General features: G+C 43.3%; 1 protein-coding gene across 1 annotated transcript; it reads left to right on the forward strand.

The window, feature by feature from the left end:
- The first annotated feature begins 22,679 nt into the window (after positions 1-22,679).
- LOC126266935 (bromodomain-containing protein 4-like) lies at positions 22,680-82,334 on the forward strand. Its single transcript, XM_049971627.1, has 5 exons — positions 22,680-22,785; positions 45,539-45,726; positions 50,730-50,939; positions 66,711-66,899; positions 80,329-82,334. Exons 2-5 carry the CDS (start codon positions 45,547-45,549, stop codon positions 80,776-80,778), a joined length of 1,029 nt encoding a protein of 342 aa, XP_049827584.1. The 5' UTR covers positions 22,680-22,785; positions 45,539-45,546; the 3' UTR covers positions 80,779-82,334.
- Positions 82,335-144,179: the final 61,845 nt, after the last annotated feature.

Raw genomic sequence — 144,179 nt, forward strand, 5'->3', positions numbered from 1 at the left:
CTCAGCATCACCTGATTTAATTAAACTACATGTTTTTGTTGATGTTCATCTTATATCCTCCTTTCAAGACACTGTCCATCCCAAGAAATGGTTCAAATGGCTCTGAGCTCTATGGAACTTAACATCTGAGGTCATCAGTCCCCTAGAACTTAGGACTATTTAAATCTAACTAACCTAAAGACATCACACACTTCCATGCTCGAGGCAGGATTCGAATCTGCTACCGTAGCGGTCGCGCGGTTCCAGACTGAAGCGCTTAGAGCCGCTCGGCCACACCGGCCGGCACTGTCCATCCCATTCAACTGCTCTACAAAGTCCTTTGCTATCTCTGACAGATTTACAATGGCATCAGCAAACCTCAAAGTTTTTATTTCTTCTGCGTGGTCTTTAATTCCCACTTCAGATTTTGTTAGGTTTCCTTTACCATTTAAAATTGAATATATGTAGTCACAATCGCAATAAACTTGTTTTTATTTTCTATATAATGTTACAGGTTTCGATCTGTTTTAGACCATTTGCAGACCCACACTGAAATATTTACATACAACATAATTAGAGGGATGCAGTGATATATAAAATATGTTATGTAACAAAAAATTGAAGAAATTTTACACATGATGTAGATGGTGACTATGAGCTGAGCAGGCGCTAAAGCTCCACGAACGCCAGCTGCTAAATACGCGATGCTTCGCCCACTGCCCACCAGTTACATCAGCGATAGTCAATTAGGCATACAGGACGTTGAACGGTTTTTATCTTTAAGTGTATATAAAATGGTGACACGAAAGCTAGCAACAGATGAAGAAATAGGTGTGTTATATAAGACATGAGTCATGAGGTTTTCTACCGGTTGATGGAGGTTACTCCTTAGGTTATTGAAACAAAAACTTGTAAATATAGTAATGTGATCAGATCCATAATTAAGGAGCTACAACAGAGTTCCGAAACATGCCACGGTGTATGGAGCGCTACACTTGTGTTCACAGGACACACGATCAGTCTTAGGTAGACAAGTGTAGCGAGTGGTACGTTTGCATAACAACCACGTTGTTTACTGTTATTGTCTCCTATGTACACTAAACTTTGAGATGCCGTACAAGTTTTCATCGCAGGAATATGGAGAGATGGTGTACATTTTGGGCTTCTGTGATGGTAATGCGAAAGCTGTTGTTGCCAAATATCACCGTCGGTACGCTAATCGTAGAATAACGAGTGCCAAAACTTGAGTGGAACATAGCGAACGTTACTAGAAACTGGTACTCTTCCCAGTATTCTTATTCACTCCGAAAAACATCGTCACGTTCAAGAAGGGGAAAATATTCTTAATTCAGTACAGCGCAGTCCTCGTTCACGTACAAGACGCCTAGTTGTCTGATTGAACGTTTCACAATCTGAGATATGTACTGCTCGAAAGTAACGTGCTCCTAAAACAGCGTGAACACCTCATATTTATTTTATGAGCATAAGAAGATGTCATAGGAGCAACAACGTATATGACTTAATCTGCTACTAAAAAATCGTCCATAAAGCATTTGAAAATGGGCTAAGGATGAAATTGTACAATCGTACAAGAAATAAAGAGAATGGCAGCTGAAGGCTTCAAGAAATCTTTCAAAAATTTCATCGCAGCAGCCGAACCTATCGCATTGAAAATATGTGCCATCCAGCAGGAAACGATCTGAGAGGTCGAACAGTAACTGGAAGTCACACACGCACTGGAATGTAGAAATGCATACATTGCATATTGCTGTTAGTAATGCAAGTGAAAATGCAGCTTGACCAACGCCATTATTCATCATCGAAGCGGAGTGGAGGAGACAGTGTGCTCGTTTCACAGAGCCGATTTCAAAGCTGCCACATTGACTAGTTGTTACCAACTATTGGTACGCAAATAAGACGACTTTCGTAATATGTGTCAGATCACTCAGATAACATTAGCCATGTAACTCCCAAGATAAGAAGTAAGGTATGATACCTAAAGCACTCTCATTTACCTATCAAGGTAATCAAAGACGTAAAACAATGAGCACAAGAAATCTGCAGCTTAAAAAACTGTAAACGCAGTTGTTTAGTCATGTCATAAAATAGGCATACGAAACGTCCGATGTGCAGAAATATAGATTACAATACTTTGTAATACATCATGGACCCATCTTCATAGTCAAAAACGTAAAACAATTGCATAAGCAGTCAAAAGTAAAATGATACTGCGACTGTAGTTGTTTACAGTCACGAAAATATCAATAAGGGCGAAGTTACAATTATTATTTGGAGGAATAAAAGAGAAGTAAATACGAATTGAGAAAAGATAGAGTTCTTAAGTTAGCCTAGGGCACAATCATCATGAAGTGAGGCACTGTTGACAAACTGGATCTGTTAAGATAGCCCTGAGTAAAAAGTATAAACACTTGAGCATTCAGGAGTTAATAATAAAGTGTACAAAGTTTATTATAATCATGAAGGCAATCCATAAAAAGAAAAAGAATAAAAGAGGAACGGAAGAGCAGGAACATTCTATAGAAAGTCTTCAAAAAGGTCATAGAAATATTTTTCTCTGAAGTATAGTTGCTCGTTGAGTATGGATGAGGGTTTATTTTTATAGTGAGCATAAATTTCTGTGTCTTCTAATGTGTTAAGTAACAATCTTTTAGGTGCATTGTGAAGGATTTGTAAGTTATTCGTTATAGATCCTTCTGAGTGATTGTGATGTGTGAAGTGTTGCCCATATACTGATTTATTACGAAACGTCCCTGAAATGTGTTCCTTACAACGAGTAGTGAAGTTGCTACCTGTCTATCCAATGTCTTGTTTGTCGGAATCTTCACATAATATTTTATAAACACCGGAATTAAGATACGCAATATTGCAGTTATATAAAAGAATAAAAAAGGTTTAATGCCGCTGTGATTGTTTATATTCAATTTTAAATAATAAATAAACCACTGTACTCTGGAGAGACGTGGTCTCAAAAATTTCCTTTACTACTTCCTCAGCGTATTGATTGAATAACATCCGTGGTAGGCTACAACCCCGTCTAACCCCATTCTCAACCTCTACTTCCCTTTCACGTCCATCGACTCTTACAACTGCCTTCTGGTTTCTGTGTAAGTTGTTAATAGCCTTTCACTCCCTGTATGTCATCCCTGCTACCTTCTCTGATCCCCTAATAATAATATCAAATTAAGTAAGCGTTTCGCAAAATCTGACCTCTTCAGAACAACAAAGTCACCCGTGTAAATAACTGCTTTCTGTCTGTTGATGAATGGCTATAATAACCTAAGAATTATCTTACGGACTTCAGTGTGCGTACATTTACATACCTGTGACATATGTGTTATTAACTTTTAAATAAGAATATGTTTCATATTTTTAACTTATTCCTCATCTTCAAATACCATTTCAAGTAGTATGTGTGGGAGGGACATTATCATATATTTTTGAGTAAAAATTTATTACGTGTTTTTATGTTTATGACGTTATATCTTTGCTTGAGGAAATCCTGTGATTTGTCTAATTATTCTTTGTGATATGATCTCGTTTATAGAGATGTCTGATTTCGTTAAGTTTACCGCCAGAAACAGCACTCATTTGGACACGATTACTTCCCCACATCCAGCATCTATCTTAGACATATGATAGCAAATTAATCTTACCATAGTGCTTGGGAAAGCAGATTTTTTCTCTGCCACTCTAGAGGTTGATAAACTGTCGTTATTGTGTCGTTAAACCCCCGTCTGTTACTCATCTTATGTAGGCATTGGAGAAACACTGAATTCTAACCTTGCTGCACTGATGATACAAATATAGGCTTATTTCGATTCACGGAAAACACAGGCCTACTGTGAGAAGATGGACAGAGACACCAATAAAAGATCTTCCTGTTTAGTAGTAGTTTTCATACACGTTTAGAATCATGTCATTATCCGTTCCTTTGTTGTAGACATCTCATTCTGTAGTGCCTGTTTAGGAAGTAATGTGTGTTGACCCATTACTTATCTTGCAGTGCGGCCAGAAACCTAACTGCTCGAAGAGAGTAACGTACATAGTGCTGGCTTGCGTGACTGGGGTTGCCATACTCGGATCAAATTCTTATCATTAGCGACGAACATTGGTCTGGTACACGAGCAGGTGTCCTTCTTGTGTGTAGGCAGTTCTAATAACCGTCTTACTGACGGGTTCTTTTCTAATCTTCCCTTCAGAAATACATTTCGTGTAAGATAACCCTTTCGTGACTGATGGGACACATACATATGTCCTCCTAAGGTAACATGCAGTTTTGAGCGTTGGAACGTCTGTATCCCGTGTCCGTCTAGCTTCAAGATCTACTAAAAAGCTTTTGGAACCTGGAGAAAAATACTACGGATCATGAGAAGGATATATAGGAGTCTGTGAGCGATAAATGGGGCAGCGTGTGGTCAAATATGTGTCCTCCAACTGCTTTCTTTAGTGATCCAAAACAAATGAAAATCAGTCGACGACTATAGGAAGGATGTTCCTGTGTGGTGATTTTTTGTTGAGTTTGGGCAGCTATGTGGTGTCGAGCATCTTGAAGCACAATCACATGCCGTATTGGAAATGTGTACCTTTTCTGACGATATGAATTTTTGTCTTGGCACAAATGTTGGCAATAGTATCCAGCGTACATAGCACGACGTTCGTGACAGAAATCGATGAGAACAATTCCTTTAAAATAAAAAAGACTGTTGTAAGAATATTCCCCGCGGAGAGACGGTTTTGACTTGGACCGGTGCTTTTTGTACCATTCCATGCTGCTTTTTTCCAGAATGAGATTTTCACTCTGCAGCGGAGTGTGCGCTGATATGAAACTTCCTGACAGGGGAGCTTCGGAGCTTCTGTAGAGTTTTGAAGGTAGGAGACGAGGTACTGGCAAAATTGAAGCTGTGAGGACGGGTTGTGAGTCGTGCTTGGGTAGCTCAGTCTCAGTTGGTTGCTTTTTTCTATTCTGGCTCGTAATGGTGAACCCATGTTTCATCGCCGCTCAGAAAATGTTCCCCTGCACTTTGGCAGCGTGTTAGCAGCCTTTTGTACACCTCGAGACCATGAAATTTGTGCTCTGCAAGAGAAGACACTTTCCGATATCCAACGTTGTCAGTAATGATCGGCTGAGCACCATCGTAGCTTAAGACAATCACAGTAGCAATTTCAGCAATTGTCATTGGGCGATCGTCTTCAGTAGCCTGGCAAACAATGCGAATATTCTCCTCAATCATGCTCGTCCTAGGGCAACACTGGGTAGCTGCATTCTCAACTATCCTCGCAAAAACTGTTTGTGCCATGCGTACACTTAAGTCTTTCCCATGTAATCCTAAAACGGTGCTGTAAATCTTTTCAAAATTTGGAACGGTTGTACGCTATTGTGCACTGCATTGCGGAACAGTTGACCGTACATCTTCCTCCTATATTGCGAATCTGACTAAAGAAAAGGTGTGGAGAACAATCAGTGAAAACGTAACCAACAACGAGCAAATATCGTGCCGCTCCCCGTTTACAAAAAGTTCCACAGAAAACAAATTTTGGCCTATGTTTGATTCATCCTCATACCCGATAGAGATCATTTTGAAACATTTTTTTACTCCTTGGTAATTCTACTGGTTTGTACATCATTTGTATTTAGTGGGTGTATACGCTACAGCAACCGTCACGGAATGGAGGAAACGTTGGTATGTGATACGTCAACGACGTCTTGAAATTTTACATTTAAAGTTTGTGCGCAGTATTTCATGTTTTTCGTCTCAATGACGATAAATATATTTTGGCGCCAATTTGTTAAATATTTTTCCATATTTGCCAACCTGATGAAATCACTGTACAAACAATAATTTGAATACCTAGCTTCACATAAAAGCATGTTCCACGAGACACATGGATCTCACCTCAACGAATTTCAGAATCGTACAACTTAAATTTTTTTGTAGTGAAAAGTGATCATAAGGGAAGACAGTGTTGACCTTTTACATTTCAAATATGCGTAAAATAAACTTTTATCATAAAAGCGTAACTTTTAAACATAACTTTGCCACTGATTTTACGCTTATTAGTGAACAGATGTGAACGCGGCCACGAACATAAAAATAGCAATCGCCATCTGCTACCGAAGCAAATTTTGCATTTTGTAATTTTGCTGATGAAAAGCCGTTAATATACGGAGGGTCCTAATATGGTATTTTGTGTGACGCAGCTAAAAAATGAAACGCTTGAGAACTGAGAGGAGCGATTAATAACTAATGCATCACATTTTGTTTCCCGGAGGATTTCGGTTGAAAAAATACGGAGTTTGTTGTGGAACGCCACGCGGAGTGGCTGCGCGGCTAGAGGCGCAATGTCAATGATTGCGCGGCCCCTCCCGCCGGAGGTTCGAGTCCCCCCTTGGGCATGGGTGTGTGTGTCGTTCTCAGCATAAGTTAGCTTAAGTACTGTGAAGGACTAGGGACCGATGACCTCAGCAATTTGGTCCCTTAGGACACATTTTGTTGTGGAACATCGTGAAACATTCCCCCTTCAGCGTCTACAGTTTCACGAAATTGCGATAGACAGAGGCGCTTGCGTAGTCTTCAAAATGGCGTCTGTAATGAAGGTGCGTTTCACATAGAAAGCTGTCATTGAGTTTCTTTCGACGAAAAACCAAAGCGTCGCAGATATTGATAGGCGCTTGAAGGATGTCTACGGAGAGTTGGCAGTGAACAAAAGCACGGTGAGTCGTTGGGCGAGGCGTCTGTCATCATCGCAACGAGGTCGCTCTCGCAAATCTGTCCGATCTCCCGCGTGCTGGCCGACTGCACACAGCTGTGACTCCTGCAGTGCTGAAACATGTGGACACTCTCACTCGAGGTGATGCAAGCGAACTTCTCCGTGACAACACAAGGCCTTAAACAAACCCGCGCACCCGAAATGAGCCGTTATTCCTCACCCACCCCACAGTCCGTGCCTCGCACCTTCTGCCTTCTATCCGTTTGGCCCAATGACGGATGCATTTCACAGGAAGCAATATGTGGATGTGTGGATGATGCAGCCGGACGTTGACTCCGACATCGACTAGTAGATTGGTACTATACGGACATACAGGGTCGCCCTGTACCCAGTAAGATGCGGTGTGCAGTGTTGATTTTTGCGGAGATGACGACCATGGACTTCCTTGGACCTAATATCCGGCACGGTAGCCAGTCCGTTTTGGTGAGGCTGCCATGTACCCTGTTGGTTGTAGCCCCCTGACAACACAGGGATCGCTCTGCTGATGCCTTTGCCGTTAACGTCCCACGTATGCCAAGGAGTAGATGCCTGTCTCCTTGGGGCTTCGGGACTCCCGGCAATGGCCATCCTGCCAGGTGGCGCTTGCTGAGGCTGGGTGGCGCATTGAACGGAGATTATGTTGAAAAATCAGGGTTTGTGGGAATAATATAGTGTACTGGAATTCCGAATAAAACTAAGAAGCTTTCAGAAAAAAAAGTTTTGCTTCATTTATTGAAAGCCCCCTCGTAAAAAAGAGAGGAAGAAGATTGGTTAAAGGTCTGCAAATCAGTTTGTCTAGACACTGAATTGAGTTTGGTTCGAGTTTCCACTCTGGAGATGTTACAGTCGACACACTGGGTCCACACTCGGGGGATGGACCAGTGGCGGGTAGAGAGTGGAACGGGCGTGTGGCATTGACCGCCGGCGCGCTGCGCTCAGCCGGACTGCAGAGGCGGCGGGCGGCCGGACAGCTACACGGCTCGTACATCCTCCCTGCGCGGCCTTGGTGCCGGCCCAGCGCGCTGCCAGTCCAGTGAAAGCTGCTGCTGCTCCTGCTGCTTTCTGCAGGCTGCCGGGGGCCATCGGCGTGACGGACCGGCGAGGAAGCACACGTGTTGGCGACCACTACAGAGCCGTGCCCTAGCTAACAACAAAGCGAGGAAGAAACTCCAGCCATCCCAAAACAGTGTCTATGTTGTACTGGATACGAGAACTGGAGATAATGAAATGAAATGAGCGTACGGCGTTGTGGGCGGGGACGTTCGGCCGCCGAGGGCAAGTACGTATTGCGTTCGACGCCACGTTGGGCGACTTGCGCGTCGGAGATGGGGATGAAATGACACAAATCGGAGAAAATCTCCCGCCCCAGCCGGGAATCGAACCCGGGCCCCTTGGCGTGGTATTTTGCCGCGCTGACCACTCAGCTAACGGGGGCGGACACTGGAGATAATGTTAAACAATAACAATATTTATTCGTATTCATATTTTAAAATATTTTAACAGATAATCCTAAATGCGGTTTTGCCACTTTTATGTTGCAGGAGCCATGTACTCTTACATACAATACATTCTAACACAAGAAAAAGACTTCGCACCACGAAGGTATTATCCAAATGGGACGGAAATAGACATATGAGAAGCGAATGGTTGCTAGTTTCGAAAATTGGATGATTAATTCAGGAGGAAGAGACTCACAAATTAAACAACTCAGTAACGCGTGGGTCACCCCCTATGCAAGCAGTTATTAAGCTTGGCATTGATTGACAGAGTCGTTAGATGTTCTCTTGAGCGATGTCGTACCAAGTTCTGTTCAACTGTCGCGTTAGATCGTCAAAATCCCGAGAAGGTTGGAGGGCCTGGCCATAATGATCCAAACGTTCTCAGTTGGGGAGAGATTTGGCGACCTTGCTCGCCAACGTAGATCTCGGTAAGCATGAAGATAAGCAGTAGATTATCTCGCCGTGAGCGGAAAGTTATCTTGCTAATATGTAGGCCTGGGATGGCTTGCCATGGAGGGAAACCAAACGGGGCGTAGAATAGCATCGACGTATAGCTGTGCTGTAAGCGTGCCGCAGATGACAACCAAACGGGGCTTGCTATCAAATGAATTGGCAACCCAGAACATCACTCCTGGTTGTCGGCCTGTATGTCGTGCGACAATCAAGTTGGTATCCCACGACTGTCTGGAGCGCCTCCAGACAAGTCTTCGTCGGTCTACGGGTCTCGTTTGGAAGCAGGACTCAGCGCTGAAGACAGTTCTACTCCAGCCAATGTGATTCGAGGCCGAAGACGTGTCTGGGGACGCCTCGGACAGCACGAAGATCTGACTGCTGCCCACCGTCCCAACAACCAGGAGTAAAGATCTGGGTTGCCACTTCATTTCATAACAAGACCCGTTTGGTTGTCATCCGCGGCACCCTTACAGCACAGCGGTACGTCAACTATATTCCACGCTCCGTTTTGTTACCCTTCACGGCAAGCCGTCCTAGGCCTACATCTCAGCAAGATAAAGGCCGCCCGCACACAGCCAGAGATTCTACTATTGTACTCGTGCTTACCAAACACTACGGTGGCCCACAAGGTCGCCAGATATCTCACCAACTGAGGACATTTGGAGAATTATGGACAGGACCCTCCGCCGACCAGGATTTTTTAAGTTCTAACGAGCCTGTCGGGCACAATGTGGCACGATATCCCTCAGGAGGACATCCAACAACTCTCAATCAGTCCCAAGCAGAATGACTGCTCGCATAAGTATCAGAGGTAGACCAAACCATTATTGAGCTGCTCCATTTGTGGAGCTCTTTTTCTTGAATACGATGGTTGCCCAGAAAGTAAGTTCCGATCGGTCGCGAAATAGAAACCACAGTGAAAACCAGAAACGTTTCATTTGCAACAGTTAGTTACACCATCCATCTACATCTCTACATAGTCGCCGCTCCAATTTCGAGTGTTGTCGTGGTGTTATATCAGCTTCCCAATATCATCGTTATAGAAAACAGCCGCTTGTCCTTTTGGTCAGCTATCTGCACTGGTCTGTAGCTCGTTTTCTGTGGAAAAATTTTGTCTTCATAGCCAACGGTTCTTGTGAGCAGAGATGAAATTCAGGGGGAGCCAATTATGGACTGATCAAACACTGCTCATCGGAAACGCTGCAGGAGCGTCTTCATTGCCCCTGTAGTGTGCGGCCGAGAACTGGCAAGACGAAGAAACTGCTCGACAATTGTGTTATGTAGGCTGCATGACACAAGCGAAATCTCTAACCAGGCCCTCATACTTGGCGGGAGACGCTGTTCCCTACACATTTTTACGTGCTCACTCTTCACTCACAACTGAAAACAGCGACGGGACACGATCGACAGGCATGCTAGCGGCACTGCCCAACACATCTGTGCAAAGCTTTACCGGATTTTCCCAGTGGTTTCCGTTTCCAGTTATTCTGAAATTGTGATCTCTTGTTTGTCTGTCCATGTAATCGCATCCACTGACTTCCATCGTTTTCGGATAGTTCTTTCATGACGCGTCGTCTGTTTTTTTTTTCGTACATGTATTTTCATGTCATATAATTTATTTTCAAATTTTTATCTTTCATTTTTTTCACATATATTCTGGCGATCGATTATAGGTACGCGATAGCGGGACAAATAATATCCAGTTGTTGAAATAATAACAAAATCATGTCGGTGAACATCAGTGCTCCAAAGAGAAGCAATCTTATAACTGTTTCCAGGGCTTTCGGGTGTCCAGCCGGATGCGATCGTTGAAGTCCCACGACATTTCAGCGAATAACCTTTCCGACATCATCCTGATGATGGCGGAAAGGTTATTCGCCGAAATATCGTAGGACTTCAACGATCGCATCCGGCTGGGCACCCGAGAGCCCTGGAAACAACACATACGCCGGGAAAGCCTCTGATCACAGTGTTAGAACTGTTCAAGTTCGTAAACTCCATTGCGAGAGGCACTGTATGTAATGAAAAAGTTGTTATGATTCGATTAATATGTGGATAAGGAAGAGACAATTGCAATGCAAAATTTTGGTCGGTCATCAGCATCAAGGACAGACATGCTATACAGAACTGCACCTTGAGAAGTTTTAGTGGTACCTCGTGCGTGCTTTAGTTATGAACCTTTGTGCGGCGCTAGGTGACAAACGAAAGAATAAAATAGCGTTCGTGATCCCAAATGTTCTTATTCATTATGGAGTTGTCTCTGATTTGAATCCAGAGCTCGACAGCGGCTGAAGCGAGAGGAAATCTAATTAGTAGTACAATACTGAGCATTATGTTTAACTCATTCATAGTTCTTTGCAGGGTATGTGTACAGATGTAGATTTACACGTGGAGCGGCAAGGGAAGAATACTACAGACAGCAAGGGATGTTGTAATGTCAAAACAGAAGACATAGCAGTTTGTCGCAACAATACGTTACAATCTTCTCATCTTCACACAGGCTTGTTAGACTCAATCATCAGCCTAAAAGGAATGTTCCTAAATCTAAATAGAATAAACTAGACGAAAATCGCCTAATACAATCCGAAAACCTGGTGCCAAAAATTGAAGAACAGACTAACAGTACGGAAATTTAGTTCAAGCTTCCTATAAACATTGATGAGCCAAAACATTACGACCACGTTTCACCGCAAGAACGAATGCCGCCTAGCGTTACTGCTACGAGACCGGATAAGAAATGTATAAAAGCGGAACACAGGAATGCAGAATGGTTCCAGCGACGACAGGAGCTGCAAATGAGGAAATCCACTGACATAAGCGAATTGGACAAGGACAGAACATATGGCCTGGCGCCTGTGAACGAGCATCTCGCATGTTGGCAGTTCATATGCTACTGCCGGAGCACCTATGGAAATTGGTTGAAGGATGGTAGCACCACGCGTAGGCAACAAGATAGTGGACTCACACGGCTCATCAAATAATGCGTAAATAAGAGACGCCCTGCTGAGCACAATAGGATTAGTGGTGATCTGACGATCGCACGACAGAATGCAATGCCGTTGTGTTTCGGAACACGCGGTTCAGAGCACATTGTTGAACATGGCGATCTGCAGCACATGACTCATATGTGTTGTGACATTACTATGCGATTTTGCTTCATTTTTCTGCCACTATTTTCTGATTATTTTATTGTCAGTACCGGACATGAGTGCCTGGGAGGAAAGCTTCGCGCTATTCTCGGGAAGGCGCGCTCCTGCTATAGTCTCAAGTTCCTGTTTGTTGGCAGAATATGGTCACTGAGTCTCATTAGGAGGGACGAGCAACCCGGTGGAGTTGGACAGTTTTCGCAGAATTTGGTCAGGGCCTGCTCCATACTTTTGTTGGCAGAGCCGGCGCCCATCCTCGCTCAGTGCACAGGACGCCGTGTCGCCACTACCAGCTCCACAGTATAATCACAGTCTTACTTGACATTTACGACACTCCGTCTCTTTTTTGTTACCCACTGCTACTGCAGCGCGCCAAGCGGCCAGGAAATTATACTACTCAGTTCGGCGAGATAACAGATATTTACTGGAGATGTCGTGTTCTTTAAGAACTAAAAAATTGCTAGTAAATAGCTGAAGACCGTATATCTACTCAAAACGTGTTTTCTTCCTTACACTTCATTCAAATCAGTGATTGTGGAACATAGGAAACGTGTGTGGAATGCAATACTTATATTATTCAGCGTAGCAGAGAAGTTACTACAACTATAGCTGAAGATGATGATAAAAGAACAAGATAATAATAAGAGAACAAAAGTAATATAATTGTTTCTCAACTCGGAAGAAATAAATGCCACAATTGTTGGTACATCTGAGCCGCAAACGCAAGGATCTTCAACACATTCACCTCTGAAGAAAAAGTAATTACAATTACAAAAGTGTTCGTGTATTAGAAAGTCGAGTGAACTGTAAGACTGTGCGAAACATTAGGTTCCCTACAAAGTTGTTACGTGTCAAGCAAAGTGCCGTCATAATAAGAACAGACACCAAAATAAATACATTCTTATCATGTATGGAATATGTGTTTACATTCTTTTGTTTTCAGCTGAGTAAGCTGCAGTTATGCACATATTCGAAAGTATTTATTCATCATTAAGTTGTAGTTTATGGCACTGAATCAGGGTGATTCGGCTGTTTTTACATGTATTTCATAATCGTTCATGTCTCTCGATAATTTACTAGTGCTTGGAACACAAAAATGTAACAACTGTTTCACTAATTAACTAGAAAAATAATTATAAACGAACTGTCATTAAGAACAAATAAATACCTGTTATTTTATTTTTTACTTATATTTCAAGACCCCTTACGGTTTTACTTTTCCCTGGTTCGGCGACCTACAAATAACAAATCTAAGCTGTTCTTACTGTGACGGTGTTTTTGTTGCGCACAGCTGCCAAGCTCAACAATCAGTTATTTACAAATTCAGAGAAGGGAACTACCAATGCACTCACTCATCTTGTATGTTTACAGATTTTATTATTGCCCAGAGAGAGGTGTTTTGATGTCCTTTTTTGGTTATAGATTGGCTTTGTGTTATTTCATTGTATTACCACCTACGACCTTGCAGTAAACAACGATCCACAAATTTCATGTCGACCCTTATCCAGAACCTTACTTTCGGTTTCCTTTGGTATTTTGCAGTTAGAACGGCACAGTCAGGCACGTCTTGGAATGAAAAAAGTTGTAGCAACCATATTTTTGTCCCTCTTTGTATTTACTCGTGCATTATTTCAAAACTACAGCATATGCTAGTGTGGCACGTGCCGAACAGTGTCTTATTTGTAATTTGTTTCTTTTTGTAAGTGCTCGAATTTTGGGGTTCAGTTGGAGTAAATTGAAACTGTATGTGATCTTTTTTGTGCTAAGGGTCATTTATTTATGTCAGATTTGTGATAGCGATTGTTTTCTGTGTAATAGATCTTTTTATTTCATTTTTTAACAATGTGCATGGGGCTAGCTTAGCACGGTCTAGAGAGGCTGGGAAAGTCTTCCAGCCAGGAGGATTCTGTGGAGCTGAAGGAAGTCTTGTCGGAATTTTATGAGGGGGATGCATCAGCAGCAATTGCGCTGACTAGTCCAGGAGAGCGCACAGAAACTAGTGTCGTTTGCGAAATGGAGTCGACCGTGGCACAGAGCAACTCGAATTTCGGAATCATGGAAGACTTTTCATTCTGGAGCAAATAAATGCTAGAGAGGCCCAAAGTAGATAGAAAAGTACCGCAGGACAGACACCGGAAAGCAGAAGCAGATAGGAAACTAATGCAGGAGATAGATAGGAAGGCCAAAGCACATAGAAAAGAAGGGCGGGAGGACAGAAAGCAGCTTAGGAAAGAGACAACAGAACTACACAAAATGTCGATTCCCGTTTGGAATCACTTTACGAAAAGCTAGACGAGGTTACGAAAACAGCAGAGAACAGCATGTCCAAGTTGGACCACGCAGAATCGCATTTGAAGAAAATAAGGAAAACAAATACCTCAATATCTCAAAGAGTGTTGACTGTAGAGGAAATTAACATCTCAGTATCAAAACAGGAGGAGTAAACCCTTTCTGAAGCCACGGAACCAGTTCAGATCTCAGAAGCTGAGGGGTTTGCCTCGCTTATAAGAGATCTAGAGAAGCTGAAGAGTGAGATGAGTGACTATGAGGTGCAGCGCCGTAAACACTCCTAGAAGAGAGTGGGCAGACCGTCTGTAATAAGAAGTATATTTGTGAGAGTTCGAAGCCTAGTGATGCAAATATGTCAAAACAAGAAAGGGCCATGGCCAGAAAATCATGTGCGGCATCAGGGTTAGTGCCCGTCAACAGAAACGATTTTGATGACGAGCACTTCTTCGCACTTATATCTGTATGCTCACATTACCCTATTTCGCAATCCTTCATTGGACGAGCATAATGCCGGTTATATATATATTTTAGACAATGAAGGGCAGCTGCAATCAGTGAGAGCTACCGGCGAATACGAATGAAACATGTGTTTGGTCTCTTGCAGGAGCGTCAAGGAAGTAACGTTTGAGATAATTAAATGAAATGTATCGTTCCCCTATTTTCATTTTTTTACGGTGTTTTATCTTCGGGTCTTCTGACTAGTGTCCATATGTTGTGTGAAACAAGTCTTTTTTGTTGTGAGATGGGGAATTTTTCTGTGGGAATTCGTCAATTTCTTTCACTTGTATTCAAGTTTTGTGGCATGAGAGGCGACTTTATATCTGCGGCATGAGGGAGGTTAATGAATTGTATGTTATGCGTGGTAATACAGTTCACTGCAGACGTTACTAGATTTTTTTTCTTGGCGTATCACCAACTACAACTTATGCCCGGGGTACAGGCTGAGATGTTTTCCGGATTTGTCAGACGCTAGTTTTTTGCCAACAGGGTGCTGAGCGGACTTAATCATCTATATTTATGTCAGGAGTTTTACGAGGGTCACTCCAAAAGAAATGCACACTATTTTTATAAAAATACAGTTCTCATTCTGCATGTGTGAAAGTTTTACAGTGCGTAGATACATCCTTCCCGCTTGTTTTCAAACTTAGTTCAACCTGTTCCCGTGAGTGGCGCCGTCACAGCAAGATGACTGCTACACTTGACGTTCGTCAGAAGCAACGTGCTGTCATAGAATTCCTGTGCTGTGAAACGAGACAGTGGGAACAATCACAAGAAGTTGAAAAAAGTGTATGAAGATGCTTCTGTCGATCTCAGTACAGTTAGTCGGTGGGCAAGCAGGTTACGTGATGAAAGGGGGCACGGCAACATTGAGGATTGTCCTCGCAGCGGCAGGCCTCATACTGCACACACTCCAGACAATGTACAGAGAGTTAACGAATCGGTGATCGCTGACAGACGCATCACAGTGAACGAATTGTCACGCTACGTTGCGATAGGGGAAGGAAGTGTTCGCAGAATACTGAAAGTGTTGGCGTTAAAAAAGATTTTTGCCAGGTGGGTTCCCAGGATGTTGACAGTGGCTCACAAAGAAACAAGAAAAACGGTATGCAGCGAACAGTACGAGAATGGTGGAGATGAATTTCTTGGAAGAATTGTGACAGGTGATGAAACATAGCTCCATCATTTTTCACCAGAGACGAAGAGGCAATCAATGGAGTGGCATCAATGCAAATTCACCCAAGAAAAAAAAATTCGAAACCACACCTTCTGCTGGAAAAGTTATGTCTACGGTGTTTTTCGATTCCGAAGGACTCTTGCTTGTAGAAATCATGGCAAGTGGAACCACCATAAATTCTGATGCTTATGTGACGACACTGAAGAAACTTCAAGCTCGACTGAGTCGTGTTTGACCAATGTGGGAAAAGCAATATGTTTTGCTGTTGCACAACAATGCACGGCCACATGTCACTCAAAAAACCATGAAAGCGATCACAAAACTCGGATGGAGAACAATGAAACACCCGCTTTACAGTACTGACCTGTCTCCATGTGACTATCATCTCTTTGGGGAACTGAAAGACTCTCTTCGTGGAACAAGGTTTGCAGATGATGACTCCCTTGTGTACGCTGCCAAACAGTGTCTCCAACAGGTTGGTCCAGAATTTTACCTTGTGGGTATACAGGCGCTTGTTCCAAGATGGCGTAAGGTAGTTCAGACAGATGGAAATTATGTGGAGAAATGAAAATATTGTTCCTAAAGGATGTATCTACATACTGTAAAACTTTCAGACAGGTAGAATAAAAGATGGATTTAAAAAAATAGTGTGCATTTCTTTTGGAGTGACCCTCGTATTTTCCTTATGTGGCTAGGACTTGGTATCTAATTTGGGTTGTGCCACACTCTCTGGACTTGCTAGGCATAGCACACATCTCACGGAAATCATCATACAGATAGACCTATTGGAGAGGACCAGGACGTTGTTAATCATAAGATTTTGAGGGGGGATGGTTGTTGTACCCGTTGTATATTATCCATCTGTCGCTATAGCTTATTCCTATTTCCCTCAGAATTGTGAACATCTTGCACTATTTGACACTGTCGAATCGACAAATTCTATGAAAGTGTCTTCATTTTTCTTTATTCTTGCTTCAGTTATAAACCGTAACGTTGGAACTACCTCTCTGGTGCCTTTACCTTCCGTAGAGACAAACTGATCGTTGACTAACACTTCAGTTCTCTTTTCCGTTCTTCTGTATGTTACTCTTGTCAGCAACTTGGATGCATGAGCTGTTAAACTGATTGTGCGACAATTCTCGCACTTGTCAGCTCTTGCAGTCTTCGGAACTGATGTGGATGATATTTTTCCAAAAGTCAGATGATATATTGCCAGTCTCATACATTCTACACACCAACGTGAATAGTCGTTTTGTTGCAATAACCCCCAATGATTTTAGAAATTCTGATAGAATATTATCTATCCCTTCTACCTTACGTGATCTTACATGTGACAAATCTCTTTTAAATTCTGATTCTAATACTGGATCCCCTCTCTCTTCTATACTGACGACCGTTTCTTCTTCCACAACGGCACCAGACAAGTCTTCCCCCTCTAGAGGCCTTCAATGTAATCTTTCCACCTATCGTGAACAATTGTGGCCCTGTTACATGGCGCAGTGTCGTTCATAAAAATTTCATCGTTGTTAGGGAACATTAAATCCATGAATGACTGCGAATGGTCTCCAAGTAGCCGAACATAGCCATGTCCAGTTGGATCAGAGGACCCAGTCCGTTCCACGTAAACAAAGCCCATACCATTATGGAGCCACCACCAGCTGCTCAATGCCTTGTTGACAACATGGGTTCAGGGGTCCGTGTCTCACTCCATCCCCAACTACTGCTTGCCTCTTACACCTTCGACTAATAAACGCAGTTTGGTTTTCGTTCTAGTTGTGGATAACCTTTCGTTCCCTATATTTTATACCTTCTCCTTCAGAATTCCGAAGATTGCTGTCAACATTCTTAAACGTTTGCTCTAAATCTACAAATGATACAAACGTAGGTTTTTCTTTTTTCAGTTCACTTTCGAATACAAGTTGTAGCGTTATTATTGCCTCGCTTGTTCCTAGATTTCTCCTGAACACAAATTGATCTTCACTGAGCACGACTACTAGAAAGAAATTGGTTCAAATGGCTCTGAGCACTACGGGACTTAACTTCTAAGGCCATCAGTCCCCTAGAACTTAGAATTACTTAAACCTAACCAACCTAAGGACATCACACACATCCATGCCCGAGGCAGGATTCGAACCTGCGACCGTAGCGGTCGCACGGTTCCAGATGTAGCGCCTAGAACCGCTCGGCCACCCCAGCCGGCTATAGACTATTAGCAGTTTTTCCAACCTTCTGTATTTTTTATTTCCTTATCGTTCAGCATAAACACTTCGAGTTATATGGTACACATTTGAATTACGTCACTTGAGGACATGGAAAAACAAGTATATCAGAGTTTTTGTGCATTAGTTACAAATATGTAGTACAATGAACAGCACAAAGTGCATTGCAATAAGCTGTGAAACTACCAGTAAAACTAAGCTGTAAAATTTGCTAATGAAAAGAAACAGTAAAGTGGACAATAAGGTGAGCAGCTGAATGAACAATAAAACCATCAATAAAGAGAACATCAAAATGAAGAATAAGTATTCAAAAGAATAACAAAATGAACCTTAAATTCACACTAAAAACCTTGACAGTGCATTAAGGGAAACGGACAGCAATCATAATCGCTAAATATTATTGTCTAAGCCGTTCAGCCAGGAAACTGCAGTGTCGTTCAGTTCACATAGATCTGTTTTTGATTCTCGGTATGCTCTGATGCTACAGTTACTCACATGGTCTGTTTTCTGGCACAGAGCACCACCGACACATTGAGGATTTGAGCTTTTGCCTCATTTGTAAAGAAGGTACTTGCAAATCCCATGTCGATGGTCGGGCCCTGTTAAGAACTTTCCATTGTCGGCGGGAATCTTCGAACCCAGAAAGTCGTTGTATGGGGTTGGAAGTGAGGCAGTGAATCGTCAAATTATGAGTGCTCCAGTCTATCCGCCACTGCGCAGTAGAGGATAGATTGGTGTTGAAGTTTGTGTCCAACATGTGCTCAGCGCAGAGGAGGCAGCTGTCTCCTGAACCTCAACCTTCTGAGTGGTATATGAGATCAGCAAATTATTGGTGTCACTGTTTGCAATGATGTGTCGGTATCCAAGCAACATTTGGGGACGCGAAGGTGTAAGTGCTACCCTGAGACGAGGAGGAATTCCTGATGGGTTGCATCAAAGCAGTCGGAAGACTAAGACTGCGACACCCTCATCTCCCCAGCTATCCCCATCCCAAAAATTGATAATCCTGCACCTTATAAGGAGGATGGCACCCAATCTTCCGTGTGGAGGACAATGAAATAGGCACCTCTGGTGTGAATACGTCGCCTGGACAGGATGGCATCCCAATTAGATTTTACAGAGTAGTCTTCGGAAATCGTCCTTTTTCTAGCAAGCATTTATCGCGAATCTCTCACCCAGAGCAAAGTCTCAAGTGACTGGAAGAAAGCGCAGGTGACTGCTGTATACAATAAGGGTAAATTAACATATCCGTAAAACTACTAACAAACACCCTCAACGTCGGTTTGCTACAGTATTCTTTAACATATTCTAAGTTCGAATACAACAAATTTTCTTGAGACAGACAAACCTCTGTCCATAAATCAGCACGAATTTGGAAAGCACGGCTCGTGCGGATCCCAGCTTCCCATTTCCTCATACGACACTCTTCAAATAATGAATGAAGGGCAACAGGCAGATTACATATTCCTAGGTTTCCGAAAGCGTTTGACACAGTGCCCCACTGCAGATCCGAGCATACGAACTAGGTCCCAGAGATATGAGTGGCTCAAAGACATCTTAGGTAATAGAATCCAGTACGTTGTCCTGGACGAACAATGTTCATCAGGGATTAGGGTATCGTCAGGACAGCCCCAGGGTAGTGTGACAAGACCATTCTTGTTCTCTACATACGTAAATGATGTGACGGACAGCGAGAGCAGCAATCTGGGACTATTTTATGATGACAACGGTGTATAAGAATAGGTTTTGTCGGTGAGTGACTCTAGGATGTTAGAGGATGAGTTACACAGAATTTCTAGGTGTGATGAATGACAACTTGCTCTAAATGTAGAAAAATATGAGTTAATACAGATGAGTAGGAAAAAACAATCCTGTAATGTGCGAGTACAGTATTAGTCGTATGGTGCTTGGCACACTGACATCGATTAAATATGTGTGTGTAACATTGCAGAGCGATACGTAATGGAACAATCACGCTGTGTCGGTAGTACGGAAGACGAATCTACATCTGCATCTACACACACGCTCCGCAAGCCACGGTACGGTACGTGGAGAAGGGTGCCCTGTACAACTAATAGCCATTTCCCCTCCTGTTACATTCGCAAACAGAGCGAGGAGAAAACGACTGTCTGTACACGTCCGTATCTTGTCCTCGGGGTCCTTACGCACAATATATGTAGGTGGCAGTAGAATCGTTCGGCAGTCAGCTTCAAATGCCACTTCTCTAAATTTTAGCAATAGTGTTTCTTCTTCCCTACAGGGATTCCCATTTGAGTTCCTGAAGCGCCTCCGTAACACTTTCGTATTATTCGAACCTACCGGTAACAAATCTAGCAGCCTGCCTCTGAATTGCTTCGATGTCTTGCTTCAATCCGACCTTGTACGGATCCCAAACACTTGAACAGTACTCAAGATTTGGTCGGACCTGTGTCCTACAGGCGACCTCCTTTACAGGTGAATCACTCTTTCCTAAAATTCTGCCGATAAACCGAAGCCGACCATTTGCCTTCCCTACCACAGTTATCACATGCTCTTTCCGCCTCGTATCGCTTTGCAGCGTTACACCCAGATATTTAAGCGACTTGACTATGTCAAGCAGGTCACTAGTAATACTGCATCCGAACATTACAAGTTTGATCTTCCTATTCACCCGCATTAACTTACATTGCTCGACTTCAGTCTATTGGGAGAATTCTAGGGAGGTGTTAGCTCATCTACAGAGAAGACACGCGCAGAACACAGGTGGGACACATTCTTGAGTACATCTGCGCTGTTGCGATCTCACGAGGTCTGATTAAAGCAAGACATCGAAGCAATTCATAGGAGTCCTGCTAGACTTGTTACCTGATCAACTCGCTAGTATTTCGGAGATGCTCCGTGAGCTTAAATAGGAGTCCCTGGGAGAAACACGGCGATCTTTGTGCTAAACACTGCTGAGAAAATTTATGTGGCTGATTGCAGGACGATTCTGCTGCTGTCAACGTACATTCTTCATAAGGAGCGCGAAGACAAGATAAGAGAATTTAGGGATCGTACGAAGACAGACAAAGAGTAAGTAGTGTTTTCCTCGCTCCATTTGCGAGCAGAGTAGAGTGCCATGTACCGCAAGTGTCTAGAGGAACTGAAGGTTCCAAACGATTGGTAAAGAGCACAGGTAGTTCCAGTTTTCAAGAATGGTCGTCGAGGAGATGCGCAAAACTATAGGCCTATATCTCCGACGTCGATCTGTTTTAGAATTTTAGAACATGTTTTTTGCTCGCGTATCATGTCATTTCTGGAAACCCAGAATCTACTCTGTAGAAATCAACATGGATTTCATGAGACCCAGAAAATATTAGATACAGGCTCCCAGGTAGATGCCATTTTCCTTGACTTCCAGAAGGCGTTCGATACAGTTCCGCACTGTCGTCTCATAAACAAAGTAAGAGCCTACAGAATATCAGACCAGCTGTGTGGCTGGATTGGAGAGTTTTTAGCAAACAGAACACAACATGTTGTTCTCAATGGAGAGACGTCTACAGGGGAGTGTTATGGGACCATTGCTTTTTACAATATATATAAATAGATAGTGTCGGAAGTTCCATGCGGCTTTTCGCGGATGATGCTGTAGTATACAGAGAAGTTGCAGCATCATAAAATTGCAGCGAAATGCAGGAAGATCTGCAGCGGATAGGCACTTGGTACAGGTAGTCACAACTGACCCTTAGCATAGACAAATGTAATGTATTGCGAATACATAGAAAGAAGGATCCTTTATTGTACGATTATATGATAGCGGAACAAACACTGGTAGCAGTTACTTCCGTAAAATATCTGGGAGTATGCGTACGGAACGATTTGAAGTGGAATGATCATATAAAATTTATTGTTGGTAAGGCGGGTACCAGGTTGAGATTCATTGGGAGAGTGCTTAGAAAATGTAGTCCATCAACAAAGGAGGTGGCATACAAATCACTCGTTCGACCTATACTTGAGTATTGCTCATCAGTGTGGCATCCGTACCAGGTCGGGTTGACGGAGGATACAGAGAAGATCCAAAGAAGAGCGGTGCGTTTCGTCACAGAGTTATTTGGTAAGCGTGATAGTGTTATGGAGATGTTTAGCAAACTCAAGTGGGAGACTCTGCAAGAGAGGCGCTCTACATCGCGGTATAGCTTGCTGTCCAGGTTTCGGGAGGGTGCGAATATATTGTTTCCGCCTACTTATACCTCCCGAGGAGATCACGCATGTAAAATTAGAGAGATTCGAGCGCGCACGGAGGCTTTCCGGCAGTCGTTCTTCCCGCGAACCATACGCGACTGGAACAGGAAAGGGAGGTAATGACAGTGGCGACTTCACACCGTTGGGTGGCTTGCGGAGTATACATGCAGATGTAGAAGGTACGCGCCCTCCGTTGTGCGCAGTCTGGCACCTTGTGGAGTACGTACGTTGATGTGCAACCTGACATTGTGTTGAGCAGCCCTCATTAGTGTCTTATTGCTGCAGCTGAAATGCACTGCAGTGGCGAGAGCTGTTAATGAAGACGAGTGCTCGGCAGCGCAGAGGCCTGCTGGACTGGGGACTGGCGCGGCGCTGCTCTCGCCTGGCTGTGGCGGCGCTGCGGCGGCTGGAGTCTTCGTAGGGCGGCGCGCCGCCTACCGCGGGTATATAAGACGCGGCGCGGGCGGCCCGCGGAGTTTCTCCCGACACCGCCGCTCTGCCCCGTCCGTCGCCGCACGGCCCGCAACACCTCGCTACAGTACCGCGCTCTTCTGCAGGTGAGTCCCTCTCTCTGCCACTCTCTTCCTCCCGTCAGCCACAAGGTAAAGCTAGAAGCTAACGATTCAGTGTCCCATAGACACCAAAGCCATTCGAGGTAGAGCACTAGCCTATTTGGACAAAGACAGGAGAGGAAATTAGCTGCCATCTAGTCTGGTTATCTCTGCGTGATTAGCTGTGTGCTTAGGTATGTTCGACGGCCGACCCAGTGGCCTTCTTCAACTGCTGCGAACAGTGTAATACGACTCACCGTCCAGACTCCAACCAGTATGTTTAGAGTCTAAGAGCAACAGCTCGCTGCACTTCAAGAAAATTGCGTCGTTCGTCGAAATATTGTGCATGACGTGGAATCAACAACTTGTCTGTACATACGAAAGCACACCATTAAGCCTGCGATATTTACGAAGCGACCGCCCAAAAGAGATTTCATGCAACGTGGAATGGCTCTGAGCAATACAGGACTTAACTTTTGAGGTCATCAGTCCCCTATAACTTAGAACTCCTTAAACCTAACTAACCTAAGGACATCACATACATCCATGACCGAGGCATGATTCGAACCTGCGACCGTTGCGGTCGCGCGGTTCCAGACTGTAGCGCCTAGAACCGCTCGGCCACTCCGGCCGGCGAACTCGAATATTTCAGTCCCAAACTCCCCGAATACAAACCTAATAGCTTAACCAAATGGAGGAGGGAATCGTAGATTCTGTACAATTGCAAACGGCTACGCGGTTTATCTAAGGATTTTCGCGGTGGTCACCAAGTACATTCATCGTCACAAAAGGAAGAAGAAAGGAAGATTAGAGTTAAACGTACCATCAGGGATGTCGACGCCAGTAGAGACGGAGGCAAGGATGTTCAGAAGCACCATCGTAGAAATTCTAAACCTGGTTGCCCGATCGAGATTTTAAGCGCTGTCCGAATGCGAATCCAGTGTACTTCCAATTCCCTGTTAGAGACTTCCCCTAGGAACAAGTTTAATCTGAGTAAACAGCCGGGGCAGTTTATATTATCATCATCCCATTCACCAGTTTCTTTCGCAACACACATTTTATTGCATTTGAATGTGTACATCTAGCGAAATCATTTATGAGACGTTACACTTTTCTCACACGCTGCGACATTGTCGCGAGAGAACAGTAACCCGTATATCTAATAAGTTTCCTTTAATTTAGTCTCTGGTCACAAACTTTTTGTTACAGATTATCGGTTTCGGTCTTTAATGACCATCATCAGATCTGATGGTGGTAAATTAAAGGAAACTTGTTACACTTTTCCACAAATACCACATATTTTTCCGGCAGCAGGATGGTTTCTCAAGTAAACTAAGTAACTCCACTAATCGGCATTGTGCTCCTTAAGCTTCCGCCGCAGCAACGTTCTTCACATGATAGTATGCAGTTTCCTTTATCCCGCGTGTGCATCTGTAACAGTATAGCGCAGATGACTGTAATGGTGATGGTTTGCGTGCAATTTTCCGTGTTCGCATCAATGAAAGGATATTGAGGTTGAACGTCACATAAATTTAGATGTCTCTAGAGACGGATTTCTAGCTCAAATGGACAGTTTTGTTGGAAGGAATTAGTTGTGGGCTCATAGAGAGGACACTGCCGTCATTCTTCTGAAGTCTTTTGTGGAATCCACATGAAACCAAACTCTGACTGACTGCACGAGAATTTCAAGCCTACTCTTCCTGAATACGTGTATGATGTATAATCTCTCTGCCACATCACTCATTCTGTGCCTGGAATTAAAGTTGTGAAAACGACTATGAGCCTGATGAAAGCACCTAATTCTCTTTCGGGGAAACAAAGCTCGCTTTCATAGCACAACGTCATTATGTACTCACACAACGTACTGATCATCGCGAACTGACTCATCTGCCTTCACCCCGTAACAGACTACTAGCAGGATAGAAATGTAGCGGAGGACATTCGTGCACGATTTGATAGCACCGTCGACAGTTCTCAGCTTCTAGCAGCTCTCCTGCCGCAATCGAAAATATCTTCAACCATCGGATTCGAAACAGCATCTTGTGAGTTGAAAGCCACGCTCAGAAAAAGGTGTTTTAACACACACCTCCCTTTACGAGGTGAACTACCGTTCGAAATTCATCTCCATTACCTCCACTTCAGCGCCAGTGTACCTTTTCGTAGCGGTCACTCTTGTGACCATATTCTGAAAGTGAGCCATCACAACGCATGTGGACGGAAGAATATCTGCCTGTGCGCGCATGCATGTGAATATGAAATCGCTTATTGATGACAGTCTTCTGCTTCGTACTAAATAAACTGGCACTCAGCAACATGATACGCACGTTTAATGCTCCACTACTGTATTAATGCGTACTCGTGTTCTGCTTGGCAAATGTAGACTTCTCTTTTTGCATTAACACCACTCTAGGGGACTACTTACTAACCCAGCTCTGGGAGGGTCGTTACTCCCTTGAAATTCCACCGTGCCCTTGCTCAAAGTGTCACAAAGTATTTTTATAGGTGGTGCGGATAACCAGCATGTTATTTGAAAGGCGGAATATACAGCTAGACTCTCTCGTAACTACGCATTTACTCATCTGTCTAGGACACAGTTTTAGCCCTCAGGTCCGCTGCTTCCACGAGCCTGTAAAAAGAAATTTGGAGGGAGACCAGAAACACCCTGCACATGAAATTTATTAAGACGCCATCGTTATTGTCAGTGATAAACTTCTCGAATAGTCATGCTACCACATTTCCTGATGGGAAATGGTAACTAAAACAACAAGAAATGAGGTATTGCAGGAATTAAGGTCAGTGAGAGCGGAGGTTTTCTTTCTTTTCCTCAGACAATCCACGGCGAATACCGCTAAAAACGGACCTTAAAGAGAGAAAGTCAGAGTTTCTCCGCTATCGGATAGGAAGATTTTAAACAATATTCGATGTCAGAATTTTTTAGTGCAGAGTTGTTTCTATTGTAATTCCACACGTTGACATTGGCTTGACTGATCGGTTTCTTAAAGTGTCTGATACACAAAATAATTGATTTTCTGTTTTCTGAATATCAGGTGACAAAATTAAAATGGCTCGAAGCACTGTGGGACTTAACATTTGAGGTCATCAGTCCCCTAGAACTTAGAACTACTTAAACCTGACTAACCTAAGGACATCACATACACCCATTGCCGAGGCAGGATTCGAACCTGCGACCGTAGTAGTCGCGCGGTTCCAGACTGAATAGTCTAGAACCGCTCGGCCACAGCGGCCGGCTATCAGGTGACTATTTAACAATTTACGGTTTCCACAGAATTCGCATTCTAAGAAAAGGGTTTAGCATTTGAAGAGACTTCAGCTGAAACTTCCGGGATGAGAGGCCGCGATCGATATAAGAAACAACTCATTGATGTCCCATGCCCAGCTGCGGGATACATCTTCAGTGATGGACCGGTCACTGTCGCAGCTGCCGAATCATCTGTGAAGAAGTAGCCGTCAGACGGGGAGGAAACATCGGTGAATAATGAATACCATAATTATCAACCAGACCCTCCCAAACTACAAGTCTTAACTGATCTAAATACCGACAGTAACAGCCCGCATTTCATTATTTGGAAAGAGTTTTCTGTCTTTATATACTGCATGTGTTAAGTTGTTTTAACAAGATTCGCTCTCTGCATACCATTAAATGTAAAGCGTGTGTATCGTGCGGATGATTATGACTACTGTTTCGTGGTTCACCGCTGCTGTGGTGGAGTAGCGTACGTTTGAACTTACAACAAGAAAGAGCCCAGTGATGGAGCGTGCGTGGCCTGTTCTTGTGTATGGCCTCTGGGCGTGATGGCTCCATACGAATCTGCATGAGAAATGTCATACGCCTTCACTCCAAGAGACACTGCGATGAGTTTTTGTCACGTAAACCGACATCGCTTACAGTCTAGGAGCCAATAACTACACGCCGGACTCTCACTTCCCCATGCCAAATTCCAGTGATATTTTTTTCTGCGACCAGCGCTAGAATGTACTAAAATTTCTGTGACAGTTTTTTCTGCGACCAGCACTAGAATGTACTATGTCCAGTCCGAGCGAGATTGTGGCGTTGTGCGTGAGCATCAATGGCTGCGTAGGTGGATTGTATTACACATACACTCATCGTTTTCAATCTGGAAGAGCCATGCGACGTCGGAGCCACTGCAGAGCCCAAATTTTTTTCTGACCAATACCCAACGAGTTGAGAATGAGAGGCTCGGAAGTGGGAATTATTTGGAAGTGGTTTTGCCATTTCTGCCACTTGCATTACAACAGAGGGATGCCTCTTGAATACTTTTACTGCAATCGGGAGATTAGAACCAATTTAAATTTATTTCTGGGGCAATGCATCCCAGTCAAAGAAGAGGCCTCGTCCGTGTTTGTGTAATTGTTCGGGTAACACAGTAAAGTCGACTGCTTATTGTGACAAGAACTGGAGTCTCGCATGTCGTTTTACAATACACAATGTCGCCAACTTCAGGTATAGGAACAATCAGACAGCACGCGGAAATTCCAGCAGTTTAAACGCGTAGCGCGAGGCGTGAGTGTGCAGTGGAGCGACAGGATTACGACAGGCAATCAGAATTGCCTCCAATGTCAGTCGTGAGCAAGAGTCGATGCCGCGGCTAGAGTCAGGAAAACTTTGCGTTAATTTCCGAGGCCGCCGGTCCGGATATGAGATCCGCTTCATCGCGAATAGCGCTCCGGGTCACGAAAAGTCGTGCGCTTGCAGCAGCCAGCGTAGCGCTGCTTGCGTAAGAGAAACAAGCGTTGCGCGGAGGAGACCTGTGATTTGCTAACGAACCTGAGCTTCTCACAGACAGATGTGCTGTTATTAACGAGTGCATAACGGTACCATCGTAATAGCAGCACAGAGCGTACAGTCATCACCTGGATGCCAATCCCCAAACGTAAAGTCAGGAACATAACCTACAGCCAGGGTAGTTGCAATGTGCAATTAGTGAATCCCGAGCACTTAAATAAAAAAAAGTACGTTGTCTTTTTCGTGTTATTTGGCTGACTCCAATGCCAATATGAAGGTGTGGGGTCATACCGTGTGATTGGAATAGCTTAATCACGACATAAACATGGGACGCTAAACAAATTATGTATCGAGGCCGCCATTGTCGTAGTGAAGTCTAATCGGCAGCCTTCGTTAGAAACTATGGCTCCAGAGTTCAGATTTGCATCTAGAAGTGACGCCTTTTACTGTTGTTGTGTTTAGATTCCGTTGGTTACCTCCAGTAAGTAAACTAAATGGTTCAAATGGCTCTGAGCACTATGGGACTTAACACCTATGGTCATCAGACCCCTAGAACTTAGAACTACTTAAACCTAACTAACATAAGGACAACACCCAGTCATCACGAGGTAGAGAAAATCCCTGACCCCGCCGGGAATCGAACCCGGCAACCCGGGCGCGAGAAGCGAGAACGCTACCGCACGACCACGAGCTGCGGACAAGTAAACTAAATATCGTTTCGAATTCCAGTGATGCAAAAAATGCCAAATATCACTTTCAAACAATGAAAGTGAATTATGTGATGTGAGGAATCAAACTAGCTGTAAAGTCGTCATGTGTCGACATGAATAACGCCAAACATGGTGGAGAACATAAACTTTGGTGGGGTAGATATTATCTTGAGAGCATCTTTTCTCGACTTATTTTGACCTCTTGATAGGAACGTTGAAGCCAATAAGGTAATAATGAGCACTTCTTTAACATTCAAGCTGTGTCTACTAGTTGGATCTGTCAACATGATCATTTTGATGTTAATAAAGCAATAGCTATAGCCGAGCGATGAGCTAAAACAGGAGTGCCACATAGCTGAAACGAAGCCCAGATCTCAACACAGTCCAGCCTAGTCCATCATGTTCAGTTATACTATCGACCATACCATCCCACACCGTAACGGATAAGTATTTGTCAAGTTCCAAAGGTAACGATCGGCATATGTGAAGATATCTACAGCAATTCTTTGAAAAATCTTCCCATAACGGCAGAAGTCGAAGTAATTGCGAAATACTGATTGATTGCTCCAGATAAGCAATTTCCTGTAAGGAGCTCACTCACAGGAGCAGTGTAGAGTTTCTGGTCGGCGTCGCTTTTTGGATGACTGGAAAAATCTATTAAGATATCCCAAGAGGAAAAGTTCTGCAACAGTGGCATTACACTAACTTTGAGTTCAGGAAGCTACTATTCGTCTTTATTGGCCAACGCATTCCCTTTTTTGGCTACAGTTAGAGCGTAGTAATATTTTTGCGTCTGTCGCAGCTTTGTTGCAATATATTTTTTATATCTCTACTAGCTGAGAGATTCCGATCCAGTACTTCATGTAAAAAGATTACTGATGCTCTCATATCAGGAAAATCCTGCTGCAGTTAGTCTACGGGTAGCGAATCCGGGAGACTGCTAAAAGAGAAAGCAGTCAATTATAGCGCGATTGGTGGAAAGAAACAGGTTTTCTACTACTCTGAAACTGGTTTCATCTCTAGCTAGTATCTCAAGCAATCGTATTTCCCCATAAATACATTATGTATGCCTGGAAACCGTCGCTGTTCCTCCCGCTCACTCTCATTCACCACCAAAGCAAACTACAGTGATCTGTTCAGTTGTGAACACAGTCCATAGCAATGAGCTCTAGACACGGCTAATAAATTCGATAGTAGGCTCGTCGAAAGAATGGCAGCTGTCAGAGATTTTGTTTCGCCGACTCCACCACAGTTCGGAGTAGAAAATGATTCTGGATACCAGCTCATATGGAACAAATGAGGAACACATTGCCACGGAGGAAACACACCGTAACGGGGCACTTGTGATGACCATTGACCGATAGTCTGGATGGACATCATGATAAGTACAAGGACATAACCACACAGAGAGCTGTATCATACTGGAAAGGCATTGCGCAAAGACGGGGGTGCAAAAAACGACTGGGGACGCAGTACATCGTGTGAACAGAGTTACCTACGTATCCCTCGGATCTGAATCCTATAGCTTTGGATCTACCGTCGGAGGAATGTTGCCCCGTTAGGATCGTGATGTCGCGTACAGACAGGATCAGACAGGACAGGAACGACATACGTACAGAATATTTGTACTGTCCCGTGCAAAGTGATATAGATAGTCACAGACCATGTGTTGCTTTCCTCGGTGTATACATACTTGACTGATCAGCTGGCAAGCGTGATGCAATGACATTGTAATCAGTGTACGATACTTCTCCGAGTCCAACTGTTTCTGTTGTGTGCTCACCCATGGGAGGGTATTACTGGTATATCGTTATGTGATTAAAGGTATCTCAACATTCCTAAGTAGTATGGTGGGGCATACTGTTGTCCATAGAGAAGCAGTAACAGCAGGGTGAGTCGGTCACGAGAACGCAGTGCCTTCGAACATGGACTAGTCATTGGATGGCACCTGAGCAACAGATCCATGAGGGATACTTTAATCATGCTAAAGCTGCCCAAATTGATTGTTGGTGATGTGACTGCAAAGTGAAAACGAGAAGCAACAACCACAGCTAAACCGAGAAAAGACGGACCTCATTTACTGGCGGATAGCGACCGTAGAGCGTTGCTGAGGGTAGTTGTGAAATATCGCATGGAATGACCGAAAGGAATCACTTGTGAGTTCCTAAGTTTTACCTGCAGTCCAGTCAGCACAATGACTGTACGTAAGGAGTTAAGAAGAATGGGGTGCAATGGTCGAGAGTGTCCTTACGCCGTACATTTCTATAGTGAAGATGTCGTCTTTGAGTGACTGTAGGAGGATACAAGATGACTTGGACAGGAATTGTGATTGGTGTAAAGAATGGCAGCTAACTCTAATTATAGATAAATGTAAATTAATGCAGACGAATAGGATAAAGAATCCCGTGATGTTTGAATACTCCATTAGTAGTGTAGCGCTTGACACAGTCACGTCGATTAAATATTTCGGCGTAACATTGCAGAGCGATATGAAATGGGACAAGCATGTAGTGGCAGTTGTGGGGAAGGCGGATAGTAGTCTTCGGTTCATTGGTAGAATTTTGGGAAGATGTGGTTCATCTGTAAAGGAGATCGCTTATAAAACACTAATATGACCTATTCTTGAGTACTGCTCGAGCGTTTGGGATCCCTATCAGGTCAGATTGAGGGAGGACATAGAAGGAATTCAGAGGCGGGCTGCTAGATTTGTTACTGGTAAGTTTGATCATCACGCGAGTATTACGGAAATGCTTCAGGAACCCGGGTGGGAGTCTCTGGAGGAAAGGGGGCGTTCTTTTCGTGAATAGCTACTGAGGAAATTTAGAGAACCAGCATTTGAGGCTGACTGCAGCACAATTTTACTGCCGCCAACTTACATTTCGCGGAAAGACCACAAAGATAAGAGAGATTAGGGCTCGTACAGAAGCATATAGGCAGTCATTTTTCCCTCGTTCTGTTTGGGAGTGGAACAGGGAGAGAAGATGCTAGTTATGGTACGAGGTACCCTCCGCCACGCACCGTATGGTGGATTGCGGAGTATGTATATAGATGTAGATGAGTGATGACCGACGTTTGAGATGGTGTAAAGAGCGACGTCACTGGACAGTGAATGATTAGAAACGAATGATTTGGAGTGTTGAATCACGGTGCACCTTGTGGCACTCCGATGGAAGGTTTGGGTTTTGGGGATTACTCAACACCATTAGTGGCCGTCATGTATAATTCTGACAGTGGATTATGGAGGAGGTGCTGTTACGGTATGGGTGTTTCTTCTGGTAAAGACATTGCCCCATTATTGCGCTTAAGAAAACGCTAAATGCGGAAAGATGTGAACACATTTTACAGCATTTTTGAACTACGCACAGTAGAGCAACATTTCGGAGACGATGATAGTGTGAGCATCTGTGAGACAATGGTTTGTGTACAATAACATCCTCAAACGGACTGGATTGTCCAGAGACTGAACCTGAACCCATTGCAGACCGTTTGGATGAGTCAGAACGTCGAATTCACTGCAGACCCCCGCGTCCAAGATTACTACCTTCTTTGATTTCTGCTCCTGAGAAAGAATGGGCTGTCATTCCTGTACGGACATTCAGACGCTTCGTTGAAAGTCTCCCCAGCAGACTCCAAGTCGTCATAAATCGGAAGAGTGGACACATCTCATACTAATATCCACTAATAGGTTTTCGGATACTTTTGGTCAGACAGTGTAAACGAAATCAACACATGTTCCAGATCCCGTATCATTTTTAGATATTCCAGTACCCATGTTAACAAAATTAGTAGAAAGTGCTACTCTGTAACCCTACAGTTATTACGGCAGTGAAAACGGAAGGTCATCTATTGAGGATACACGTACATAGAATGTTTATAAGTATGACACATCAAATTGTACCTATATCTTTACAGAAGTACATAAAGGCGCACATGTGAATATACAGCACTTGAGTCTTACACGGCGGGCGTCTACGTCTGCACTTAAATCGAGGTGGAAAGTAAAGTGGCCGTTCACTTGTTGAGGGATGGCTGAAACCGTGCCATTCGATTGGTTCCGCTGTCGGGCCCGCGGCAGCTGTGTGCTTTGTCACGCAGAGGGAGACCGAAGGCCAGAGCGGCTGCTGGGAGACAGCGAGACAAGGCAAGGCTGTGCCCGAGAGGCGGCACTTTCGAGGCGCGCCATACGGCAGCCGGCAAGAGCCGCACTTTCACACCCCACGCCGGCTTTTTTACACCGGCCTACATTCCCCAGCTGCCACTGTAACTCACCGCCCTCCCGAAAACGAACGCGCCGCCGCCAGCGCTGCACTTAAGGTGATCCGATAGCTGAACCACGAAGTCTGTAAGCGTTTTTATGTACTAATCACGATAAAGTTGTAGACATCACTGTCTATATTAATAAAATGCTAACCTGGTTCATGGTCCACGGTCCCAGTTGCTGGCTGCCATCTAACCGCTTCCAAGGACTACAAAAATTTGATATTCAGTATTTCATATACACTGAGGTGACAGAAGTCGTGGGATAGCTGTATGCACATGTACAGATGACGGTAATATCGCGTTCACGAGGTATAAAAGGGCTGTGTTTTGGCGGAGATGTCATTTGCACTCAGATGATTCACAGCGAAAGATGATTATGGACGCACGAGGAAAATTACCAGATTTTGAACTCGGAATGTTAGTTGGAGCTAGATGCTTGGGACATTCCATTGCGGTAGTTTTTAGTGAATTCAGTGTTCCGAGATACACAGTGCCAAGAGTGTGCCGAAAATACCAAATTTCAGGCATTACCACTTACCACGGACAACGCAGTGGCTGAAGGACTTCACTTAACGACCGAGGGCACCGGCGTTTGCATAGAGTTGTCACTGTCAACACACAAGCAACACTACGTGAAATAACCACTCAAATCAATGTGGAACGTACGACGAAAGTATCAGTTAGCTCAGCGCGGCGAAATTCGGCGTTAATCGGCTATGTCAGCAGAAGACCGACACAAGTGCCTTTGCTAATAGCACGAAATCGTCTGCAGCACCTCATCTGGACTCGCGTTCACATCCGTTGGACTCTAGACAACTGGTAAATCGTGGCCTGATCAGATGAGTCCCGATTTCAGATGGTAAGAGCTGATGGTAGGATTCGAGTGGAGCGAAGACCCCATGAAGCCGTGGACGCAAGTGGTCAAAAGACACTGTGCAAACTGATTGATGACACCATAATGGTGTAGGTTGTGTTGACATGGAACGGACTGGGTCCTCTGGTCCATCTTAAGCGATCATTTGCAGCCCATTCGTGGACTTCATGTTCCCAAGCAACGATGTCATATCACTGGGCCATAATTGTTCCTGACTGGTTTGAAGAACATTCTGGACAATTCGTGCGAATGATTTGGGCATCCAGATTGCCAGACATGAACGTCGGCTGGCCGCTGGTCGAGCGGTTCGAGGCGCTTCAGTCCGAAACTACGCTGCTGCTACGGTCGCAGGTTCGAATCCTGCCTCGGGCATGGATGTGTGTGATATCCTTAGGTTAGTTAGGGTTAAGTAGTTCTAAGTTCTAGGGGACTGATGACTTCAGAGGTTAAGTCCCATAGTGCTTAGAGCCATTTGAACCATGAACCCCATCGAACATCGATGGGACATAATCGAGAGGTTAGTCTGTGCACAAAAGCCTGCATAGGCAACACTTTCGCAATTATGGCCGACTACAGAGTCAGCATGGCTCAGTATTTCTGAAGCAGACTTCCAGTGACTCGCTGAGTCCATGCTACGTCGAGCTGCGGCACCACGCCGGGAAAAGGGAAGCCCGACTGGATAGGTATGACTTGCATCATCTCATTGTAATTATAGACCGAATTTTAAAAAAATTGAAATGCTTCCATGGTTTGTTCAGTACAGTGTCCCTGAGTGTATTACGGGTCGCACCTCTCACCATGTGAGAGTACGTCCAACATTATCGGATCGATTGAGTGGACCACATGTGGGGAGACACAATGTTGCATGGGTGTTCTGACCTCCATATCTTTGAACACGGCGCACTCACCGGTCAGTGTTATTGTGACAATGTACTCCTTCCACATGTATGTCTTTTCAGGGATGCATTCGAGCCTGACTTCACTTTTATGGATGACAATGTGTGATCGCGTAGAGCAGCGTAGGTAGTGGAGGTCTTGAAACGAGAGAATTTCGACGCATGGAATGGCCTGCATGTTATCCCGATTTAAATCCCATAGGACACGTGTACCATAGGTTGGAAATACGTTTCGCAGCATCTCCATACATAGCAATGTCCACCAAGCAGTTGTCAACTTCGCTGGTGGAAGAATGGAACGGCTTACCACAGGGGTCCTTGTCAACCTTGTGTCCATCGTCGGAGTGGGTTTCAGACCATGTGTTGCCGTCTGTGGTGACTACACATCTTATTGAGAACCATGTCCCTCCCCGCCTTCTGTCATGTCCAAGGGACCATCACAAACCGCGCTGGCTTCAGTGTATTATTGTCTTCCAATAATATGTTATTTCTGTTCGTTTCATTGCACATTCCTGTTAGTTACCTTCTGTATTGTACTGTAGCAGTTCTTTCTACGTATGGTCCAGGTTTTATTGAGCAACATTACTTGGCAGTGACACATCACGCGAAAGTTACTTTCGGCTTAAGTTTGGCACACTGGTGTATTACTTGCTTACTGTTAACTCCATTTGCAATTAATTTTGCACACAGTATCCACATGTACCACTGACTTTTCTTGAAAGATTACATAATTTTACGACACATAGTTCAGGAGATATGACGTCAAAAACATGTAATGCATGAAAAACGAGCTTTTAGTTCGGAGCGTTTGGTGACTTCCAACAATCTTCCACGACTTCCGGAATCCCGTAACCGGCGTGCTTATGCGCGCGTCTTCTCGGGCAGGTGTGGTTTTTCCTTTACGTAGATAGCATTTATTATGCAAAAGTCTTCCACGATCACCTGAATACTACTTGATAATGACCGAAAACAGCTGAGCCCTTTGGCTAATAAATGCGGCCTAGTTAAAGAAAAAACGACCTCACTTCGTATGAATAGTGTTGCTTTAAAACGGAATAAGTCGCAAACTAGGCGTACTGACTGAGCAGACGATAGATAAAGTGTTATAAACGATATTTATCGCTTGTCATTTTCGGTCTCTGGCTAAGTGAGGCAATCCAAAAGGAACATCGTGATTAAAAACGACTGAAACCAGTTAATGCGTAGCGACAGATCGATAAAAATAACAGGTAATGTACAAGAAAGTATTCATTTTTTTTGCCTTCATTACATGTGTTTTTCACGACCCCCTTATGTCACACGGACAACACATAGGTAATAATCCATTGTATCCACACTTTATGAAGCATATGTGGAGTCACCGACGAGAGCGCATTTTGAGTTCTGGAATCGTTTTTTGCAAAGGAGGCACATTCACTAGGTCCTTCGCACAACCCTATGGGTGTCATGTTCAGAGCTCGAGGTGGCCAAGACCACAGTATCGCCATGTCCAGTAGGACCGATCCCGTTGTCTGGAAGATATTCGTTTAATAATGTGCGAAACTCCACACCCCAGTGTGGGTTGAGCTCCATCCTGCTGAAAGATGTAATCCATTGAATCACACCAAGTTCACAATTCTAAAAGGCAGAAAACCTTCTCTACGGGATCCACTTATCACACGGAACTTATCACTTATGCCTCATTGTGCAGGCACCGGCTTCCGATTAACTGCGCTTGCTCACTTACAGAAATTTTGACCTTCCTTAACATTCTCTATAATGGACTAAATATCGGTAGCCGTTCGTAATTGCTATATTCATTTTGAAATGCTCTGTACAATAATGAATTTCGGAATAAATTGTACCAAATAAATACACATCGCTTTTCGGAATAAATTGCATTAAATAAAAACGCACTCCTGCTCACCCAAAATGCAACACCCTGAAGGAAGCATCCAAATCAGGTGAAATGTGCGGCTTGCGTTTGCGGCAACGTGGAGGCACAAGATCAGCATTTCAGCACAGGCGCGCATCACGTGCGCCAGTGGTCCCACTTGCAAGCTTTATATAAAGGGGAACAGACGGAATTGTTCTTGCGTGCGGTTGTTCTGCGTAAACAGCTTCAGTATGGCTCGTAGAAGACAGCAAACATCTTTGGAGCACGTTTCGGAGCTCGAATGACGAAGGATAGTTGCCTGTAGTGCTTGCGTATTATCCTTCAGAGAAATCGGTGATCGTATAGGACGGAACCAAGTAACGGTGATGAGGATCTGTAATGCTGGATGCAGGAGGGAACGACGGACCGATGGGACCGATTGCGGCCACCTCGCGTGATGACAGGCATGTTCTGCTTGTGGCAGTGATGGATCGCTCGGCCATATTATGAACCATATCACAAGAAATTCGGTCTGCTGCGCAACAAGCAGTGTCCGCGCTTACCATTCCACGTCGTTTGGAGCAGTGTGGACTGTCTGCAAGGTGTCCATTATTGCGTTTACCACTGAGTCAAGGCCACAGGCGCTTGTACTTGCAGCGGTGCGAAGAAAGGCGGACATGGACAATCAAATGATACGACATTACTTTTAGCGACGAATCCAGATTGTGCATGCACCACCACGATGGTCTGATTAGAGTCTGAAAACACCGTGATGACATATCTTTGAACTTTTGCCTTGTGCATCGCCAAACTGGTCATCCAGCGCTATTGTGGTTTGGGTTGGTACTGCATTCCACTCCCGTGCCCCCCTAATACGCATTGGCAATACATTAACCAGACAGCGTTACATCTCTGAAGTGTTCGAGCTTAGCTGACCGGGGTGGCCGAGTGGTTCTAGGCGCTACAGCCTGGAACCGCGCGACTGCTACGGTCGCAAGTTCGAATCCTCCCTCGAACATGGACGTGTGTGATGTCCTTAGGTTAGTTAGGTTTAAGTAGTTCTAAGTTCTAGGGGACTGATGACCTCAGAAGTTAAGTCTCATAGTGCTCAGAGCCATTTGAACCATTTTTTGTTCGAGCCTCTTGTCCTCTCATATTTCGAAATTTCCGATGGCCACATTTCAGCAGGATAATGCCCGACCATGCGTGACTCGGAATGTTCAAGTCTTCTTCGTCGCTCATCGTATTGCAGTTCTGCCTTCGCCTACCTGTTCTCCTAATCTCTCGCCTATCGAAAACGTCTGGTCGATGACAGCAGAACGACTGGCCCGGTATACACCACTCGCGGCTACACCACCTTTGGGAATATATGGAAGCAGTATGGACTCCTATACCCCAACAACGTATACAAAGCCTCTTTTATTCAATGTCGAGGCTTGTAGCAGCGGTAATAGCCATAGATGGAGGCAACATTGAATACTACCTTCATCATCTGCCTCAGTTATGATGGAGCTGTATTTCCAATCACATGATCTTTGTACAAAGTGTTACCATCCTTATCAATTTGGCTGTTATCCCTCCGGTCCTTCTTGGTAATTCACTTTGGATTGCTAACTAAAACAAAAGTGAGGCGAATAAGCAGGTTTCAAACCTTGCTCAACGTCAATCCAGAGACCACTCTCCTTTCCGACCACATCTTACTAATGATAGCTTCTGCGATCACCGTGTGTGCGCCTTGTATCGAGAAAGCGACCTTGACTAGGAATGCAAGTTAAATGGTGCTTTATTACTATGAAACAAGTAGCTTCCTTTTGTGATAGGCCACTCTTATAATCATGACAGGTACTGATAAGTAAGAGAACAGCGCGAAAATGACGCAGCATTCCTGCGGCAGGTTGCGCCGGGTTTCGCCGGTCTCTCCGCCCCCACGGTGTCCCACTTGCTGGCGGTCAGTGGCCGGCCAGCCGCAGCGGCGAAAGTGACGGCGGCGAAAGCGCTGCTACGCCAGCACACCAGTTGCTCCCTGGTTCGATGCCTGGCTGAGCAGGTGTGCTCCGTCAACAGTCCATTTACAGCTGCCGAGAGAGGCGTTGCTCTAACGATAGCAGAGCGTCACGGTCAAGCGTTAGAAGAGTCTACCTCATTGTTGTTGTCGTCGTCGTTGTTGTTGTTGTTGTTGCTGCTGCTGCTATACACATTACCCACATCTCATTTAATTCGTTTCGGGTACTACGTCATGGTCCACGTGCTTTCTCTTCACATTGTTATTCCGTTTTGCATTACAACTCTCGATGCACCTTAAGATTTTCAGCAGTTAGCTTCCATACATCTTCGTCCTCTGTATTACTCGATGTAGCTGTTTTCTTACGAAACAAACCACTGACGTTGAGAGGTTTACGAGAAGTATCGATAGCACACACATTCTATTAGGAGGTTCTTTATACGAGCCATATTTTTTAAGTAAGTACCGTTTTGAAATTTAAAAAAATACATGCTAAGATATCTCAATAATTTTATTTTTACATGAAATCCTGTACCTTAATCTTCTTTTCTACATAATTTCCGTCAATGTTGAGGCACTTGTCATAACGTTGTACTAGTTTTTGAATACCCTCCTCATAGAAGTCTGCCGCCTGACTTGTTAACCACTGCACCACCACTGTTTTGATTTCGTCATCGTCTTGAAGACGCTGACCGCCCAGGTGTTTCTTCAAGTGCAGGAACAGATGGTAGTCACTGGGCGCAAGATCGGGGCTGTATGGAGGATGATCTAGAGTTTCCAAGATGTGATGAGATCTTTGGTCTGATTCGCCACATGCGGACGGGCATTGTCTTGCAGCAAAATGATGTCCTTGTTCAACTTCCATGGACTGTTGCTTTGGTTCTAGTGTGGCGTAGGCCACCCATGTTTCATCGCCCGTAACAGTTTGGCTTAAGAAATCACCGTCGTTGTGGTACCGCTCAAGGAAAGTCAATGCACTGTTTGGTTTTGTGCACATCCGTCAACATTTTCGGTACCCAACGTGCGCACAATTTTCGGTCACAATGCCATACAAAACACTACGAGAAGCATTAGGAAAGTCATCCCGCAAAGAGGAAATCGTAAAGCGTCTGTTTTCTCTCACCATATTGTCCAGTTCCTACACCAAACTTTCATTAACGACCGAAGGACGCCCACTCCGCTGTTCATCATGCACATTGTGCGGCCATCTTTAAATTCTCTCAACCGACTTTCTTACCATTCCATCACTCATAATGTTTTCTCCCTAAATTGCACAGATCTCACGATGGATATTGATCGCTTTTAGGCCTTTAGCACTAAGAAATCTTATAACAGCCCGTACTTCACAGTACGCGGGACACACGATTATCGGAGGCATCTTAAACACTCAGTACACAACGTAAACAAGGAGGAATCAGGCTGTAATGGCGTCAGTGCGTAAATTAAGGTACAGGCTTTCATGTAAAAATTGAAATTATTGAGATATCTTAGCAGGTCTTTCTTTAATTTCAAAACGGTACTTACTTAAAAAACACGCCTCGTAATAACGTTTTAACCTCCTAAGTATAGATGTCGAGATTATGTGAAGACTATAAGCTAACCAGACAAAATATTCGTCATTACACTAACAAGAGCACACTGCCGTATTTGGAGCGCTGTAGAAGGTGTAGGATTGGTGCGAGGTAGTCATGTGACCCTCCACCGCTAACGTCAGTGACGTCATTGCAGTGGTTTTTGGCAGTCTCATTTGTGGCATCAGTCAGTAAGACGGCTCCAAATGGAGACGTGAGAGAACCACACATCGTGTTTGCACGTGTCAGTGATCACACTGTAAATGAAGATGCCCGATTTGTTGGTGTATCAACACGGACTGTCCAATGTGTCTAGAAGGAATGGTGCATCACTCGCCGCCGTGTAACACGGAGAAACCGCAGAGATGGCAAAATAATCCTGACCAACAAGGACCAGAGACAAGCGTTGCGCGTTGTCAGTGACAAGCGGTTTCAAACCCTGTGGAAACTGCCGACGTGAGTGAATTATCTGGACCGCTTTCCTAGCGAATATTGCACAGTGAACTGCACGTAACTGATATCTGGAGTCGGGTACCTCCCCGATGGCCATTGCTCATAACGGCACATACACTGAGATGACAAAAGTCATGGAATAGCGACAAGCACATATACAGATGGCGGTAGTATCGTGTAAGCGAGGTATAAAATGGTACTGCATTGACGGTGCTGTCGTTTCTACACAGGTGATTCATGTGAAAAGGCCCACAGTGTCAACAGTATGCCAAGAACACCACATTTCAGGCAGTACCTCTCATGACGAGTAGGCTGTTGCCACCCCGTCTTCCAAGATGACAACAGCTGTGTTCACAGTGGTGCCAGCACACGCTCTGGTTTTCCGAACACTCATATCCCCCGCCGCATCTCGACTGGCCCGTAAAATGATCTTACTCCCATAGAAAATGGTATTTCACTACCAGAACAAAACTCGCAACACCAAGGAGTTGTGCGACATAACCGGGTGTTGTTAGAAGTGTTTCTACATCTGAACCATGACGTCTATTTAAATTTCCAGGATGCAAATCAGTTTTACTCTAAATACACGCTGTAGATGTCGTGAGCGTTAGTTACTTTACAGATTGGACATGGTGGGTTGATGTTAGTCAATAATACCTTTAAGACGACAAAGACGACATCCGACACCTTAATGAGTATGAATGACGTCGTGTAATAGAGCTACGAGAAGGTGGATGTTACTTCGGCGATACTGAAGGAAGACTTGGCAGGAATGTAGCCACTGTACGTGACTGCTGGCAGCGGTATCCACTGGAATGTACGGTCACAAGAAGATCGGGCTCCTGACGGCCGAGTGACACTAATGAGAGCGAAGACCATCGTCTCTGGCGTACGGCTCTGTAACATCGTAACGCATCTGCAGCAGTAGTTTTAGCGGAAGTTGGCACCACAGTAACACAACGATCGGTTACTTCAAGGACAGCTCTAAGCCAGACGTCATGTTGCGTACATCCCACTGACCTCAACCCACCACCATTTCCGACTTCAGTGGCGTCAAGCGACAGCTCACTGGAGGGCAGGGTGGAGCTCTGACGTGTTTTCTGATGAAAGCTGTTTATTCCTCAGTCCCAATGGAGGCCATGTCTAGGAGGCCAGTTGAGGACCTGCAGGCAACCTGTCTGCTTGCTGGACACATTGGACCTACACCTGCCGTTATGGTCTGTGGGGCAATTTCATATGACACAAGGAGCACTCTCGTAGTTATCCCACGCTCCTGACTGCAAATTTGTCTGCGATTCATGAACATCATTCCAGGAGATGATTTCCAACAGAATAACGCTCGCCCACATACCGGTATTGTAACCCAACATGATCTAAGAGTGTCGACATGTTGCCTTGGACTTTTCTATCACCAGATCTGTTTCCAATCAGATGACAACTCCGACCAAATGCAATATTCATGGAGCTCCATCCCAAACACTGACATCCGCCACCATTACAACGCAATGCATGCACGTTTGCATGCTTGCATTTATCATTCTGTCGGTTGCACCGGTTATTAATATACTATCATTTCACATATACAATGGCTTATCTTGTACATACCTGTGATTTGCAATCCTAATCACTTAAATATGTGACCTAGACAAATGTATTCCCTAAGTTTAATTAGACACGCTGCCAGCGGCATGCAGGACCCAGGATCGACTCCCGGTATCTCCGCCGATTTTTCTGTGGTAGGAAAGTCTGGAACGGGGTCCGCTCAGCCCCTGTGAGGATTTATGAGGAGCTGCTTCAATAAAGAAGCAGAGCCATCGCCAGGTTTGACCTGCTAGCAATAACAGCTGGAGGGATTGGCGACATGCTGATCACATGTCCGAAGATCATGGAGCGGTCCTCGTACTGCCTTATAGGCAGCATTCGATCAGTCGGAACAAGCCTAAGGCCAATCCCTAAAGTGGTGTTGACGATTACTATTTGAAATTAGCTTATGGAACGTATTGGTCAACATCTGAGCAATCTGATATCTGAAACTTCCTGGCAGATTAAAACTGTGTGCCGGGTCGAGAGGTTCGCAGGAGAGCTTCTGTAAAGTTTGGAAGGTAGGAGACGAGGTACTGGCAGAAGTAAAGCTGTGACGACGGGGCGTGAGTCGTGCTTGGGTAGCTCAGTCGGTAGCGTACTTGCCCGCGAAAGGCAAAGGTCCCGAGTTCGAGTCTCGGCCCGGCACACAGTTTTAATCCGCCAGGAAGTGTCATATCATCGCACACTCCGCCGCAGAGTGAAAATCTCATTCTGGAATTTGATATCTCTTCGGGATCGAATTCTCAATGTGTGGTTGCAGTTGGATGTAGGTTACCTGAAGAAACTTTCGGACGCTCTTCCTCGTAGAACTGATGGCGTTATCAAGGTTAAAGGCGGTGTTATACGGTATTAGCGTCATGACTCCGGGGTGCGTCACCAATTTTTTGTCCGGTGGTCTTGCTGTAAATGTTAAACGGCAGCAGTGTTCAGTGCAACAGCTGAAGGATATAAAGCTACTGGGCAATAAATAAATGCTACAGATCTACCAAAGGATAAAGAAAGTTTGTCACTAGCACAGATTCAGGAAGGCCTGATGTTACAACACAGGTTAGAGGCTGTTGTTGGACGGAGAGAGATTCTCCTTCCCATACGCACCTGACAACCCGCCTGGATATTCACGGGGCGGCGGTGATTAGTAGCTGCTTGATCGCTTCCCGCTATTTCTCAACGGCGCTGTGACGCAGCAGATGTGGAGCAGGGTGGCCGATATCGCCGACCCGATCTACGGCTTCATCGGCAGGGCCTCCCCTGCAGGCATACGGCGGCGCTGTTGCGTAAGGCGGGTAATGGCAGAATTAGGGCCCAGCCGGCGGCGGCAGCTTTCACTGCGAGGCGGAAGCCGGCAGCCCTGCCCAGCAGCAGGCGCAGGCTGCAGCTGCTGCATTTCTGAGCGGGGAGGGGTCTCACGGCTGGTCCGATCCTCTCCTGTACCTGTACACACAAAATATTTACACCCGTCCTGGCACTCAGAGCTCCGATCAGTCCGAGTGGGCGAAAATGCTGCTTCTCGGTCTGACGTGGTACACAACAGCAGACCTGGCAGCACCACACACCAGGCAGCCACAGCGTCGTGAAACACACACTCCCCCCCCCCCCAAAAAAAAAAACATGTAACACCCTCAAGGACAAGAGCTCAAGACCATTTTGTTGACATCTGCTATGACAGATATTTCGTAGTAGTAGGAGTGTACGATAACAAATTCATACCAAATGAAAAAGACGTGCCAAACAATCGCATTAATACACAGTACCCCCCTCTGGCATGCAAATAATCATAAGGATTCCGAATGGCATCCTGCGACAAACTGTCCCGGGCAATCTGAGCTTTACTTTCAGTTCGGCAATGATTCTTACAGCTCAGGAGAACTAGTAAGTTTCTGCTTCATCACGTCTCACATGCGTTCAGTTGTCGAGAAATCTGGTGATCTTGCTGGTCAGGACGGTTGCGTTACAGCAGTCGTATGAGGGCGTGCATTGTCCTTCCGAAAAACATCACCTTTCTGTCGAAGAATTGTCAGTAGCACCCTGCTTGAATATAAGAAGTAGATACAAATAGATGTATGTCGCTGTAGTATGCAGAGCTGGAGAGACTTGCACTAACATGGAGAGTGCCATTAAACTAGTCTTGGGACTGGAATTCACAACAGTAACAATTGCATCATGCATGTCCGTTCTTCTTTAACGCAGAAAGATGATGCGGACAGCAATCCCACCGTCGAACATCCCTGAAAAATGTTTCCACTGCAAGTCTTGTAAGTCTTGGGACAACGTGAAAATAAGAGTAACAGACTCTCGTGAAAGAAAATTGCAAAGCTCTCCGCTGAGAGTCTGTTTCAGCTTTTTTTTGTAACTTCTCAGGTTACTGGCGAGTAACGCCTCAGTAAAGCAGTGGCTTTTCAAATGTGTCATGTACCATGTCTTTGTAAGTGCAGTAAATAGCAATCTCCGGGAAAAACATAGTATGTATTTTGGGTTACAGGTGTTTACCGATATCCGTGGAGCTCCGCGTCTGCATTATCGAGGATAATCGGGAACTTACTGTATTTGCAAGCATGTGTGTGTGTGTGTGTGTGTGTGTGTGTGTGTGTGTGTGTGTGTGTGTGTGTGTGTGTGTGTGTGCGCGCTTTAGGTTTAGACGACCAGTAACAAAACTATATCTTGTTCGACTCATAGCGGTCCGCATTACCGAAAGACTGACGTAGAAATTAAAACTCAGTTCCTCATGCGACACTGGTTTCTTAAATTGCGTAAATAATGGAAGGCCAAGACAGTTTACCCTCCAGTTACATCTAAAACTATTCCAACTGCTGTCTGATACTGAAGTGTTCATCCCTTAACATATGTAGCACAAGGAATATTTTCTTTTTATATGGATGCACCTAAGTTTTCTTTTGTATTTTCACCCTAATGTTTTTCGTGCAGACGGGAAAGAAAATAACATATTACAAACCCAATTTTTCTTACCCATTCCCTATTTATTCGACAACTGGATTATCAACATTTTTCAAGAAAGTGTCGCATCGTGTTATGTGATGCAAAAGTTTAAGGTATTACGTAGTCAGCCGCTGCCTTCAGTTTCAACACTCAAAGCTCAGATATGATTACTTTGTAGGCTCCAGTCGTGGCCTATTCAACTGTACTTTGGTGAGTAACTAAACAACGTATCCAACGACGTATCCGTAGCAGATACTTTGATTTTGTAATTTAGTGAATTAGTACTTTCTTTCTTTTTGAAAAGAACATCTGGTGACTTCGTAACATGTCGGAACCTGTAATGACACCACGTGAGTGATCTTAGCTGAAATACAAAAATTTAAAAAATTGTTCCCAAGAAAGTCACTGTGCTTCTCTAGGGCAAGGTTTCGCAAAAGAAGTTCATGCGGACATTGGTGCTGCGCATGAAATGAATAAATGCTCCGTGAAAATCTATTAATAATATGGGTTTTTTCCATATTTTGACGATACTAATTTTTTTTAATTTTATTATGGTTTTTTATCGTTTAAAACTGAAGTAATCACGAAATAAAACATGTATCTCGTTTTTTAAAATTTTATTGACTCTGAAAATAAGCAACGTATTCCACCAAAGTACCAAGTTTTTCAAAGCGTTCTGTCAGAGGAAAAGGTTGGGAAGCCCTGCAGTAGGGCAGTATCTGCCTCGCTCGAGTGAGAGTTTCGCCTGCTGCATAGGCAGCACTGCAAGCACCACTGCTCGGCGGGTAACCTAGAACGCAGGCGACCAGATACGACACGCGAGTGCTACAGGAAGGCTGTGTGTGTGTGTTACAGGCACGAGGATGAGGGTGCTTCTGCTGGTGGTGGCGCTGGCGGCGTTCGCGCGCGCACAGGTGGGCGAGGAGTTCGACGAGGAACTGGAGGAGGAGCGAGGCAAGCGGCAGACGTTCGCGCCGCGCGGCGTCACGCAGATCCCCAAGGGGGTGCCGCTGCCGCAGCAGCTGCGCTTCCCGCCGCCACAGGTACCGCACCCTGCCCCCTGCCCGCATCTACCCGTAAGCCATAAGACACACGCCCATGTACAAGTTTGCACAGAAGGAGGGGGCGCAGTGGTTAGCACGCTGCACTCTTTCAGGAGTGTGGCCAGCCAAATTTAGGAAGTGAGCAATTACCTTTTACGCCAGTGGTGAATGCCAAGACGTTTGCTTTGAAAGAACACTATCCATTTCCTTCCCAGTCCCCAATCTGTTAACGACTTCGTCCTTTCCTTTACAAGTCAGCAATACAATGGCATAAATACCGCCAACATTACTCACTCCCCTTAATTGTACAGGAGAGTGCTGTACATTGGAACACTTCTCGCACTTTCGCCTCTAGAAGGCCCTGTAATAGAGGCTATTATATTTTATTACTCCTTTTTGTGCACTGCAGCCTTTTTTCCGAAATTTCAAAAACTGCTCTGAAAAGTGACTCTTTCCCAAAAGTTAAAAAATGTTCCACGGTACAACATGCTCGTGTAACTATGAACAAATATCCTATGGAAATTTGAAAATGCTCACTCGAGAAAATTTTGTTCGTACTACACGGGAGTAAGGAGTCGGTTGGTTGAAGTGACCAAACCGCTAGGCCATTGTTCCCATCGGATTAGGGAAGGATGGGAACGAAGACGGCCGTGTCCTTTCAAAAGAACCATCCTCGCATTCGGCTGAAGCAGTTTAGAGAAATCACGGAAAACCTACATTAGCATGGCCAGAAGCGAGTATGAACCGTGGTCCACCCGAATGCGAGATCGGGGTGCAAAGAGTGTAAGTGCATATACATTTACTGATGACTGGGGACAGTGGTCTGAACAACATTACATCAGTATTTACTTCATTTGCAGGCTAATAATTATAGCTGTTAGCTTGGCTAGCACCAGCCGGCCGCGGTGGCCGTGCGGTTCTAGGCGCTACAGTCCGGAACCGCGGGACTGCTTTGGTCGCAGGTTCACATCCTGCCTCGGGCATGGGTGTGTGTGATGTCCTCAGGTTAGTTAGGTTTAAGTAGTTTTAAGTTCTAGGGGACTGATGACCTAAGATGTTAAGTCCGATAGTGCTCAGAGCCATTTGAACCATTTGGCTAGCACCTCCAAGTGCTTGTGGCAAGAGCAAGCCATTAATGCTTGTTTTCGTCCGGGCAGCATGTCCGGAAGTGCCGACATGTGGACGCAGAATGGTGGCCTATAATGAAAGACACACTCCGCTTAGTAGTGAAGTTACGACCATACAGAAAATATCAGGTATCGTAGTAAATTACGTGATGTGTTTGTGGGAAGACTGTTCAGTCCAGAAAAAAAACAACCAGCAAACTGGTGTGTGTACGTATTAAGCTATTACGGATAAAAATTTCTGCACGTGTACCTCTTATACCCTATATTTAAATATTTAATGGTCTTTCAGTTACATTATATATTACAGAACAATAACCAGTAAGCGAGTTCAAATTAAGTACAAGTACTATTAAAAACGATTTACAAATTAAATACGTTTTTCAAAACAGTGCTAAGACATTACATAAACTCAGTTTGCTAAGATGTTCCATTGTAGAACGCCTTCTTCATTGCCGAGGTATAAGATGGTGCATGACCGACGAACTATGGCTCAACCATCCACACGTTGTATACTATAGTTAAAGTGCAGCTGCTTACGAAGGTTCAGTATGGGCTGTAATTATCGTATGGCAGCTAACCTTGGTAGATGTGCATTAGACATGCTAATGTGGAAACAATTTACGCTGAAAAAAAATAGTTACAATTTTGGTCACCAGGTGCAAATCAGGCACTGTACAGCATCTCGGCGAGGTCTCCGTTGCTCTTACTGAACTAATTGCAGGCATGCGTCGTTTAATAATAAAATCAACATTATATCTTGCTCAATGATTTGAACTTTTCTGCCCACATGCCATTCCTTATCAATCACATATGGATACATTTCTATACATCTTTATTGCATTCACAGTGCTAGATTTGCATCTGGTGGCCAAAACTGGAACTTTTTCCAGCGTAAATCGGTTTCACATCAATGCATCAGAATATCTACCAAGTTTCGCTGCCATACTATAATTACAGGCGACACTGCACTTCTGTGAGTAGCTGCATTTTATTTGTAACCACCTGGTACTTCTCCGCGTCATAGAATTCTGTAACTAAAGAATTAACTCTATATTCCAAATAGCTTTAATATATTACACAGCACATAAATGTGTAGATCTGAAAATATTTAAAACCCCAAACAAAACACAACGTCACGTCCCACAACAAAGAAAACAGTACCGCAAACTTTTACGGTGGCTCGTAGCGTGCATTCCTTTATGTGATTGAAACACCGACCAGGAAACAAGATGTGTTCGGGGGGACACTATTCTCAAGGTACAATGCTCTCCCTTACTTTAAACTTTCGTTTCTGAGACTTCGATTGACAAGTATTTTCCTTCCATTATCACACTAGACAATGGCCAGTGACCTTGTATGGTAATGGGATTACCATTATACGTATCTGTTGTTAGAAGACAGCCTAGGACGCGTCAGAAACAAAAGATTCTACTAACTCACACATTGTGTCCATGCAGGTAAAAACCGCAGTTACTGGCTCACTTATACAATTTGAAACGTCCCCTTAGAACAATTTATACACGACTGTGCTTAATCTGACACACAATATTTTTAGCGCAACGCAATCTGACTTTCAATAATCCCTACAAAAGAATGGCCCTGACTAACATTAACCTATACCTTTCACAAATCACTTAGCTCACAAAAAATCTTCGATACTCGAACTACTGCAATACAGCGAGCACCACTACTGCCAGCTAAATAAAAGATTCTAACTACGGAAGGCACTAACTACTGATAGGTATAGTTAGCAAATGAAAGATTTTAATAGAGAACAAACAGTGTATTTACCTTAACAGTCAAAATATATATGATAGTTCATGACATCCAGTCTTACAAATTACAAAACTCCGCCATCTCTCTCCCCACGTCCACCACTGCTGGCGGCTCACCTCCAACTGCGCAACGCTACGCGCTGTTAGCATCCAGCTGCCGCTGCCCAACACTACAATGGCAAACAACAATGCAGACTAAACACAGACTGCACACGGCACAGCCAGTGATTTTTTCATACCGAGCGCTATGTGGCGTTACCAACAAGAAAACCTAAACAGCCTACTTACAAATTTTATGGTATAGTCAAACCAAATACACGATATCTTCCCTTTCTTCTTTCAGTAGTTACTTCCGTATTTTGTACACCATTTAGATTCTTCACGTCACTTGTGTTGGATACAATTTTTTTTAACAATCAGTAATAACTAACACTTGAAATGAAGGCAACCGACATCCCAAAGCACCATTACCTTGTATACGAATCTATGTGCAACAGAACTACATTATTCGATGAAAACTTTCTGGATACTTACTAATGGACATTAATATGGAATTTGTCCACCCTTCGCCTTTACGATGACTTCAACTCAGCTGTTGACAATTTGAATTGTGTCCGAATGTCTGTGAGGGAATGGCAGACCATTCTTCGTCAAGAGCCGAACCACAGAAGACGGGCGCTGTGGCTTGGAGCAAAGTCGAGGTTCCAACTCATACGAAAGGTGTTCCACTGGGCTCAGGTGGGGTTTCTGGGAAAGTCAGTCCATGTCCAGAAATGTTACTGTCCAGAAATGTTACTGCGCACAAAGCTTGCCTAACAGATAGATGGTGCTTTACGACAGGGTGCATTGTCTTGCTGATACGAACAATCTACGATCGTCCGAATTGTTCCTCAATTCTACGCAGTACATAATGCTGTAAAATGTGTTCATAGCATTACGCAACTCGTGTTTTCTTAAGCGCACTTGGACGGTGACCGTTCGGATCTGCCGAGCACTATTGGCAAGTGAGGTGCAATCAGTACTTACGTGACCAGTCGAGGACCTACTTGACTGAGACACTGCGGCTACCGTCACGAAAACTGAAGAAGGCCGTGAGAGCGGTGTGCTGACCACATGCCCCTCTACATACGTATCCAGTGTTGCCTATAGGCTAAGGACGACTTGGTGGTCGGTTGGTACCGGTGGAAAAATATGGTTCAAATAGTTCTGAGCACTATGGGACTTAACATCTATGGTCATCAGTCCCCTAGAACTTAGAACTACTTGAACCTAACTAACCTAAGGACGTCACACAACATCCAGTCATCACGAGGCAGAGAAAATCCCTGACCCCACCGGGAATCTAACCCGATCGGTGGACCTTGCAGGGCCTGTTCGGACGGAGTTCCATTCTTTTCATAGATCTTGAAGCTCAATGATAGGTCAAAATTGCATATTTATTGACATATTGAATCGCATGTTTTAATCCTTTTATTTCTAATCACTAATCAGATGAATATGCAACTATTCACAAGTTAAAATTTAGTGCAAAAATACAAAAACATAAATACAAAAACATAAACCAAAAATTAAATACTTTTTCTATTTCCAGAGGTTGAACAGTATTAATGTTGTATATCTTTTTTATTTAACAATAAGGCACTATGCTTGTTTGGATCAAAATTCAATTTATCTTCATATGGCTAGCAATTAAAAGTAATATATGTTATTTATATTACAAAAATGTCGCTCGGTATTTTCAACTAACATTTACATTTGTTAATAAATATGTAATTCAAATAGAAAGTTTTTAAAGAATTTCTTCTAGCAGTATTAGAAACAAATACCCACTATGAATGTCTAGGACTTACCAGCCTTTGGTAATCCTCCAACGTTCAAAGTGGATTATTTCGAGTTTTTCAAAAAACTTATTTATGTTAGGACAGTGATGTCCGCACGCTGACCTTCAAACCCTATGGAGAATATGTAAGACATCTGATACGAGATGTTCCCTTGTAAGACTGGGACGTAGGTGGCGCTTGCTCCGGGTGTAAAAGCAGACGTAATGAATGTCTCTCGTAGCCGAGAGACGCTGATCGGGGTTGTTGCTGCCGCTGTGCAGGCGTTCCGGCAGGCGGCGCCGGTGGACGAAGAGGACGAGCTGAGCCGCAACATCGTGACGCCGACGCCGCAGCCGGTGTACCGCCGGCCGCCGCCGCCGCCCCCGCAGGACTCGCAGCGCGACTACTCCATACAGAGGCCGCAGCCGCAGTCGCCCAACGCCGTGCGCAGACCTGGGCCGCCGCCGCCGCCCGGAAAGGGACAGCCTCTGGTAACACGCCGACTGCACGCACACCAGTAGCTTCCATCCCACACACTGTCTGGGCTACTGTTTCCATCTCCACACACTTGCTAACTTCATTCATTCGCACGTCGTATTCCTTAAAGCAGAGGCTTCAAATGTGCAACTAGTCAATTTATTCATTACAGCCAAAAACACCAACTGCACACTACTTCCGTAAAGTTCTTTGTTGTTGTTGTTGCTCTCTCAAAACCGAAGATTTGCTTCAAACAGTGTTACACTCTACTTTATACCAGACGTTTCATTTTTGCGTAAGTACTACGTAGAGTTGTAAAGCTACAGTAGGCTACCGTAGACTGTCATAAATAAGCGCGGACTATGGTACTTTTCCTGGTGGCATTGGTCAGTTAAGATCGTACCTGTAAATTGTGTTGCACACCTATAGGGCGTTACCTCATTTCCATCACTCTGTTTAGGTATACGATTAGTGTCTTAATAGGTTCCCCTAGAAACTGAAGAGCAATGAACTGCCTAGAAATTGAAGGAAATTTGTAAGATTTCAGATACAACAAAATTCTGAAAGATTGCGGTGCGAAAATACTGGATGTTTGCCACGAATTGATTTGCCAGAGGGCGCATTGACATCTACTTGAAATTTTATCCACCTCTCCTAGAAAGGTTAGAACACACTTTTGGCGAAACTAGCATTGCTTGTAGTTCCAAATGAAAATAGATGTTTCACGAGTGATAAATTACGCAGTGAATGGATCTTTCCCCAGCGCTAAACAAAGTTATTCTACGATCATGATGGAATACGAAGAAATGAGTTAAAATTTGTGCCACGGCTGGAACTGGAACTGGAACGTGGGCCTCCTTGCTTACGAGGCAGGACTGCTAACCATTACACGACCACAGGACTATGGCTAACATTGCTGCACGGTCTCCCCAAGTCCAATGCCCTCCCCTTTTCTTCAGATTCCACCGTTATCGTAGATAAAGATGCCTCAAATGTCTGGAGGAAACCAAAGTACAATGTTTGTCCGGAAAATACGTATAAAAGTTGAATAATAACTTTATTTTACAATTATTCAGGTATTACAATATGGTCTCCTTCAAAGTACTCGCTTTGAGATGCGATAGACTTCTGCCAACGCCGTTTCCACTGTTGATGACATTGCTGAAAGTCTTCAGTTGTGGTGTTGTTCAGTTGCCGTGTAGTTTCCGCCTTGATGGCTTCCACATCTCCCAAGTACCGCCCCCGAAGCACCATTTTGCATTTCGGGAACATGAAGAAGTCACACAGGGCTAATTCGGGTGAATAAGGCGGGTGGTCTGTCACGGTGATTGAGCTTCGGGCCAAAAACTCACGCACAACGAGCGACGTGTGAGCGGGCGCATTGTCGTGATGAAGGATCCACCAGCCCCCTTTTGCCAACTCCGGTCGAACTCGGGCCACACGAACTATGAGACGTGTCAGATATTCAAGGTACAATTTCCGTTCACTCTCTGGCCGGGAGGGACAAATTCCTTGTGAACAATTCCCCTAGAATCAAAGAAAACAATCAACATTGTCTTCACATTGGACCTTGATTTTCGCGACTTTTTTGCTCTCGGTTCTCCTGCCAGTTTCCATTCCTTGCTTTGAGATTTGAGCTCTACATCGAATTCGTAAAACCAGGACTCGTCTCCAGTGATAACTCGGTCGAGAAAGTCCCCTCGTTCCTCTGCTTCCAACCAATCCTCACAGCACTCAGCCCTCTTTGCTTTCTGTTCTGACGTCAAGAGCTTCGGTACGATTTTCGCACACAATTTCTTCGCTTCAAGTTTTTGTGTCAGGATTTCGTGAAAGATTGTTTTGGGGATTGACAGCTCGTCAGCAATCATTCTGACTGTCAATCTACGGTCTTTACGAACACAAGCCCGACATTTGCATCGGAACTCGATGTCGACGGGCGTCCTGGGCGAGGGTCATCGTTCACTTCTTCTCGGCCATGCCGGAACCTTTTTAACCACTTGTTCACGGTTGGTTCCTTCAGAGAATTGTCTCCGTAAACCTGTTTCAAACACTCAAAAATCTCACTTGCCTAGCTTTGCAAGAAACTTGATGTTGACGCGCTGTTCCTCAATCAGAGAGAGCTCCATGACGACGGCAGGTGAAAAAGGGTAACTGTCAACAAGCTGCCGCACACTCCCATCTTCACGCAGAGTGCTCTGACTCGAACTGAGCGTTGATGGGATTGATTACAGCAGTAGTCCCACCTGACGGTGACTGCAACTTGTAACATAAAGACATTCTGAAACTTTTATACGTATTTTCCGGACAAACCTCGTATAATATCTATACAGCTACTCTAATATTCAAGACATGAAGGAATTAAAGACATTAGCTGTCAGTGGGCACTGATTTATATAAATGGCGCAAGTTGAAACTTAATGCCAGATCAGGTGCCTAATACAGTTCTTCTGTTCACTAGGCAGTTAGACACAGTGGCGACCACACCCGCACAGACTGCCATTAGCACGCCTCCCGTCAGATCCACGTCCTCAACTTATACCACACACTACTGACGTGGTGCCCGTGCTCATTAGCCTAATTACTCGCGCCGATTCCCGTAAGAGTTTGAGCTTCGTGTGCAGCTGCACTGGAGCGATCATTGGCCGTCGTCACCTTAGTGCTTCCGAACAGACGCTACATGCTTATTTACTTTATTTCCTTGTGAATAACAGTCGAGAAACTCAACCTGAAGACAAGGGTGACTGTCCTCTCCGGTATTTACGCTGGTTTCTCTCACAGTCAGATTGACAGCAGTATGTACAGCGGCTCGCGTGAAAGCTGCACAGAGCGGAGGCCGTTGCTAACCGCGCGTGAAAATGCATTGGGCCTCGCAGACTAGCGTTAACAGCTGGCACGTTGCGAAACTTGACAGCGTTTCCCAACAAGCCGCCGGTGCAATGGATACCGCAACACAGGCGTATCCCTACACTTACCTCCAAATGTTTTAATTACCCCACAGGATATGTTGAAATTAGTGGCTGTTCTTGTAATCCCGGTAAGATCATTTTCCCAACCTCTCTGTCACCATATTTACTTATTCATTTATTTTGTTGCCTTTCTGCTTCCCGTAAGCTACGATGCTCTGGCCGGGTCAGTCGGAGCCGACCGACCGCCAAACGGCGTCAAGCTGGTACGGTATGGAGTCAGCGTCTAGTGAGCACACCGCTCTTCCAACCGTTGTCGGTTTAGCACACTTTGGAGCCGCTCCTCTTCACTCACGTAGCTCTTCAATTGGCATTACGAGCCAGAGTGCATCCCGTTACAGTCGTCCCACCAAGGGTCGGCCGCGGTGGCCAAGCGGTTCTAGGCACTACAGCCTGGAACCGCGCGACCACTGCGGTCGCAGGTTCGAATCCTGCCTCGGGCATGGATGTGTGTGATGTCCTTAGGTTAGTTAGGTTTAAGTAGTTCTAAGTTCTAGGGGACTGATGTTAAGTCCCATAGTACTCAAAGCCATTTGACCGTCCCACCAAGGAAAAATCCCTGGCAGTACCGGGAAGCCCTGCACATGTCAGACAGCCACGATGACCACACCACTACTGATGCGGACTCTACTCCCCGTACATGGATTTAGATCACTATCCTCCTCATATATGTGCTACCTCATCAGCAATGAAGTTTTGCCTATCGCTTCGAACAAGTAAAGTTGGGACCAGGAAACCTGGTGATAGCGATAGGACTCGTCGACAATTCACCTTTCAATGCGAGACATTTTTACCAATGACAGATGACTTGGTGGACACCTTCGTTGTAGAAGCCTGCTTTTCAGCTATTCAGGAAACGTTAAACCTCGAAAAGCACTTCGTCTTCATTCTGGAAATGCCTGCCACTCAATAGATTCTTCATCCAAGGAAACTGGAAGAAGTCACTGTGTGCCACGTTAGGCGGAAACGAGGATGAGCAAAAATTGATAGCGCAAAGAGGCAGCATGTGCGACAGTGTCCTGTACACAATGATTTGGGGGATGCCGTGGAGCAGAATCACCCCCTTGTCCAGCTTCCCGCTATATCTCGACACCCATCACGGAAACCATGAACAGTGACATGCACTGAGGAGCAAATGGCCTGAGTTCCTCACGGATGGAGTGATTCTACTCCACGATAACGCGTGCCCACACGTCTCTAGGGTCGGTCACACAAAGTCTAATGGCCAAGTTCAAGTGGGAGCAGCTTGAGAATCTGCCTTAAAGCCCAGACAAGTCGCCCTGCGACTTCCGCGTGTGTGTGGTCCGCTGAAAAAAATTTCAAAGGGAAGCGCTTCAACTGGGACGACGAACTGAAGGACACACGTTATGATGAAACAGGCACTGACGTCACAGCTATCATACTGTAGAGCATGGTCTACAGTAGGATATTTTGTGTTGCCAGTTTATGCCCATTCATCCTAACTGATAATTTAGTGGCAGTCATACCAACGTAAAGAGCGAAACAGTGTTTACATAACAGCTACACTTATAGTCATAGCCACAGGAATTCTTGGAACATGGAATCATTCGGCTCGCGAAAACTGGGATAGCTGCGCTCGGGCCTCTGGTGATTATTTTTGAATAAAGACTTCAATTATACCCACAGTTTGCTTCGAACCTTTCTTCTGAACACCCATCATGTTACGATGGCCATTTCCCCCTTTGTACAAGGGAATTATCAAAATATTTTCGTATTCTCACGAGAAAGTTGGTAACTGAAATATTTTCTTATCCAAAAGCTATCTAACATCAGATTCTGAAAACTGATCCACGTCTATTTTCACTTTTCCCCAATCGCATCGCTTATGATACCCTGATCTTCGAGAACAATGGGCTCCACTTCCCTTGAGATTTCCTGTTCTTCACAGAGGGATGGGCCGCCACTTCGTTCTTCCTCATTCAGACTTGTTGGTCCACAAAGACACCCTCTGTACCACCATAGCTCTGTCTCGTATTATGGTGATTCGTTACCACACGCTTCTAGCAACACAATATAGACTGTTGCAGCTTTATACCCTTCACATTCAGAAAACGAATTGCCGCAGGGTATTCCACTTTACCAGTGAACTGCGCCAGTTTGCTTTGGTTACTCTGGTGGCGTGCTACGCTCCAGTGGTGCGCTGATTTCAATGCGTACCAGGACTGTAGATATGTATCTGCAAACATACATACAATCAATCACGTAACGCTGTTTGCTGAGGTGAAAACTAAAACATTATGACTGCCTCACGTGTATGGACGAACACTGAATCATGAATAAGAATATTTTGTTCAAGCAGAAGTGGATCTTGGACCACACTTCATATTAGGCAGATTCATCAAGCTGCCAATGGAAACTAGACTCTGATTTAGGAAGTTTAACAGCAATGTGTGCTACTAACTCAATAATGCATAGATGAACACACTTGATTCAGAAAGACTACAGAGAAGTGTGCTCCATTCTTCTCATCCAGACATGTGTGATGTAATCTTATGTCATTCGAAATGCCGTTGTAGCTCCCGTTTCTGGGGTTCCTGCCTTCCGAGTCACGTTTTGATGACACGTACTGAGAAATTAGACGCGGACTTGGGTCTTTCAGGGTAGTTTCACCTCCATTCGCCATAATCATTCGCTCCTTGACTACTAACCTTAAGATAACAGTAAAAAAATCGAAATTTTTATACGGCTTCAAAGAGAGATTTAAATAAGGAACATTCTGACCCACGAGTCTGTCGCCAAAGACGTTGTGGTCAAATTAGTGATAACCATCAGTTTATTATGAAATGCATTCGCAGACTGAAAATACGATTGTACAACGGTTATACGATTTACTAGTAACATACGAAAATTTATGCCGGGCCGGGACTCGAATCTGAATATCTCGCTTTACAAGAGAGGTCGCCTTACCCGCTTTTGCTACACGTACACTACTCACGGCCAGACATAACTTCCACATGTCCTTGTGTCGACGTCCCTTAGTGCTCGAATACAAATGGTATGATTCCCGCAAAGGTAGGGACATTTTTATGCTCGTCAGATTGATTGCATGCATGTCCGAAGCAACGTCGCCTAGATCTACATATACACAGTAAAATACAGACACTGCCCTACTGTAACATCAGTACAGTTTCACTCGCTAAAGATACGTGAGAGGCAGTACTTCGTTTGAGAGACCGAGTGAGGTGGCGCAGAGTTTGACTCTGGACTCCCATTCCGCAGGTTGGTGTTTCAAACTGAACAACCAATTTAAGGTTTCCCGCGGTGTCCCTAAGTCGACGAAGAAAAGTTCCGGGGGAGTCCCTTGAAATGGACATGTTCGGTTTCCGTTTGTATTCTTCTCCAGCGCGTTCTTGAGCGCCGTCTTAATTACAGTGGTCTTGGTGGATATTATATTCTTACGCTATCTTGTTAATAGTTTTACATGTTGAGAGGCATGACTGTAGTAGAATTATATCGCGTATTCGCGGAGAATACATAAAATCAGCTGATGTATTTGTTACAAACCCCTGTACGTTATGCTACTTGCGATGTTCAAGACTCTTGTGAGTCGCCTGCATTTTGGCGTTGCTGCTTGTGCGTTCCGGAGTCCTGACATGGAGTTCATATTAAGCTAGAATCATCGAAAGTGTCAGAAAAAAAAGAAGAGTCTTCAGTAAACAATACATTCTAAAATTAAAGGACACTACGGCCAGTTTATTCAAATAATAGTTGGACAGCAACGCAAGGAACCAAAGGCAAGAGGAGATGCAGCCACTAGTACACTCTTGCCTAAATCAGATAAACATAAACAATACAATATTGATTCCTAGAAATAAACGTTCTGTAACTGATTCTTACATGTAGTACAGACAGCGCTCCCCCAGATTTCGGAAGGAGGTATCACACTTTCCCAGCGAAGCTTCAACAGAGCGCACATTTATCTGCAGAATGGAAAATTCATTCTGGAAACAATCTCAAAGGCTGTGGCTAAGCCATTTATCCGCAATATCGTTTCTGCCAAGATTAATAGTTCCGCAAGGTATGCAGGGGAACTTCTGTTAAGTTTGGAAAGTAGGATGAAGGTAGTGGTAGAAGTAAAGCAGTCCTTGGATAGCTCAGTCATTAAGAATATTTCCCTCTAGAGGTAATCATCTTTCTCCATATCCTAACTGCATACTTCTCTCTCTGTCTAAAAGAGTGTATCAGACATTCCCTTCGATTTTACTCTTGAAAGAAAGCAAACAATTACTTCCGTCTCTTTACCCGACAGACATTACGATGATTAAAAATGCAGAAAGTTACTTTCTCCCTCACGTTCCATCATTTAACGGAAACCTCTTATCATTGTCTCAAATCGTTATGTAATATTAGCGATACCAACGTTACGTTGGAGAAAATGCCTATATTACCTTTCCACAACTAGACGATTTTCAGCTAGAATGCAGTGACATGTATTTCTAATTAATGGTTTAAGAGAATATGCGTAACAAATCAATTTCAGGTGAATGGTTGATGATTTAATTTTCTTAAACGGATCTCCATGGAGATAGTTCCCGTGCAAGAAAGGCGAGACGGACGCCACTGCGTCTGTCAGAATCGTTTAAATATTCCAAAGTAAAAGTGCTTCTGTATTTCTCTCTCGGCACTTGATAGTGTGCGCCCTCGACCTTGGCAGCCCGAATAAAGCCTGTCTCTTGTCCCTGTTCGTGCCAGGCAGTCAGGTTTCGGCGCGGATCCGCGGTACAGCAGCGTTCGCTCACGAGAGTGCACCCGCCAGGGTAAACACACGAGTCTTCTGTTTGCCCTTCGCTGCCGTTTACGCAGGCCGACAGCCGCACGGCGTATGCGTCCGCTGTGCCACTTTGCCCGCTGCCCTGTTTGCATACGCTTTCGACTGCCCTGGTGAGCGAAGCGTTGAAGTGCCAACTACGCACTAACGCTATGTTTACCCGTCAAATACAGCTCCAGACAGAATCATGACATTGCTCGCGTAGTCACTGCCGAAATGGAATACAATGCTCCTGATATACGATGGTAACTATTTACATGATCTTGAATTGGATTTGTGTCTTAGGAGCACTCACTACTTGGGTCCGTCCTTGTTCACACAGTAAACATTTCACGAGTTTCTCCCTTCAGCAAAACACAATTTGTTTTTGTTTCCTCTTTTCTCCCACGCGTGCTTCTTTCGGATGAGATAATCGTTAGCGACTTTCCATCCATTTCACTGCCAAATAGGAGCGTAGGGAGAAGAAGGTTAATAAATTTCAAGCTGTATGTAGAACAACTGGAATAATACAAATGAAATTCTATAAAATTATGGGTGGACCTACTCTTGCATGTGGCTCCGAATCAAGGAATAACAAAAAAAAACTGTGCAACCAGCAGAAATCAAGTTCATTAAATGTGTAAAGGGCTGTAATAAAATTGATGAAATAAGGAATGAAACCATAAGATCAGACTTAAAAGTCTTTACAGTTAATGGCAAGAGAGAAGACTACAGAATGAAATGGAAGAATCATGTTGATAGAATGACAGAGAAGAGATTGCCAAAAATATTAATGGACTATCTGCCGACTGGAAAGAGAGAAGAAGGAAACCTTGCAAGAGGTAGATGGAAACCAGAACAGGTGACTATAGCACCTAATCCTTGGAACGGGATGATGATGATGATGATTATGACAGTGATGATGATCATGATGAGTAAATATTGGATGAGAAACCATTTAAGCTGGAGTTGTGGTCATTATGCTTAAAAAGTCTTTTAAAAGAAATATCTACAATCGCATGTTTTGTTATTCATGTCGCAGCCCAAGTTCTATATTACAGCTGACATTTCAATACTGCTTGCATACTCTCTCTCTCTCTCTCTCTCTCTCTCTCTCTCTCTCTCTCTCTCTATCTATCTCTCTCTCTCTCTCTCTAAAGAAAAGAAAAGAAAACGACGCGTTTATTCCGTATCTGGACTTATTAAGGCACGGTATAATATTAGTCCACTGTTCTCATGTACTCCCAGCCCCACAGCCCCATCATAGCATATAATATAGTGATGAACTATTCGCAGTTTACTCTATCTTTTGCTATATGTGCTGTTATGGATCATACATACATTTATCCTAACGATTATACGAAGCCAGAAGAGGTCTTTTCATCTTTAAGCTGCAATTACACAAACCTAAGGCGTAAAATTCTCACTACGATGAGCTGTCCATGTGGCGGTGCGGTCTGGAACATCATTTACGGCGACTCACGGCAGAGGCTCCCTCCCTAGACAGTGACGTAAAACGTGTTTTATGCGGTAGTGCTAATCAACATTTATCTGTCAGTTCTTTTTTGTGACTCTGTTATCACGCTGTGACTTTGAGATAACGGTTGCAACTTCCGCTGTGTTGCTACAGGCTTGAATTGTTACGACCCCACTTTAATGATTTCAGCATACCTTAGCGTCCGAGGAACATTACTAAAGTGCTCGTTTTCGCTGTTACGAAACACCTCACAGAGTACTCTGTCGTCATGCCACATGTACCTGTCTTTTTTTTTAAAATATATTACGTGAAGACTCAACCTCTATTGGCGATCTCTTGGTAGTTTTGCGCCTTACACTATTTGGTCACATTTGGAAAGTGTGTGCGATGGTCTTAAATAGTTGTAAGCCATTGCCTTCGTGGTTTTCAGTTGTTCTAATTCATGTTAATTTCGTTCGACCATCCTTTTTGGAAACATATATCACCCAAGAAGTGGTTGTCTATGTCTCTGAACATTCCTTGTTTTATTTGATTTGCTGTGTATCTGTATTGCTCTATTTTACAATTTTCAACTAATGAATCACTCTGTTCTTCACTGTGACTTTTCAATGCCGCACCACACTGTCACCCATCGATGGACTGATTTACAGCACTTTCTATGTTTTTAGTCTGATTATGGACAGTCGCTCCGAGGGACCTTATCTTAACTTAGTATCGAGGTAACTGCTGCATTATTAATCCATTCGCTGCATTGATACTTTTAACTCTTGCAATAGTCAACAAAGGAAGGTATTTAGCCAATGTAGTAGTTTTTTACTGTCGAAATCATTCAAATTTGAACCGGCGATTAAACCAAAGGTTTTTACTGTTGCGCTGCGATGTCTGTTGTCTGCCTGGAACGCATCTCCATTACATAAGCAATTTTGAACGCTATGTGAAGCGCTGTCGCCTGTCGGAACTTCATGAAACTATAGAGACTATAGCGGGTATATTCCACGATGTCCTATGAAAAGTTCCACTTTTTTTAACGGAGATTGGTGGAGGGAAATAACTGGGGTGCATTACTTATCGAACGCCCCTCGTATAAGGTTCAAATGGCTCTGAGCACTATGAGACTTAACTGCTGAGGTCATGTCCCCTAGAACTTAGAACTACTTAAAACTATCTAACCTAAGGACATCACACACATCCATGCCTGAGGCAGGATTCGGACCTACGACCGTAGCGGTCGTGCGGTTCCAGACTGTAGCGCCTAGAACCGCTCGGCCACTCCGGCCGGCCTCGTATAAGGAATCAGTATCTAGCCATGCAGCTTGAATCGATAGTTTTGTTCCATTATTGTCATGATATCGATATAACTCTAGTTACTCGTATCGGTACCAAATATGATATCGAGTCTGGCACTGAAACGTCCTTAGACTATCGTGCTTCACCGCTCCAAGTGTGGCTCTCTACTTTTCCTGGTCCAATGTCTGTTCATGATGTTGAAGTCCTTCCTTATCGCTCTAACTGGAAATAGTCGAGATGGTCACACGAACAACTGTTACTGAAACAGGAGTCTGATGCGTTAAATGGTCCCAACAGTTTTCTTGGACTTCTCTCGAAGGCCACCGCTGACTCATCTACGAGTAGTTTCGGCGAAAATCGAGTCGGTGGAGCGGGCCACAGCGTATGCTGAAGTCGCGTCGTGCGTGAAATACGCAGTATAAGCGAGAAGACGCTACTGTTTTACGCTTTCGCAGGCAAAGCCAATGTCGGTATGTAAGAGTTTGCGTCGCACTTTCCGAGAAATGAGCGCGACTGACTCAGGCATTGTTCTCCGGCGTGATACGGGTTAGCGCAGATAGCCTTGCCCTCGGTCAGGTGCAAGACTCAAGCCACGGCCGCTCTGCCGCTTTGTTTGTGCCAGGAACAAAGGCCTCCGTACAAGTAACAGCTCTGAGGCTTTTTCCCGCCAGCACAATGAAAGACACTCTAAAAGCGCTGCTCTTGAAAGCACGTCTTCCGGGCCTTTCTTGCTCCTTGCCCCACCGAAGCCATTCAGCGAGCACCGGCACGATCTCCGGCACTATCCTTTCCCTTTGCCTCTTGAAAAAAGTCACGAAGCCCTCTTCCTTTCGGAACGACATCCATACTCACCCATTGCACCTAAACACATTTCATTGTTTCCCTCCAACATCAATCAAGGCCCCGTTCGTTTAGTCTGTCAGGCGGTTTCTTGAACTTCGATCTTGTTGCTGACGATGCCCAGGTTGCTTCAGGAGGAATAGCAAACATTTTACGAGGTGGTACTGTAGACTCATTCGTAGAGAACATTCCATGCAACATTAGTCGAGTTGTTATTGGCTGCTGACGATATCTTCGTAGTTTCTTGTTTTATTTGATTTGTGATATATCTATGTTGATCTATATTGTGATTTTCAACCGATGAATCATTCTCTTGTCCAAAATTAATTGTTTTTAATATCTAACCATCTTGTCACCCACTGATGGACTGATTGACAGTATTTTTGATGTTTCTAGTCTACTTGTAGTCAGTCAACTCTCAGGGTCCTTAACTTAGCATCGAACGAATTATTGCATTATTAATCTTTGCATTTTACTGACTTTGAACCGATGATTAAATCAACCGTTTTTACTGTTGTGTTGCGATAATTGTTGTATTTTCGTACGCTCAACCTCTTCTGTTCACTTCCCTTCAATCAAATAGAAGTCTGTCGTCATCTCAAATCACACAAAGTAAAAAAATTTCTTATAGATAATTTAAAAATATGCCTCGGAGGTTCAGTTGTATAACTTGTTCACTGGAGATCAAAAATTTACAGAATAATAACGTGTAACGTCACCTGTTTCTCATGGATATGAAGCATCTTGGCATGTGATGCACTTAATCGGCCGGCGCAAGTCTCAGGACTTAATGTTCCATGTCGTTCCATAGATGTCCATAGGTTCATGATTGACTGTAGGGAGTAGATTTTGAGTTTCCGATTTTATCTCATGAATATTCCAATGATGTCTCATCTAGCGATATTATTAGCCAAATAATTTCCTTCCATTGTTCTGAATGTTCTGCAGACGAAACTAACGGTGCCCAGATATTGAAATGCGGTACTATCCGCCTATAAAATACGAAAATACAATTTTTGTGTGTAGTGTCGCTAGGGAGCTGTCTTGGACCTATGTAGCTAAGGAGCGTGTTTGATTTTTAACTGGAGATAGTTTTCATTTCACATGTTGGTAGTCCAGCTAAGAGGATGAATGAGTAGATCAATAAATATGTCTCAAAGCTCAGGATACCACACATTGTTTTAAATGTCCTGCCTGTGTGTATCTAGAAGGTGACAGCACATGTAGCGTGGGAGAGAGCCGATACACAGTAACACACTGCAAATGCTTGATGACTTGCAGCCAGACCAAGATGGCAGGTGTGCTATGAGTTTGTACCCGACTAGAAAAACGTTATTTTTGTGAGCCGAGGGATTGTCCGCAGATCACGTCCATAGCGAAATACGTCCTGTATATTGTTATAAGTGTATTTTGCAGATATTATTGTTCAACCGGATACAAGAATTCAGTAAAGAACACGAAAAAGTCATAAACAAGGAAGGTCCTGGCCGCCCTGGTTATACTGATAGTTTCCCCTAGCTACGGATATTTAGCTACCCGCAGAACCCATCGGTCTTGTGGGTTGCAGCAATGTAAGGAACCAAACGAACTTGTGCTGAGTGGTCAATCGTTAGATGTGAACGCAGCCAGAATAATTCCACACTGTGGCTTTTATCGCCTTATCCAACAACGGGATATGTGTTTAAGCTCACAAGGGGAGTATCTTGAAAAGGAAAACAAATTTCAGATTGTTAAATGCGGCTCTGATGTCTGTACCGCAGTACAATTTATTTATCAACTCTCCCTCGTACTAAGCGTTTCTATCATTATCGTTTATTTATCAGTTGTCGTTCTTCTCACAATTCCTTCGAGAAGAAATGCCACGCTTGCTCGAAGAGTTCCACTTACTGCGCGACTGACAAAGTATTTTCAACATGTATGTTGAAAACTATGTGCATTTGTCTGCAATTTAAAAAAACAAATAAGGCCAATTAGTTAATAAAATTTTTACGAAATTACGTCTTTGCTTCTCTGGATGTTCTGGAAGACTACTGTAGATACACGTCTGGGACATGTTTTATTAGATTTACCAGATCAATAACAACAGAATAATGGAAATCTTACTTTACTTTAACCTCGTACAGTTTTGCGATGGCTTCATATGAGTGAAGTTGGTAAATTTCAGGCAAAAACTTTTATTAGCTTTATTAGCTGTAACTCTGTAACCAAATATTTGCGGACTATGTTTATACGAACTTTTTCCTTTAGTTTTACTTGTAGAATAACATATTAAAATATTTGCATATCTTAGTGAATCAAACTGTATGTCCAGAAACCAATTCCTGTTAAGATAAGAGCCGTTCTACTAGTGCTGACTGATGTATACCTTCAGGTGAAACAGGATTCACAAGATACAGCATAGTAAATAACCACAATACACATGTATGCTCAGGTACACATCCTAGAGCTATAATGGAGGTGAGGCATCAAGATCGCTTTAGTGTCAATGTATGGGGAGCAATTGCTGGAGAAATACTCATAGGATCATACACTTTATCAAACAGATTAATAGGTGCTGTGTATCAGCCATTTCTGCGCTATGAGTAACCAGCGCTGCTGGAGAACGTTAACCTCGCAGAAAGATAGCGACTGGGCTTCATGCACGACGGGGCACCGGCCCATTTTGTACGGATCCTGCTACAGTACCCCACCGCAACTTTTCACTGACGATAAGGTCTGGTAGCACGCCTCTCCATTCACCGGACCCGAATCCGTTGGATTTCTTGCTATGAGGACATCTAGAAGCAATGCTGTATGCCAAACCCGTGGACAATGTGCAGACATTGCAGGAGCATGTCATGAAAGCAATTTGGAGCCAGGTGTTTGTGTAAAGAATACGTGATTCACTGTGAAGAAGAACTGAAGGATGTTTGGGGATGCGTAAAAATCACATGCTGCACTACCTATAATGTCTCCTTCTACGTAACACATGGATGGGAGAGAAACGATAGATTGGCTCATATTTCGAAGTGTATTGGTTTCCGGACATATCATTACTGTAACTTTACTTCTACTGTTGACCAGTACAACCTCCTGTAGGAAATGCGACACTTTCTTGAAGCAGCCTATATTGTTTAGTCAGACCTAGTTCAGTACTCGTTGTGGGCTTCAGACCGAAGACTGGTTTGATGCTGTTCTCCATGCTACTCTATCATATGCAAGCGTTTTCATTTCCGAATAACTACTGCAACTTAGATCCTTCTGAATCTGCTTAATATATTCATATCTTTGTCTCCCTCTACGATATTTACCCCTCCCCCCACCACCACCATTTTCCTCCAGTAGTTAATTGGTGGTGCCTGGATGTCTCAAAATGTGTCCTATCAACCAGTCTCTTCTCCTAGTTTGACTGTACCAAAAATTTCTTGCCTCCCCATTTTTGTTCATTACCTCCTCATTAGTTACGTGATCTACCCATCTAATCATCAACATTCTCCTGTAGTACCACATTTCACAAGTTTCTGTTCTCTTCTTGTCTAAACTGTTTATCGTCCATGTTTCACTTCCGTACATGGCCACCTCTCCCTCCACCCCGTCCCCCACCCCCCCTCCCAACCATACAAATACTTTCAGAAAAGACTTCCTAACGTGTAAGTCTACATTCGATGTCAAAAACCTTCTCTTCTTCGGAAACGCTTTTCTTGTCATTGCAAGTCTGCATTCTATATCCTCTCTATTTCGGCCATTATCAGCTTTTTGCTGCCCAAATAGCAAAACTCATTTGCTGATTTAAGTGCCTCGTTTCCTAATCTAATTCCCTCAGCACCACCTGAGTGAAATCGACTACTTTTCATTATACCTATTTTACATTTGTTGGTGTTCATGTTGCGTCCTCCTTCCAAGACATTGTCCATTCATTTCAACTGGTCTTCCAACTCCTTTGCTATTTCCGACAGAATTACAATATCAAGCGCAAATTTCAAAGTTTTTATTTCCTCTCCCTGAGCTTTAACTCCCATTCCAAATTTTTATATGGATTCCATTTCTGCTTGCTCTATGTACAGATTGAATAACATTGGGAATAGGCTGGAACCTTGTCTCACTCCCTTCTCAGTCACTGCTTCCCTTTCATGCCTCTCGACTCTTACAACTTCCGTCCTCTTTCTGTACCAGTTTTAAATAGCGTTTTGCTACCTTCAGAATTTTGAAGTGAATATTCTAGTTAACAGTATAAAAAGCTTTCTCTAAGTCCGCAAATATTATGAACGTAGGTTTGCCTTTCATTGGTCTATCTCCTAAGATAATTAGTTTAGTTACGTCACTGGTTTTGTAGATTATTTTGATTAAAACACGAGCACCCTAAGACGATCTCATTTTGACTGCTGTCAGACTAGGTGTACACGCCAAGCTGCTTACGCTTTCGCTGTGTTCTACAGCACAGAGCGTACGCTTACTGTCGGGTTGTTCGCAGGATGAGGAGGAGCTGGAGGAGGAGAAGCCCGACAGGCTGAGCCTGCTGCTGCCGCAGTCCAAGTTCGACTGCAACAACAAGAAGACCGGCTACTACGCCGACGAGGGGCTAAACTGCGAGGTCTTCCATTACTGCCAGGACAACGCGCGACACTCCTGGATCTGCCCCGAGGGCTTCCTCTTCCACCAGGTAACGCACTGCGAGCCTTCGTCTCTGCCCCATCACGAGCTTTCAAGGAAAGCGGACGGGTTTCTTCAGTTAATTAGTTTTATAAGAGAGTGCACAGTTTGGTAACAGATCCTTTTTTTATCGAAAACGACAGCGCTTTCAAATGCGTGACCGAGCTCGGACATCATTACTGATAAGACCTCTTTCGCCAAACGTGTCATCTGCATCCGGGATAGGCATATTTACTGGGAAATCAGTTCTCAAAGACTTGTTCATAAATGCTCTAAAATTTATTATTTGTTTACCCAGAACATTTTCCTGGTTATGTCTGTTTGGAGTGCACAGTTGTGTTTGGATACTAGGCTTGAAAATTCCAAGCAGATCGCTATTCGCATTTTCCTGTGAAAATTATCCCCAAGTTTTTAATTTATTTAACTTTTATTAATGGTAGAGCATAACATTTCGACCCATTTGTTTGATCCGTAATATGTGTGAAACTGTATATAGGTCTCCCAGTTTCTTTGTCACGACTTCCTCCGCTTTCATTGAACTTATTTTTGCAAAGTTGCCTTCCTATGTACATATTACAGAGGTTAAATAAAAATGTGGAAACTGTTGTTACTTGTTAACAATATTAGCTTTTTCCCAAGAATAAGCAGCTTTCACTCAGATAACACTCGGCAGAAATCAAACCTACATTTGGATCGGACTTCCTTAACTCTTGTGCAGAAAGGCATGGAGTATACTGTTGCATCCAGTTTCAATAAATTGCCACAAGAATTCAAAAATCTTAGCGCGTTCAACTCGAAACTGAAGAATTTCCTCATGGGTCACTACTTCTATTCTGTTGACGAGTTCCTTGAAAAATTAAGCTGATTCGTATGTTATATTGTTGACTGCGTTTACTGAAACTTATGGATTGATATTTTTCGGGTTCACAAACATTTTATTTTTGTCTGTTATTAATTCTACGTTGTAATTTCATGTGCGGACATGTTCCATGACCTTGGAGATTTGCTCATCAATTTGGTCCTACAGAACTTGATGTGTAAGTAAAATAATATAAAACAGCGAGAAATACATGCTCGAACACAAATGCAGATGCTAGCTAAGACTGCAGATGACGCTGTTGTATTTGAGCACGGACGGCGCCTGTACGATGCCGTCAGCATATCAGTCGTGGTCAGAACAGCCTTCTGTGTAGTTAGGGTGCGAAAATGAAATCGAAAATAGTGATTTGTCGGTGCTCGTACGGTGGGTGTTTCCATAACCAAAGGAGCCGAAGTGTTTGGTGTTTCGACAGGCAAGATACCTAAGATTTATACCGCATATAGGGTAAGTGCAAGACCATCTTTCGCTGAGTCACAACGCGGACAAAAGTGTGTGGTGAGCTACTGTGACAGGTGGTTATTGACGAGGAATATGACCAAAAATAAAGAGGACGACAGCTGCAAAAGCCACTGTAGAAATGTCTCATTCTGGAACCCTGTCAACACCAAAACAACACGAAGGGAGCTCCTTAAGCTGGGAATTACAGGGCGAGTCGAAATTCCAGTCGAGTAAATGAACGTAACAGGAAAACGTGCCGAAGTCATAAAACCTACAGTATGCCGTAATGGTAGAATGTCGTTTGGTCGGATGAGTCTTGTTTCACAATGTTTCCAACTTCTGGCCGAGTTTACGTCCCAAGAGTGAAACATGGCGAGGTTCGGTGATTATTTCTTAAGCCATATGGCGGTATTTCACGGGCCTCATTGTTACCCTGCAACGTCGCATTACTGCCATGGACTATGTGACCGATTTGGCTAATCACGTCTATCCCATGGTATAATATTTGTTCCCCAATTGCGATGTTGAGTTCCAAGCCGACGGGGGCCCTGTTCGCAAAGCTCACATTATCGATGCCTAGTTTTATGAACTCGGCGATGAATTGTCGCATCTCCTCTGGCCAAGTCATTCACCAGATCTCAGTGTTATTGAACCTTTATGGTCTATTTTTGAGAGAAGGCTGCGAGATAACTGTTCATCTCCATCGCCGTTATCTGAACTTGCGCTTCTTTTGGCTGAGGAAAAGATTGAGATTCCGTTGAAAATCATACGAGACCTGTATGTATCCATTCCTAAACGACTGGAAGCTGTTTTGAATACCAACGGTTTTCTTACACCGTATCGTGAATGGTAACGTGTTGTGTTCGTGTTTTTTCCACATTTTTGGCCATCCCTGCATATGCTATTACAGTTAAAAGAAATCTCACAAACTCTTAAATGGCGGAAATACATTCCATTAATCCCCTACGGTTGATACCGAATCGACACTATTATTTTGTTCTGTTCAGTTAAACAGTGATATCAATAAGTTTCCAAGCAAAAGAAAAGGAAGAAAGACCTTTAGTTTGGTGGGATCTGTTCCTCTGAAGCCAAAACTTCACATGTTCAATATGGGATTCAATTTGTTGCTATCGATACATTGTGGTGTTGCACTGTAGTGAACAAGACCTAAATTTTCTGATTTATATGCAATACTGATCCAACGATATCACCGAATTTAACATGTAGCTTCATAAGAACTGCAACCACCACTGAGAGCTGAAAAAAAGGGACTACATTCCTTCGCAGATAGTGCCTTAAATGTTCTGCACATTTAAATCTAAAGGTGAAGATTTTCTACATATTTTGCGTTTTTAAGCAAAATAGTTACTGTAAAGATGTCAGCCGTGTTCACAAAAGACCACAGGTAATTTTAACAGCTCGCCACAGATAAGCACACGCCAAAAACAAACGCTTTCAATTTGTGTGACGTCTTCATCTCAGAATAGCACAACCAGCGCCCTCAACATATGAGAATCGTTTTGGTTTCTACGGTTGCCTCTACGATCACGGAAATCATTTCCTGTATCTTAACACATGGCATGGTATTTTGTTCATTCTTTTAGCGGTGAAGTAACAACGTTTCTCTTACACATACTCTCTGATGAGAGAAACTTACGACAGTGGTCGAAACGCTGATACATTGTTCTAGACCATGTCTTCCTCAAATGATACTATCGGACTTGTTCGTAATTTAAATCTTGTCACTGCGAACAAATTGTGGAAGCCTAAGTTGGGTCACGTCTGTGGTTGACGAGAGGCCCTTACGCAACACGTTGGAGTCGCGATTCGCGGCAGGTAGGACTGCACGCTCTGGTTCCCGTGAAAGTGAGTGCGAGGCGACACCGCGGGGACCTTCCGCTTAATTCCGAACGAAAGTTGCTGCATGACTGTCCCCTGCCTTAGTTTACGTTTTACGCTGCACAAGTTTTTCGATCAGACGGTAGAAAGTTTGTTAGAAAGTTTATCCAACAAGCAGCAGTAGGTCCGGCTACTGATTGAGCCACTCCAAACAGAGCCCTTAGAACGCAGCACGGGGTGTGTAGCTCGCGCTTGCATATTCGTGTGCGGAGCACCTTTGTTTTGTACCTGAAATCTTCCAGTGTCTCCAGGCCCTGTCAATGTATACAACCTTCTTTCATGATTCTTGAACCAAGTGTTAGCTATGATTAAGTTATGCTCTGTGCAAAATTCTAGCAGGCGGCTTCCTCTTTCATTCCTTACCCCCATTCAATATTCACTTACTACGTTTCCTTCCCTTCCTTTTCCTACTACCGAATTCCAGTCACTCATGACTGTTAAATTTTCATCTCCCTTCACTATCTGAATAATTTTTTTTTATCTCATCATACATTTCATCAATCTCTTCGTCATCTGCGGAGCTACTTTGCAGATAAACTTGTACTGCTGTGGTAGGCGTGGGCTCCGTGTCTATCTTAGCCACTCGCACTCCTACTTTTTATTCACTGTTAAACCTACTCATGCATTTCCCCTATTTTGTTTTGTATTTATAACCCTGTATTCACCTGACCAGAAGTCTTGTTCCTCCTGTCACCGAACTTCACTAATTCCCACTATATCCAACTTTAACATATCCATTTCCCTTTTAAAACTTTTTAACCTACCTGCCCGATTAAGGAATCTGACATTCCACCCTCCAATCCGTAGAACGCCAGTTTTCTTTCTCCTGATAACGACGTCCTTCTGAGTAGTCCCCGCCCGGAGATCCGAATGGGGGACTATTTTACCTCCGGACTATTTTACCCAATAGGACGCCATCATCATTTAACCACACAGTAAAACTGTAGTTTCCCCTTGCTTTCAGCCGTTCGCAGTACCAACACAGCAAGGCCGTTTTGGTTAGTGTTACAAGGCCAGATCAGTCAGTCATCCAGACTGTTGCCCCTGCAACTACTGAAAAGGCCGCTGCCCCTCTTCAAGAACCACACGTTTGTCTGGCCTCTCAACAGATACCCCTCCGTTGTGGTTGCACCTACAGTACGACTATCTGTATCGCTGAAGCACGCAAGCCTCCCCACCAACGGCAAGGTCCATGGTTCATGGGATGGATGTTGGTATAAAATGTTATTGCTTCTTTCGTCTGAATACAGAAAGGTTATTAACCAAATAGTCATAAAACAACATAGAGCAAACATATTATCCTAGGGGGAAATCGACACAGCTCTCTCCCCAGTCAATAAACAGGCTTATAATCAAACAAGATGAGCAATACTCGTTACCTCCACTGAATAACAAAAGTTTAGGTGCGCAACAAGCTTCATTTATTATTAATGGGCCACCTAATAATGGAAAAGTAGTAGGACACTTAAAGGAACTTTTAATTGAAATTAAATTTGAGTATAACAGACACTATTTCCTCTAAACGTTGAATCAATACACAAGTATCTAACAGAGAGCAAGTTTTCTAAAAATTTGTATTGAGTTCACACAAAAATGACACTAACACTGTGGGAAGGTACCAAATTTTATGGAAGACTGTGTGGAGAAAACATATCAAGTTATCTTTATTAGACCAGGTCCCGATCTCAATGTTAACGAGTCAAAACCACAAATTGTAATTAAATGGGCATGTTGGTGCCAGAACAAGTAAGAAGCGAGCTGCTACTGCAGACTGTGAAACTTACATTTCCCCAAAATCAGCAAAGTGTGTGCCCACCAGCACCAGACAGTCGCTGGAAGACCAACTGCCACGTAACGTCGTTCTCCATCCTCAAGTTCCTACTTTCAAAAAACTGTAGATGAGCGACAGGTCAGTGCTGTTGCCAATGTGACAAACCAGAATATTGCTTATTTCTTCAAAACACGGGGGAACGAAACAGAAAATTCCCACTCTTGAAGTACAAAACGCACATTAACACACACAAGTTTGGTACTGACCTAGAGCAGTGTCTCCTTGATTGGTCGGCCTCTTCGCGCCAAGCACGGAGGTGGGCCGACTTATTCCGATTGGGTGACTTAAAGTCTGGAGCGAAAGCAAGTGTGTTTCTCACGCTGGCCGGACGGTGCCACAGCGTCTCGAGCTTTCATGTTCACGCAGAAAACGGAGAGATGTCCAATTTAATTGTTCTTTGGGGATGGCAGTGGTGGCAATGCATCCATCGTCCTGGCATAGGCCAGGCAACTGCATGAAGGAAGCTACACCCTCATTTCCATGAAAACGGCCCTTCTCCCTGGGGTAGCTTGCCTTTTGTAATGAAGTGACTGCCTTCTGCCAGTAACAGAATGCTGATACCACACCAGGAGTGTGATTCAGAAAACGCAAAGCCGTCCTCGCAGCGCCACGTGTCCAATACTCTCAATAAAATAACCACGAAACAGTAACAAAAAATGAGACAATGTAACTTAGCATATGTGGCTGTAATGTCACGCTCTGTACCCCAGAGTCGATGGACGTGGGGGGACGGAGGGATGGGGGAGGGGGTAGGCGAGGGATGGACAGAGCAAGTACACTATCCTGACACCCCCCTACTTTCCACTTTCCCCTCCTAGCAGACGTCCGTGGCGATGATCGTACTGTGCTATATGGACCGCAATGGTACGAAAATACTGGAGGAATTTCTAGTTAGAATACCTCTGTAGCAACTTTGTCAATTTAAGAAAAACCTAGCGCTATTTCTCCTTCGCATAGCTTCTGAATAGTTCACAAGAGTCTCCCATCACGAAAAACATTCTCTGAATCGAGGTTTGCTCGCTAGTATCCGTCAATGTTCAGATGTACGTTGATCAGCCAGAAAATTATCACCGAAGTACTACCGATATAAGCTCCTCCAGGCAATAGCAGGGTCACCTGCCGAGGCATTACTGCTGCTCAGTAAACACGGTATATGTTCTATCAGTGAGCGTGCTGTCCGTGTGTGGGATGGGGAAGGCGCGCGATCTATTTGCGTTTGACCGAGGGCAGATTATGATGGCACAGAGGCTCGGCTCGAGCATTTCCGAAACTCCACTACTTGTCGGGTGCTCGTGAAGTGCTGCGGTGAGTGTCTTCGCCACGTGACAAAACTAAGATAAACCACGTCCAGACGTCGTAGTGTTGGGCGGTCACCCCTCATGACAGATGTCGGGCGTCGTACGCTGGGCAGACTGGTAAAATAGGACAGGCAGCGAACTGTGGCGGAACTAACATCAGAGTTTAATGCTGGGCAGAGTACACGTGTGCCTGAACACAAAGTCCACCGAACCCTCCTGACGATGGGCCTCCGCAGCTGACGACCAGTGCGTGTGCCAATGTTAACACCACGACATTGGCGACTACGACGGAAATGGGCATGTGACCATCTGCACTGGACATAGGTGCAGTGGCAGAGAGTTGCAGGGTCTCTTGAATCCTGATACAGTCCTCATCACGCTGATGGAAGTGTGGGAATCCGTCGTCTTCCAGAAGAATAGCACCTTGACTACTGTACTGTGGGATGGAGACATTCTGGCGGCAGCTCCATTACGCTCTGGGGAACATTCACGTGGGCATCCATGGGTCCAGTGAAGTTCGTGTAGAAGTATCGTGCACTGGCTGCAGACCATGTACAGCCCATCATGACGAGCGTGTTTCCCGAAGGCAGTGTCGTTTTCCAACAGGATAATGACCAATGTCACAAGGCCAGGAATGGGATGGAGTCATTCGAGGAACACAGTGGCGAATTCCAATTGATGTGCTGACTCCTCAACTAGCCCGATCCGAACCCAATTGAAAGCATATGGAATGTGCTTGATTTGGCGTCAGAGCTCATCGCTCCTTCCCCGAAATTTGTGGGGCTTAGGTGACTTGGGTGTGTAGATGTAATGCAACTCCCTCCCGCAACCTACCAAGGCCTCGCTGCTTCCATGCCATGAAGCGTCGCTGCTGTTATCCGTACCAGAGATGGACACACCAGCTATTAGGTGGGTGGTCATAATGTTCTGGCTGATCAGTGTACGTTTAGAAGGACTTCTACACAGAACAGAGAAAACATGTCAATTACTTTACAATTTTAAACCATGTAGCTTCTGCAAGATAATATGGCCCTGCAAGCAAACCCGTAAACTGTATGGAAAATAAGAATCTGGCAATCTAAATAGAGTTCTCCAGTCACTACTGTTCCAACAGCAGATATCGAGGGCGGCTCTTGCGAAACGAGCTACCTCCGGCCTGACGTGGCGATCTCCAAAATCGGGGGCGCAGAGAATGCGATGCGGCGCGGGGCGGGACGCGACGTTTCCCTGGCCGGAAGCGGCCATCCTGTGCAGGGGCAGCCAGCCCTTGGCTTTGGCAGACAAGCCGGTGGAGCAGCGAGCTGCCGTGTGCATATTCCGCAGGCGCAGCGCTCTGACGCGTTGCCGCCAACTCCACTTCAGACCTCGTTTACGTTTTCCCAGAAACTTGCTACGGAGATCTGTCGGCGTATGAAGCTAGCGCGCATATAGGAGGGCTGAAAGGAATACGATAATCCTCTCTCTCGAAATTACAACCGAATTATGAAAACAGGGGCGCCCAGTATCGCAAGTACTACACTACTGGCCATTAAAATTGCTACACCACGAAAATGACGTACTACAGACGTGAAATTTAACAGACAGGAAGAAGATGCTGTGATATGCAAATGTTTAGCTTTTCAGAGCATTCACACAATGTTGGCGCCGGTGGCGACACCTACAACGTGCTGACATGAGGAAAGTTTCCAACCGATTTCCCATACACAAATAGCAGTTGCCTGGTGAAACGTTGTTGTGATGCGTCGTGTAAGGAGGAGAAATGCATACCATCACATTTCCGACTTTGATAAAGGTCGGATTGTAGCCTATCTCGATTGCGGTTTATTGAATCGCGACATTGCTACTAGCGTTGGTCGAGATCCAATGACTGTTAGCAGAATATGGAATCGGTGGATTCAGGAGGGTAGTACGGAACGCCGTGCTGCATCCCAACGGCCTCGTATCACTAGCAGTCAAGATGACAGGCACCTTATCCGCATGGCTGTAACGGATCGTGCAGCCACGTCTCGATCCCTGAGTCAACAGATGGGGGGGTTTGCAAGACAACAACCATCTGCACGAACAGTTCGACGACGTTTGCAGCAGCATGTACTATCAGCTAGGAGACCATGGCTGCGGTTACCCTTGACGCTACATCACAGACAGGAGCGCATGCGATGGTGTGCTCAACGACGAACCTGGATGTACGAATGGGAAAACGTCATTTTTTCGGATGAATCCACGTTCTGTTTACAGCACCATGATGGTTGCATCCGTGTTTGGCGACATCGTAGTGAACACACATTGGAAGCGTGTATTTGTCATCGCCACACTGGCGTATCACCCGGCGTGATTGTATGGAGTGCCACTGGTTACACGTCGCGGCCATCTCTTGTTCGCATTGACGCCACTTTGAATAGTGGACGTTGCATTTCAGATTTGTTACGACCCGTGGCTCTACCCTTCATTCGATCCCTGCGAAGCCCTACATTTCAGCAGGATAATGCAAGACCGCATGTTGTAGGTCCTGTATGGGCCTTTCTGGATACAGAAAATGTTCGACTGCTGCCCTGGCCAGCACCTTCTCCAGATCTCTCACCAATTGAAAACGTCTGGTCAATGGTGGCCGAGCAACTGGCTCGTCACAATACGCCAGCCACTACTCTTGATGAACTGTGGTATCGTGTTGAAGCTGCATGGGCAGCTGTACCTATACACGCCATCCGTGCTCTGTTTGACTCAATGCCCAGGCGTATCAAGGCCGTTATTACGGCCAGAGGTGGTTGTTCTGGGTACAGATTTCTCAGGATATATGCATCCAAACTGAGTGAAAATGTAATCACAAGTCAGTTCTAGTATGATATATTTGTCCAATCATTTGTCCAATCGTTTGTCATCTGCATTTCTTCTCGGTATAGCAATTTTAATGTCCAGTATTGTACTTAAACCTAACTAACCTAAGGACATCACACATATCCACGCCTGAGGCAGGATTCGAACCTGCGATCGTAGCGGTCGCGCGGTTCCAAACTGAAGCGCCTAGAACCGCTCGGCCACACCGGCCGGCCCATCTAACCCAATCAGCAAATTCCGGTACAGGGTGGTTCTAATTCAATTTTCCCTATTTAACATGTTATAACACGGAAACTAATTACCGTACGAGTACCAAACTTAGTAGCATTAATGTCCAGAGTATGGGGTGCATGATTTCCATGCGTCACAGCGCCACCGTCCAGTTGCAAGTATGGCCACCAGGTGCGGTGGTCAGTCATCGTGATTCATAGTCTAACACACCTGACCTGTAGCAGTGCGCTTGTTGAGATGTCAACATGAGCTTGGGCAAAAGGAGCTCTATTGTCCCTATTATCTAATAGTGAAGCTCTATTATCAAAACAACAGTAAGGCCACAGCTGCATTTCGAGGATATCGCCGGCTGAAAAGATTACGGACGAGTCCTCTTTCTCCACCTGCTGTGCGGAGCATGATGAAGAAGTTCGAATTAACTGGAGAACTGGGCGTCGCTCTGGGAAGAGGCCGATGACCGGTTGCACCACACGTGATTCATGAAATCGCTGTTGCGGTGGCAGACAATGCTGCGCCCGACTCCCAATCGTCAGGTAGTGCTCGTTCAGTTGAGCATCCAGTGGTCCACTGTACGGAAGGTGCTTCGAACCATTCTCAAAGGATATCCGTGCAAGATCCATATCGTACAGCAGCTTGCACCAGAGGACGCACAACGACGTGTTTACTTCTCGCAAGCATTGAAGGTCACGAGGGCTGGCTGGCCATGGACCATCCTAGGGACAGACCAAGCTCGTTTTTTGTCTGACAGGTGCGGTGAACACGCAGAACTGCCGAGTGTGAGGATCTCCTCCTCCAGTCACCGTGCATGAAGTTCTAGGGAACTGATGACCTCAAAAGTTACGTACCATAGTGCTCAGAGCCATTTGAACCATAATAACCGTTCATCCTTGAATTCAGATTTTATGTTCTTTTATTGTCACGAAATAATGCAGAATATTTCCAGCTCGTGTGACGACTGATATGTGTTATATGTGAAAATAAAAAAAATCGTAAATTACCAGTCGTAAGGTATGTGAGATAAGAGGAAAAGCAATATATATATCAGTAGCTGTGTTGGAAGGTATCAGAGAGTTTGAAGTTGAAATAGTTAGGATATCTTCTATGTGAATGTGGATTATTCGATTCCATTAGTGCCTTGAAAACAGTTATATTCCAAACACTCGCTTTCCAAATTGTTAACAAGTTGGTTTGGTTACCCGAGAGAATTGCTTATTGTGCTATTGTCTAAGGAGGCCTTTATTTCATAGAGGTACCGATCTGATATGAAACAAGATACACTTTTACTGCACAGAATTTTCATTTTACAGAGAAATGATGATTTGTTAATATGTTATTTATTAAAACATGAATACGCAGATTTAATGTTCCACGATAATATTTATTTAATGTTCAGTTATGAACAGGATTTCGACTTCCTATCCCATCGTCAGATTGTTATACAGAGATATATGACTTTATGTCCATGTCGGTATAAAACAGAAGCATTACGTGGTACCCAAGGAGACTCTGGACAGATAAATCTTATATTACACTATATTGTACCCAAAGAGACTTTGAGTAAATAAATCTTATCTTATGCTGTATTCAAATATTAAAGAATATGAATGTTTAAGCCTAATATTTTGTACAAGTGGGTAATACCACAGACTACTATGTTATATGGCCAATTGGATGAAAGTGAGGAAAAGGCCGACAAAAGGATGGGAGGGGCGAGGGGAGAAGGGAGTGTATGGAATGTGAGTGTGGAACAGTTATAACAAGCTTAATATCTAGTGGTGAGAGAAATAAGAACTGCCTGCTGTTATTTTAATATGGTTTAATAATGTAACTGTGTTTGGTCAATAAGGACTACATCAGGATTCTTTGATTGGTGCTTATTAATGACCATAATTTCGAGTAATGTTGATTTTCTGCGTTTAGTTCCTCTATGGAGGACTCACATTTAATATCATATGAACGACATTCTTTCAGTGCACATTCAGCAAAGGTGGAAGATTTCTCTTTCAGCCTCCACCTCCTTTCACGCTCAGTCACTTTAGTACGGTTTCATATGATATTAAATGTGATGTTCTCCATAGAGGAACTAAAGGTATAAAATAAAATTACTCGAAATTCTGGTCATTAATAAACACAAATTAAAGAATCGTGCCTGGTCCTTATTGACCAAACACAGCCCCATTCGACTTAGACTTCGTAGACTTACGGAATATGTGATTCGATAATATTTTATTAGTTCATGGTTTTTTACACCGTGTCAACTATTCACTATGTTGTAAACCTATTGCCTGTTAAAAATACAGTTACTGAACTAGTTAATTCTGATCCAGTTGGGAACAAAGTAATACCTAATGGAGTAATACCTAATGTGGGCTGGTTAAGAGTTCGGCACTAGCATGATTGAGAAGCACTTGTGTGCAGACAGAGAGACAGAGTTGCAAGCTGACAGTGATTAAAGACAGACGTAAGTGCTTTGTTGACGTGGCATCCAGAATGTAGCAACGCATTGTGAATTTAGGAGCGGCCGTTTATTTGTGCTACAGGATAATGTTTAATCAAGAAGAATTGTAAAAACAGATTTTTATATGAAGAATTCTGTGTGGCAAAAATTAATACAAGTTGATCGTAAATGGAAGAACTACTTAAACCTACCTAAGCTAAGGACATCACACACATCCATGCCCGAGGCAGGATTCGAACCTGCAACCGTAGCGGTCGCGCGGTTCCAGACTGTAGCGCCTAGAACCGTTCGACCACCCCGACCGTCTGAACGGATATTATTTAACTTCTTGATATAGATTTAGAAAGCAATCACAGTGGACATATAAATCATAAAAAAATACTGAGTCCTTTTTAGCAATCAACACAATCTGATGGATACCCAGTCTAATAATAATTGCACCATGCATACCGCCAGTTCCGAAGCATTTCAGGCGACTTTGTTTACTTAATGGTTCATTTCCATGGACCTGTCCTTTTTATTGTTAGTTCGTGGCCACAGTAACATTTATAATGAGTTCTTACAAAATTATACAACAAAAATACTTTCGTCTTGGAGTAGGATTACCATACTCTAAAACCGCAAAATGAGTCTAGAGCTAGAATATATTTCTTTGTTTTAAATTGTAAAATGTATTATTTCCGTTCTCTTATCTGTAACGCAGCCCAGGTAATCAGCTCTATATTGGGATGATTTTTGGTTTTGAATAAGAAAGTACGATTGCTGTAAAACATTGACTATCATGTTCCTTTCAAGATCCAGACTAATCGCTTTAGTACTGCCGATTGAAACATGATTAGCTCAGCTTTATGTTGTGAAATGGCTATATTACACATGACACAAACACAGCTGGATGAACACACTAGTTCACTACAACTAATTGTATGGCACAAAAATAAATTATTACGTGAAAACAGCAAGCAGGGCGCCAAACACAACCAAGAAGCGTAGATATTTCAGCTAACTGTAAGCTAAAAAGATCGAAATATCGACTGTAACAATATAAATCGATATTTGTCGTTTTATTAACACACCGGTAACATGTGAAGTGTAAGCAAATAACAAATGATTTAAGTCAATAACCGAAAGAAAAAGTATATAAATTGTTGGCGAGACGAGATGAAAACAAAAATCAAAAATCTTAATTCCCAAAACTAAAAAATTCGGACATAAGCAGAAATCATAGAAATATATACAGACGCTACACTAAATGTCGAGAATGCGGACACTTGCGCATAAATACAGACGTATTGTGACCGTATCTCTGATTCCTATTAGATTACTTAGCTTTAAAGACTATTTCAGTTTCATCTAACGGATTTTCACGATAGTTCACGCATAACTACTCTAAAGTTTGGCCAGGTGGCTCTGCATTAGCTCACAGTCGTGCAAATTATTAGTTCAAGAAACAGATCATAGGTGTCGGTCGCGTAACTCAAAGTCGCTACATCTCTTACTAGAACTCCTGATGCTCTGTTACTTCTCACGTGGAATCTGGATAGCAGCTCTGAACGGCAGTCCCGTTGTCCGCAGGTGCACCTGATCTGCATGCCGCCGAGCAGCGAGAACATCTGCAAGCAGTCGTCGCAGTTCCACTTCGTCAACGACTACCTGTACCGGCCCATCAACGCGGAGGAGGTGCAGAACAAGCCGAACGTGACTCTGCGCTACTCGGACCGCTACTACCCGGACAACTTCTACGAGGAGGAGAGCCTGCACCAGCAGCCGGCGCCCATCCGCGCGTCTGCCGCGCCGCCCCCGCCGCCCCCGGCCGCCGCCCCCGTGCTGCGCGGCCGCCCCCAGGTGCCGCAGTTCCGCCCCCAGTCGGCCCCTCACCAGGTCTTCCACTCGCCCGAGGAGGTCAACATCCCGCTGCAGCAGCGCAGGCCCTCGGGCCCGCCCCCAGCACCCGTCAGGGGCGGCTTCGGCCCCCAGCACGATGACGAGTACGAGTACGACGACCTGCCCTTCCGCCAGGGCTAGAAGCGCCCTCCTGTCACAGCCAGGATGCGACTTCGCGTCCCGCACTGGACTTGAAAAGGCGGGCAGACTGTTCCCCGTGCAGTCGGCATCGACGGACACTGTGGAATGCCTTTGTGCGTGTGTGCAGTTACATGCGGAACTCTCCAAACCAATCGATTCTCCCCCGAGACACCGCGGCAGTTCTCGCGAATCTCGCATACCAAGTCGACTCATTCAATCAGCTCTTGTTATGTAATTTACAAACTTCCCTCCTCACTCTTGACTGATTCTCTTATATGCAGTCGCTGAGCAGCTTCCTCCTTAAACGTAACAGTACTGATGACCCATTCCAGGAAATATCATCATTTTCGTTATGCATCCTCTAATTGCCATATCGACATCTATATCTGCATGATTATTCTGGAAATATTATCATTTTCGTTATGTATTCTCTAATTGCCATATCTAAATCTATATCTGCAAGATTATTCAGCAATTCCCAACCAGAGGGTGCGTGGAGCCGCTTTCATATTATTTCTCTATTTCTCCATTCGCGAATAGCACATGGGTCAACATGCATGCGTAAACCTTTTCGTATGGACTAGTTTATCTCATTTTATCACGACGTAGATGGGAGTCAACAAAATATTTTGTCATTCAGAGGAGAAATTTGTTGATTGTAACTTCGTAAAAAAATTTCGTCGCAGCTAAAAACGCCTTTGTTTTAATGATTGCCATCCCGACATGCTTAATATATCCGTGACACTCTCGCCACTACTTAGCGGTTATACAAAAAGATCTGCCCTTCTTTGAACATACTGCATGTCCTCCGTCAATGACACAGTAGGATGAATATGTGAAATCTTCCGTTGCTCTTTACCCGAAAAAACGTGTTTATGAATTGAATATCCTACTGAAATTTGTTTACGTTAGCGATCCCTTTCCACAAAACAAAACTTTTCTCTCGTAACAAAATAGATAGATGATTCAGTGTACCGCTTCCAAGCAAACAGTTTGCGTCAAAATCAAGAACTCAGTATTTCTTTCCTTATATTTACAGTACATTACAGTATGTCGACAGTTTGGAAAAGGTTTCACTTCAGAAGTACCTCCAAATAATCTATAGTTGCTGCAAAATATTTTTAGGTAGCCATCATTTCTGCAGCAAATTTCACTTAGGTCACCTACAATTGTTTTTAATCGTTAACAAATAGGTGGAAACATAGACCATCAGATACTAAAACGCAGCATACCATTCTCATTATGAGTTTTGGAGGAAGCTACTCTGCTCTGCTCAGTCCCGCCCATTATGTCGCCTGGGCGCCCCGGTACACCATTTTCAACGTTAACAGCTCTTTAACATCTACTGTACAAATTAATTTATTGGTACTTAGAGTTAAGCTATGTGTGTATGTATGTGTGCCCTTGTATTCCTCAGAACTTCATCGTTAATCCTTACCTGTATCATCGTGATCCCCATTAATTTATCCCCTGTGATTTTACTCTTAAGAATATTCAAGTATGTACTCGTGCTTTAGTTAAATAAAAGCATGGTGCCTATAAGTTTTGAAACGAGATTACTAGAAACTGTTTTACCTGAGGAAGATAAAGTACTCATAGTATTTTTACCTTTAACCTAACGCCCGAAAAAACTTCCAGAATATCAAGAAAAACTCACCAAAAACTCTATATAAACGTGAAAAATTGTGAAAAATTCTAGAGAAGAGGAGCTACCTACTTACCGTGTAAGCTTAGACAGAAACTGGCATTCTTGGGTATGATGCTTCTTAGAAGATTGCAGATTAAGGAGCGTGATGTGGGTGCAATATGTTCAGTGTATCTTTTACATTATACGGCTGAACTGTTACAGTAATCGACACGAAGATTAGAACTAGACAAACAGTTTACAAACTTAGATATCTTAGTTACCGACATTTACCACTATTAACAACCAACAGCGCATGTACTCCATGTATCCATAGGAGAATTTCGTATCTACAAGAAATACTCCCAACATTTCAAACAACAAGAAGCAGTGTATTCCATAAAGGACGAGAACCTGTTAGGTCTTGAACAATAGTTTCATACAAACAGAAAAGATTAAACCATTCAAGTTTCTAGGCTACACCACTTTTCAAGAGGAAATGGACATTGGAAGTTAAATAAGAAGATTGAATTACTTTGTATAAAAAGAATAAGATAAGAAGGACGATTACGATGACCATGAGTAATCCTAAGCAACTATCCGGAAGTGAACTGTAATTCTACCGAAAGAGAAAGAAAGAAAGAATGAGAGATACAGGCAACTAATATTTAAGAACAGAATCGAATGTAAGTAGAAATAAAAACTTAATTACGAACATTAAGTTTTATACAACACATAGAGTACTTTACATTTGTTGGAGAACAATCTACTATCGACACATTATTTCCCTAGTTCATATTATGATTCATTATAAAGCTAGTGACTGCCTCTTGTTTTCCTTCATGACACCATTGGGTGTTTTCCGAGATGTTTGTACATGGTTCTGTGTTGATTCACCATCATGTTTAAATTCAGACTTACATAAACGGCAGACTAAGTAGACGCGTTTGTGACAACAGTCACAAATCTAACAGATATAGCTGTAATTACACTATCCAATGGCATAAGGAAAATTTCGTCTACCAGACTCAGTAATGGGAGAAAACTTAAACTTACTGAAACACATGGTCGTAGGCCATTAAGCAGGTTTTTACCCGTCAACAAAGTGATTGTTGAACTTCATCTGCATAGATCTATGTGGATGCAATAACCTACGAAAACCGTAGGAAATGCATAAAGGAAACTTCCTGGTGAAGGTAATGTTGACATAGCTCAGTGCTAAAGGATCTTAAAACATGGACTAATAATCATCGATCACATGTAATTTAGTCCGAGTTAATTAGCTAGTTATCCATTTCATGGATCACTTTGTATGATATATCAAGATGACGCAAAACAAATCATTTTACAGAACATTAACTTAATTAGTGTTTCAATATGGCTATACGCCGACCCATTGCAGATGAGATCGTATAATAGCAAACAAGTTTAGTTTAATAACACAAGTAAATATTTAATACCTTCGCACTAAATAAGATAAAAGTTTCTAAATAAGTATTCTTCTAAAGAATAGGACTTTCAGATTCTTTCCAAACCTAGCTTTGCTGTTTGTCAAACACTGAACATCATTGGATAAATGATCAAAGAACTTGGTAGCACCATTACTCATCGCGTTCTGAGGTACAGTGAATTTTAATTAAGAATAATGGAGGTCTTTTTTCTGTAGTATTGTAACTACCAATGTCGTCATTCGTTCTAAACTCTACTGGACTACTTACAACAAATTTCATGAAAGGGTAATATATACTATGATGCTGTAGTTCAAATACACAACTTCTTAAGTTGTCTACAAGATCATCGAGGGTGAGCATCACATACCCATTTATTATTCTCATGGCACACTTTTGTGCAATGAAGTCTTTCTGCCTTAAAGATGAGGTGTCCGTAAATGATTTCCGTCTGCGATACTGAATGAAAATAAGCGTAATATATTAACTTACTGATTCGTCTCATTCTAGTCTTGCAATAACGCAAACTGCTAATATTTCTGCAGTGAGATGTTTTAGAAACTATAAAACGTGTTTTTCCTATTTAAACCTTCACTAATATCTACAGCCAAAATTTTGAAGATTCTCTTTTGCTTAATAATTAAATATGCTCCGTTTTCTTAAAACTAAGGATTTTCAGAAAGCCAGCCAATAACCTGAACACATTACTTACAATTTCATCTGTTGCCTTGTGTTTATTGTGACTGGTTATAATAGTTCTACCACATGCAAAACTACACTGCTTGGTGTGTGTTAAACAGAACATCATCAACAAGTTTCAGAAACAACGAACCCTGCGGAACTCCACTAACAGTTCCTTCTATCCACGCTCCGCATAAGAAACATCAAGACAAATTGTCTACAGGTGATGAATTTCTTTGTTTTTTTTTTTTTTTTTAAGCTTGAGGTGAGAAGTCTGTCATGATGGTGCTGAGTTCCATGCAATAAGACGTGTTTTATGTAAAGAGAACAGTAACTGTAAAGCGTTGTGTAGCGTTATGTAGCTCCTTTTTGGACGGTCATATCGTGGTTATTGGATTTAAGATAATGAATTTAATCTATGAAAGGAGAAAACATAAAAACACAGTAAATAAAACGAGTGAAAGGGAATACAAACGCCTAAAAAATGATATTGGCAGGAAGTACAAACTTCCTAAGTCAGAATGGCTAGAGGAAATTGTAAGGATATAGGATAGAAGCACATATCACTAGGGGTAACATAGATACCGCCTACAGGAAAATTAGTGAGACGTTTCGAGAAAAGAGAACAACCTGTATGAATATCAAGAGTTGAGATGGAAAACCAGTCTGAAGAATAGAAGGGAAAGTAGAAAGATGGAAGGAGTATATAGAGGGTCTATACAAGGGAGAGGTACTTGAGGGCATTATTATGAAAATAGGACAGGACGTAGAGGAAGATGAGGAGGGAGAAGAATTGGACAAAGCACTGAAAGACTTAATTCGGAACAAGGACCTGGGAGTAGACAACATTCCTTTATAGCTACTGATAGCCCTGGGAGAGCCAGCCTGACAAAACTCTTCCATTTGGTGAGCAAGATGTATGAGAAAGGCGAAATACCCTTAGACTTCGAGAAGAATATAATAATCCCGATTCCAAAGAAAGGAGGTGCTGATAGGCGTGAAAATTACCGAACTATCAGTTTATTAAGTCACGAATGCAAAATACTAACACGAATCCTTTACAGAAGGATGGAAAAACTGGTAGAAGCCGACCTCGGGGAAGATCAGTTTGTATTCCAGAGAAATGTAGGAACACGTGAGGCAATACTGACCCTGCGACTTGTCATATAAGATAGGTTAAGGAAAGGCAGACCTTCATTTATAGTATTTCTAGACTTAGAGAAAGCTTTTGACAATGTTGATTGGAACACTCTCTTTCAAATCCTTAAGGTCAAAATGGGTAACACACAGGGAGCGAAAGGCTATTTACAATTTGTACAGAAACCAGACGGCAGTTATAAGTGTCGAGGGGCACAAAAGGGAAGCAGTGGTTGAGAAGAGGATGAGACAGGGTTGTAGCCAATCCCTGCTGTTACTGAATCTGTATTTTAAGCAAGCAGTAGAGGAAACGAAAGAAAAATTTGGAGTAGGAATTAAAGTCCATGGAGAAGAAATAAAAACTTTGAGATTTGCTGATGATATTGTAAATCTATCACAGCAAAGGACTTGGAAGAGCAGTTGAACGGAGTGGACATTGTCTTGAAAGGAAAACATAAGACGAACATCAACAAAATCAAAATAAGGATAATGGAATGTAGCAGAATTAAATCAGGTGATGCTGGGGGAATTAGATCAGGAAATGAAACAATTGAAGTAGTAAACGAGTTTTGCTATTTGGGAAGCAAAATAACGGATGATGGAAGAAGTAGAAAGTATATAAAATGTAGACTGGCAACGAAAAGAAACGCCTTTCTGAAGAAGAGAAGTTTGTTAACATCGAGTATACATTTAAGTATCAGGGAGTCGTTTCTGAAAGTATTTGTAAGGAGTGTAGCAATGTATGGAAGTGAAACATGGACGATAAATAGTTTGGACAAGAAGAGAATAGAAGCTTTCGAAATGTGATGCTACAGAAGAATGCTGAAGATTAGATGGGTAGATCACATAACTAATGAGGAGGTATTGAATAGAATCGGGGAGAAGAGGAGTTTGTGACACAACTTGACAAGAAGAAGGGACCGATTGGTAGAGCATGTTCTGAGGTATCGAGGGATCACAAATTTAGCGTTGGAGGGCACCGTGGAGGGTAAAAATCAGAGAGGGAGACCAAGAGATGAATACAGTAAGCAAATTAAGAAGGCTGCACGCATCGGTAGTTACTCGGAAACGTAGAAGCTTGCACAGGATAGAGTAGCATGGAGAGCCGCATCAAACCAGTCTTTAGACTGAAGACCACAACAACAACAACATCGTGGTTTATAGTGTATTTTTGATAATGCTAATAGCAATGCTTACTTACATGGTATGTTCTTCAATTTTAGATCTTCAAGCTAATATTGCTCTAGCATGTTCTAACATTCCTCCTCCCGGCGTTACATTATATTTGTCTACTGACCGCGGGGATGAAATAACGGGTAGTCCCTGGCCTCGTCAACTACTAAATATTACCTAACCACTGTGATCTGACTTAGTTAATAATCAGTTCCCACCTCCAGAAAGAAAAGAAAGGTAAGAAGAAGGAAGGACACGGTATGACATCTCGTTGACGACTAGCTCATTGGAGACCGAACACAACCTCAGACAGAAGAAGTGATAAGGCAAATTTTGCAGCAGCACTGGGCATGCAAGTGGCTGGGTGTTTTTTGAGAGCAAATATATTATCCTATACAACACAATTTTATTACAAATATAAACCAAAATTATCTTATCATAAGAAATGTGCCTAGAGCCAAGAAAGAAAAATAATGATGTAAGAATAAAATACACCCAATAGCTAAATTTCAACCAACTGAAAAAATAGATGCAACGTTTTCAGTAAGTAAAATCAGTAGCAAATTTTAGGCAGTACAAACTGCAACAAGCAAACTAAAGTAGCCTGCATGTCATTCCACGAACCCGCAAAATGAGATATCAGTATCCTTAATATGTTTCCTTGAATTCTCAGTTCGAATATAATAAATTTATTTGGGAGGGCAAGGTCTGTGCCCAGAAATCAGCACAGCTATAGAAAGTATCACTCGTGTGAAACTTAATTTGTCCTTTTCTCAGACGAGATCCTGCGGACCATGGATGAAGGCCAACAGGTAGATTCCAAATTTCGTAAGCTTTTGACAATGTTAACGAAGGTATAAGGTTCCCAAGTATGTGAGTGCCTCGAAAACTTCTTAAGTAATAGAAACCAGAATGTTGTCGTCTGCGGCGAGAGTTCATCAGAGACAAGGGCGTCGTCAGGCGTGCCCCAGGGAAGTGTGGTGGAACCTCTGTTATTTTCTATATACCCAACTGAGCTGGCGGATAGCGTAACCAGCAGTTTTCTGAGTGAGTGTATGAGGATACAAGACGACTTAGACCAAATTTCTAGTCGGTGTGGTGAATGGGAGCTTGCTCTAAATGTAGATAAATATAACTTACTGAACATGAGTAGGACAAAAAACCCGTAATGTTCAAACACAGCATTAGCTGGTTCAAATGGCTCTGAGCACTATGGGACTTAACTTCTGTGGTCATCAGTCCCCTAGAACTTAGAACTACTTAAACCTAACCAACCTAAGGACTTCACACACATCCATGGCCGAGGCAGGATTCGAACCTGCGACCGTAGCAGTCCCGCGGTTCCGGACTGCGCGCCTAGAACCACTAGACCACCGCGGCCGGCACAGCATTAGTAATGTGCTGTTTGACACAGTGCCTTCGAATAAATAGCTAGGCGTAACGTTGCAAAAAATGTGAAATGGAATGACCACGTAAGGATTGTAGTTGGGAAGGCGAATGGTAGACTTCGGTTTAGCAGGAGAATTTTTAGGAAAGTGTGGATCCTCTGTGAAAGAGACCTCATATAGGACAGTGTTTGGGATCCGCACCAGGTCGGATTAAAGGAAGACCGACGCAATTCAGAGGCGGGCTGTTAGTTTTGTTGCCTGTAGGTTCGAAGAACATGCAAATATTACTGAGATGCTTCGGGAACTCGAACAGGAATCACTGGAGGAAAGGCGACGTTCTCCTCGAGAAGCGCTATTGAAAAAATTTACAGGACCTGCATTTCAGGCTGACTGCAGAACGATTCTACTGCCGCCGACGTACATTTCGCGTAAGGACCACGGACGCAGAATTAGAGACATTAGGGCTCGTACGAAGGCATATAGACAGTCATTTTTACCTCGCTATATCTGCGAGTGGAACAAGAAATAAAATAATTAGTAATGCTACAGTGTATCCTCGGCCACGCACCATAAGGTGGCTTGCGCAGTATGAATGTAGATTTAGAGGTTGACTCGTTAAGCGTCGCCATATGGCACATACAACCAACTAAATGTAAACTACGACAGAGCAGACGGCTGTCAAAAATATAAGAGTGTTTGAGTTGGGGAATGTTAAGTATGCGGCACACAGAATCCTGCAGGGGCCGCTACCCCTGTGTTGTCCTACAACTCGACGGATAGCGCGTTGCTCACTTCCTCGCTCGTCCTCCACCTAAGCTGCCTGCGCCAAGCGTCTTCCTAGCGCCGCTGACCAAGTTAAAAGTTGCCTGTCACATTTACAATTTCCACTGCTGAATTATTTCATGTGCTGCTAACTCGCAGGTATACTACAAAAATATGTGTACATTCTGCACCGAGATATCGATTTCTCAAATCATTATTGTCTTTGGCAGGTTGGGTGAGGTGAGTGATCTCTATATTTTATTTATTTATTTATTTATTTAACCATATGACCTGAATGACGAAGTACACCTGGCTGAGCGAGCCGTTGACTGTCTCCGTCGCCATATCGTGATTAGGCAAGAAACTGGATGTGCCATTTCATTTCGAAAGGCAGTACTTGTTTTCGATCTGTAGTATCTACATTATTGCCCATGATAAAAGCGACTATGTTAACATTAAAGCTACGATCTAAGAATTTCGTTTTACGCTCATGAAAACTAATGTTTAATGTAATGCACCATCCAGTCACAATAATGTGATCACCGAATATCGTCGACTATGTTTGCCGTCAACATGCGATAGCAGTGGGAGGATGCATAAATCGCGTCGGAGGGACGCTGAAAACAGGACAGTCGTTATCGTAATGAGATCGTCGTCGTAATGCGAAAACAGTGCGATTTATCTGATGTCCAAAAACGCATGATCATTGGCTTTCGGGACAAGAGTGGAAGCATTTCCGAAACGGCTAATGTGTAAACTGTTCCTGTGCCGCATGCGTGGCAAATGGCGCTACCCAAAACCAGGACCAAGAATACTAGGGTGCACCACGGGTAGTAGATGAGAGGTGAATGACTGCTGCGGAGATATGTTTGAGCAGACAGATGTGCAACTGTTGCGCAACTGACTGTGCAGCTTAACCAAGGGGTTGCCAACAGTACCTTCTCAACGACTATTCAGCGAAAATTGTTGCGTATGGGCCTCTGTAGCAGGTACCTGGTTCAGGAACCCATTCTGACTGCTGTTCATAGGCGACAAAGGTTGGAATTAGCACGCCAGTATCGTACTTAGACGTCCACTGAATGGTAACAGGTGACCCATTCAGGTGGATCACGTTTTGTGCTCTATCAGACAGATGGCCGTTGGCGTCTACGGAGTGTAGCGTCTGAAAACAAACACCCTACAACGAGGATAGAGTATTACGTTCTGGGGAATGTTTATGTGGCATTCCCTGGGTGATCTCGTCATTCTGGAAGGCACAATGGGTCATATCAAGTACGCATTTATCGTTCAGGACCATGTCCACCCACGCATGCAGTTTTTCTTTTCCTCGGCACGATGGCCTTTACCAGCAGGACAATGTAACGTGTCACACAGTTTGCAATGCACTTGCGTGGTTCGAAGAGCACCAGCGTGAGTTTACCGTACTCCCCTGGCCGCCGAACTCACCAGGAACCATCTCGATCGCGCTATTCGCGCCATGAATCAAATGGTTCAAATGGCTCTGAGAACTGTGCGGCTTAAGATCTGAGGTCATCAGTCCCTAAGTAAGGACATCACATACATCCATGCTCGAGGAAGGATTCGAACCTGCGACCGTATCGGTCGCGCGGTTACGGACTGAAGGGCCTAGAACCGCTCAGTCACAGGAGCCGGCCGCGCCATGAATCCTCACGCGAGAAAACTAGAGCAGTCGGCCACCGCTCTGGAGTCTGCATGGTTCCACACCCCTTTCCATGCCTTCCAGAACCTTCTGGCCCTCTTCCTGCACGTCTCGCGCTGCAAAAGGTGGTTATTCAGGTTTATGACAGGTGGTCACACTAATGAAACTGAAAATGTATAATGTATCTCCAAACGAAACAATATTTTTCCCACAGGTAAGGAATAGTTTTCTTTAATGCAATGCACCTTTCGGCGCTGAATTATCTTTTATATCACAAAGAAGTAATAGGGTTTATTTAAACTTGAATATGGATATTCATAAATGAATGCGGATTATTACGAAATTCAAGATTTTTGTTTAGAGACATGGTATTAAATTGCCAAAATTACTTCTCAGACTGATAGACTGACACGAAAATTGTATTCTCTTCTTCCACTGTACATAATGCCCGTACACCAAAGCGGAACGTCAACGAAATCAGTAAGTTTAAAGTGATCTCTTTTTTAATGAAAGTTAACAGATATCAACAGTAATATTCCAAGTGAAACCATCATTTATCTGTTTACTTTTTTCCATTTGTACAATGACGAATACGGCAAACATTTAGCATGAACAAGGATGCTGAAACGATATAACACAAAAATACTCTGTAAAGATCAAATATGAACTTTATTTTTTCAATACCGTTCATGCTCCAGTGTTACATCTGTTCTTTAAGAGCACTTACAAAGTAATTCATCGAATAGTTTCTCTTCTTCCTTCTCCTGCAAACTCTTCTTCTCAATAACTGCACAACATCTGGTTAAAAATATGAACGATTCAACGGTTTTATCAGTCATTTCTAATTGTGACTGACTTTCAAACTGCTTAGATGTCTTGCACCTCTGAGAGGAGTGAAAGAAGAATGGAATCCTAGCAGCACAAACATGAAACTAAGCTTGCACGCCGCGCGGGATTAGCCGAGCGGTCTAAGCGCTGCAGTCATGGACTGTGCGGCGGATCCCGGCGGAGGTTCGAGTCCTCCCTCGGGCATGGGTGTGTGTGTATGTTTGTCCTTAGGATAATTTAGGTTAAGTAGTGTGTAAGCTTAGGGACTGATGACCTTAGCAGTTAAGTCCCATAAGATTTCACGCACATTTGAACATTTTTTTTTTAAGTTTGCGCAGTACTAATTAGAAAATGCGTTTATCTGAAAAGAAATACAAGATTTATGTGGCGAAAAATTCAAGTGATTAATTTGCTCAACATGACCACAAGTTTCTACACTACAATGGTGAGTTTTTATTCTGATCTGTCGTCTTGGCAGTTTTTTCTTGGGCATTAAACGTGCTGAAAACGTAAACTGTGGTGACACTGCTTCTGGTCTGAGACATCTTCTCGAAGTAACAGGTCTTACTAAACGGTCTTCTTCCAAGAACTGATTTCCACACGAAAACTGCCCCTTTTAGGCGTAAAGACGTTACGTTTAGTGGCAGTGATCCATTGCTTTAAGAAGTTTTTTTTCCCCTTGCGGAGGAAACCTGTTCGAAACAGAACAAACAGTGTAACATGCATGACAATGCTGAAGATATTTAAGAGGTACTTGCCATTTCTAGACCTTCACTCGTTAACTTTTCGAAAATAAATTACTTTCCTTGCTACGAACGCTCTTAACGATGGACCTCCGCAACCGACGACCCTTGCGTGTGCCAATGTTAATACTACAATATCGGCAACCACGACTGAAACTGGCACGTGACCGTCGGCATTAGACGTTCACTCAGTGGCAGAGCATTGTATGATTTGATGAATGCCGATGCCTTCTTCATCATGCCGATGAGAGGACGCGAACCCATCTTGCAGGAGAACGGCTCCTTGACACCTGTACTGCGAGACAGAGAAGCTGGTGGCGGCTCCATTGTGCACCGGATAACATTCACAAGGTCATCTATGGGTCCAGTGGAGAGTGGAGCTCGTGCAAGGCACAATGGCGGCCAAGTGCCATCGTATGCTGGTTGCACACCACATACACCCCTTCATCTCGATCATGTTTCCTGGAGGCAGTGGCATTTTTCAGCAAGATAATGTGCAATTTCACAAGGTCAGGAGTGTGATGGAGTGGTTCGAGAACACAGTAGTGAGGTCCATTTGATGTGCTACCCTACCATCTCGCCAGATCTAAACACAATTGAACATATCTGGGATGTGATAGAACGTGGCGTCAGAGATCATCGCCCCCCTCCGCGAAATTTACGTGAATTAAGTAACCTGTGTGTGCAGATGTGGTGCCAACTCCCACCAGTGACCACCAAAGCCTCACTGCTTCTGTCCCACGACGCGTCACAGCTGTTATCCGTGCAAACGGTGGACATGTTGGCTATTAGGTATGTAGTCATAATGTTCTGGCTGGTCAATGTATGTTGCGCTTAATGAGTTTCTCCTGTTCCAGATCTCGTTTTCTCAATAGTGCAATCAGATCGCGTTCCAATTAAAGACGAATCAGGGCTTGTATATGGTGATGCTGAAACCATATAACACAAAAATACTCGAAACTGTTCACTCTGCCTTAAGAACAAAAAAGTGATCTACACAATGTTCAAATTAATTTGTCCAATACCTATCGAAACAAAAAGAGTACGTATGGCATTCTTGGGCGGAATTCCCCTCCTAGTGCGTTTGGCCCTATCGTGCAAGTCTTTATTTGGCTCCAATTTAGTGACTGGCGTGTCGATGATGATGAAATTGTCACACACACACACACACACACACACACACACACACACACACACACACACAAACACACGTACACGTCCCGTACCCTCCTGGGACTCGAACCCGAGGCCCCGTTATGGAGATTCAGCAACGCTAACCTCAAGATTTCGATCAACTGACTCCTGACGACACAGTGGCTCTATCACTAATATGGGACGATAAAAACTCGTATTCTCAAACATTCTACTCATTTCTAGCCTATCCATTACTTCACAATGAAGATTCGTCAGCAACATTTCTCCGAAGAATTAAACGCAACTCTGACAGGTGTTCTTCCACATGCTGAAATGCAATGGCTTTAAAAATTTGTCCCCTTCGTGAAACTGAAGTGAAATAATCTTCCTGAGGTAACTAAAACTGGTGCGAGGCTGTAAAGTCCCCCCAGATGCAACCCAAATCGGCTTTTTCTGTCTTTCTCCATTATATGTTAAGCAAATTAAAATGGGATTTCTGATTTCCAAGGAATCCATACCACGGTTAAAACTGATAAATGTAAAACTGTTCAAAAGTAATGGTCATCTGAAACACAAACTTATTTCTCTTAATACGCGTACCTTTTCTCACAACCGTTTGCAACGAAACTTAGTCGGCGTGCGCGTGTCAAATTAAGCAGTGGGTAGTATCACATTGTAGAAATATTCCGGAAGCGATCCTTTTAGCTTAACTTGGATCTTATCACTATCAGCATGTGTTCGTCTTCGACGTATAAGGTAAACTATTGTATTCAAGAATTTTAGCGGTGAGTGTATAATAACAAAAATAATTGAACTACTATAGTCCGATTAAAATTGCTTGGTTATTCGTTTGTCACTTGCCCCTACAGTGTTGCCACATCGGCTGCCAGCTACCACTCGGTTATAGGTGGGTCACTTCACAAATGCTGTTAATGCGTAACGTCGGGCAATATTGGCCGCCACGGTGTGACGGGAATGCGGGAAGCTCTGTTGGCAGTTGATTTTAAGTAACCAAAGACTGAACTGCGGAATACGACACGTTTTGAAGCCCTGAATTTGAAGTCACGTCCTACCCTAATCACAGCCCCTTGATGTGCGAAGTGTCCCACAAAATGGCAGTCAACAATCGCCCGCAGAACTAAAATCTCAATCGCTTTGTGCACAACGATTAAAGCTTACCTCAACGAGTAAACTCAAGACACAAAAATTTCAGTTTCAGCGCTAAAAGCAAACTGTAATTTCTCGCAATCACTGGTCACCTGAAACTATCCTCACACTGCTTACACAAGCCAGCGCGTTACCAACCGACGAATAGTCCGGGTGGGCAGATTGTGGACGACACAGGCGATTCAAATCTAAAAAAGGATAGCACCAAAAATAAAAGAAAATAAAGAAGTCCATCAAAACTATGAAGAAAATGCCGCAGCAAAGAATAAAAAATTACATTTAAACCTATTAATTAAATAAAAATAATTATCAGACTCTTTTGATTACATTTAGAAATTACGCTACAGCCTTCTTCAGTGCAGGTTTATACGCTATCGCCTGTGCTACGCCAGAATCAGGCGTGAAGTTGTTATATTCATCACTCTGATAACCCAATCGCAACAACGAATTGCAGCCTCCAAAAATTCGGCTTTACTCAATGTCATGCGAAGCTTATGTCTGTAAGCCGTGGCGAGATGGCGCCAGTGTTATTTTGTTCATGTGTCGTTGAGATCGATTTTGGTTGAGATAAGTTATCTTTGCTTTCGCGTGTCGTATCTTCTGGGTTGGCGGGCGAAGCGAGGTGGTTGGTTGTTAGCCTTCGACGGGTAATCCTCGAGATCTGGTGACATTCGCTGGGAGACGAGTGTCAACGGCTGCCCAACGAGTGTGATGATCGTTACTGGTTGTGGTGTGAAATCGGTTCGGCGTTTTGCTGACATGGGCAGCTTGGAGATACAAGTTCTGTGACTTCGCTGCGAACAAAATTTGAAGCGAAGCGGTGAAACCCGCTCCCTCGTATCGTGTACCTGATATGGGGTAAATCGTCGTGATTGTGTTTGTTCACCGACGCACTCAGAGAAATTAAACTTCATTATTATTATGGTGAGACTTTCATAATCAAACCTTAAGACGGTGTGGAAGAGTTCAGTTGGTCTAGTTAAATGGTGGCCATTATTTGAAAATTTTCCCAAACGTTCTACTAGTGCTTTGTGTCTCTTGCAATCAAATGATTTTATGTTGCCGTTTTTTTAAAGCTTGCGCTCTATTAATACAGTTGTCCATGTGTGTGTCAAAGGTTCTGCCGAGTGTTTCTATGTTTCAGAGTTATTGGAATGTCTTTGTGATTCGCACAGAAACTTTTGATTGTGCCAGCGCCTTGGCGGGGAGTGAAATGTCATCCGAGGTCTAGGCCTGGCAGTGTTTAAGAACCTGGCTACTACCGGAGTTGTTCACACATCGCCTTCTAAAGTTTGGTATTTACCTTCCTTCCGTCAAGACGGGTTAAGCTGGTAGATACATATATTGTATGTAATCTGCTTGTATATGAACTAGTTTTCTTAATTATTAGGAACTGGCAACTGGCTAAACCATAAACTGCATAGTATCTGCTGAGTTCCTTTGCAGCTTTTTCTAGTAATTTTTTTAACACGTCTGAACACGTGAACATTTATTTTTTAAAGATCAGTGTTTCTGTTGTAGTTTTTTATTTAAGTGGTTCTGTCATGTTATGTAATGACATATTAGCTTGTAACTAGTGTTCAAGTGTTATTAAGTCACCCTTTTCCTGTAATTGTTCTCATTACATCTATTTTGAGGGAAGTCCTACATGGGAGTTTGAAGTTCTCAAGTCTGTCAGTAACCCTATTCTCTTTATTTCGAATTGTTTGTTAGAGACTGAGTACGTTGGGTTTCTAATTGTATTTGCAAAGTTTTATCTAGTGGCTCGTCCGTAATTTGTAATTGTCAATATTTTTAAAGTAGTAATGTCAATAAACTGTCTTAATTACAAATTGTGACCACCATCCATGATTCCATCCCGCTGGTATTTAAGATATGGTGTGTAAATGTGGTAGATTAAGGAATCACGTATCAGTATGTAATCCGACCTCTTTGATTATAACAACTATATACGTAACGCTGAATCGCGTCTTGGTCCGGAGGATCCAGTAGTGTTTGCTTAGTGCTGTGTATGAAACGTGTGTATTTCTTTTCAGTTAGCATCGGTTGTGTGTGTGTGTTTTTAGCGTGTTTATTATGATATACGAATAAAACACAATAAGAAAGAAAGCTGGGTAAGGAATTGCAAGTCAACTGACCAACTGATGTGGCATCTAGAAACGGCGAACGATTCGGGCAAGTCGTTGAGCACTCTGATTGGAGGAAGTCTGCTCCAACACGTGAAGAGTCAACTATCAAGTAATCTTAACTGGACAATAGGAGTAACTGCAGAGTGTGTCATGCAAGACGTAAGCGCTTTCTTTGGCTTCTGCAGCATTTAGAACCTCAGACTCGTGTGCCTATAGCATATTCTCACAGAGCTGTGAACAGCCTCAGACTGAAACATCACAAAGTAACGGTAGCGCATCAGCCAACTCAAACACTATTTCTCGACGTCAGTACTGCAGCTGGCTACTGTAGTCTGTGCATGATGGAGAGTGTGATGGAACATTCTATGGGGACCCTTATATGAAGTATTCGGTACCATGCCTTTATGTATCACACAACACACATTTCACAGTATAGCAAATGTTAAAATACAACTTTTCGCGCTCTTTGTTGTATCAAGTAACATTATACACGAGATATATAAAATGTACCACTCCCATTTAATCTACAACAGCTCATTTAAATACAGTTAATAGGAATCTTTAATTGGTGGAAAAGTATCTTACTGTACTCGTCAATTTTTTCGAAATTTACACAAAAACTAATTATTTCTTTTGCGTAACTATGAGATAATAATCCCATAGAAATGGTAGTGTTAAAATCAGTTCAGTCATTAAATGCGAAATTAACTATCAAAATCGATAATTTCAGGAAACGTTAATGTTTTGGGTAGATATCAGGCTAACTGATGCACTGAAACTTACGTCCACTCTCAAGCGATTATGTTTCCACAAAAACTGAAATCAGATTCACTGCAATTCTGTAATTACGAGTTCTAGAACTTTCTGTCATAAACAAACTATTATTTCGATCATTTCGTCAAAACGAGATTATTATGTAACCTCAAACTATTTCTGCATTATGTAAGTACTCCAAAATATTAATTATTTTGTATCAAGTGTTGTTAGCCACGTTCATCGAGAAGAATTTCGACACTAAATTTGCAACACAATTTTAGAAATCACATTTGTTATAAGAATAAAATGTTCTCAGTTTTCCAGCCGCGTCAATTCAATTAAAATCCTCGACCTTTTGATGGACATCTCCGCCATCGTCGTCAGGAGTTCACTGACTGTCAGTGAACTCTTGACGACGATGGCGGAGGTGACCATCGAAAGCTCAAGAACGTTTCATTCATGTATGCCGTCGCGAAAGACTTCGAGGACACACAAAAAAATGGCTCTGAGCACTATGGGACTCAACTGCTGTGGTCATTAGTCCCCTAGAACTTAGAACTACTTAAACCTAACTAACCTAACGACATCACACACATCCATGCCCGAGGCAGGATTCGAACCTGCGACCGTAGCAGTTGCACGGTTCCGGACTTCGCGCCTAGAACCGCGAGACCACCGCGGCCGGCCCGAGGACACACATTTGTTATAATCAGTCATTTATTATGTTCAAAATTGTGACTAATTTTTCATGAAACAACTGAGTTTAAGTAGCTCAGTGAATGTGACTTTGTTGAACAGTACTCTCAAAGATCTTGTATTGTTAAGAAACTACATACGCAGTGAGCCTAAGAGCTCGGGGGTGGCAGTAGAGCGGCAATCGTTTTCAGTTAGTTCGAGTACATTATCTGTAAAGTCAGTTTCTTTGAGCTGTTCATTGTACAAATGGTCTTGAACAATACAAACATGAGCACGGAATGCAAACTATGTGTCGGTGGAAATTATCTAATATCATCGGCTTTTCACATTGACTTCTGTGACTTCTGCAGTGTAACAATTAATATTATGCGACCCAATTAACACTGCGTTGGTGGAGAGAAGTACGAAATCAACAAGATAAGTACACACTACAAGCAGTTCATTGAACTTAACACAGACTCGTTACATGGTAAAATAATGTGTTAGAAGAGGTTGGCACTGAAATTCTACTTTTTCTTTCTGCTGATGTGTGGCTACATTTAACGGAGAATGTGAACCCGCAGAACAATCTACGTTGGAGTTCTGATAATCCTTATTAGATACATTAAAGGCCCCCAGTTTGAAGTGTGATGTGCAGTTACTGCAACATGAAGTGTCAGACTGAGTTTCTTCAACTAATGCAAAAGTTGTGATACGTACGTGAACGACATACTGCAACCTTTTCAGAGAGAATAATTGACGAAGAGGCCTACGGGTATTTCATGTGAGATAATACAAGAGCACACACCACCAATGCTTTTATCATAGTATTACGAAGAGTTTTGATGATAAAGTAGATCTTATTTTGTTTGCATGTAGTTCTGTGACCAGATGCTACTGGCATATCTGAAGCTGGTCAACGATTTTCTCGTATTTACGCTCATGAGCCAGTACAGTATGATCCCTGACCACCGCGAGACTGAATGCCATCTGTGGCCTTACTGGAATGTGACATCGCGTCGTAAGGAAAGTATATAAGCGGAGCAGAGATTAACGGGGAACCATTCTGGCGATGGTGCGATCTGCAAACGTATCTCGTAAACGGCGTGTCCTGTTTTAGTGAACATCTTCGGAAAGTGGCTGAAGGACGGTGAGACCATGAGTAGGAACAAGCTGTTTAACGTCCATGCCTCGTAAAAGATCGAGGAGATTGGAGGGTTGCCCGCTCTGTAAATTAGGAGAGACAGCAACCTGTGACATCTGACGGCATGCTAGAGCATACCGAAGTGTTTGGAGCACGCCGTTCAGCGCTCTTTCTTCAGCACGGGGCTCCACAGCAGAAGATTTCTACGTGTTCCAATGTTGACGCAACGACATCGTCAGTTATGATGTGGGATCGTCAAGACCGGGCAGTATCTCAATGGAAATGTGTCGCTTGGTCAGATGAATCACGTTTATTGTTACACCAGATCGATGGTCGTGTCCGGAAATGCCTTCATCAAGGCGAACGTATGTTCGAAACATGCACCGCGCCACGAACGCAGCCGTGTGGGGGCAGTATTATGATAAGGGCCACATCCACTTGGAATTCCGCAGGAAGCGGAAGTAATCTAAATTACGATGACAGCTGCGGACTATATGAACGTAACTGCGGACCACCTGTATCCCTTCATGCCTGAGGTCTTCCCCGATGGAGAAGGCATCTTCCAGCAGGATAACTGTCTGTGTCACGATGCCAGAATCGTGCTATAGTGTTTTCAGGAGCACGACAGTGAATCCACATTGATGTCTTGGTCACCAGAAATGCCTGATACAAACCTGAAAGAATACCACTGGAACACTATCGAGTGCCAGATCCACGTCCATAAAAAACATGCCAGTAATTTACGGAAACTGCACAGACGTCTGGTGCCGCCAACCAAGGACTTGTAGACCCCACACAACGCAAAATCGCTAACGTATTTCGTTCAAAAACACTGTTAAGTAGTTGGTCATAATACACTCCTGGAAATTGAAATAAGAACACCGTGAATTCATTGTCCCAGGAAGGGGAAACTTTATTGACACATTCCTGGGGTCAGATACATCACATGATCACACTGACAGAACCACAGGCACATAGACACAGGCAACAGAGCATGCACAATGTCGGCACTAGTACAGTGTATATCCACCTTTCGCAGCAATGCAGGCTGCTATTCTCCCATGCAGACGATCGTAGAGATGCTGGATGTAGTCCTGTGGAACGGCTTCCCATGCCATTTCCACCTGGCGCCTCAGTTGGACCAGCGTTCGTGCTGGACGTGCAGACCGCGTGAGACGACGCTTCATCCAGCCCCAAACATGCTCAATGGGGGACAGATCCGGAGATCTTGCTGGCCAGGGTAGTTGACTTACACCTTCTAGAGCACGTTGAGTGGCACGGGATACATGCGGACGTGCATTGTCCTGTTGGAACAGCAAGTTCCCTTGCCGGTCTAGGAATGGTAGAACGATGGGTTCGATGACGGTTTGGATGTACCGTGCACTATTCAGTGTCCCCTCGACGATCACCAGAGGTGTACGGCCAGTGTAGGAGATCGCTCCCCACACCATGATGCCGGGTGTTGGCACTGTGTGCCTCGGTCGTATGCAGTCCTGATTGTGGCGCCAAACACGCATACGACCATCATTGGCACCAAGGCAGAAGCGACTCTCATCGCTGAAGACGACACGTCTCCATTCGTCCCTCCATTCACGCCTGTCGCGACACCACTGGAGGCGGGCTGCACGATGTTGGGGCGTGAGCGGAAGACGGCCTAACAGTGTGCGGGACCGTAGACCAGCTTCATGGAGACGGTTGCGAATGGTCCTCGCCGATACCCCAGGAGCAACAGTGTCCCTAATTTGCTGGGAAGTGGCGGTGCGGTCCCCTACGGCACTGCGTAGGATCCTACGGTATTGGCGTGCATCCGTGCGTCGCTGCGGTCCGGTCCCAGGTCGACGTGCATGTGCAACTTCCGCCGACCACTGGCGACAACATCGATGTACTGTGGAGACCTCAAGCCCCACGTGTTGAGCAATTCGGCGGTACGTCCACCCGGCCTCCCGCATGCCCACTATACGCCCTCGCTCAAAGTCCGTCAACTGCACATACGGTTCACGTCCACGCTGTCGCGGCATGCTACCAGTGTTAAAGACTGCGATGGAGCTCCGTATGCCATGGCAAACTGGCTGACACTGACGGCGGCGGTGCACAAATGCTGCGCAGCTAGCGCCATTCGACGGCCAACACCGCGGTTCCTGGTGTGTCCGCTGTGCCGTGCGTGTGATCATTGCTTGTACAGCCCTCTCGCAGTGTCCGGAGCAAGTATGATGGGTCTGACACACCGGTGTCAATGTGTTCTTTTTCTCCATTTCCGGGAGTGTATTTTGTTCACCAGTGTATGCGGCACTGTGATTGCTTACACCCTGTAGATACCGAGGAAGACAGGAAGGAGTAGCAGTAAATGTATTAACAGAGAGCACGTAGGAGAGTTGGAGAATGTATGAATCGCTTACTACAGAAAGTCAACTAGTCCGAAATTTATACATTTCCGTTTTTTGATGGTTGTGGTTCTTAGCGGACCAATGTATTTTTTACCGCCGGAAGCAAACCTGTTTGCACGATAACACGGATCAGGAAACGCCCTCAATTTTCCTTTTACTGCAGGTAATGAACTAGGTCGTGACATGTGGGTGGGGCCGCGGGACAATTAGAAGGATGACGTTGATGAACGCATAAACCGTTCCTCAAAAAACGATAACAAGTTTTCCATTGTTCAAATGAAGGCGGATTATTTTATCAACTATAGTTCCTAGTAGCCTACATTCTATAAAAGAATGTGCCTGACAAATGCTTCTTATGGTAAAGTCGTTCCTAGAAGCCTGGAAAGGTTTCCCATTATTTCAGAACACCACGACATCTACATCTACATGACTACTCTGCAATTCACATTTAAGTGCTTGGCAGAGGGTTCATCGAACCACAATCATACTATCTCTCTACTATTCCACTCCCGAACAGCGAGCGGGAAAAACGAACACCTAAACCTTTCTGTTCGAGCTCTGATTTCTCTTATTTTATTTTGATGATCATTCCTACCTATGTAGGTTGGGCTCAACAAAATATTTTCGCATTCGGAAGAGAAAGTTGGTGACTGAAATTTCGTAAAAAGGTCTCGCCGCGACGAAAAACGTCTATGCTGTAATGACTTCCATCCCAACTCGTGTATCATATCTGCCACACTCTCTCCCCTATAACGCGATAATACAAAACGAGCTGCCCTTCTTTGCACCCTCTCGATGTCCTCCGTCAAACCCACCTGGTAAGGATCCCACACCGCGCAGCAATATTCTAACAGAGGACGAACGAGTGTAGTGTAAGCTGTCTCTTTAGTGGACTTGTTGCATCTTCTAAGTGTCCTGCCAATGAAACGCAACCTTTGGCTCGCCTTCCCGACAATATTATCTATGTGGTCCTTCCAACTGAAGTTGTTTGTAATTTTAACACCCAGGTACTTAGTTGAATTGACAGCCTTGAGAATTGTACTATTTATCGAGTAATCGAATTCCAACGGATTTCTTTTGGAACTCAGCTGAAAATCAGCATAGTAGTACGTGCAACATGAATATTTCTGGCTTGACGATGGACACTTTATTAGGCTGAGAAAAACTTTAGAAACTTTAGAGCTCTCTCCACAGAAAGCACAGAAAGCCTACATTTCTCCACCCCCCCCCCCCCCCCCCCGCACAATAACAACAAAATGAATGACATCAAGAAATCTTTGGTCTGTATCACTCAAGACAAGATGCGATTTTGGAACTCAGTCACATCATTGCCGACAACAACAGCATCTCGTGATGTAGGTGAAGATAACTGAGTAGTGAATGAATGCAAAATGCCGACTATTATTCAGAAATATGTAACGAACAATGTTTATTACAATAAAGGTCGTCTATTGGTTCAGTTCTATTTTAAAACAAGCAACTTGTAAGAGTTCCATAATTAAAGAATTTGTTGCTAGCGCACTCAAGCTGATGTAATTTCGATGTTTTGCTCACGCTCTGCCTGCGATACGTAAGCTAGAAGAGAATCTGAGACCAAAGAGCAGTATTGACTGCAGCAGGAGTAAGTTGTTGCTAGCGAGCAGTCGTGTCTGGTGTATCGTGTTGGCTGGGCCGGTCGTGTGCAGCAATGGCGGAGCCTGAGCGTAATAGGATAAGGTAAAAGCAGCCTCGCGCATATGTAGTATTGTTACATCAAGTCCCATGTAAATGTTTGAAAAAAAATCTGTTAATAATAATCTTTCTCATAAAAAGTAACTTTTGACATTAATCTTAATTTAAAGAATTCACTAATTTCTCCAATCCTTGGCTATCCCGATTATTGAAAAGAAAAAAGACGAATCTATCGGCCAGCATTGCACTTAGCTGCGCCAGGAAAATTTCTTATAGGAGCAGATATGTACGCGTTATCCGGCGATCTAATTAAGGTAAGATTTTTCAGTTCATTCAGAATAATGTATCAGGGCGATGACGCAGCATTGCTGACGTCCAAAATTTACCAGGTTAAATTGACTGTCAATTATTGAAAGGTTATAGGTTTGTCACATTGTATTATATTTTCACGTTGGGTAGTTACGCTAAATGAGAATATTATTCATATTATTTTATTATTTTATTTTGTTGGAAAGTTACACTAGGTATTTTTTGGGGAGGTTACAAACTTAATTCTAAAATTAGATTCAAAATCCAGTGTAAAGGGGAACATCTCTAAAACCAACAAAGCTATCCACCTCCTTCCCACTACATAATATTTCACTTTTACATGTATATAATAAGCTTATTTATCTACAACAAGAAAATATAAATACTTCTCAGGAGATAAATTCCGTTAAAGCCGGTTTTCAGTTTTTAAAAAAATAGGAAATGTTGATGCCAATCTGTAGTAAATGGTTCATATTAGCTCTGATGCAATAGCCAGTTGAGGATGTAACCTTCCTAACTCAGCTTGGTGTGCAATAAACAACTGGAGAAGAACTATATACCTGACATTAATATAAAAATGTCCAATGTTTGATTTAAAATTCCCATCAGCCTTAAAAATGGCCATATGTTCGATGCAGCGGGAAACTCATCTCTATCTGGCAATATTGGAATGGATTCAACTGACAGCAGCAGTTCACCGATTCGACGAAAATGAGTTGCTGTGATTCACAAGCCTATGCTACGTCTTTGTAGTCTGTGGTGCCAGTGAACTTGAATTGGAAGTGATTTGTCTTATCGGTAACTGTACAACATTTTTGTTAGTAGCTAGATTCGTAATGGGAAAAAAGTAAAAGGTGTTCATTTAATTCGGGCTATAAACTGAAAGTAATAACATATTCAGAGTAACGTGGAAACAGAGGAGCCGAGTTGCATTTCGGCCCTCCAACAACAGAAAAAACCATTTGCGATTGGCTGGCTAGCGAAGAAGAACTGAAAAATATGAGGAGGAATAAAGGTGCAAATAGAGGACTGAGTGCAAAATGGTCAAAACAAGAAGATGGCGTTTTGAAATCGATTCAAGGACACCGTCAAAATGGTATTGCAATTAATACAACATGATACAAATACACGCTCGTAAGCTAGCGCTACAGTGGAACTTTAAGGGTGGAGTTGGTTGGTGCTACAGATTTCTGAAGCGTCATGGACTTAGTATGCGAATCAAGACCATAAGATCTCAGAAAATGCCATAAGAGCACGAAGAGAAAATATTGTCTTTCCATCGCTTTACTATTCAACATAGAAAGAAATCCAGTTTGGAACTAATCCAGAAAGTGAATATGGACCGCTGAACGATTCTACTGCCGCCAACGCACATTTCGCGTAAGGACAATGAAGTTAAGATGCGAAAAATTAGGCCTCTTACAGAGGCTTTTGGACAGTTTTTTTTTTTTCCTCGCTCTATTTGCGAGTGGCACAGGAGAGGAAATGACTACTAGTGGCGCAAGGTACCCTCCGCCATGCACCATACTGTGTTTTGCGCAGTATGTATGAAGAAGTAGATGTACATGAAAGGGGTGGTCAAGACAGCTTAGTGACTTCGAATGTGGTCTAATCACTGAACGTGAGCCGTGGTAAAAATTGCTGTTTTGAAGAGCTCGCCGCAGAGCGTAGTGTGAAGCGGTCGCCCACCGTTTCTGGCGGTGGCGCAGCTTTGGTGTCTCCCTCTGGTGGGAAAGGGGAAAGGTTGCCTGTTCACGTGCATTTAAGGGGCGCTATGAGCTCGCCAGCCGGTCAATCTGGGTCAGTCTCTCGTCCCCAGCTTGCTAGTCTGTCTCACTTCCGCATTTGTTAGGCAGTTAGTGTCTGTCGTTCGGAGTGCTAGTATATCTGTCGTTCGGATCAACCTTATTGCCGGCAAAATGAGAGTCTTTCCACTCCGCCAGTAAGAGAACTCAGCGAGTGGTCGGCCGGTTGGGGCTTAGCTCCTGCATATGAGTCTGTGCGTTAGGCCGCCAGTCTGCTCGAGTTTGCTCAGGCAATGGTCGTTGGCGGTTCGATCGATCGGTTGGTCGCTCGCGCACTGAGACACAAGATGACTTGTCCGTCTTCAGCGTCCGTGCATGTGAGGTCGCCACGTGAGTCCAGTGGGCCGCGGTTTAGAGAGGGGTAGCGACTTCGCGGTCGACACGAGAGCAACAGGAGTCAACCCACGATATCAGTCTGGCCGGTGCGAGCTGCGACGCCGTGAGTCGGGAGATCGGCACGCCTTCCTGCGTCCGTTGAAGCGGCTGACAGCGGACGGTTCTGGAGAGCGATTTGGGGGTGCTGCGCCAGGTCTTCTCTAGAAATAGCAGTTTATTAGAAGTTAAGTAATTGGTGATATGTTGTTTCATTTACTTGTTAAATTCTATTTGTTTTCTTGTTGAGGTCACCAGCCACTTTGTTTTGGGGTCATCCCACCATTCTTCTCCGTTTGCCCACCTGCGGGAAGGTGGTTATTTATGAATTTTTCCCTTGTGGACTAGGGGCGGGTTAGAGCAACCTGCGGTTCGGGTTGTTTGGTAATCTCCCTATCAATCTACCGTACGGTAGTAGCTGCCTTGTCTTGTTTGTCGGATTTGGCGTGTTAACGAATTTATTGCTTGGAGTGTAACGGCCTAATACCTGAAATATGTTTTGATCTTTGGAAATGCATAAATAAATAAAAATAAATAAATAAATAAACTATGATATTATTGCCTATGATCTTGAGAGGCGGTATCTGTGTACTGTAGAACATCTTAACTATTGGTTGGCCAACTTTGTAGAATTTTATATAAGATTGCTTTTCATGGGTTTTTATTTAAATGATCATTTTAGTATACAGGGTGTTACAAAAAGGTACGGCCAAACTTTCAGGAAACATTCCTCACACACAAAGAAAGAAAATATTTTATGTGGAAATGTGTCCGGAGACGTTTAATTTCCATGTTAGAGCTCATTTTATTACTTCTCTTCAAATCACATTAATCATGGAATGGAAACACACAGCAACAGAACGTACTAGCGTGACTTCAAACACTTTGTTACAGGAATGTTCAAAATGTCCTCCGGTAGCGAAGATACATGCATCCACCCTCCGTCGCATGGAATCCCTGATGCGCTGATGCAGCCCTGGAGAATAGCGGATTGTATCACAGCCGTCCACAATACGAGCACGAAGAGTCTCTACATTTGGTGCCGGGGTTGCGTAGACAAGAGCTTTCAAACGCCCCCATAAATGAAAGTCAAGAGGGTTGAGGTCAGGAGAGCGTGGAGGCCATGGAATTGGTCCGCCTCTACCAATCCATCGGTCACCGAATCTGTTGTTGAGAAGCGTACGAACACTTCAACTGAAATGTGCAGGAGCTCCATCGCGCATTAACCACATGTTGTGTCGTACTTGTAAAGGCACATCTTCTAGCAGCACAGGTAGAGTATCCCGTATGAAATCATGATAACGTGCTTCATTGAGCGTAAGTGGACGAAACTAAAATGAGCTCTAACATGGAAATTAAGCATTTCCGGACACATGTCCACATAACATCTTTTCCTCTTTTGGGTGTGAGGAATGTTTCCTGGAAGTTTAGCCGTACCTTTTTGCAACACCCTGTATAAAGTTGCCACCCTTTACACTGTAAGACTTTTCTTAGGATTTAAAATCAAGTTGCGCCTTCGATGCCAAGGTTAGTATTTTAATTGTTAGTGTTTTGTACTATTTCCATCCCTCGTACCGGGGGTGGGGAGGGGTGCATAGTTTTTGTGCTTGTGCATATTGTTAACTCTTAGTTTAAAGTTATCTGGTGTGTTGCAGATTTGCACCAGTGTAGTCTATCAGAGGCTGTTGTGAGCGGTCGTAACTACTGCAGTGTCAAAAGGGAGCGGCAAGGTTCTCTGCCCGAAAGCTCATACAGTCAAAACTTGTTTCTTTCTGCCTCTGAATAAATTGTAACTCTGACATTTAGAGGGTGCTTTCTGATTATAATTTTAAATCTGTTTCTTTAAAAACTGCTTTTAGGCACTATTAAAGTGAATAAAATTCCCATTTGTTAAAAAGAATTTGGTTAAGATTTCATCAGTTACTCCCTGGCAACTACTTCCATGCTCACATAGTGTGATTAAATGTGTTAATGTTGTTGATGAATCGCTAGTAAATAAAATAAATTTTTAAGAATATTCTTCGAAAATAAATCACGGTTCAGAACGTCACCTGGGTGACAAATCCATCAGGGATTTTCAGCGTTTCTACAGCTGTCCAGATCAGCTGCTGGAGATGTGACTGTGAAGTGGAAATTGGAAAGAACAAACACAGTTAAACCAAGATGGGGCACACCTCATGCACTGAAGAATAGCGACCGCCGAGTATTGCGGAGAGTAGTTGTAAAAAATCGTATGAAACCAGCGGAAGGAATCACTCGTTGAGTCCCAAAATGGTACCAGTAGTCCAGCTATCACAATGACTGCGTATGAAGTGAAAAAGAATGGAGTACAGTGGTTGAGCAGCAGTTCATAAAACACCCATTGTTGTAACCAAAATCAAGCGACGCTTGAGGTAAAGATAGACGCCATTGGACACCGGATGACAGAAACAAGTGACTTGGAGTGATTAATCAGGCTACACCCTACGGCAATCCAATAGAAGTGTTTTGGTTTGGCAAATACTTGAAGAACGTTACCAGCGATCATGTATAGTGCCAGCAGTGAAGTACAGAAGAGGTGGAGTTACACTGTTGGGGTGTTTTTCGTGGATAGGGTGTTGTCCACTTATTGCGCTTAAGAAAACTCTGTGGAAGGATATGAAAAGGTTCCCATCATAGTGTATTGCGTGTAGTAGGGAAACAATTTGGAGACTATGAGTGTTCGTATCAGCATGGCAATACACGTTTTCGCAAAGAAACATCTTTGAGACAAAGATCTGCAAGCAATAACACTCCTGCAACGGACGAATCCCAATGTAACAACAATGGGATTAGTTAGCGCGTCCACTTCGCAACAGACCCCAGCTTCTAGCATCACTAATTTCTCTGGTTTCGGCTATTGAGGAAGAATAGGCTTTCTTTCCTCCATTAGCACTTAGACAACTCACTTAACGCATCCCGCAGTGTTCAAATCGTCATAAAGTTGGAGGTTGAACTCATCCCATATTTAATGTGCAGTAATATTAGTCCGCATACTTTTAATCAGATAGTGCCCCTGGGTATTTTCAGTGTACCGCATGGTCTACGTGGAAACATTCCTGGAATCTAGTAGCTCTTTCGAATTGGATCGTTGTAAACTATTGCTCTAATTAATACTGGAGTCCGTCCGTACTGCCTAAAGGGTTACTGGTTTCCGCTCGATGCCGAAAACAGTGCTTGGGTCGTGCGTGAAACAACCTGCGTTTTAATAAATTTTGAAAACATGACTGAAAATTAACAGTAATCCGATACATAATTAAACTATTGATCAGTCTTGGCTGCAATTATTTATAAAAAAACTAAAATCACATGTCAAAATGGTAACTGGTTTCGATTTTATGAAACATCATCTTCAGACCATGTCTCACAAGGTGGTGAGCAGAGACAACGGCAGAGAATTGGTAAGTGTCGGAGGACACCACTGGTAAGTGTCCGTGTTCTGAAGATGATTTTTTCAAAACTGAAACCGTTTACCATTTTGACGTATTATTTTTAGTTTTTAACATATCCTTGCAATCAATACTGAGATTACTCTACATTTTGTTTTGCTTTAGTCTAGCTCTATGATCTCAGCCATTTCAAATACGTATTTTTTGGCATTTTTTTATTTTGTTCCTGCATTAACACAGTTTATACCTACCTTCGTAACCGGGGGCCTCACGAAGCTCAGTGTGTTCGTTCAGAGGGCTGATTGGCTGCCCTCTGTAATAAAAAAAAAACTGAGTGCAGTGTTCAACGATCAACCCAAACAGGTGTCATGTAACGTCCGCTCAGACAAAATGCCGAGAACAGTAACGATGAAAATGAAGAGCGGAAATACAGGTTGATAACGCAAGTTCCTGATAACCAATATTTTTGCCTTCGTCCCGTGTTAAAATCTTAAATTTTAGACAGTGTCTCATGAAATGAGGGCATGTGACACCTTTGATGTACAGTGGTTAACACACTGGACTCGCATTCGGGAGGACGACGTTTCAAATCCCTGTCCGACCATCCAGATTTAGGTTTTCCGTGATTTCCCCAAATAGCTCCAGGTAAATGCCGGGATGCTTCCTTTAAAAAAGGAGCAGCCGATTTCCTTCTCCATCTTTCCGTAATCTAGGCTTCTCTCTCTAAATGTCGATGGAACGTTAAACTATAATCACCCTCCTCCCTCCCTCGATCCGTTTGTCGGATGGGGGTGTTAAGCTCGGCGGCCATGTGCCGGCACCGGGTTTCACTCTCTCCCTACTATGATCTCATCATACAACACGAACATAACACTACACTGTACAAGCATCCATTACACTCACCTACATGTACATAGGGATTCCTAATAAATGCTAATTAATATTCCATATTCTATAAATATTAATAATTAAATAAATAATCTTCACTTAAAACTTGCGGGCTGATAGGCCGTGGTCGAAGTGTAAAACTCTCCCCTGGCGTTTCGTCTCCGACTGCGGGAGACGTCCTCAGAGGTACATCGGCGAACTGCGAAGAGAACTCGAGGAAGCGCTGATTATATAGGCAGTACAGAGGGCGCCACTGTCGATCCCGTTGCGTCGGCTATGAGATTGTCTCTGGTAATGCCAACATTCTCGATCGAAAGTAATAGATCCAAATTTTATCCAGTTTAACTCCTTCGTCTTTCCTATTAAAATTATTACGGTGTTTATCAATATCGATAGACTCTCTATACCTGCGTGCATAATAATGCTAGGTTTTTGATAGGACGTTCGTCTCGCCGAGTTTTATTTCATAATCAACTTGAAACGTCCCCTTAGAAAAATTAGACAAGACTGTGCTTAAACTGAAACACAATATTTTTGGCGCAACGCAATCTGACTTCCAAAAATCGCTACGAAAGAATGGCCCTGACTAACATTAACCTATACGTTTCACAAATCACTTACCTCACAAAAATCTTCGTTACTCAAGCTACTGGAATAGAGCGAGCGCCACTACTGCCAGCTAAATAAAAGATTCAAACTACTGAAGGCACTAACTACTGATAGGCACAGTTAGCAAATGAAAGATTTTAATAGAGAACAAACAATGTATTTACCTTTATAGTCATAATATATATATATATCAGTTCATGACACCAATTCTTACAAATTTCAAAACTCCGCCATCTCTCTCCCCACGTCCACCACCGCTGGCGGCTCACCTCCAACTGCGCAACGCTACGCGCAGCTAACAGCCAACTGCCGCTGCCCAACACTACAATGGCAGACAACAATGCAAACCAGCCACAGACTGCACACAGCACAACCATTGATTTTCAGAGGGCTACGTGGCGTTACCAGGAAAAAAACCTAAACAACCTACTTACAACCTTCCTGGTAAACATGTTCCACTACGGCCGATTTATGCGTGTGACCCAGGCGGCAATTCATCTTATGTTCAACAAGACGTGTGTTCACACTTCTCTTTGTGCTACCGATATAAACCTGTCCACAACTACAAGGAATTTTATATACCCCCGGTGTAGCCAAAGGGTGTAGTGCATCTTTTGCCTATATAATCAGCGCTTCCTCGAGTTCGCAGATCGCCGCTGTACCTCCGAGGATGTCTCCCACAGTAAGAGACGAAATGTCAGGGGAGAGTTTTATACTTCGACCACGACCTATCAGCCGGGAAGTTTTAAGTGAAGACAATACCGGCCGTGAAAGCTTACATTGTATAAATAAATAATAATAAAATAAAATATAATAATACTAATAAATTTATTTTCAGGTTGAACGATGGCACTGTCTAAAGAATAACGTGTGGCGTCGATACTCTTAAGTGGACGAGAAAGATAGTCGTACCACAAAGTTGCGGAAGAATTTAATCTTCATCACAGTAATCGTTTCCGCAGCTCATGGTCTCGCGGTAGCGTTCTCGCTTCCCGAACACGAGCTCCCGGGTTCGATTCCCGGTGGGATTAGGGATTTTTACCTGCCTCGAGATGACTAGGTGTTGTTGTGTTTTCTTCTTTGATGAACATGTAACGGGTGAGGCTTATCTCAACATGCTGAGAGACTAATTGATGCCTCAAATTGAGCGTTTGGGTGAGGGCCTTCCAGACTGGTTTCAACAGGATGGAGCCCCTGCCCATTTTGCTGCAGCTGTTAGAGATTGGTTGAATGACAGTTTTCCTCTCTGGTTTGGGAGAAGAGGTCATGTGGATTGGTCCCCTCGTTCGCCAGACCTTTCTCCCTTTGATTTCTTTTTATGGGGTAGGCTGAAAGAGAAAGTTTACACAACAACTTAAACCACCTGACACAACGAATTATCAGTCAGTGTGCTAAAATCGTCGGCAGTTCACACCTATTTCACTGGGTTCACCATAATCTTGCAAAGTGCATTGAAGAGAACGGAGATCTTGTTGAAAATATATATTAACATTAAAGTGATTATAATGTGCTTTATTATTATTTATTAGAATTTCCTTCGTGCCCAGGTTTTATGGACACCGTGTACAAACACACATACAACACGACTCGCATACACCCGCAAGGAAAGGGACCAATGAGCACGGAGGAAGAACACCTTTTCCGTCAGGCGGCTGAATTCACCGAATGATCTACAACAGCCAACATTGCCATACGACGTGTATATTTTAATATAATTTTTGGCGTCGCTGGAGTGTAAAGAGAAAGAGGAGAAATAGAATGTGTAACAGAGAACGCCGGAGTGAAAAGACAAACAGGAGGAAGAGAAAGTGTAACAGAGAATACTCTGTGCAGACTCATCCAGCAGCACTACACAGAACGCCTGCCTCCCTGCTATTACGCTTCCGTCTTCTCCTTCATTTCCTTCCCTTCGTGCTGCCCTTGGTGTGCGCCCGCAATAACCTCGTGAGCTCTAAACGAGACCGGGTCTTCCCGCTGTGTGCGATAGCCCAGTTTCTGCAGCGGGTGCAGTGTCAGCTGCTTGCCGTCTCCCTCCGAAATGCGCAGTCGGGCTGCCCCGATTTCACGGTGCTGCGCAGTGGTAGAGAGTCGCGTAGTTTCCTGGCCTGGAGGCTAGAAAACGAGCCACCCGCTGCCACGAGCCGAGAACACGCCAGCAGCCGCGACTAAACAGATCCTCTGGGCCATATTTCCAGCACAGTAGCCTCCAGAGAAAACAGATGTTGCTCGTGACGATGCAACTCCTTTCTGCGCGTTATTTAGTACACTTCTGTAATCTGTCCATAACCCACAAGGTAATTTAAACACCTTAGTGTTAAGCTGAGTACGGTTCTACAGCAGGGAAACTCAGCTTGGGAGTAATTCCCCCCTAGGAGTACAATGAAACTTTCTGAGAGGAAAAATTTAAAAGATTTGATTACCGTTTGGTGACGACTCAAAATTATTTACTGAAGTAACTTCTACTATCTCCATTTCTGTACAAGCTACTCTAATATTTAATAGAGCATCCTTAGTTTGTGGAGAGTATCCGCTATTGTAGTACAATGCATTAAGAATACAGATTTGTTACAGTTTCCAGGTGCGAACATAAATGATCGAATATAGTAGCGAGGAATTTTGGAAAAAACGACATTTTGTCATGGAGTAAGTGATTGATTATTTTGTAATTTTTTTTAATTTATAGACGCAATCACATTCTTATGACACAGTCATAACCGGTTTTGGCCATGCGTTGACAACGCATGAACCTCTGCTCAGTGTATGCCGGCTTTAGAATCTGAAGATGGTCATTGCATGGCCGAAACCGGTTATGACTGTCATAAGAATGTGATTGCGTCTATAAATAAAGAAATTTTTACAAAGCGAGGAATATTATGAACTTGTAGCATGACCTATAACATGGATGGCCGCCGCCAAACGATGTACACTGAAGCGCCAAAGAAATTGGTATAGGTATGCGTATTTTAATATAGAGATATATAATCAGGCAGAATACGGCGCTGCGGTCGGCAACGCCTATATAAGACAACAAGTGTCTAGCGCAATTGTTAGATCAGTTACTGCTGCTACAAGGTCAGGTTATCAAGTTTTAAGTGAGTTTGTACGTAGTGTCGTAGTCGGCGCACGAACGATGGGACACAGCTTGTCCGAGGTAGCGATGAAGTGGGGATTTTGCCGTACAACTATTTCACGAATGTACTGTGAATATCAGGAATCCGGTAAAACATAAAATCTCGGCATTGCTGCGGCCGGAAAAAGATTCAAATGGCTCTAAGGACTATGAGACTTAACATCTGAGGTCATCAGTCCCCTAGACTTAGAACTACTTAAACCTAACTAACCTAAGGATATCACACACATCCATGCCCGGGCAGGATCCGAACCTGCGACCATGACGGTCGCTCGGGTCCAGACTGTAGCGCCTAGAACCGCACGGCCACTACGGCCGGCCGTCAATTATAGCATTAGAACAAAAACCAGATAAAAATAAGTAGAAATCGAGCTCTGGCGGTTCCGTCCAAAGTTAAATATGTATATAGATAATAATAATAATTTCGTGTGGCGCAGTAGCCTGGTGCAAGGGTTTCTGCTGGTCGCCACTTCAGTGACTTATGTGTCCATAATGTACATCACTTATCCACCAGAAGAAAGAGGACCTATAGTTTAACGTGGAATCCGAACCAGGTGCTGTTTCTGGCGACGCCTCACATTGCTGAGAGGTGAACGCTAGGTTAAAACAATCCGACACCCAACAGAGGTTCGATCCCATGGTCTCTTAAGTTCACAGGTACGCACTTTACTGAGAGAGCACCAAGCCCGAGACGTACATAAATGGTTCACCTGTAGGTTTTAGTGAATGAGTTCGTGACTTACATGACATATATGGCCGTATCTTTTGACCGCAGTCTCTTAGAAGCTCAAATTATTTAACACTGCCAAGGCTCCGTAGACATTATTGTTTGACATAAATTTCAGCTGAATCCCTCAAACCGTTTCTGGGGAAAGGCGTTAATAGACGGACAGACAGATTGACGGATAACAAATGACTAAAAAACTTTTTTTCCTGATTTAGGGTTGGTAAATAAGTTCGTAGCCTTTCTCCATAAGGTTAATAAACACAATAGATACAAGCAACAGAGGCTTTAGCCGTCAAAAATATATTCTCCTTCACTATTTGCAACAGCCTGCCAAATCTGGGGTAACTTTTCTATTCCGTGGCTGTATAAATCACGTGGTTATGAGGCGAAGAACTCGTCGAGTCATGTTCGGAGCACATTTTCGCCTGGAAAGGAAGTTCCTTGAACAGTATTCGACAGAGAGCGGAAAAGATGAAAATCTGAGAGTGCTGAATAAGGTGAGTGCGGAATGACTTCCCACCCAATCTCCTGTATACTGCTTTTTGTCAGTCTAACAGAGCGCGGGCAGCTGTTAACATGGAATAACATCTCTCCGCGCAGTCCTTCTGATTGTTGTTCTTGGACTGCGTCTGGAAGCCGTCCCAAGTTGTTGGCAATAAACGTCAGCAGTGATGGTTATATTTCCCACAGGCAATTCATAGTACACGTCATCGTCGCTGTTTCACAAGATGCATAACACTAAGCCCCGCGTAGTGGTCGCGCGGTTTGAGGCACCATGTCGCGGATTGCGCAGCCCCTCCCGGGTGTGTGTGTTGTTCAATCATAACGCCCATTTTAGTATTTATGACTACTTACTGAGATAATCACTGTTGCGTATAGAAATCCAAGCCGAAGAATGAGAAATGGTGCACGCTGAATAAGCTGGAAGATGCGTGCACCGCCTAACGTCGTTGACGGGGCCCTCCTGCACGGCCCTCTTACCCACGGCGACGAACATCAGACAGCTGAACGGCTAGCAGCACAACACCGAAATAGCGGCAACCACGGAAGCAGATCATGGAAGAAAACAAGTCTGCAACAGCGCCATGGATATAGAAATCGCCCTTTGTTTTCGATCTTACAAAAATGATAATTTTATTGTGTATTTTAATTTTGACAAGTACAGATTTTAACCTTGACAACTACAGATTTTTACTAAGTATTTTTAGAGATAATAGTAAATTAGAAAAATCTACTTAATCCAGAATCTGCATATGTAATGTAACTAATGTACCAGACGCCACCAGTCGGTAATAGTTTTATAATTAGCATAAATGACGTGCATTCTGCCAACCAATTTAAAGTGACGCAGCACGTGAAGTTTGCTGTGTGTGGACGGATTACTGCTGTAACCGAAATTGCAGGTACGTTCTGGTACATTTGATGTTGATTGGATAGGATGAAAAAGGTTTGGATTTGTGAAATAGTAAAGTAGTATTATTGTCGTTTCAGATCTGAAGATGACTCTAGATGAATCGAGACCGGTCATATGAATAAACATTTTTGCAATCGAGATGGATTATAAGTAACATTGTATAAACCGCAAGGTTCTAATTCTTTCTCCCTCAACCTAGGTTCTACCTCCAAATTTCTCCTTGGCTTTCGTTACAGTTCTCTGTGTAGAGATTTAATAACGTCTGGGATAGGGTACAACCCTGTCTCTCGCTTCTAAATTGCTGCTTCCTTTACATGTCCTGCCGGCCGCTGTGACCGAGCGGTTCTAGGCGCTTCAGTCTGGAGCAGGTTCGAATCCTGCCTCGGCCATGGATGTGTGTGATGTCCTTAGGTTAGTTAGGTTTAAGTAGTTCTACGTTCTAGGGGACTGATGACCTCAGATGTTAAGTCCCATTGTGCTCAGAGCCATTTGAACCATTTTTTTTTCATGTCCTTCGACTCAGTCTGGTTTTGTACAGGTTGTAGACTCCTGCCTTTTATTGCTGCTACCTTCAGGATTCCCTGTATTCTAATCTCACGAGCCCCTCGTCCATGCCGTGAAGGCCCAGGGAATGTATTCTAGTCAACAATGTCAAAACCTTTCTCTAAATCTAAAACTGCTATACACTTAGTTTCGCCTTTCCTCAGTCTACTAAGATAAGTCGAAATGTCAGTATGGTCTCGAGTGTTCTTGCATTCTTTTGGAACCTAAACTAATATTCCGCAAACTCACCTTCTAAAAGTTTTCCATTCGTCTGTAAATAAATCGTGTCAGTATTCTGCAATAATGCCTCAGTTAACATGATTAGTTTACAGGATACATAAATGTGTGTGAAGATAAAGGAGGTAACGTGCACTTTACACGTACTCTCAATACGTAGCACCATTGATTTGTAATTACTCATCAACCACAAAATAAGTCCGAGGACAGAATCCTCTCCTTTAGCAGTTGCACAGCTTATGCTCGACTCAGGAAAAACACGTCAAATTTCATGCAGCAGCTGCCAAGGGAAGTAATCGGTGCATATACCGTGCGAATTGCTTGCATACGATAACGTCGGAAGTGAAACACCCAGAACTTGTACACCTGTCCAAGCCCTACAGTTGCCTGAAAATCTAGAAGGAACCAACAGAAATGTCGATTTCTACTGAAAGTGTTAATTGACTCGATTAAGTATAGTTTTTCCTTTAATCAGAAGGGACACTGTCGTCCACCTCTAATGACACAGTGAAAGCACATAACGTGAGCAACAGCATATTTTTAAGAGTAGTTTTAAGTAAATCTGGATGACTGAATTCCACTGATTTCCTCGCATGAGTGTCTTGTTGTCGTTGTTGCGATCTTCAGTCCTGAGACTGGTTTGATGCAGCTCTCCATGCTACTCTATCCTGTGCAAGCTTCTTCATCTCCCAGTACCTACTGCAACCTACATCCTTCTGAATCTGCTTGGTGTATTCATCTCTTAGTCTCACTCTACGATTTTTACCCTCCACGCTGCCCTCCAATACTAAATTGGTGATCCCTTGATGCCTCATAACATGTCCTACCAACCGATCCCTTCATCTGGTCAAGTTGTGCCACAAACTTCTCTTCTCCCCAATCCTATTCAGCACCTCCTCATTAGTTATGTGATCTACCCATCTAATCTTCAGCATTCTTCTGTAGCACCACATTTCGAAAGCTTCTATTCTCTTCTTGTCCAAACTATTTATCGTCCATGTTTCACTTATATACATGGCTACACTCCATACAAATACTTTCAGAAACGACTTCCTGACACTTAAATCTATACTCGATGTTAACAAATTTCTCTTCTTCAGAAACGCTTTCCTTGCCATTGCCAGTCTACATTTTATATCCTCTCTCCATCGACCATTATCAGTTATTTTGCTCCCCAAATAGCAAAACTCCTTTACTACTTTAAGTGTCTCATTTCCTAATCTAATTCCCTCAGCATCACCCGACTTAATTCGACTACATTCCATTATCCTCGTTTTGCTTTTGTTGATGTTCATCTTATATCCTCCTTTCAAGACGCTATCCATTCCATTCAACTGCTCTTCCAAGTCCTTTGGTGTCTCTGACAGAATTACAATGTCATCGGCGAACCTCAAAGTTTTTATTTCTTCTCCATGGATTTTAATGCCTACTCCAAATTTTTCTTTTGTGTCCTTTACTGCTTGCTCAAGGTATAGATTGAATAACATAGGGGAGAGGCTACAACCCTGTCTCACTCCCTTCCCAACCACTGCTTCCCTTTCATGCCCGTCGACTCTTGTAACTGTCATCTGGTTTCTGTACAAATTGTAAATATCCTTTCGCTCCCTGTATTTTACCCCTGCCACCTTTAGAATTTGAAAGAGAGTATTCCAGTCAACATTGTCAAAAGCTTTCTCTAAGTCTACAAATGCTAGAAACGTAGGTTTGCCTTTCCTTAATCTTTCTTCTAAGATAAGTCGTAAGGTCAGTATTGCCTCACGTGTTCCAGTATTTCTACGGAATTCAAACTGATCTTCCCCGAGGTCGGCTTCTACTAGTTTTTCCATTCGTCTGTAAAGAATTCGTATTAGTATTTTGCAGCTGTGGCTTATTAAACTGATTGTTCGGTAATTTTCACATCTGTCAACACCTGCTTTCCTCCCCCCCATGAACCATGGACCTTGCCGTTGGTGGGGAGGCTTGCGTGCCTCAGCAATACAGATGGCCGTACCGTAGGTGCAACCACAACGGAGGGGTATCTGTTGAGAGGCCAGACAAACGTGTGGTTCCTGAAGAGGGGCAGCAGCCTTTTCAGTAGTTGCAGGGGCAACAGTCTGGATGATTGACTGATCTGGCCTTGCAACATTAACCAAAACGGCCTTGCTGTGTTGGTACTGCGAACGGCTGAAAGCAAGGGGAAACTACAGCCGTAATTTTTCCCGAGGACATGCAGCTTTACTGTATGATTAAATGATGATGGCATCCTCTTGGGTAAAATATTCCGGAGGTAAAATAGTCCCCCATTAGGATCTCCGGGCGGGGACTACTCAGGAAGATGTCGTCATCAGGAGAAAGAAAACTGGCGTTCTACGGATCGGAGCGTGGAATGTGAGATCCCTTAATCGGGCAGGTAGGTTAGAAAATTTAAAAAGGGAAATGGATAGGTTGAAGTTAGATATAGTGGGAATTAGTGAAGTTCGGTGGCAGGAGGAACAAGACTTCTGGTCAGGTGACTACAGGGTTATAAACACAAAATCAAATAGGGGTAATGCAGGAGTAGGTTTAATAATGAATAGGAAAATAGGAATGCGGGTAAGCTATTACAAACAGCATAGTGAACGCATTATTGTGGCCAAGATAGATACCAAGCCCACACCTACTACAGTAGTACAAGTTTATATGCCAACTAGCTCTGCAGATGATGAAGAAATTGAAGAAATGTACGATGAAATAAAAGAAATTGTTCAGATAGTGAAGGGAGACGAAAATTTAATAGTAATGGGTGACTGGAATTCGGCAGTAGGAAAAGGGAGAGAAGGAAACATAGTAGGTGAATATGGATTGGGGCTAAGAAATGAAAGAGGAAGCCGCCTAGTAGAATTTTGCACAGAGCACAACTTAATCATAGCTAACACTTGGTTTAAGAATCATGAAAGAAGGTTGTATACGTGGAAGAACCCTGGAGATACTAAAAGGTATCAAATAGATTATATAATGGTAAGACAGAGATTTAGGAACCAGGTTTCAAGTTGTAAGACATTTCCAGGGGCAGATGTGGACTCTGACCACAATCTATTGGTTATGACCTGTATATTAAAACTGAAGAAACTGCAAAAATGTGGGAAATTAAGGAGATGGGACCTGGATAAACTGAAAGAACCAGAAGTTGTACAGAGTTTCAGGGAGAGCATAAGGGGACAATTGACAGGAATAGGGGAAAGAAATACCGTAGAAGAAGAATGGGTAGCTCTGAGGGATGAAGTAGTGAAGGCAGCAGAGGATAAAGTAGGTAAAAAGACGAGGGCTGCTAGAAATCCTTGGGTAACAGAAGAAATATTGAATTTAATTGATGAAAGGAGAAAATATAAAAATGCAGTAAATGAAGCAGGCAAAAAGGAATACAAACGTCTCAAAAATGAGATCGACAGGAAGTGCAAAATGGCTAAGCAGGGATGGCTAGAGGACAAATGTAAGGACGTAGAAGCTTATCTCACTAGGGGTAAGATAGATACTGCCTACAGGAAAATTAAAGAGACCTTTGGAGAGAAGAGAACCACGTGTATGAATATCAAGAGCTCAGATGGCAACCCAGTTCTAAGCAAAGAAGGAAAGGCAGAAAGGTGGAAGGAGTATATAGAAGGTTTATACAAGGGTGATGTACTTGAGGACAATATTATGGAAATAGAAGAGGATGTAGATGAAGACAAAATGGGAGATACGATACTGCGTGAAGAGTTTGACAGAGCACTGAAAGACCTGAGTCGAAACAAGGCCCCCGGAGTAGACAACATTCCATTAGAACTACTGACGGCCTTGGGAGAGCCAGTCATGACAAAACTCTACCAGCTGGTGAGCAAGATGTATGAGACAGGCGAAATACCCTCAGACTTCAAGAAGAATATAATAATTCCAATCCCAAAGAAAGCAGGTGCTGACAGATGTGAAAATTACCGAACTATCAGTTTAATAAGTCACAGCTGCAAAATACTAACGCGAATTCTTTACAGACGAATGGAAAAACTGGTAGATGCGGACCTCGGGGAGGAACAGTTTGGATTCCATCGAAATGTTGGAACACGTGAGGCAATACTGACCTTACGACTTATCTTAGAAGAAAGATTAAGAAAAGGCAAACCTACGTTTCTAGCATTTGTAGACTTAGAGAAAGCTTTTGACAATGTTGACTGGAATACTCTCTTTCAAATTCTAAAGGTGGCAGGGGTAAAATACAGGGAGCGAAAGGCTATTTACAATTTGTACAGAAACCAGATGGCAGTCATAAAAGTCGAGGGGCATGAAAGGGAAGCAGTGGTTGGGAAAGGAGTGAGACAGGGTTGTAGCCTCTCCCCGATGTTATTCAATCTGTATATTGAGCAAGCAGTAAAGGAAACAAAAGAAAAATTTGGAGTAGGTATTAAAATTCATGGAGACGAAGTAAAAACTTTGAGGTTCGCCGATGACATTGTAATTCTGTCAGAGACGGCAAAGGACTTGGAAGAGCAGTTGAACGGAATGGACAGTGTCTTGAAAGGAGGATATAAGATGAACATCAACAAAAGCAAAACGAGGATAATGGAATGTAGTCAAATTAAATCGGGTGATGCTGAGGGAATTAGATTAAGAAATGAGGCACTTCAAGTAGTAAAGGAGTTTTGCTATTTAGGAAGTAAAATAACTGATGATGGTCGAAGTAGAGAGGATATAAAATGTAGACTGGCAATGGCAAGGAAAGCTTTTCTGAAGAAGAGAAATTTGTTAACATCGAATATAGATTTATGTATCAGGAAGTCGTTTCTGAAAGTATTTGTTTGGAGTGTAGCCATGTATGGAAGTGAAACATGGACGATAACTAGTTTGGACAAGAAGAGAATAGAAGCTTTCGAAATGTGGTGCTACAGAAGAATACTGAAGATAAGGTGGATAGATCACATTACTAATGAGGAGGTATTGAATAGGATTGGGGAGAAGAGAAGTTTGTGGCACAACTTGACTAGAAGAAGGGATCGGTTGGTAGGACATGTTTTGAGGCATCAAGGGATCACAAATGTAGCATTGGAGGGCAGCGTGGAGGGTAAAAATCGTAGAGGGAGACCGAGAGATGTGTACACTAAGCAGATTCAGAAGGATGTAGGTTGCAGTAGGTACTGGGAGATGAAGCAGCTTGCACAGGATAGAGTAGCATGGAGAGCTGCATCAAACCAGTCTTAGGACTGAAGACAACAACAACAACAACACCTGCTTTCTTTGGGATCAGAATTATTATATTCTTCTTGAAGTCTGAGGGTATTTCGCCTGTTTCATATATCTTGCTCAGCAGATGGTTGTCCCAAGGCATTCAGTAGTTCTAATGGAATGTTGTCTACTCCGGGGGTCTTGTTTCGACTCAGGTCTGCCTCCATGTGTTCTCTAATTTTATCTTCGTGATCTTCCCGCGACATATACGCAGGAGGAAGCAATATGTATTTGTTGACTCTTTAGAAACGTACGTTCTCTAAACTTTAATAGTAGACCAGTCTGTGATGAAGTACGCCTCTCTTGCAGCGTCTGCCACTATAGTTGGCTCACCATCTCCATTATGCTTCCGCACTTGCTAAAAGAACCTGTAAATAAACTTGCTGCTCTTCTTCGGATCTTCTTCATTTCCTCTATCACTCCTATCTGGCACGGAACCCACATTGACGAGCAATATTCAAGTATTGGTCGAACTATTGTTTTGTAAGGCCCTTCCTTTTATGATGGAATACATTTCGCGAGGACTCTTCCAATGAATCTCAGACTGGCATTTGCCTTTGCAACTTTTCTGTATACAACAGCATCATAGACAATAAACCTCATGCAACTTCCGATGTTACTCATTAGGTCATCTACATACATTATGAAAAGTAATGGTCCTATAACGTTCCCTTGCAAAACGTCCGAAGTTACTTTTACGTCTGCAGCAGAGTTCTCTGTGTTTAGACTAACGTAATGTATTCTTTTTTTTTCTAGAAATTCCTCAGTCTAATCACAGTGGGTCTGATAATCAGCGCGCTCTTATTTCGTTCAATCGCCGGCAGTGCGGAACTGTATGGAACGCCTTCCAGAAATCAAGGAACACGGCATCTACCCGGGCGCCTGTATCTGCTGTGTGAAGCTCGTGGACGATGGATTTCACTTAATCGTTTTTTTTTTTTTTTCGAAACTGGTGTTGACTCATACAGAGCAGATTTCTGGTCTCCAGAAATCTCATAATACGCGAGCATTAAACATGTTTCAAAGTTCTGCAACAGACCAACGTCAGAGTTATTAGACCTATAGTTCCGTGCGTTTGTTCTTCTTGAAAAGGAGAAAGATCTGTGTTTTTTTTCAATCATTAGGGACCTGCCGTACACAGCTGCTAGAAGAGAGCGAAGTTCTTTCACATATTCTGTGTAGAATCGGAATGGTATCCTATCACATCCAGCGGCCCTTCGTCTGTTGAAATTTCATTTGCTTTCCCATCCATTGGTCACTTATTTCGATATGTGTCATTTTGGGGTTCGTGTGGTTATTTAAAGGAGGAATTACAATGCGGTCTTTCTCTGTGGAACAGTTATAGGAAAAGACGTTCAATACAGGGTGTTCAAAAAGAATGACCTGATTTAAAACTACATATTTATTGGTAAAACCATGTTACAAAGATAAGATGCATTGTAAAATACTCACAAATCTTAAAGTTTTAAATATGCTATCACAAATGGTCCATTTGTAGCAGCGAGAACAACATCTAGAGGATAGCTAAATTCATCAGAGTTTTATGCAATGTATCTGCTTTTACAGAAGATATGGCGGCTGTTATTCTGTTCCTCACTTCTTCTATGTCACGAGTTAGAGGGAAGATGAACGGAGTTCCCTTCACATATCCCCACAAGAAAAAATCGCATGGGGTCATGTCTGGCTATCTTGGAAGCCAAGAATGCAGGGTCAGGAGCGCCCTATCCAGCGGTGAGGCAGTGTCATTGAGAAACTGACGTACGTTGCTGTGCCGATGTGATAGGTCTCCATCCTGTTGGAAAATAGTCATCGGAGACCTGCTGCAGTTGCCGTTGTTAAAGTTCTGCAGTGTATTAAGATAGCTCAAATCTGGATAAGGCGCATAGAACACCGAGACACTGCCCTGCATTCTTGGCCTCCAAGGTTGTCAAACATAACCCCATGCGATTTTTTCTTGTGGGGATACATGTAGGAAAGTGATTTCATCTTCTCTTCACCTCGTGACATAGAACAAGTGCAGAGTAGAATAACAGCCGCCATAATTTCTATAAAAGCAGATACAGTGTGTAAAGTTTATGAGGGATTTAGCTATCGCCTAGACGTTATTCGCGTTGCTGCTGGTGGGCACATAGAGCATTTGTAACAGAAAATCTAAAACTTTAACATTTTGTGAGTATTTTGCAATGCATACCATATTTGACGTATGTTTTTTTATCAATAAATGTGGAATTTTGAAATCAGGTCATTCTGTTTGAAACGCCCTATGTTTCGGACTTCTCTGAGTCGTCCGCTTCTTCACTGCCACAATGGCCACACACGTTCTTGGCAGATGCCTTTGATCCGTTCACTGATTTAACATAAGACCAAAACTTCTTAAGATTTTCTATCAAATTCGTAGATAGAGCTTTACTTTCTAATTCGTTGGATGTTTCACTCATAGCCCTCCTCACGCTTATGTATTTCTGACGGGTAATTTTTTTTTCATTTATGATATTATAAACAATTCTGGAAGCAAAATATTCAGGGTAGGCAGCACTGAGCAAAAGGTTAGATAACTGAATCGAGACGAAAGACGTGAACTATTCGATATTTACATTTAACATACATTCGCCATGTTTGTGTCTGGATATCAGTGCGTCTCTTTGTGCCACAAAACGCATATTTTCTTATACATTTCTGCAGAATGAAAACGCATCATCTGTTTCCTATTCTATGCTCTGGTGGATTCGACGTCTCACATAAGTTCCCTCTAATAGGGATACGATGGCTGCTACCGTTTACAATTGGCACGAATATGATGTAGCGGTCAGGTATGCACATCTGTATCTATACTAAGCTATTCAACTTTCTGTGTGTGGCGGAAGATAGATTGTGTACGACAACCTTTTTCCTGTATTTTCAAGGGGTCGGCATGTAAATTTTAGAATTTGACAGTGTTAGTGGTAGATGGTGACCGGATGCCCTTCCTGTTGACCCCCCACCCCCTCCAGACGCTCTCCAGGGACTGTACGTGAGTACCCAAACCGCCTCTGTCCAGCGTTATCCCAAGTGAAAGGATACAACCGTTTTATGTTTGTGAATCGTGTAACTGAGACAGGACTTGTTTCAGCCCTATATTCAGCTAGCCGGATGTGGAAAACCGCTTAAAAACCATATCCAGGCTGACTGGCACAGCGGCCCATGTCGTTAATCCGGCTGACGGATCCGGTCCGGGGCCAGCGCCTCTCCCCGAATCCCGTGTCGGAATGCCAACGCGCGTTGCTTTATGGGCGGGTCCGTATACCACTACCATTTCCTCTAGTATCTGTTTTATACTCGATGCTGCGTGGGAAGAACGACAGTCGGCCAGCCTCTGTTTGAGTAAGCTCTCTGATTTTCTCGTTGTAGTCTTTTCATGAGAAGAGTGTGGGAGAAAGTAACAAGTCATCCCCACTCTTCTCGGAACATACGCTCTCCGAATGTCAACAGTAAACCTTTCCGTAACTCTTAACGCCCCTCTTGCAGCGTCTGTCAGTAGAGTAGGACGAACGTTTCCACGATGCTTTCGCGTTTGCTAAACTCCTGAGCGAATGTGCTGCTTTCCTTCTACTGCCTCCATAATCCTTCTTGATAGGTGTCCCACGCTGATGAACAGTATTTAAGTATCCATCTCACGATGGTTATGTAAATTACCGCCGCCGTGGGTGGACTACGCTTCCTCATCAATGTCAGTCTGGCATCTTCCTTTCCAACTGTTGGTTTTAAGTTGTCGTTCCACTCTAAATCTCTTCGTACACATATTCCCACATATTTCATGGATGTGAGTTTTTCCAGGGGCTGTTCGCCCAAATAGTAATGAAGCAGTAGCCGGCCTTTCCACCTATTTCTCCCACGTGCAGTGAGAGTTCCACCTGGGGACAGCAAAAACCGATCGGTTAAAACTGATACCGGTACTTTAGTTCTGAATAATCGGTATTTTTCCGTATTGGATTGGTGTCGGTTATAACAGATGTTTCCATTTTTTCCTAATAACATGGTAAAAAACCTAAAGGTCGGATAGCTATAGCAGGACTGCTAAAATTATTCGTTTTTAAATAAACCTTTTTTTAAAGAACGAGCATTTTTTCGTAAAATTTGCATTGCTTTAAATATTGCGTCATTGGAGAAAATGGAAAAATCGATCAGGGCTATTTTAATAACAATGCCGACAGAAACGAGCAAACATGTGGCATAACAATTGATATAGCATTGCTGGAACAACAATGTACGTTTTACCATATGGCGTCATCTGTTAGTGGAGCACGGGTACATGCAATGTGCAAGGCTTGCTCAATGTTGTATATATTGTAGCTTCTTACTGTCGCTGTCGGTCACCACTTGCATTACAAATGGTTCAAATGGCTCTGAGCACTATGCGACTTAAATTCTGAGGTCATCAGTCGCCTAGAACTTAGAACTACTTAAACCTAACTAACCTAAGAACATCTCACACATCCATGCCCGAGGCAGGATTCGAACCTGCGACCGTAGCGGTCGCGAGGTTCCCGACTGAGCGCCTAGAACCGCTCGACCACCGTGGCCGGTACTTGTATTACAAAATGGCATCATCCCTATTCTGGAAGTATTTTTCGAAGTGCATTACCAATAAAGTACAATGCTCCAGCCGGCCGGTGTGGCCGAGCGGTTCTAGGCGCTACAGTCTGGAACCACTCGACCGCTACGATCGCAGGTTCGAATCCTGCCTCGGGCAGGATGTGTGTGATGTCCTTAGGTTAGTTAGGTTTAAGTAGTTCTAAGTTCTAGGGGACTGATGACCTCAGATTTTAAGTCCCATAGTGCTCAGAGCCATTTGAACCATTTGCACAATGTTCCATTTGATTTAAAAGATGAGCACAATACACTTGTGACATAATACTAGGAGAAAACTTAACAGGTCATTCATAGTTACAATAAAAATAGAAAGCAGCTGATCTGCTGCCTGTGTCTGCATAACATGCCTGTATCTGCTTCTATACCTTGAAAACGGATAAATTAATACGAAAATTACATTTCTTAAACTTCAGTTTTCACCTTTTAGCACTGACTGTCCACTGAATGTCCAAATAGTAGTATGACCCTCGATTACAATATGATTTTGAGTAGAGTTTCATGAAATTAAAATCAGTATGAGAATATCAATATAAGAATACTGCATCTCCCCAACGTTATTCAATCTGTATTCTGAGCAAGCAGTAAAGGAAACAAAAGAAATATTCGGAGTAGGTATTAAAATCCATGGACAAGAAATAAAAACTTTGAGGTTCGCCGATGACATTGTAATACTGTCAGAGACAGTAAAGGACTTGGAAGAGCAGTTGAACGGAATGGACAGTGTCTTGAAAGGAGGATATAAGATGAACATCAACAAAAGCAAAACGAGGATGATGGAATGTAGTCGAATTAAGTCGGGTGATGCTGAGGGAATTAGATTAGGAAATGAGACACTTAAGGTAGTAAAGGAGTTTTACTATTTGGGGAGCAAAGTAACTGATGATAGTCGAAGTAGAGAGGATATAAAATATAGACTGGCAATGGCAAGGAAAGCGTTTCTGAAGAAGAGAAATTTGTTAACATCGAGTATAGATTTAAGTGTCAGGAAGCCGTTTCTGAAAGTATTTGTATGGAGTGTAGCCACGTATGGAAATTAAACATGGACGATAAGTAGTTTAGACAAGAAGAGAATAGAAGCTTTCGAAATGTGGTGCTACAGAAGACTGCTGAAGATTAGATGAGTAGATCACACAACTAATGAGGAGGTACTGAATATAATTGGGGAGAAGAGGAGGGTGTGATACAACGTGACTAAAAGAAGGGATCGGTTGGTATGACATGTTCGAGGCATCAAGGGATCACCAATTTAGTATTGGAGGGCAGCGTGGAGGGTAAAAATAGTAGAGGGAGACCAAGAGTTGAATACACTAAGCAGATTCAGATGGATGTCGGTTGCGGTATGTACTGGGAAATGAAGAAGCTTGCACAGGGTAGAGCAGCATGGCGAGCTGCATCAGACCAGTCTCAGGACTGAAGACAACAACAACAACATGAGAATACTGTTGATTTTTGTAGTAGTCAACCACTTAACACTTTTCGAGACAAACAGCGAATAGCGGACGGACTAAGTTATCTTTTATTTGCCTATTTAATAGTTTGATTTTATGTATCTTGAACCTGATGGAGTCAAAGTTTTTCAATCTTTGTTCGATTTCTACGTTTATTACAGGAAATATTATGAATAAGAAACCGAAAATCAGTTATTTCAGGAACTGGTTATTCTGGGAGGCTTTAACAGTCCGGTTAAACTGGCACTGTGAAAAACTGATATTGAAAACCAGTTGTTTCAGCGATAACCGCCATACCTCGTTCCACATAACGGACAGATTTACCGTGCGCCAAGGATTACCACGAAAGCATCACGTGGATTGACGATACAAAGCGCGTCGGCTGTCTCGCTTAGGTGAGCATCCAACATGCGTTGATGCTCCGATGGTGCTGCACAGGTCACACGCAGTACGAGTACCACGAATCACAAGAAAAAGGAAAGGTAGAATTTTATATAGCAGCTTCCCACCTACAGTTAAGGCAATGCAGACATAAGGTCGCTCAGAGTAAGGACGGAGAAGCAAATCGATTCTCTCCTGCTAAGAAGTACCATCCCAGCATTTGATTTCGGGAAACCAAGGTAAACCTAAATCTAGATGGTCGGACAGAGACTGGAATCCCGCTACTTGCTACTAGGAATCCGCTGCGTTAAGTGTGGCCCCAGTGACAGTGTCGGTGCTCTTGTAACGAGAATATAACGCTTGATGAAGATAACTTTGGCTACAAAAACTGTATTTTGGACAAGCGTGCCACATGGTTCAGGACAGACAAGGAACTCACGTAATTCGAATCTTACGTGTTCAGAGTATGAAGCATGACAGAAAGTATCTCAGGTGCGACGAGTGTGCCACATGCGATCGTTCTACAGTATAAGATTTCAGTCATAGTGTCTCATATTCCGTCTAGGTGTATTGGCATCAAACTGTCGCCGGAATGCTGGGCGTTTCACCGTATCTTCTTCATGAGTCGATGTTAACACCACAAAGTGTCCGCTAACATTGTCAGTAATTCCAAGTACTATAGTTATGTTCCAATACTTCCTCCCTGTAATTCAGTGTCTTAAGTCTTCTCGACAACTTGAGTCATCTATTTTATTACTTTCTCATATCTATACCATCCGGTTGCTGAATTATCACTACAGTATCTGAGAAATGAATTGTATTACTCAGATACATAATTGCTATCGTAATCATGTTACTAAGGCATGACATATTCCCAGTATTTATACAAATTAAGGATTCACATTATTTGTTCTTAAATGTAAATATGTCGAAAGACGTAACGACTTGTTTAAACGGCACGAGTGCAATATCGTTGCACAAAAGTAGATAGGACAGATAAATATCATAATAATTACAGCAGTAGAATCAAAAAAGCCTTGTATGGGCAGTTTTAGATTAAGATCGAAGGTAAAACAAAACGAAACGCTGACCAAGTGAACTTTAAAGAAGGAAACTGAAAACTGATTTTTGCGGCGAGGGATTCTTTCCCGGTCAGGTCAGAGCTCACTCAGTCAAAGCCAGAACAGACAATCAACAGTAGGCTCAAAATGTAGACTTTGCAAAGAAACTGAGGAAACAATTGCCCACATCTTCATCTGTTGCAAAACAATCATTCAGACTAGTCACATGTAAAGGCACAATGACGTGGCACAAATGATCCACAGTAACTTACGCCGAACTTACTATCTGCTGGTGGCAAACAACAGATGAGACAGGAACCAAGAACAAAATCTGTCGAAAATAAGTATGCGGACATATTTTGGGAGCCAGTGTTGAAACACAGCACGCCAGACGTCACAATTGTGGAAAAAGAACAAACTGTGGATCATTGACATTACCACCAAAGGAGACAGCAGAATCTACTACGAACCAACTGGAAAACCTTTCCAGATATATGAACCTGAAAATCGAGCTACAGCTACTCTGGCGTAAACCAGTGAAAGTGGCCCCAATGGTTCCTAGCATACTGGAGGCAGTGCCGAAAGATCTTAGTGGATACTTGCAAACCATTGGCATTGACGAAATATCCAAGTGCCAGCTAAAAAAAAAAAAAAAAAGCCACTCCACTCGGATGTGCAAGTATTCCGCCGATACATCAAGCTGTTCTACACGCTTGGGAAGTGTCCGACTGCTGATGAAATCGAGCATAGTGCTCACATTTCCTGTGTGTACTGTTGTAATAGTAACAACAAGTTGAATACTACTACTACTACTAATAATAATAATAATGCTGCGGCCAAAAGAACGTACGTAACGGCAGCTGGTTCAGATTCCCGTATCACGTGCAAAAACGTGAGCTATTAAGGTCACATCTGCAACGCGACACGTGCAATTTACGTGGCGTCGTGCCGTCGGATTACTGCAGCGGTCCTGTTGTCCTATTAATGCTCGACTCTCGCTTCCTGCTTGGCTGCATTTCTTGTTACTCTGCCAACACCTTCAGTAATCCCCGTGCGAGGTTACTGGGCCAACAACCGTCTACAGAGTGTACAACGGAGATAGCAGATTGCTACTTTCAGGTCCATAACAGACGAGATAATCGCCATGCACTACGTAAGTATACAGGGATCTTAAAAATGCTTTATTTAGATCTTCACATCAGTACCTCTTCAGCACAGAGATATTCAGTAAATAGTAGCTTATGAAAGATTTCTTCAAATGACATAAATAGCTCCTCCTTTGCAAATTTGTTCCCAAAACTTAAGAAAAGGCCTTCATTATTTATGTGAATCCGTCGTTGAAAAGCTGTATCCTGCCAGACAGATGTAAATAGATAAATACGAGGTCTCTTCAATAAATTCTGGAACTTTGTCCACAAAGTTCTCTATGCTTACCTTTAATTTATTGTGCATGGTCTCCTTCGAAATACTCTCCTTCACAATTGACACACCCCTCCCAAGGCCGTTTCCACTCCCGGAAGCAGTCTTAGCACGCCTCTTACTGGATCGCGAGAAGTGCCGTCTGCCAATTTTCTTTTATCTCGTCTGTCGTTGCAAATCTATGTCTTCTCAAAGGGGTTTTCAACTTTGGAGATAAAAAAAAGTCCGCAGGGTCCAGATCTGGAGATTACAGAGGATAACACAGCACGGTGATTTCATTTTTTGTACAATAGTAACGCACCGACAGAGATAAATTTGCGGGGGCGTCATCAAGACGCACGAGCCACATTTCACGCTGTTTCCTTTTCACACTTTCTCACAGGCGTCGCACCACGTCCCGATTGTACCATCGCGTAACAGCTTGTCCTGTGGCACGAATTCATGATGGACTAATCCTTCAAAGTCAAAGAAAACTATCAGCATGGCTTTGACATTCGACCTGACCTGACAAGCTTTTTATGGCCTTGGCCTTGGAGAACCTTTCCCGAACCAGTGTGAAGACTAAACCTTGAACTCAATATCATAACCGTAGACCCACGTTTCATTATCGTTCTCTTAAAGAGCATCTCGTTTTTATTTGCGCGATCCAAAAGCTCTTCACATATTGCTAGGCGAAGGTCTTTCTAGTCTTGACTCATGAGCAGTGGGACGAACTTTGCGGCAACATGTGTATTCCAAGAAGCTGTGTCAGGATTTCATGACATGATCCGACTGAAATGTTACATCCTTCAGCAATCTCGGACAGTCTGTCTTCGATTGGCAAGCACAATTACGTTAACGTTCCTTACATGAGCCTCATCGTCCATGGGCGTTCTGAACGAGGGTCATCTTTAACTTGCGTCCGGCCATTTTTCTACCGTGTGATCCATTCATAACACCGAGTACGGCTTAAGCACTCATCACCGTAAGCTTCCTGTGTCATTTGGTATGTTTACTTGAGTTTCACGCAAAATTTAATGCAGACGCGTTGCTCTTCAAACTCTAGCATTTCGAAATTCGCAAACAGTGCGACACAACGCTGTACTCAATACAGCACAGAACAACTAAAAGTCATGCAACAATGAAACTTCCGGCAGTTACAGATTAAACGCAGGCCTGTGCAAGAATGCCAACCGCATTTCGCTCCAACACACCATTGGTGCGAAATTACGAATGTTTAGGAATTTTTTAAACAGACCTCGTACAAATCGTGAATTAACTTCATTGCATTTTTAAAGTTTATCACATAATGCGAAATTGGAAGTAGTAAATCTGTTGAAGTGCAAGTTTCTAACTACCGAAGGAATATAAACAAATGTATAGTTCCAAAATTAATGAGCCTTAGTGAAGTGAAGGGCTACAAACAGTCGCGCTGCATTTAAAAAACTTTGACCACATTTGAAGGATTATATTTTAGTGAGTAGTAGTGATACAACTTGCATTGCCACATTCTACAAGATTTATGCCATCAGATTCCTAATTTTTGCTCCAAGCGGGATTCAAATTCGTCAACATATGTCGACACGGCGCAAGTCTTTTGCCCAATTGAACCAGGCATGCTGAATTTTTTATTTAGCTGATTATGAAGAATTTCGGTAAATCGCCTGATTTGTTATAATCAGATTACAGCAAGACACTTGCAGAGATTCAAATTTTGACAGTAAAATGGCTTCATAAGGAAGACAAATTGTAGCTTTATCCATGTTCTATCTATCTTCTACATATATGTAAATTAGTCCCCCGCCACAGTTTCTGTCTGATTGCTCCGTTTAATCTCAGGATTTTGATAAGGTTTCGTTAATAGACAGACCTCTTCTCAAGAAAGGTTTCTGTGCGTAATTAACTAACATTTTATGCAAATTATCTTAACTATGATAAAGTAAAATTCACCATTGCTCTGAGAAGATGCAAACGCCGTCTAGTGGTGAATGGCAGAACTTCTTGCCTTTGGATTTTTGCTTAAATGTCAAAACGGTCTTCTCGATGAACAACTTGAACAAGTATACAGGTATTGCGCAGATTTGTATCACTCCCCTTCTAATCAAAGTACTCTTTACGTTTCCATTCACGTCTGTTTATGTACTTTGCTTTTTCTACAGGAGTAGAATGAGCCTTCTGTCCCTCTTTTACAAACCTCCTTAAAGAGATGCTTACAGGGTCCACGAAAGCAACGAATGTCTTCGTATTGACTCACCCTATCAGTCTTCTTTCTGATATGTATCAGATTGATTTCACGTCTGGAGAGGGAACTAGAGAAGCTCTTCAAGCAGTAACAATTATTTTAGAAAGAAGTTTTAGTATTAAAAGTAAGACATACATTGACTACAAATAGTGTCTGATGATAACGGAGGAAGCCGTCGAAAGCTTGATATGATATACAAATCTCACATGGCAATAGACACGTGACATATATTCTTCAACAGAACAAAAAAGATCTACAAAGAAGTAATAATCCGCATGTGACGGAAATCGGTAGATGTGATGTATATGTACAGACAAACAAATGCCTACGTTTTCAGAAAAATTGGATGGTTTATTCATGCGAAAGAGACTCACAAATTGAGGAAGTGAATAATGTGTTGGTCTACTTCTGGCCCTTATGCAAGCAGTTATTCGGGCAGAGTTGTTGGGCTTCCTTCTGAGGGATATCGTGCCAAATTCTTTCTAGCTGGCGCGTTAGATCATCAAAATCCCCGAGCTTGTTGGAGGGCCCTGTCCACAATGCTCCAAACGTACTCAATTGGGGAGAGATACGGTGACCTTGCTGGCTAAGGTGGAGTTTGGCAAGCAGGAGGAAAAGGAGTAGAAATTCTCGCAGTTTGCGGGCGGGCATTATCTCGCTAAAATGTTAGCCCAGGATTGCTTGCCATTAAACCACCACGCCTGGTTGTCGCGCCGTATGGTAGGTGACAGACAGTCGGTACCCCACGGGTGTGTGTGTGTGTGTGTGTGTGTGTGTGTGTGTGTGTGTGTGCGCGTGTGAAATCTTATGGGACTTAACTGCTACACTCATCAGTCCCTAAGCTTACATACTACTTAACCTAAATTATCCTAAGGACAAACACACACACCCATGCCCGAGGGAGGGCTCGGGCCTCAGCCGGGATCAGCCGCACAGTTCATGACTGCAGCGCCTTCATTATGAAGCCGGGCCGTCCCCAGACACGTCTTCGGTGGTCATCCGTGCTCAGTTCGAAGCGGGACTCATCTCTAAAGATAATTATACTCTCCTCAATGAGATTCCAGGCCGAAGGCGTGGCTAGAGACGCTCCGAACGGCGGTAGGACACCACGTGACAGTCGCCCACTATACGGTCCGACAACCAGGAGTGTCTGGGGTGCCATTTCCTTTCATAACGTGATCCCTCTGGTTGTCATACGCGGCACACTTACAAGACAGCCGTATGCCGACGAATTCTACGGCCCCGTTTTGTTGCCCTTCATAGCAAGCCATCCTCGGCTTACATTTCTGCAAGACAATGTCCGCCTGCACACGACGAGAGTTTCTACTGCTTGTCTTCGTGCTCACCAAACCCTACCTTGACCAGATAGGTCACTGGAATTCTTCCCAATGGAGTACGTTTGGAGCATTATAAGCACGGCCCTCCAGCTAGGGATTTTGACTGTGCAACTCACCAATTGGACAGAATCTGGGACGACATCCCTTTGGACGACATCCAACAACTGTCATTGAATGCCTAGCGGTATAACTGCTTGCGTAAGAGCCAAAGGTAGACCAAAGCGTTATTCACTTGCTCAATTTGTGAGTCTCTTTCGTATGAATAAATAAACCAATTTTTTGAAATTGTAGTCATTTGTTTGTCTGTACATGTTCATCACATCTACCGATTTCCTTCGCTTTCGGATGATTACTTCTTTGTAGGTCTTTTTGGTTTTGCTTAAGAGTGTATGTCATTTATCTATTGCCATGTGAGATTTGTATCATCAGCAAACAGAAATATTTTAGAGTTACCTGTAATACTAGAGATCATATCATTTATATACATAAGGAACAGGATTGCCCCCAACACTGATCCCTGGGGCACCCCCCCCCCCCCCCAAACGTGACCGTTTCCCATCCAGTCCCCATCACAGCCATTGTCAACATTGTGAATAATGACCTTTTGCTCTCTGTTGCTAAAGTAAGAGGTGAACCAATTGTGAGCTACTCCCCGTATTCCGTAATGGTCCGACTTTTGGAGCAATATATTGTGATCAACACAATCGAACACCTTGGTTAAATAAAAAAATATACCTAACGTTCGAAACCTTTTGTTTAAACCATCCAGTACGTCACAGAGAAAAGAGAATATGGCATTTTAAGTTGTTAAACGACTTCTAAAGCCGAACTGTACATTTGACAGCAAATCGTGCGATATAAAACAATCAATTATCCTCAGATATGCAGCCTTTCCAATAACTTTACCGAACACTGATGGCATAGAAACAGCCTTAGTTAGCATTATGCTAGTTAAGGAATTTACATTTGTGTTTGAGGGGTGCTAATAGCTCCACTGACTACACTGGAAGTTAAACAGCTTGGGAGAATTTCTCTGCATTGTCTCTGTATCACCGCATGTTTAACACGGATACGAAACTGTACTGTGTCTTTCAGCTGAAAACAATTAGTGACATGAAATACATGCAGTCGATGAGGATGAAATGAATAAAAATACTCTACTAGTTATTAAAACTGCATTGGAGGAAGGCAGAATGCAACAATCGTCAAAATGGAATGAAGTATACTAAACGCGCTAATCCATACATCAAATGGGCATCTGCCAACTCCGCATTTGTAAACATTGCACTGACTGCAAAACCACGTTCGTGATGAACACTAATCTGTTGATGCTACGTACTGATGTGCTTGATGCTAGTACTGTAGAGCAATGAGTCGCATGTCAACACAATCACCGAAGTCAACATTACCTTCCTTCAATTGGGCCAACTGGCGGTGAATCGAGGAAGTACAGTACATACTGACGAAACTAAAATGAGCTCTAAAATGGAAATTAAGCGTTTCCGGGCACATGTCCACATAACATCTTTTCTTTATTTGTGTGTCAGGAATGTTTCCTGAAAGTTTGGTTGTATCTTTTTGTAACACCCTGTATACAAGACCACTATAATGATTCATTCGTTTTCAGTGCTCTGTATTTTCCTACGTATTACATTTACAAATTTTGATTGATGCGTGAATACTACCTTAAACTCACCGAGTTTGCTTTTCGCGCCCTACAAATGTGCTAAGAGTGCCCCTCTGCTCACATGACGTATGTCCAACCGGTAATCAAGTTCCATACCGTATGCAACAACATCTTGTCAGTGGTCATCACAGCAGCACTGATGCGTTCTCTGAGTCGTTCCATTGTTCTTGGCAATGGGGGGTTGTAACGTAAAAAAACTATTACGAGTTGTCATCTTGGTTCGAAAGCACAATTTGAGGTGGAGCCGGAAGGAGAGCAGTCTTGGTTCTCACGCCGGCACAGCTGACGCTGGCTACTGGGCCGAGCGAACCGTGTACTTGACTAGCGCTGCGTGCAGTACGTTACATACACTCTTTATGAACCTGAAGAAGTGCTGTTAAATGTTAATCGATCCTTTTTATACTTCGTATACCAAATTCTATGGACAACACAACCATCTTGTTAAAATTTCAGATCAATAACTTCAATACTTCAATCCTTTCGGAGATATAAACTTTTACCTAAATAACCGTGCTGGCATTGTGAAACTAAGTTAGGGACTGTAATGTATTCATATATAGTATCAAATGAAACTGCAACCAAGAGGATAGGTTGAATAATCTAATTATCTGGAATTTTCTTTAGTTTCATCACCACAGACTTCTGATGTAATTAAAAGTACTTTGGTGAATCCTGTTGATGCCTTGGGCAGATGGAGGGAATATTTTGAAGAGTTGCTCAATGCAGGTGAAAATACGATCAGTAATGTTTCAGATTTCGAGGTAGAATGGGATAGGAATGATGATGGAAATAGCATCACATTTGAGGAAGTGGAGGAAATGGTCAAGAGATTGCAGTGCAATAAAGCAGCTGGGGTGGATGAAATTAAGTCGAAACTCATCAAATACAGTGGAATGTCAGGTCTTAAATGGCTACACAGGATAATTGAAATGGACTGGGAGTCGGGACAGGTTCCATCAGACTGGACAAAAGCAGTAATCACACCAATCTTTAAACATGGAAACAGAAAAGATTGTAACAACTACAGAGGTATTTCTTTAATCAGCGTTGGGGGTAAAATCTTCTCAGGTATTGTTGAAAGGAAAGTGCGAGTATTAGTTGAGGACCAATTGGATGAAAACCAGTATGGGTTTAGGGCTCTTAGAGGTTATCAGGACCAGATCTTTAGCTTACGACAAATAATGGAGAAGTGTTATGAGTGGAACAGGGAATTGTATCTATGCTTTATAGATCTAGAAAAGGCATATGACCGGGTTACTAGGAGGAAGTTATTGTCTGTTCTACGAGATTATGGAATAGGAGGCAAACTTTTGCAAGCAATCAAAGGTCTTTACATGGATAGTCAGGCAGCTGTTAGAGTTGACGGTAAATTGAGTTCATGGTTCAGAGTAGTTTCAGGGGTAAGACAAGGCTGCAACCTGTCTCCACTGTTGTTCATATTATATATGGATCATATGTTGAAAACAATAGACTGGTGGGGTTAGATTAAGATATATGAACACAAAACAAGCAGTCTTGCATATGCGGATGACTTAGTTGTGATGGCAGATTCTGTTGAAAGTTTACAAAGTAGTATTTCAGAGCTAGATCAGAAATGTAAGGACTATGGTATGAAGATTAGCATCTCAAAAACGAAAGTAATGTCAGTGGGAAATAAATATAAGCAGATTGAGTGCCAAATAGGAGGAACAAAGTTAAAACAGGTGGACAGTTTCAAGTACTTAGGATGCATATTCTCACAGGATGGCAACAGAGTGAAAGAACTGGAAGCGAGGTGTAGCAAAGCTAATGTAGTGAGCGCTCAGCTACGATCTACTCTCTTCTGCAAGAAGGAAGTCAGTACCAAGACTAAGTTATCTGTCCACCGCTCAGTCTTTCGACCAACTTTGTTGTATGAGAGCAAAAGCTGGGTGGATTCAGGTTACCTTATCAATTAGGTTGAGGTTACGGATATGAAAGTAGCTAGGATGATTGCAGGTACTAGTAGATGGGAACAATGGCAGGAGGGTGTCCACAATGAGGATATCAAAGAAAAACTGGGAATGAACTCTATAGCTGTAGCAGTTAGGGCGAACATGCCTAGATGGTGGGGTCATGTCACACGCATGGGAGAAGCAAGGTTACCCAAGAGACTCATGGGTTCAGCAGTAGAGGGTAGGAGGAGTCGGGGCAGACCAAGGAGAAGGTACCTGGATTCCGTTAAGAACGATTTTGAAGTAATAGGTTTAATATCAGAAGAAGCACCAATGTTAGCACTGAATAGGGGATCATGGAGGAATTTTATAAGGGGGCCATGCTCCAGACTGAACGCTGAAAGGCATAATCAGTCTTAAATGTTGATGACGATGATGATGATGGGAAACTATTATTTCATCGTTTTTTGGTTGTGTGGGTGTTTTGGAGAGACAGAGAGTCAATGGAAGACATATGTAAAGTGGGAATGTGATATTGTATTAAAACTATGTATGCGTCGTAACAAAGTTGTTGAGCAATAGGGGAATTTGTGACATTAATCCGAGTGAATTTGATTTTGTAAAAGGCAGCCAGGAGGGGCGTTGAGTATTAAATTCAGTAGAACTTTATTTTGTAGAAAGGAATCTTATTTTGTTTTCATTAAATTTTATTTAGTTTCAGAATCACGGGATTTCTAGTCTAAATCACTTGTAGTAATCTGATTGGCTGACATTAGAAATACCTTACGTATAGAAGTGCTCGAGATGATCTGATTGCCCGCTTAACATCCTAGCATACAGGAATTGAGCGTTTTCCCCACACGTTTAGATAGTGCTTTGTGTCTCAGATCTATGAGTCGGTAGAGTCAACCGGGAGCCGTCGCCTGGTAAACACCTATGTACCAGAGCGAAGAAATTCGCCTGTTTTATCCGTTCTCGAGTCGTTGACGAAAAGAGACTACAGTATTGAGTATTTTGTGAAAGTTTGTGTTTCGTGAGTGGTTTATTTTATGAGATATTCGGGTATGAACATTCCATGACGTATATAAACACCGCATGGTTTGTTTCATGCAGATTACGATATATTATGAAGAGCACTTCTTTATAAGAAGCGTACTGAACGACTGAATGTGTCTACTTGCAAGAAGTCGTGCGTCCGTGACTGTATTGGACGTTCAAAATTTCGGCTCGGAGTAAATATATATTCTGGCTGCTTTCGGATATGAACTTGTAATAGACAGCCAGTAACGTTGCGTATGTGATGTTGGGATATTAAATGCGGACTTGATAGCCATTTTGTGTGTTTTAAAGACAATTAACCATTTTAAAGCAAATTTTAGACATTGTTTCAAGCGAGTCATGCAAGAATCCAAAACGCTCTATAATTTAACTGGCTTTCAGCTACTGTACGTTGACTAGAGTTATGTACCTTTGCATGGTAGGTATTTAGTCGAATTTTCGTCAACCCTGCTTTTGTGGGCTAAACCAGTATCTACCACCGCAGAGTGAAGGGGCACACTATTTGAAACCTATCCAAGTAGGTGGACTGATTGTTTAAATGATAGTGAGAGACCAACCCGTCCCGCCGCACGGTACGTAAACACGGTCCTTTAGTGTACCCCCAAAGAAAAAAGTCACAAGGCGTTAGGTCAGGGGACTCTGAGGCCAAGGGAACAGACCCACATCATCCTCACCGCTACACACAAACGAGCGATGCAGAAATTCGTCGTTTAGGTAGGGACGAATGTCGATGCTGCAATGAGGTGCGACCTGTCTTGGTGTTAGATGGAACTCTCAGATTCAGCAGTCAGTTGTGTAAACAGCCATGACTGCAACGTATCAAGGTAAGAGGTACACGTCATCGTCTTCTCATAGGAGAAAACTGGCCCGTACAGCTTCGTCTGTGACATAGCACAGAAATCTAAACCTTCGGCGAATCTCGTTCACGCGCCACAATTTCATGAGGAATTTCCGTGCCCCACACTCACACTGTTGTGATTAACTTTACCAGATTAATGGAAGGTTGATTTGTCGCTCAATATGTGGTTGGAGGCGATGTATTCATCCCAATGGCTTCCTGCATTCTTATACAAAATTAAACGCTTCGGCCACAATCTTCCAATTTTAATTGCTGCACGAGCTGCAGACGGCACGGTCTGAAATGTAACCGCCGCAGCAAAATCTTCGACACAGTTTGCTGAGGTATTCTAATTTCGCAGCTTCAGCGGACCGTTGAGTTTTTGGACTGCTTACGAATCTCTCCCTCATCCCCTGGCTGCATCTGGCACATTTAATCCCGCTCCCTAAACATTCGATGCTAACTCACAATGCTCTATTCACATGAGGGTTCTTTTCCATATTTACTTCCGAATGCACGTTGTATTGTTGTAAAAATAGTTCATATCGCATACTCCAACAAACCAAAACTATTTTCTTGCGTTTTCTCCATTTTTTCTACGCTCTGCACTCGTAAAGCCAATTGGTGGGCGCAATGCAAACTCAATGAGTTTACTGTTCCGTTCATGCATCAGTCATATTTTTGTACATGCAGTATTTTGGAATAAAACGAACGTATCATTTATAGTAGCCCTGTATTGTGTACACACATAGGTAAAATCTGTTATTTGCTATCCTTACTGGAGTTGAAATTTTAATGGGCAGTAGTGAAGTATTCTGAAAAAACCGGAACTCCATGCACCATGAAGGTTGCAGCAGCTGTGGGACATTCAGGTGATTTCGTTTCTTCGAGAGCTGTAACTTAATGTTTTGCACACCATACCTTCCGAAATACATAATTCAGAAGTCTGATTTGGGAATCTATTATTGCAGCTTTATGTATCGAATACTTAAAGCCGTTCTCCTTTGTGCAGGCTGATGTAAGATTTGCGCTCTGAAATGGCTGAGTCGCCCATCTAATTTACGTTCAAGTCAAATACATATAAATAGCAGCTTTTCCTCTTTCCCTGTATCAAACTTAAACTTGCTGTTAAAGTGCGTATCGTTAACATGATCGATGAGCTACAGAGGAATTTCGATGCCATGTAGACAGATCACAAACGCGTCAATGAAATAAAGGCAGAAAGAGAACGGACAAAGGACAAAGGAAGCGGAAGAGAGGCAGCAAATTTAAGGCGTGTTCTTCGGAAAGAAACTGACCATCGCTGCAGACAAACGAGAGCCCTTTTCCTCATTCTTAGACCTGGTAATACGGTTCACCCACCACCAGAAAAAGGCAGAAAACAGGCTAGAGCCCCTCAGGCCAATCATGAGTCCAGCACTGTCACCTATCGATGCAGAGCGTGTTTCTTATGATTTATACTGGTACGATTAATTATGCAAAACAAATCTTTTTCCAAATAATAACAGGTACAGGTTACACGATTCACTTGCACCCAGGAATTACAGACAGACTAACTGTCAAGTTTCTAACACGTTTGACAACTTCCCAAATCTATGGTATATACACACATTCATGGTCAGAAAAAGTGCTAAGAACACCCCAAAAAATCTACAATGTTAAACAATTTCTGAATTAAAAAATATTACATAGGATGTGCTGCAGTTTCTCTCAAAGATACGATACGGCTGCCATAGACTGGTTGGCAGTTCGCGACATGTACCACAAAGACTACATACAAAGTTAGAAGTTCACTTGTTTTACCACTGACAGCTAAAAACAGATTCTATGTTCGGGCACAGATAACCGCGGAGTTAAGTGCCCCACAAGCCAAACAGCGTCATAGATTTTTTGCTTTTTTCATGTTAATACACTGAGGCTTGTTAATACACTGAGGCTCCTCCCCCCATGAACCATGGACCTTGCCGTTGGTGGGGAGGCTTGCGTGCCTCAGCGATACAGATGGCCGTACCGTAGGTGCAACCACAACGGAGGGGTATCTGTTGAGAGGCCAGACAAACGTGTGGTTCCTGAAGAGGGGCAGCAGCCTTTTCAGTAGTTGCAGGGGCAACAGTCTGGATGATTGACTGATCTGGCCTTGCAACATTAACCAAAACGGCCTTGCTGTGCTGGTACTGCGAACGGCTGAAAGCAAGGGGAAACTACAGCCGTAATTTTTCCCGAGGACATGCAGCTTTACTGTATGATTAAATGATGATGGCATCCTCTTGGGTAAAATATTCCGGAGGTAAAATAGTCCCCCATTCGGATCTCCGGGCGGGGACTACTCAGGAGGATGTCGTTATCAGGAGAAAGAAAACTGGCGTTCTACGGATCGGAGCGTGGAATGTCAGATCACTTAATCGGACAGGTAGGTTAGAAAATTTAAAAAGGGAAGCGGAGCCGACGTCTGCAGCGGAAGGACCGACGAGCGTTGGTTGCCAGGCGTCTGTTCCAGCTATTCCGGGATCGCATGTACACCGGAGATACCGATGAGATTTACTTCTGTTTTAAAGCCGCTCTGTTACCACCGAATTCGGGATTACTTTTCTGCGATTTACATAACGCTGGAATGGCGTCTGCATGGCACATGCTTAACGGAAAAGGCACAGGTATTCTCTACATTGGGGGAATTAGTGAAGTTCGGTGGCAGGAGGAACAACACTTCTGGTCAGGTGACTACAGGGTTATAAACACAAAATCAAATAGGGGTAATGCAGGAGTAGGTTTAATAATGAATAGGAAAATAGGAATGCGGGTAAGCTACTACAAACAGCATAGTGAACGCATTATTGTGGCCAAGATAGATACGAAGCCCACACCTACTACAGTAGTACAAGTTTATATGCCAACTAGCTCTGCAGATGATGAAGAAATTGAAGAAATGTACGATGAAATAAAAGAAATTGTTCAGATAGTGAAGGGAGACGAAAATTTAATAGTAATGGGTGACTGGAATTCGGCAGTAGGAAAAGGGAGAGAAGGAAACATAGTAGGTGAATATGGATTGGGGCTAAGAAATGAAAGAGGAAGCCGCCTAGTAGAATTTTGCACAGAGCACAACTTAATCATAGCTAACACTTGGTTTAAGAATCATGAAAGAAGGTTGTATACGTGGAAGAACCCTGGAGATACTAAAAGGTATCAGATAGATTATATAATGGTAAGACAGAGATTTAGGAACCAGGTTTTAAATTGTAAGACATTTCCAGGGGCAGATGTGGACTCTGACCACAATCTATTGGTTATGACCTGTAGATTAAAACTGAAGAAACTGCAAAAATGTGGGAAATTAAGGGGATGGGACCTGGATAAACTGAAAGAACCAGAGGTTGTACAGAGGTTCAGAGAGAGCATAAGGGAACAATTGACAGGAATAGGGGAAAGAAATACAATAGAAGAAGAATGGGTAGCTCTGAGGGATGTAGTAGTGAAGGCAGCAGAGGATAAAGTAGGTACAAAGACGAGGGCTGCTAGAAATCCTTGGGTAACAGAAGAAATATTGAATTTAATTGATGAAAGGAGAAAATATAAAAATGCAGTAAATGAAGCAGGCAAAAAGGAATACAAACGTCTCAAAAATGAGATCGACAGGAAGTGCAAAATGGCTAAACAGGGATGGCTAGAGGACAAATGTAAGGATGTAGAAGCTTATCTCACTAGGGGTAAGATAGATACTGCCTACAGGAAAATTAAAGAGACCTTTGGAGAGAAGACAACCACGTGTATGAATATCAAGAGCTCAGATGGCAGCCCAGTTCTAAGCAAAGAAGGGAAGGCAGAAAGGTGGAAGAAGTATATAGAAGGTTTATACAAGGGCGATGAACTTGAGGACAATATTATGGAAATGGAAGAGGATGTAGATGAAGACGAAATGGGAGATACGATACTGCGTGAAGAGTTTGACAGAGCACTGAAAGGCCTGAGTCGAAACAAGGCCCCCGGAGTAGACAACATTCCATTAGAACTACTGACGGCCTTGGGACAACCGGTCCTGATAAAACTCTACCAGCTGGTGAGCAAGATGTATGAGACAGGCGATAAACCCTCAGACTTCAAGAAGAATATAATAATTCCAATCTCAAAGAAAGCAGGTGCTGACAGATGTGAAAATTACCGAACTATCAGTTTAATAAGCCACGGCTGCAAAATACTAACGCGAATTCTTTACAGACGAATGGAGAAACTGGTAGATGCAGACCTCGGGGAGGAT

The sequence above is a fragment of the Schistocerca gregaria genome, chromosome 4 (genome assembly GCF_023897955.1).
Source record: "Schistocerca gregaria isolate iqSchGreg1 chromosome 4, iqSchGreg1.2, whole genome shotgun sequence".
Lineage (NCBI taxonomy): Eukaryota > Metazoa > Arthropoda > Insecta > Orthoptera > Acrididae > Schistocerca > Schistocerca gregaria.

Bases quoted from the DNA above. Each gene is read 5' to 3' on its own strand.
- LOC126266935 (XM_049971627.1), top strand. From the start codon at position 45,547: ATGAGGGTGCTTCTGCTGGTGGTGGCGCTGGCGGCGTTCGCGCGCGCA. The intron at 50,940-66,710 runs GTAACACGCCGA...GGTTGTTCGCAG, and splicing joins CCGGAAAGGGACAGCCTCTG to GATGAGGAGGAGCTGGAGGA. The intron at 66,900-80,328 runs GTAACGCACTGC...CGTTGTCCGCAG, and splicing joins AGGGCTTCCTCTTCCACCAG to GTGCACCTGATCTGCATGCC.